The following is a 128,019-nucleotide window of genomic DNA, read 5'->3' on the forward strand; positions in this document are numbered from 1 at the left end:
CTTGGCATACAGTCTAGAAGGCCCACAGGGTCCAGCCCCACCTACCTCTCACCCCATACCCAACCTCACAGCCTCTTTCCCATTCCCCAACTCCCTGAGTTCCTCCCATGGGGCCTGCTACCGGCTCATCTCTCCTCCTTGCCCCGCTGAGCCTCAAGCATTCCATTTCAACGTTACTTTCTCAGAAAAGCCCAACACTAGCTCAAGACTCCTTTCTCTCTGTGACCCTCTCTCCTTTGCTAACATTCATCACAAACCATTGCCTGTGGTCCCCACGGGGATGGAAGCCCGGGTAGACTGGGCTATAGTACCGCTGCTGCTGCTGCTGTGATTCCAGCGTCCGACGCAGAATAGGTGCTCGAAACACCTGTAGTCAAGCTGACGTGGAACCTGAGAGGGCAGTGCCCTGGTCACTCTTGGACAGCAGGATCCTGGAAGTTGGGGGAACTGGTTATATCCCTCTGCAGACTGGCCACTAGGGTAAAGGAGGATGGAGGCCACGAGGGAGGCCGAAAGGGAATGTGGGGGAGAGTGCAATTGGAGTGGGGTAGCGCACAGCTTCTGCTGGGCTCACTCACAGGGGTGGCTCGTCTCCTACCGGCCAGCCCACATGGCCTTCCTAGCCCTGTCCTTGCTATGTAGCTTGGATTTCTGGAGAATCTCTAAGACCAGAGCAAACAAGCAGATGGAGCTTGAATCACTGCTCAGGGTCCTGCTGGAATTTTCAAAGCAAAACTAGGAGACAACCTTGAGAGGGGTGCTTGAGTCTTCCCCACAGCCTGGGAACTTGGTCCTCTCTAAACTCCAGGAGTCGCTCAGATGTGAAGGCTGATGGCTCAGAGCTTGGGGGAGCTCAAAGCCTGGACTGAGGTGTTTCCCAGCCCCAGGCCTCCCATCACCTGCTTGGAAATACACGAAACACACAGAAAGATGTGTTCGGTTGTTGATCTATGTCCAACTCGGCTTTAGCTGGTCCCCTCTCATGACTCCTTCTAAGACGTGGGTGTCCAGGCTGTCGAGTCAGTGTTCACCATCTGGTTTAAATCCACCAAGTTTCATGCTCAAAAGCGTCCTGGTTTGGACTTTATGTTGCATGATTATGCCATTAGGTCTATAAGCGCTAAGTCACTGCAGTCATGTGTGACTGTTTGTGACTCTATGGACCGTAGCCCACCAGACTCCTCTGTCCATGGGATTCTCTAGGCAAGAATGCTGGAGTGGATTGCCATGCTCTCCTCCAGGGGATCTTCTCAGCTCAGGATGGAACTTGCATCTCTTACATCTCCTGCATGGGCAGGCGGGTTCTTTACCACTAGTGCCACCTGGGAAGCCCAGTAATTTAATTTACTAATTGACTAGCTTGATAATTTGGGCTTCTCAGGTGGCGCTAGTGGTAAAGAACCCACCAGCCAATGCAGGAGATGTAAGAGGCATGGATTCAATTCCTGGGTTGGAAAGATCCTCTGGAGGAGGGCATAGCAACCCATTCCAGTATTCTTGCCTGGAGAATCCTATGGACAGAGGAGTCTTGCGGGCTGCAGTTCATAGGGTTGCAAAGAGTCAGATACAGATGAGTAACTAACCCACATACACATTTACTTCTTCCAAACAATAAAATGAATCAGCCATAGGCATACATATGTCCCCTCCCTCCTACCCCCACCATCCTACCTCTCTAGGTCAGCACACAGTGCCAGGCTGGGCTCCTTGTGTTATACAGTAGGTTCCCACTAGTTATCCCAATTTTCTTATTTATTACAGTGAGCATGTGTTACTTTTTCTCAAACAATAAACTTAAAGAAAACAAAAGGCTGGTCACGTGCCACCCCTCACCCAATCCAGCCCCTCCCCGCCGCCTGTGTTTCTAGTTTTGATTTTATGGCATAGGGAGTTCTTGGTTGTTTTTCTTTTTGTCTCAATGTTTACTCATCTATTGCAGCACACCGACTCTCTAGCTGTGGCACCCGGTCTCCAGAGTGCGTGTGTGTTCTATGTAGTTTCCACATGCGGGTGTAGTTGCTTTGCGGCATGTGGGATCTTAGTTCCCTAACCAGTGATCAAACCCACATCCCTTGCATGGCAAAGCAGATTCTTAACCACTGGACTACTAGGGAAGTCCCTCCTTGGTGATTTTTCTATCACTTATTTCTGGATTTTGGCCAGAAAACTCGTGAGATCTGGCCATCACATTTGATAACATAGCAAAGTAAAATACCACAAGAAATGAATTGGTCATTCTCTTTCTTGATTACAAATTCCCTGAAATCAGGGACATTTGGGGCCTCCTTTACAACAGTGTTAGGATCATGGTGGGTGTTGACAGATCTTTACTGAGTCCCAGGGATGGAGGAGGACCTGATCTGTCTCCCGGAAGCAGGAGGCCCAGGAGGATGTCTTAGAGGTGACCATCCTGAGCTGCCCTGCCCTCCTACTAGGAGGCAAACATGCTCCATCTGGCAGCAGGTTCTGGAGGGAGCAGCCCTGGGCCTGGCAAGGGCATTTGCTGGGATGTAGGATTCGAGAATGATGTGCCCACATGGGGGTAGGTTATTCTGCATGGGAGGTGGGTGGGGTGCAAAGCCATCCTGTGTGATGGCAGTCCAGGCTCTCATCAGACTGCACACTCCCCTGGGTCCCACACAGGGCTGAAGAATCCCTGGAACGTGGCAGAGCTGCTGATAGCACTTGATGCTCTGCGTGTGATCAACCACGTGACTTCCTCAGGGAACCGTGTGAAGGAAAGTCTGCCGGGCGGGCCCCAGCACCCTGATGGTGAATCTCCAATGTCCTCTTGTTCCCACCTCTGAGAAGCATGTTGGGGTTCTGGGAAACAGGGCACGGGGGCCCAGAGATGATATCTAATCATTGTCAATAGCCTGACCCTCCATCTTCCTGGGACCATAAGACAGAATCATACCACAGTAATAATCAGAATTTGTTGTTGTTATTCAGTCGCTAAGTCATGTCCAACTGTTTGCAACTCCATGACTGTAGCACTCCAGGCTCCTCTGTCCTCCACTATCTTCTGGAGTTTGTTCAAATTCATGTCCATTGAGTCAGTGATGCTATTTAACTATCTCATCCTCTGTCGCCCCCTTCTTGTTTTTCCTTCAATCTTTCCCAGCATCAGGGTCTTTTCCAATGAGTAGGTTCTTCTCATCAGGTGGCTGATGCTGAAGCATCAGTCCTTCCAATGAATATTCAGGGAATATTGATTTCCTTTAGGATTGACTGGTTTGATCTTCTTGCCCCAAGGAGGGACAAGACCCCAAGGAGGGTCTTGAGGGACTCTCAAGAGTCTTCTCCAGCACCACAGTTCAAAAGCATCAAATCTTTGGCATGCAGTCTTCTTTATGGTGCAACTTTCACACACGTACATGACCATTGGAAAAACCATAGCCTTGACTAGATGGACCTTTGTCAGCCAAAGTCTTGCTTTAAAGGACCTGCTGGGTGCTAGGGCACCTGGCCCAGAAGGAATAATAGAAACGTGGTCAGAGGCTGCCTTTAGTTGGACAGTTCAGAGCTCCACCAGGGGCCCACCCCTAGCACCTGTACGACTGTATTAGTCCCCTGAGGGCTATTGTACAAAACACCACAAACTGGGTAGCTGAAGCAACAGAAGTTTCTTGTCTCACAGTCTTGGAGGCCAGAAGCCCAAGATCACAGTGTCAGCAGCTTGTGAGGGAATCTTGTGTCGTCCTGGCTGTTGGTGGTTTCCTGGCAATCTTAGCATTCCTCGACTTGTAGGTGCATCACCCCGATCTCTGCCTTTAGGTCTGTGTGTGTGCACATTTCTGTCCAAATTTCCCCCTTCTATGAGGAGGTCAATCTTATGGGGTCAGGACCTACCCCAAAGACCTTATTTACATCTGTTCACCTCTACAGAGACTCTGGGTTTTCCCAGGTGGGGCTAGTGGTAGAGAACCCACCTGCCAATGCAGGAGACATAAGACACTCATGTCTGATCTCTGGGTGGGGAAGATCCCCTGGAGGAGGAAATGGCAACCCCCTCTAGTATTCTTGCCTGGAGAATCCCATGGACAGAGGATTCTGGCGGGCTACAGTCCATGGGGGTAGCAAAGAGTCAGACATGACTGAAGTGACTAGCATGCACCCACAGAGACCTTACCTCCAAATAAGGTAACTCTCAAGCACTAGGGTTTGGGGCTTCAATATGGCCATAATAGTGACCTCAGGTAAATCAGGTAACAGCTCTGAGCCTCAGTTTCCTTGTCTGTTATAAGGGGTTGGCAATAACCCCTCCCTCCTGGAGTTGCTGTGTAGAAACTGGAGTGGGTAGTCATTTCCTTCTTCAGGGGATCTTCCTGACCCAGGGATCGGACCCAGTTCTCCTGCATTGCAGGTAGATTCTTTACCATTTGAGCCACCAGGGAAGCCCCTTGTAGAAACATTAGAGGAAGTAAAATTCCTGGCCCAGTGCCCAATCATAGTTGGAGCTCAGGAAAACAGCTGCTATTATTTCCTATGTCCTTCCTAGGATGAGCTCAGATAAGAGGCTGCAAGGTCAGGATGTACCTGAATATGATGGCTGAGGGAATGACAGGACCTGGTGGGGCCAGTCTTGGGAAGATGCTGCCTTAGTCTAACTTGTCCCAAGTCATTTGGTACATGAGGATAGGGCTCTGCCTGGCTCCCAGACAGTGCCTGAGCTTGGCTTCTGCATCTCTGGGTGAGGCATTTGCAGACCCCACTTCCAGGCTTTGCCCCCTATGGTGTCCAGCTCAGGGTTTCTCAGTCTCGACACTGTTGGCATTTGGGGCCAGGTAATTCTCTTTTTTTGGCTGTGCTAGGTCTTTCTTGCTGCTCAGGCTTTTCTCTAGTTGCAGCGAGCAGGGGCTACTCTCTAATTGCAATGCGATGGTTTCTCATTGTGGTGGCTTCTCTTGCTGCTGAACAAAGGCTCTAGGCATCTGGGCTTCAGTAGATGTGGCACATGGGCTCAGTAGTTGCAGCTCCCAGGCTCTAGAGCACAGGCTTAATAGTTGTGGCACATGGGCTTAGTTGCTTCGCAGCATGTGGGATCTTCCCGGATCAGGAATCAAACCCATGTCTCCTGCATCACAGGGTGGATTCTTTACCACTGAGCCACCAGGGAAGCCTGGGGCCAGATAATCCTTTGTCATAGAGCTGTCCTGTGCTTTGCAGCATCCCTGGCCTCTGCCCACTCAAAGCAGATGGTGCCCCTTCCGTAGTTACGACTACCAGTACCGCCTTGAGTGTGTGTGAAAGTCACTCAGTCATGTCCAACTCTTGGACTCAGCCTCATGGACTATACGGTCCGTGGAATTCTCCAGGCCAGAATGCTGGAGTGGGTAGCTGTTCCCTTCTCCAGGGGATAATCCCAACCCAGGAATCGAACCCAGTTCTTCTGCATTGCAGGTGGATTCTTTACCAGCTGAGCCACCAGGGAAGCTGTGGTTAAGTCTTCCGGGGGTTAAGATCATAGCCTTGGTCTAGCTGGCTGCCCTAGGAAGGGCTAGGAGGGTGCTGAACTGCCTTAGACAGTCAGAATCCCACATGGCCCAGTCTGGAAATAGGGGCCTGAACAGTACTCGGGGCAGAAAGTGTCCATCACAGTTGGACCCCCTCCATATCCAGAGCAAATTGTCCTTCCCAATCTATTGCTGCAAGCCTGGATCCCTAGGGTCATCTCAAGGTGATTGTGGCCTGGCCTAGGCACGGTGGCCAGGGCTTGGCTGTAAACAGGCAACAGGAAGCCCAGAGCAGGGATGGGCCTCGGGAGGCTGAGCCAGGAGAAGGTGTGGACGCAGTGCTGACAGGCCCAACTTATCAGGACCAGGAGCCCAGGCTGCAGGCGAGTGGTTTGTGGGTCTTTATCAGCCGTTAGAGTGACAGAGTTTGCAACAATCCCGCTGGCCATGGGTGCTGACAGCCAGGAGCCTGGCCGGCGGTGGAGCACAGCTTCTGCTCAGAACCCTGGCTTCCCGCTGCAGGGTGGAAGGTATACTCTGCTGGGACAGTAGAGGAGAGGATGGGCAGGAGAAGGAGGAAAAGAAAGAGATGATCAGAGAGGCTTGCTTTGTTCCTCACTTTTCTTGCCTTCACAGACTTAAAAATGTGTGTACAACATCAAAGCTGATGGCTCTTTACTGAAACAAGTTGAATTATTTAAAAACGGGTGGGGTATAATTGGGGCCCATTAGAGAGAGATGGGAGGAAATAAATGAGGGAAGGGGCGGGGAAGATGATATACTAGGAATGAAATCTGAACTCCTCCCACCCTTCACCTGCCCTGCAGAGCCGGGCTCTGCTCACTTTCTCTTCCCATAAGTGAGATGCTTCCCATAGTCACAGGGCCCCAGGATGTGCTCAGTCAATGTTAACTAGTTCACGGGGCTCTCAAGGCTCCTGGTGTGTGTGTCTGAGCACAGGAGGTAAGCGGGGAACAGAGGCAGGAAACTGGCTCTGTGTCCTGGACACTGGCTTCTCCTCTCTGGGCCTCAGTTTTTTCTCTGTTTAAACAAGAGGGTGGAAAATGGATGATTTTTAAAAGTCCACTTCATTCTTGTTTGTTTGTTTTTAAGGCCGACAGCAGCTGAGCTGTCTTAGCAACAGGGGCTAAGCATTTCTCTCTCTTCAGATGGGCTCAGGGCTTTTCCAGGTGGGCTTGAGACAGGCTGGGACCTGGGACCCTTTGCTGCAGTGGTTGCACCTGGACAAATGTCTCCTGGAGCAACAAAATACAAACAAATTGTAAGGGACTAAAAATAACTGTGTGGCCAAGCAGTTGGGGGCAAGTTATGGACAACAAGATACAAAATGAACAAAAAAAATTTCAACTGCTACTTCTGAAGAGCTGGAAGCAAAAATAGGGTGTTGGGAGCAAAAGCAGGGTGCTGTGCATGCCCCCTGCACACATCACCAAGGAGGTAGGCAAACCACCTAAGCCACCCCTCCAGCCCCACTTAGACACATCCCTGTCGTTGTTGTTCAGCTGTTAAGTCGTATCCAGCTTTTTGTGAGCCTGTGGACCACAGCATGCCAGGCTCCTCTGTCTACCACTGTCTCCTGGAGTTTGCTCTCATTCATGTGCATTGAGTCAGTGATGCTATCTAACCATCTCATCCTCTGCCCCTCCCTTCTCCTTTTGCCTTTAATCTTTCCCAGCATCAGGTTCTTTTCCAGTGAGCTGGCTTTTCACATCAAGTGGCCAAAGTATTGGAGCTTCAGCTTCAGCATCAGTCCTGCCAATGGATATTCAGGATGGATTTCCTTTAGGATTGACTGGTTTGATCTCCTTGCAGTCCAAGGGACTCTCGAAAATCTTCTCCAGTACCGCAATTCAAAAGTACCAATTCTTCAGTGCCCAGCATTCTTTATGGTCCAACTCTCACATTAGAACATGACTACTGGGAAAAATCAGAGCTTTGATTATAGCAACCTTTGTGGGTGAAGTGATGTCTCTGCTTTTTAATACGCTGTCTATGTTTGTCCTAAAGAATCTCCTGCAATGAAGAAGACCTGGGTTCAATCTCTGGGTTGGGAAGATCCCCTGGAGAAGGAAATGGCTACCCACTCCAGTATTCTTGCCTGGAGAATCCCATGGACAGAGGAGCCTGGTGGGCTATAGCCCATGGGATTGCAAAGAGTTGGACACGACTGAGGGACTAACACCTTCACTTTCACTTTCTAGGTTTGTCATAGCTTTCCTTCTAAGGAGCAAGTGTCTTTTAATTTAATGGCCATAATCACCATCTGCAGTGATTTTAGAGCCTGAGAAAATAAAACCTCACTGCTTCTACTTTTTCCTCTTCTATTTGCCATGAAGTCATGGGACCGGATGCCATGATCTTAGTTTTCTGAATGTTGATTTTCAAGCCAGCTTTTTTCACTCTCCTCTTTCACCCTGGTCAAGAAGCTCTTTAAATGTACCCCTACCTTACCCTATATAAGGAACCAGCTCTCCTCACTTTGGGAACTGAGCAAGGGAACCTGTTACCTGTTTTTGCTTCCCCCTGCTGCAGCAAAAACCAGTAAAGCCTTGCCTGCATTTCTTGTCTGGCTTCTTATCAATTTCTATTGATTGGGGAAGGTCAAGAACCCTGACTGGTATCAGGCTAGTTTGGGCTTCCTGAGAGCATGGCAGTCCTCACACACAGCAGATCAGGAGTCCAGTGAAACTTAAACTCACCCAGACAGGTGTGGGTCCTACCCCACTCTCACACACAAGTAGACACCTCTGAAGAACTGAGATTTAGTTCAGATGCTGGTGATGGGGTGAAGAGGTGGGGACTGTGTTGTTCTAGAAGAAAAGATTATGAGCCTCACCTCTGAGCCAGACAGACTGAAACAGACGGGTGGACCCTGAGAGCAGGCGTCATCTCTTTTTGGCCATGAACAATGAGTATTTTAAATGATCTTTAAAAGGTGTGGGAGTCTATCCAAAAACTACCTTGCCCCCATGTAAAAAAATGATCCTAGTAAGTTGATTGCCGAGAAGGGACATTATATTTATTGGTTGGTTTTATTCCCTGAGTGCTCCACCCTGGGGACATTCTTGCCACTCTCCTCCCCTTCCCAGAGTTTCTTCTGGGGCCTAAGTGCCTGACTTGCCAGCACCCAGCAGATCTCTGAGAGTAGGGGGCAAGGGAGGGCACACCACCTGCCCTCTTCACCAGTTGCACCCCGCATAGATCTGCACCTCCACCAGGATGTCTCTCTCTAGACTACTCCAGGGGGGTGGGCAGTGGGAGATGAGGTCATCAGCCCCCAAGAAATTAATTTGTGGGGTGAGGAAAGCCCTGGGTGTTGGGGTCACAGAATTAGAGACAGGTAGATTGAAGCTGAATCCTGGTTGTGTCATTTCACTGTGACTTGAGACCACATTACTTAACCTGCATGTGTCCTATGCTAGGTGAGGAGGGGAGCTCTGTATTCCTTGTTGTCTGTTAGGTCCCAGAGGTTAGACAGTGCTTGGCATATAGTAGACACTCAATATGTAGTTGTTGGAGGGGTGAATGAATGCCATACTTTCCTCATCTATAAAATAGAACAATACCTACCTGTATTAGTTATCTACTGCTGCATAACAAATGAACCCTAACAGAGGATCCTGGTGGGCTAGAGTCCATAGGGTCACAAAGAAATCGGACATGACTGAAGCAACTAAGCATGCATGCAATGACTTGAAAAACAAACATTATAATCCCACAGGTTCTGTGGATCAGGAATCTGGGTGGTTCCGGCCCATCTCTTGTGTGGTCACCACCAGGATATCAACAGGGGCTGCAATGTCTGAAGGCTTAACTGGAGCTGAAAGATCAGTTCCTGCTCCCCAGAATAGATACAACTGACTTTTTATTAATTAATTTTTATTGGAGTATAGTGATTTACAATGTTAGTTTCTGCTGTACAACAAAGTGAATCAGTTATACATATACATATATCTACTCTTTTTTTAGATTCTTTTCCCATATAGATCATCACAAGTATTGAATAGAGTTCCCTGTGCTCTACGGTAGGTTCTTACTAGTTATCTATTTTATATATGTGTGTACGTGCATGCTAAGTCATTTCAGTTGTGTCTGACTTTTTGCAACCATATGCACTGTAGCCCACCAGGTTCCTCTATCCATGGGATTCACCAGGCAAGAATACGGGAGTGGGTTGCTATTCCCTTCTCCAGGAGATCTTCCCAACTCAGAGATCGAACTTTCATCTCTTACATCCTCTGCATTGGCAGGCAGGTTCTTTACCACTAGCACCACCTGAGAATCCCTATTTTATATATAGTAGTATGTATTTGTCAGTCTCAGTCTCCCAATTTATCTTCCCTTGTGGTTCAGCTGGTAAAGAGTCACTTGCAATGCAGGAGACTTCGGTTTGACTACACCCCAGTGCAGTCCATGGAGTCACAAAGAGTCGGACATGACTGAGCGACTTTCACTTCACCTCAGTCCCCCTTATACCCTGGTAACTTTAAGTTTGTTTTCTACATCTGTGAATTTATTTCTGTTTTGTAAACAGCTTCATTTGTACCATTTTATTTATTCACTTATTTTTAAATTTTATTTTATTTTTAAACTTTACATAATTGTATTAGTTTTGCCAAATATCAAAATGAATCCACCACAGTTATACATGTGTTCTCCATCCTGAACCCTCCTCCCTCCTCCCTTCCCATACCATCCCTCTGGGTCGTTCCAGTGCACTAGCCCCAAGCATCCAGTATCATGCATCGAACCTGGACTGGCATCTTGTTTCATACATGATATTTTACATGTTTCAATGCCATTCTCCCAAATCTTCCCACCCTCTCCCTCTCCCACAGAGTCCATAAGACTGTTCTATTTGTACCATTTTAAAAAAGGCTCTACATGTATCATGTGATGTTTGTCTTTCTCTGCACAACTGGTTTCTTGGTGGAAAGTATATATAGTAACTGTGTATAAAGCAGTTATATATAGTAATCATAATAATAATGGGCACAATTGATAATTTGTATTGAGTACTTAACTTTGTGCCAGGCCCTGTGATAAGCAGCCTACACATTTCATTTAATCGTTCCACTGCCCCATGAGTCAGGTACTATTATCAATAAGCAAAGAGAGGCTGCAGTGGCTTTCCCTGAAATACAGCTAGCATCTGGTTATCAATTGCTGCATGACAAATCACCCTGAAACTTGGGGGCTTAAAAAGTGTTTTCTTCTCTCTTACAATTTCTGTGGGTCAGGAATATGAGAAGGGCTAGTTCAAGGTCTTTTGTCCCAGAAGTCAGATTGTCCCAGAAGTCAGATGGTGGCAGAGCAGTTATAGGTGGGGAACATCCTTCTCCATGAGGCCTCAGGATGGGTGGGTTAGCTTGGGCTTCCTTACAGCATGGCAGTCTCGAGGCTGTTGGACTCTTTACACGGCAGCTCAGGACTTCAGTACAAGTGTTCCGCTGGGCAAGCAAAACAGAAGCTCCTCCACCTTTTATGACCCAGCCAGAGAAGTCACAGGGCTTATTCTGCCTTATTCACAAGCCTGTCCAGATTCAAGAGGAGGGAACACGGACCCCCTTTTCAATGGGAGGAGAGTCAAGTCCCCATTGTAGAAAGAGCATGGAGTGTAGGAGATCCTGCAGCCCTCTTTGACGGTTCAATCTGTCACACTAGTGAGAGGTGGGACTGAAATCTGAATGCCAACAGGCTGACTCCTGGACCCCAAACTCTGCCTTTCTGTACTGTGTTGCCCCATAAAGGCTAAGTCCCCCAGAGATCTAAGGCATAAACAAAAGGATATCAGATCAAAGATCCTTTGCAAATACTAGATGTCCCTGTCCTTTCTTGAGGCTGCTGCAACAAAGCACCACAAACTGGGTGGCTTAAAACAAGAGAGATTCATGCTGTCGCAGTTCTAAAAGCTGGAAGTCAGAGACCAAGGTATTGGCAGAGCCATGCTCTCTTCTAAGGCTCAAGGTAAGGATCCTTCCTTGCATCTTCCAGTTCTGGTGGTTTCACGAATTCCTTGGTGTTCCTTGGCTTGTAGACATGTGGCTCTAATCTCTGACTCGGATTTTATATGGCTTTCTCCTTACATGTCTGTCTGTATCTGTGTGTTTCCTCTTCATTTATTTATGTATTTATTTTTGGCTAAATTGGATCTTAGTTATGGCAGGCAGGATCTTCGTTGTGGTGCACAGACTTCTCTCTATGGGCTCCAGAGTGCACGGGCTCAATAGTTCCTGTGCATGTAAGTCCTGAAGCATGCAGAATCTTAGTTCCCTGACCAGGGATTGAACCCAAGTCCCCTGCACTGAAAGGCACATTCTTAAGTGCTGGACCACCAGGGAAGTCCCTGTCTCCTCTTCTTATGAGGACACCAGTCATGTTGGATTCAAGGCCCTTCCTGTTCCAGTATGATCTCATCTTAGCTAATGACATTGGCGAAGATCCTATTTCCAAATAAGGTTGCATTCTGAGGTTCTGGGTGGTGTGAGTTTTAGGGGACACAGCTCAGCCCAGTACAATGCCCCTTTCTGATTTTCCAGTCACACCTACTAGGTGTGACTTACTTTCTGGTCCTTCTCATCACTCCACACAGCCATTCAAACGGGGGAGCACAGCTCTAGGTCCAGGCCATCAAGGAGGATGTGGCTAGCCCTTGTGGGGGTGGCTGCCTTCCCTGGGGAGTGGTGTCAGGGGAAAGAGCCAACCAGGTTGACATCAGAGCCCTGCCAGCGCCTCCCCCACTTCCTGTGGTAGGGCTCTCACGGGGCCTGCTTCCCGTACACCCAGGCCTGGTCCTGTGTCTGACCCTGCCCAGCACAGGGTGTCCTCTCCCGGAATGGCTCTATTAATATCCCTCATGTGGACGTTCCGGGCTGGCCATTCATGAGCCCGTCCTCACGTGTGTCCCCCACTCCACCATTCATGAGTGTTGCCCTCCAGGCAGGGCTGGCTCCCTCCCCTCTCCTGTGCCCTCTCTCTGTTCTCTGCTCCTTCCCGCCCTCCTCTGCTCTGTTTGCGGAGAACCTTCAGGATCTAAGCCACCGTGTGCTTCTTCTTGACTGTGAGCTAGAGGCTCTGCATTCACATCATGCATTGTACTCCGAATGAATGACATCGGTCTAGGACACGTCCCTGGGCTGTTCTGTGAAAGGCGCCCCCTGCAAGTGTGTGAGCAACAGTGGGCAGCCACTCTTGGTGAGGTCTGCTCTTTCATAGGTGTCCAACGAGGATCCTTCATCCCCTTCTCCTGACCCTTGTGACGAGGCTGTGAACTGCTGCCATCCCTGGAGGGTTGGCCACTGCCTGGCATTGAGACCCATGAACAGACTCGTAGCCTCTATCAGTGAATCTCATTCTTGGGCATTTGTTATTTTATATATTTAACGTTTTTGACCACACCACACAGCATGTGGGATCTTCATTCACCTACCAGGGATTGTACACGCACCCCCGCAGTGAAAGAGCAGAGTCCTAACCACTGGACCATCAGGGAAGTCCCCTTGGGAGTTTATCTTGAGAAAATATCTAAGACCATGGCTCTCAGTCAGGTGCATTTTTGCAATGTCTGGAGATACTTTTGGTCACGATTTGGGTAAGGGGCTTGAGACCCAGAATGCTGTCAACTACCCTGCAATACACAGGAAAGCCCCCTGACCCCTACAGAAGATTATCTGACCCCAAATTGTCTATAGGGTTGAGGCTGAGGAAAATTGATCTAAAAGTCTACATAGTTAAAGATTTTCATAGTAGCATTAATTAAACTAATAAGAAAAATCTAGGCACTATCAGATTAGAACAGTTAATTATATTAAGAATATTAAATTCAGTGAGCTATAAAATAGCCATTTAAAAGGATAAATATGACAGCTCTTTAGCAACATGTTGGGCTTAGTTGCTCAGTTGTGTTTGACTCTTTTCGATGCTATGAACTGTAGTCCATCAAGCTCCTCTGTCCATGGAATTCTCCAGGCAAGAATACTGGAGTGGGTTGCCATTGCCTTCTCTGGGATCTTCCCGACCCAGGGATTGAACCCAGGTTTCCCTCATTGCAGGCGGATTCTTTACTGTCTGAGTCACTAGGGAAGCCCTGGTGGCTTTATCAACATAGAGAAGTATATTAAAATTATATATGAAATGAATATTATACATAATTATATATATGAATTCCTCAAATGACTGAACATAGTTTTTCTATAATAGCTCACCAATTTCACTCTTAGGTATATAACTGAGAGAGATGAAGACATATGTCCACATAAAAACTTGTACATGGAGGTTCATGGCAGTATTATTCATAATCACCTAAAGGTGGAAGTAACCCAATCATCTGTGGATGACTGAACAAACAAAATGTGATATGTCCACAGGATGGAATACTATTTGACTATGAAAAGGAGTGAAATACTGATACATAAATCTACAGCATGGATAAATCTTGAAAATATTATGCTAGGTGAAAGAAGCCTAACACAAAATGCCATATGGTTTATGATTACATTTATATGAACTATCCAATATAGGCAAATATAAAGGTAGAAAGAAGATTAGTGGTTGCTTAGGGCTGAAGGTGATGATAGGGGTGGTGGAGGGGGGTAATGGCATGATAAGGTGATGAAAATGTTCTAAGATGTCTATGATGATGGTTGCATATATCTGCAATGTACTAAAAGCTATTGAACAATACATTTAAAAAAATTTAATTAGATTTTTAAAATTGTTTTAATCACCTTCAGTTCACCACTAGCTGCAGATTTCTTTAGCATGAATGACAAACTTTCAATGGATGAATTGTATGGTATGTGAATTATATCTCAATAAAGTTGTTTTAAAAATACCAACAGGGACTTCTCTGGTGGTCCAGTGGCTAAGACTCTGTGATCCTAGTGAAAGGGGCCTGGGTTTAATCCCTAATCAGGAAACTAGATCCCACAAACCACAACAAAGATTGAAGATCCTGCATGCAACAACTAAGACCGGGAGAACCCAAAAATAAATAATTAAAAAAAAAGAGAGAGCGAGAAAGAGATCTGAGACTCAGAGAAGAGAAGGTGATGTGAAGACAGTAGCAGGGATTGGAGGGATGCTGCCACACGACACTAATGAACATCTGAAGCCACCAGAAGCTGCAAGAGGCCAGAAACAATCCTCCCCTAGAAACTACAGAAGGAGCAAGACCCAGCCAACACCTTGATTTTGGACTTCTGGCTTCCAAGAATGATGAGAGAACCAATTTCTGTTGTTTCAAGCTAAGGAATTTGTGGTACTATGCTTTGGCAGTACTGGGAAACTCATCTGCAGTGAATATGAGGGAAATCTCCCTTTTATCACCTTCAGGTCATCCTCAGAACTAGAGACTGGGTTTCATTCACAGGGGAAGGTCTGCCACTGAGGGTACAGCCAAGGGCCAGCTGAAGACAGGAACCATGTTGATTATTTTAACAGAGACCATTTAACGTAGGAGAAGGCGATGGCACCCCACTCCAGTACTCTTGCCTGGAAAATCCCATGGACGGAGGAGCCTGGTAGGCTGCAGTCCATGGGGTCGATGAGGGTCAGACACGACTGAGTGACTTCCCTTTCACTTTTCACTTTCATGCATTGGAGAAGGAAATGGCAACCCACTCCAGTGTTCTTGCCTGGAGAATCCCAGAGATGGAGGAGCCTGATGGGCTGCCGTCTATGGGGTCGCACAGAGTCAGACACGACTGAAGTGACTTAGCAGCAGCAGCATTTAACATAAAGTTACTTGTTTGCTCTTATTTTTTATTTTTATTTGCTTTTTTTTCTATGTGTAAACCTTTAAAAAACTGTTTATTATTTATTTATTTTTGGCCATGTGTCATTTGGAATCTTAGTTCCCCAGTGAAGTGAGTGAAGTGAAGTCGCTCAGTCATGTCTGATTCTTTGCGACCCCGTGGACTGTAGCCTACCGGGCTCTTTCATCCATGGGATTTTCCAGGCAAGAATACTGGAGTGGGTTGCCATTTCCTTCTCCAGAAGATCTTCCCAACCCAGGGATTGAACCTGGGTCTCCTGCATTGTAAGCAGACGCTTGTCTGAGCCACCAGGGAAGTCCTACCAGGGATCAAACCCATTGGCCCCTGCAGTGGAAGTGTGGAGTCTTAACCACTGGACTTCCAGGGAATCCCCTAAAATTGTTAATTAGCCATGAAAATCTGAAATATCATGAGAACTCTAGGTGTCAAGGAGGGAGACACCGAATGAAGAAGCTGTGCCCCCGGAACTGGTTAAAACTAGGTGTCAAGGAGGGAGATACCAAAAGAAGAAACTGTGCCCCCCTGGAATTGGTTAAAACTTAGAAGCTGAGAAATGGGGCTGAGACCCAGAACTCTGAGGAGGATGGAGAAGAAGCAGAAGAGTCCTTGGGGCCAGCTCTTCAGACCAGACATGGACACACTGAGTGTTAGGTCATGAGTCAGATCATATCCATCTTTGGCCTTAAACCCTGATGGCCCCATCTTACTTGGAGTAAAGTTAGCCCAAGTCTGAACCGGAAGGCTCTGCTCTGTTCAGCCCTCACCACCTCTCTGATCCCGTTTCCTCTCTCTCTCATCTCACTCACTCCCTAATGCTGACCTCTTTGCCATTCTTGAATGTTGCAACTCACTGTAGTGTTGCCTGGCTCCCTCTTCCCCTAAAACCATTGAAGCAACCTTCTCACCTCCTTCAAATCTTTGCTCCAATATCACCTCCCTGGTGAGTTCTTCCTGAGCTTCCTGCCAACAACTCAACAGCCCCTAACACAGCCCTCCCTCTTCTCTGCTTTATTTTCCTCCTTAGAATGATCACTTTCTAATATATTAAATGGGGCTTCCCAGGTGGTGATAGTGGTAAAGATTCTACCTGCCAATGCAGGAGACGTGGGTTTGACCCCTGGGTCAGCAAGATCTTCCAGAGGAGGAAATGGCAACTCACTCCAGTGTTCTTGCTGGGAGACGCCCACAGATAGAGGAGCCTGGCGGGCTCTGTAGTCCATGGGGTCACAGGAGTTGGCTATGACTGAGCAACTGAGCACACACACAGTATACTATATATTTTAGTTACTTCATTTTATGGGTCTATCTCCTTCTATTAGAACATAAGCTTCCCAAATATAAGGCTTTGTCTGTTCTGTTCACTGCTGTACCCTGGACACCTTGACGAGAGTAAGAATTCCATGAATGTTTATTGAATGAATGAGTTAGAACCTGGCCCAGTTCAAATGTAGGTGCTATAAAAAGAGATCACATGGCTCCTCATGTCTGAATGGCCTGGCCTGCCCTCCCCGCCCCTGGCAGGAAGCGGGCTGCTGAGGTTGTTTTGTCCTGGGCAGAACTGGAGACTGGCCAGTCACTCCTGACCCACGGCCATCTAGAGCCTCCAAGCCCCCTCCAGCCCCATCCAATCAGGAAGAGGGTGTGGTTTCCTGGGGGACACTGGCCAGAGCCTACCAGGCCAGGGAGGAGAGCTCGGTACAATGCATGGGTGTTACCTGTCACCCTCCCACCTTCAGATCCTAAAACCCTAGTGGGAGATGGTGGCTGAGAGCAGGTGACAGGCCAGAGGGCTGCCTTAAGATAAGTCCCTGGCAGCAGGGCCTTGTGACTGTCCTGCCTTCTTCTGTCTCATTTTCAGGCCTGGGGTGCTTTCCTCTCCCTCACACAGAGGGCTCATCTCAACCAGACAGAACCTGGACAAACCATGGGACTTGTCTGAAGAGCAGACACAGCAGCCATAACCAGGAGGCATAAACACCCAAGGTCAAAACCATTACGTGATGGTGATGACAATGATGATGAAAGGTATTGGTGAGGGTGGAAGCAGAAAGCAGCAGACTTAGAATAATTCAAGGAGGTTTAATAAAAGGGGCTGTTTATGAAAGAGTAGACATGGAATACTAAGTCCTGTACACAAGCACTGTTTATAACAGCCAAGACATGGAAGCAGCCTAAATGTCCATCAACAGAGAAATGGATAAAGAAGTGGCACATGCACACAATGGATTACTACTCAGCCATTAAAAAGAATGAAATAATGCCATTTGCAGCAAGATGGATGGACTTAAGAGACTGTCATGCTGAGTGAAGTAAGTCAGACAGTGAAGGAGAAACATCATCCCTTATATGTGGAATCTAAAAAGAAATGATACAAACGAATTTATTTACAAAACAGAAACAGGCTCACAGACTTAGAGGGCGAACTTACGGTTGCTGGGGAGAAAGATGCGGGGAAGGGATAGTTAAGGAGTTTGGGATGGACATGTACATACTGCTGTGTTTGAAGTGAATAACCAACAAGATCCTACTGTATAGCACAGGGAACTCTGCTCAATGTTATATAGCAACCTGGATGGGAACAGAGTTTGGAGAAGAATGGACACATGTACATGTGTGGCTGAGTCCCTTTGCTGTCCACCTGAAACTATCACAACATTGTTAATTGGCAATACTCCAATATAAAATACAAAGATTTAAAATATATATATACAAATTCCCAGAAAACTGAGAAATTGACCTGAGGCTATCCACTCCAAGATATACACTGATAAAAATTATTAGAAAATATGATCAGGTCACCCAGGCTAAAAGAATATACCAAATTATTTTATGCGGATAATAAATTAGGCTATGATCAGACATCCCAAGAGCAACATACAAAGCCAGGCAACAACAGACAGAGCAACATTTTCAAGAGACTAAGGAAATAAGTGTGTCAGTGTTAGTTGCTCAGTCGTGCCTGACTCTTTGAGACCCCGTGGACTATACCCCGCCAGGTTCCTCTGTCTATGAAATTCTCCAGGCAAGAATACTGGAGTGGGTTGCCATTCCCTCCTCCAGGGGATCTTCCTGACCAAGGGATTGAACCTGGGTCTCCTGCATTGTAGGTAGATGCTTTACCATTTGAGCTACCAGGGAAACGCCAAGGAAATAAAGTGTGAAGTAAAAACTTTCTATCTAGTTAAATTGTCCTTCAAGTATCAAAGGTTGAAGATCTCAAAGAATATAGTTCACAGGCATCCTTTCAGAGAAATCTCCTGGCTGTAGGGTGGCACAGTGGAATCCATTTGTTACCTCCAATGATTAGCTCTTTCACACACAGAGGGTAAGCTAGAAGGGCATGCCCATGGATCTGCCCACTCTTGGAAATGCTTGCTTTAAATTCACCAACACCAGCAGCAATAGTCAGGATAGCACAGTCAGCCTGGAATGTGCCTGTAATCATGTTTTTGATGTACTCTGTCCTGGGGGCTTCCTTGGTGGCTCAGTAGTAAAGAATATGCCTGCAGATGCAGGCAGGCACTGCAGGAGATGTGGGTCTGATCCCTGGGTTAGGAAAATCCCCTGGAGAAGGGAATGGCAACCCATTCCAGTCTTCTTGCCTGGGAAATCCCGTGGACAGAGGAGCCTGGAGGGCTTAGTCCATGGGGTTGCAAAGAGTCAGACATGACTTAGTGACTAAACAACAACAAAACTAGATGATGAGCTGGATCCAACCAAGAGGCAATTGGGGAAATGTAGGTTAAAAGGTTGATGGTGAGCATTTAATATATTTATTTGCAGAGCAAAAACTACAACAATTTTGAGGGTATGATGGGAAGAATAGTACCTATCAACAGAGAGAAAGTTTAAATGTCAAAAGACACTACTTTGTACATTCCAATACACATTAATATGAAAACCTAGATGAAATAGATAAATTATTAAGGAATGTGGTTTTCCAAAATCAGTTGTGACTGAGGTAAAATGAACTTACAAATAAACCTATTTCCATAGAAGAGGCAGAAAACTACTCCTGCAAAAAGACCAAAACACCAAAAACAAACAAACAAAAAACAACAGAAAAAACCCAGTCCCATATGATTTCATGGGGGAAATCCTACCTCAGCTCTAGGATCAAGATAACCCCACTGTTGCATTGTTTCAGACTACAGAAAATTAAGGACAATTTCACATGTTTTTACTGATATAATTCACATCCCATCTTTTAATCACACATTGAGAATATTCACAAAGATGTGCAGCCGTCACGACTAGTTCCAGAACATTTTCAACATCCTAAAAAGAAACCCTGTACCCATTAGCAGCTAGTCCCCATTGCCCTTCTCCTTCCAGTCTCTGGCAACCACTAATCTCCTCCCTGTCTCCATGGATTTGTCTATTCTGAACATTTCATAGAAACCGAATCACATAATATATGGTCTTTGTTTCTGCTTCTTTCATTTAGTGTGATTATTTTCAAGGTTCATTTATATTGTAGCAAGAATCATCATTATTCTTTTACGGCCAAACAATATCCCATTGTATGGCTAGGCTATGTTTGTTTATCCATTCATCAGTTGATGGACATGTGAATTGCTTCCACTTTTTAGTTATGATAAATAAAGCTGCTCTAATATAAACATTTGTATACAAGTTTTTGTGTGGACATTATTTTCATTTTTCCAGAGTATATTGATTGGAGTAGATTTACTGGGTCACATGATAACTCTATATTGAATGGTATAAAGTTTATCATATGGTATCTCTATATTAAATGGTATAGAGTTTATCATGTGGTAATTCTATACTAAACAGTGTAGCATTTATCACATGGCAATTCTATATTAGATGGTATATAGCTGTTAGTTGAATTTAACTTCTCTGATCCTCTCCATTCCTCTTAATCAGCCTCTTTCTTAAGGGAACTTGAAATCTGGGTGATACTCTGGTGTTTGTTTAGATTCTCATTCCACTTGTCTGGCTGGAATTTGGGAGGCAAGACCAAGGCTAGGGAATGACTCTGGGGGAGAGACTGTGTTAGCCAAAACACCCTTACATGCCTGCTGTTTAGCTCTCTTCACCTTTTGACCAAAAAAAAGGTATAGGGTTTCTCACGTGCTAAGTCTATATTAAATGGTATAGAGTTTCTCATGTGGTAACTCTATATTAAACAGTATAGCATTTATCACATGATAACTCTTTATTAAACTTTTTGAGTGGAGAAGGAAATGGCAACCCACTCCAGTGTTCTTGCTTGGAGAATCCCAGGGATGGGGGAGCCTGTTGGGCTGCCGTCTCTGGGGTCACACAGAGTCGGACACGACTGAAGCGACTTAGCAGCAGCAGTGACTATATAACATCCAGCTGAAGACTAGCCAGGGGGGTACTCTTCCTGCCCCCTTCTGATGCCTATGTCAGAAGCTTTCTCTGTCTCCTTTATAGTTTAATAAAACTTTATTACACAAAAGCGGTGAGCAATCAAAAAAAAAAAAATAAACTTTTTGAGGAACCACCAAAGTGCTTTCTTAAAGAGCTGCATCATTTTCCATTCCCACTAGCCACATATGAGAGTTCTAATTTCTGAACATCCTTGTCAACCCTTACTATCTTCCTTTTTAAAAAAAAAAATTGGAGGCATCTTAGTGTATAAAGTGATATCTCACTGTGGATTTGATTTGCATTTTCTTAATGGCTAATGACACTGAGCAACTTTTCATGTGTTTATTGGCCATTTGTACATCTTCTTTGCAGAAATATCTATTCAAATCCTTTGCCCGTTTGAAAAATGGGTTATTAGTGTTTTTGTTGCTGTGTTTTAAGAGTTTTTAAAATATATTCTGGACATTTAAATATATGATCCACAATTATTTTCAAATATGGGCTGTCTTCATGTTCTTGATAGTGTCTTTGATGCACAAAATTTTAAAATTTTGATGAAGTCTAACTTGTCTACTTTTTTTCTTCAGTTGCCTGTGTGTTAGTTGTCCTATTTTACCTGATCTGAGAGCAACGAAACAAATGTGGCAAAACATTAAAGAATGGTTTTATCCGAGTAAGGGGCATATGGAACTTCTCTCAGTTATTCTCAGAACTTCCTTATAGGTTGGAAATTAGTTCAAAATAAAAAGCAACTGGCCCTAGAAAGCCTTCAGTACACCGAGAGTGTGGGTGTCACCTGGGATGATGTGTCCTTTGTATGGACTGGTCCATGGGTTTCCATAGCCTCCCTGCAGGGCGGATACTGGCCTCATGTCCATCTCATGATTGAATCAGTTGAATCACTGTCTTCCTGTGTGACCCTGGACAGGGACTTTGTCTTTCTGGGCCTCTGTTTTCCCATCTGTAAAATGAGGAGAGGGACCAGTGGCTGCATTTTCCAGGGCAAGAGTGGAGATGCACTGGGGAAAGGAGGAGGAGGAGGAGGAGGAAGAGAGCTGGAGGGAGGGGGTGCTTAGAGTTTCCCTGCAGTGGCAGCAGCAACAGCTCCTGGTTCTTTGGGACTGACCTGACCTGATGTGTGTGTGTGTGTGTGTGTGTGTGTTAGTCACTCAATCATGTCCAACTCTGCAACCCCATGGACTATAGCCCTCCAGGCTCCTCTGTTGATGGGATTTTCCAGGCAAGAAGACTGGAGTGGGTAGCCATTCCCTTCTCCAGGGGATCTTCCCAACTCAGGGATCAAATCCAGATCCCCTGCGTTGCTGGTGGATTCTTTACTATCTGAGCCAACAAGGAAGCCCCTGTGACCTGTGGGCTGGATTTTAAAGGAAGGATGAAGTTAAATTCCATTCTGTTCTTTATTCTGCTCTTACCTAAAATGCTTTCTCTGCCTAGTGGGAGTGGAACTCTGTCCCAAGAAAGAAGGTAACGATGAACTAAATGTGCAGGAAAAGCAGACTCTACCTTGATCTGATGCCGAGCAGAAAGGGCACCAAGTTCCAAGAAGAAACTAAGCTGTTTGACTATGGGAATTTTAGAGAATGCTCGCTTGCAAAAGGACCACTCAAGACCAAGAGCCTAACATAAGCCAAACACAGTTAGTTTGATAAATGTTTTAAAATGTTGAGTCATAACATGAAAGATCTCTAGGGAAAGATTCCATGGTCTTTCCTGCAAGGACAGGATGGAAGTTCCAAAAACCGTTGTCTAAGATGGCACTATGGGGAAACGCAGAGCACAGGGATTGGAAAACAGCCAACACAGCAGCCAAGGTTTCTGAAAGATTGTATCTGCTTGGCATTCTCCTTTTATCCTCATGTGCACACATGGGTACTCAGTCCCTTCAGTCGTGTCTGACTCATTTTGACCCCATGGACTGTAGCCTGCCAGGCTCCTTTGTTCATGGGATTCTCCAGGCAAGAATACTGGCGTGTGTTGCCATTTCCTCCTCCAGGGGATCTTCCCGATTCAGGGATGGAACCTGTGTCTTCTGTATCTCCTGCATTACAGGTGTATTTTTTAACCACTGAGCCGCCATGGAAGCCCCTTAATCCTCACACAAGACCACATGTTCCTATTTCATGGATGGAAAAACAGCAGCACAGAGAAGTCTGTGACTTTCCTGAGGTGGCACAGCTCTTGGCACCAAGGGTGCTGGAATCTTGTCCATCCCTCTGCCCCACCTCCGAAGGTTGGATGAGGAGACTGAGGCCCCAAGGGGATGCGGCTTCCACAGAGCTGGAAGCTCAGTGACCAGGCAGGGCTGACGGTGTGGGGGTGGGAAGAGGGGTGTCGTGTTGTGAGCCTGTGCTCTTTCTCCTGATACTGGAGGAGGGGTGGGGTGCAAGGACCCTGCCGATTGATTGATGATGGCGATGAGGGGGAGGCATGCTGGCCTGCTGCACCTGCAGAGGTCCGGTCCTGTAGTTAGCCCCCTGGGCTGTGGGTCAGTGCTATCGTGCAGCAGAATCCTCTCCACCCTCTCAGTCAAGGGCTGCACTGTCTCGCCCCAGACTAGCGGTGAGGTGGTCAGACCCAGGATGTCAGCGCTCTTGAGGACAGACAGCTGGAGACCCTCACAGTGAAGGCCGGCGGTGGATATCCAAGCACAGTGAGGTGGAACTGGGTGGGGATGCTAATGAAAACTGGAGAACTCCCCTTTGTCCTGATTCCCACATCTACTACCTGCAGACAGAAGAACCTGGGTAAGAGAGCAGCCCCCAAGCCCACTCTTCTCTCCGCATGTCCTGTTGCCAGATTGAACACAGAACAATATAGGATGTCCAGATAAGTTTGAGTGTCAGACAACACGGGACTAATATTTTAGGGTAAAGACACCCCAGTTTACTGGGCTGAGCTGTGCCCCCCAGGAATTCCCCTCCTGAAAGAGTCCTGGAGGAGTGAGCTCCTGGCCTCAGTTCATTAAAAAAAGTGAAAAAAAGAAGTTGCTCAGTCGTGTCCAACTCTTTGTGACCCCGTGGACTGTAACGTACCAGGCTCCTCTATCCATGGGATTTTCCAGGCAAGAGTACTGGAGTGGGTTGCCATTTCCTCAGCTCATTAATGCTCTCTATCCCAGCCAGTCTATATAGGAGGAGACATTTGTTTAATTAGGGAGTCCCGGGTCTGGGAACAGCCTCTCCCACCTAAAGACAGGGCACAAGCTTGTCCAGGGTCAGCTCCTGACCCAGTGAGGTCAGCTGCTTGGGCCATGGAGCATCTCTCCAGGGGCTCCCCGATATGGCTTTTCCCCCTGAAGCCAAAACCAGTCCTTTAATTGGTGACCTTGAGCCTTCAAACCAGACAGGCTGGGTGAAGCCAATGCCCTGCCACCACCCTCATAGGTTAAGAGCTGCATCCCCTAGACCAATTTAAGTTAAATTTCTATCACTTCTCTCTCAAAGATTCCTAACTGATGCAGTTCCCAAAAGAAACTGCATACCTTTTCTTAGAAATGTATCTTAAGAACAAGGTATCTCAGCCCTTGGTAACAGCCCTAGGTCTAGAACCTTTGCACACAAAATTGCTGAGCACTGTCCAATTTAATTTTCTCCTCTTGTAATGTGAGTTGATCCCCGTGGTCAGACAGAAAGCAGAAAATACTAAGTGCAGACTCCATGTCCCTCCTGGATTAGCAGGGCCAGAGAACGGTTGTCACACCCGCTTCCAGGCTCCCGGCTCTGAGCTAAGATAATCCTTTGTCTTGTTTCCTGTGGGAAGGAGGTGAGATTCCTGGACCAAGACAACCTTGGGAGGAAACCGCCTCAGGAGGCAGAGGGACCTCTTCCCCATGATGTCTCTGGCTCAGCATCACAAGATGCACAAATGTCCAGCTGGTCGGTGGGGGTCAACATGTATGTCCTCAGTCCTGCTTCTTAAGGACCCCTCCTCAACCTGCTGAAGGGGGAAGTCTGTCTGCCTGTTAAGACTGTAGGCAACTTGAAGGCAGTCTTTGGACTTTCTAATTCCTCCATCTCTCCCCACTGTGCCAGGACAGAACTCCTGTAAGGTGTGGATTCTGGGGTGGATTCTCTCATCCTTCCTTCTGTATCCCTCCCACCTGCTGAGACAGCTCAGACTTTCCAGCCTTTTGGAAAGTCATTGAATGTGTTTTCTGCTTTCTGTCTGACCATGGGGATTAACTCACATTACAAGAGGAGGGGGTTAAATTGGACAGTGCTCAGTACTTTAGTCTGCACAGGCTCTAGACCTTGGGCTGTTACCCAGGGCTGAGATAGCTTGTTCTCCAGATACACTTCTAAGAAAAAGATTTGCCGTTTCTTTTGGGGACTATGTCAGTTAGGAATTTTTGAGACAGTAGTGATAGAAATTTAACTTAAATTGGTCTAGGCAAAGGAGGGGTATATTTATTGGTTGAAAGTAAATTGACTTCAAGATTTGCTGAGTCCAGGGGCCCCAGTGATGTCACTGGAATGTCAGCTATGGGGACAAAGAATGAATACAACCCTTTTTGGAGGTGAGGGGAGGGATAAAGTGACCCTTTCAGAATTTTTTTTCCTTTTGAGGTTATAACAATGAGAAAGAGAGGGGAATAAAGGAGAGACAGGGAGAAAAGGGAAGAGAGAGAGACTATTACCCTGCGACACACAGGCAACCATAGTCAGATGCTTTGAATATTGTTGTTGAAGCTGGACTTGGGGTGCATGCTCGATTGTGTCTGACTCTTTTGTGACTGCGTGGACTGCAGCCAGCCAGGTTCCTCTGTCTGTGAGATTCTCCAGGTAAGAATACTGGAGTGGGTTGCCATTTCTTTCTCCAGGGGATCTTCCTGACCCAGGGATCAAACCTATGTCTCTTTTGTCTACTGAATTGGCAGGCAGATTCTTTACCACTGCACCACCTGGGAAGCTAGACATGGAGTAGGAAGAGTTAATAGCTATTTTTTTCCAGGCTACCAAACTCAGACCTTCCTCTGCTAACCATAAGTCTAGAAGTTCACTCCAAGAGCAGAGACAATCTACACACTCAGATTGGTTTCTAAAGCACCTTCAGCATACATGCGCGCGCGCACACACACACACACACACACACACACACACAGGGCTGCCACTGCCGTGAAGGATCTGACAGTCTCTCTGTGGGTGGTTTCTGGCTTTTGGAGAAAGTCTAAGGGTCATAGAGGATGGAGGTTTTGCCGGGGGCTGGGAGTTGGCAAGTAGACCTAACCAAGAACTAGGTAGGGGTAGTTGACTATAATAATGTTTTTGTCTAATTTCATCTTTCTGCACAAGGGGAAACAGAATCCCAGCCCATAGAAAGGACTTGCGTAATGCTATTCAGTGAGATAGCAGTAGGCAGAGGCTCGCCAGCTGCTGACTCCTGGGGCAGTGCTCCTTGCCCCACCTTCCCCTGTCCCTGGGTGCCCAGTGCTCTTATGCTGCCCCATAGCTGCCCATGGCTGTGCTAGAAGTAGGGTGTGAAGAGAAGCTGTAGGGAAGTAACTCAGCATGATACAGCCAAGCCACACTCCCTGATGGGGTCAGCTATCCCAAACCTTTCTTTCTTGCATCTTTTTCCTTCTGCCAAGAGCCTAGGTGCTATAGACTGAATGTTTGTATCCCTCCAAAGCAGAGACATTACTTTGCCAACAAAGGTCTGTCTAGTCAAGGCTATGGTTTTTCCAGTAATCATGCATGGATGTGAGAGTTGGACTGTCAAGAAAGCTGAGCGCTGAAGAATTGATGCTTTTGAACTGTGGTGTTGGAGAAGACTCTTGAGAGTCCCTTGGATTGCAAGGAGATCCAAACAGTCCATTCCAAAGGAGATCAGTGCTGGGTGTTCTCTGGAATGAATGATGTTAAAGCTAAAACTCCAATACTTTGGCCACCTCATGTGAAGAGTTGACTCATTGGAAAAGACTCTGATGCTGGGAGGGATTGGGGGCAGGAGGAGAAGGGGACAACAGAGGATAAGATGGCTGGATGGCATCACCAACTCGATGCACATGAGTTTGAGTTAACTCCAGGAGTTGGTGATGGACAAGGAGGCCTGGCGTGCTGCAGTTCATGGGGTCACAAAGAGTCGGACACGACTGAGCGACTGAACTGAACTGAACTGAAGTTCATATGTTGAAACTTAACCCCCAATGTGATGGTGTTAGGAGGTAGGGTTTGAGGAGGTGATTAAGACATGAAGGTGGAGCCCTCTTGAATGGGATCTATAAAAAAGACCCTGCTGGGACGTTCCTGGTGGCCCAGTGGTTGGGACTTTGCCTTTCAATGCAGGGTGTGTGGATTCGATTCCTGATCTGGGATCTAGGATCCCAAATGCCTCATTGTAAAAAAATGAAACTTAAAGAAAAAGCAATATTGTAACAAACTCAGTAAAGACTTTAAAAATGGTCCACATCAAAAAATCTTTAAAAGAAACCCATATATCTCCACCCCTTCTGTCCTGTGGGATTTCAATGAAGACAACTTATGAGCTCTCGCCAGACACTGAATCTGCCTGCACCTTGATTCTTGTATTTCCCAGTCTCCAGAACTAAGAGATATAAATTTCTGTTGTTTAATCCACCCAATCTATGGTATTCCTAGTTCATACAGCAGACTGAATGAACTAAGATGCTAGGAGAGGTAGTTGAACACTTAACCAGCCCCCTAGTTCTCCCTGGAACCCTCCTCATCTCCTCTCTCATGGCTGACCCATTCTTATTCTTCAAGCATTAGCCAAGAATCACCTTCTCCAGGAAGCTGTCTCCTCAACTGAGTGTTCCTGCCACGTTCCCAGAGCACCCAGGTCTCATTGTTGGATCAGTCACCACCTTACCCTGGGGGCCTGTGACTGTCTGTTTCTCTCCCTACACTGTATGCTCCTCAAAGGCATAGGGATTTGAGAATTTGGATATATACATCTTAGGGAGGCTCTTATTCAGCTTACCACATATCCATCTCATTTAATCCTTGGGTGGTAGTGCTATGACATAGCTCCATTAAACAGAAGTAGAAAAGTGCATGGCACAGAGTAGGCATTCAATAAATGTTGATGGAGATGATCTGCTGTAAGAGTTGTCCTTCCCTGGACAGAAGTCCCTGGAGTGTGTATTCAGTCTTGTGTCTGCCCTAAAGTCTTCTCCCACAGTCCCCTCCCCTGGAAGAAGATAGGGGTTCAGTCAGAGTGCTCAGCACTCATTTTCCCCTGGAATGGCTCTGTCTCCCCATTGAGACAGAATCTCCTTTGAAGCAAAGATGAACTCTTATATGTCTTCTGAATTCTTTGGCTCTTTTCACACTGCTATTGACTTTCAAAGACACTTTTTTCTCCCTTTTAGTCCGTGAAAGGAGGGAGCATATGCCCATTTTGCAGAAGAGCAAAGCAAGGCTCAGGCTAGATACAGAATCAGTTCTTGAAAGGTATTGGTTGATGGACTCTGTCTTGCTCCCAACCCTTAGTCTCATGACTTCCAGCTCTAGGGATTCTCTACACCCTCAGCAGCCCCAGTCTTAAGTCCCAGCTCTGCTCTTGGCTGCCTTTTGTTGTCTCTCTCCACCATTTAACTTTTGGATATTCTTCCTTTGGTGTGCATGTGCACACACACGCACACACACACATACACACACACGCACACACTGTTCCAGCTCCCAGAATATTTCCAGGACTGACATCTTTACACAGTCCTTAACTCTCCCCCATCTTTATCTGTAAAATGCTGAACTTGCCTTTGCTTGACCTCCTTCCCCTTGTGTCAGGGACCAGATTTACACATACTTCACTGCACAGCTTTCTGTAACTTCAGAAATGACCATAGGGTAATCTAATTTTTCTTTAGTAGAAACACCTAACAATCACCCTGGCAGTGATTAAGAGCTTCAGGTCTAAAAATCAGACTACCTAGGTTAGAATCCAGGTTTTAGCACTTGTCAGTTGTGTGATCTTAAGAAAATAGATTAAGACAACCTAAAAATTCCATGGATGGAGGAGCCTGGTGGGCTACAGTCCATGGGGTCACAAAGAGTTGGACACGACTGAGCGACTTTATAATTCACGATATTGAATGGGAGGAAACATTTGCAAATGATGTGTCTGATAAGAGGTTCCTATCCCAAACAAACAAACAGCTCATACAAGTCAATATTTTTAAAATCTGATGGAAAAATGGTGAGAAGACCTGATTTGATGTTTTCCCAAAGAAGGCATACAGATGGCCAAGAGGCACATGAAAAGATGCTCAACATCACTAGTGGAGAAATGCAAACCAAAACCAGAATAAGATATCACCTCACACCTGTCAGAATGGCTATCATCAAAAAGACCACAAAGAAAAAATGTTGGTGACAATGTGGAGAAAAGGGAACCTTGATGCACTGTCAGTGGGAATGTAAACTGGTACAGCCATGAAAGACAAATACTGTATGTTTTTATTTCTATGTAGAATCTAAAAAAATAAAACAAATGAATGATATAGCAAAAGAGAAATAGATCCAGAGGTACAGGGAACAAACTAGTGGCTGCCATTAGGGAGCGGGATGGGGGAGGTGCAAAACAGGAGTAGGGTATGAAGAGGTATACTACTAGGTATAAAATGATATGATACAAGGATGTAATATATGGTATATGGAATATAGCTAATATTTTATAACTTTAAATGGAGTATAATCTATAAAAATATTGAATCACTATGTTATACACCTGAAACTAAGTAAATCAATTGTACCTTGATTAAAGTAAAAAAATCAATTTTGCTGTAAAAAATAAAAGAAAAAAAGTACATTAACTTTTCTGAGCTCAGTTTCCTTATCCACAAAAGTGAAGAACAATAATAACAATTTTCTCACTCAATACCTGGGAGGTGCTGTTTTTCAGGCAAGATTTGCTTAGTGGTCCCAGCTTCTGCCCCTTTCTCCATTTTTGTCACAACACCATTCCTTTCCTGAACAACCCTTCTCCCTCATCCCGATGCTTGCCAACACAAGTTATCTGGAAGGGGAGGTGACATCAGTCATGCACACTTTAAGGGGGATTTAATCTGCTGTTTCTCTTCCCAGGGCCATTTTCCCCTTGGAGCCCCTTTTGCTATCACAGGCAGGAGGCCCAGACCTGCAAATTGCAGACCAGATCTGCAAATGGGAATGAGATCCTGGACAACCAGTTGAAGGAGGCACTGCAGAAGACACTCCTTCACACCCATAGTGTCCCATAAATAGATAACCATCTTGCAGTCATCCCTGCTTTTTCCGTTATGTTGACTTGGTGGGGGAGAGGAGGTGTTGGCACCTGGAGGAGATGTGATAGAAGGCATTCCTGAATGACTTCATCTCTGGGCTTTGCCTCTCAAAATTCCTGTCAAATCAGCTCTACCCTTTAAGGGACGGAAGAAGGGTCAGCATTCCAGAAGTTCCTTGTCATACCCAGACTTTTAATCAGGTGACACTGGAGAATTAGCATCCTAGTGCAGGAGGACGTGAGAGGGCGGGGAGGGGGTCTCAGGCGTCTCTTGGCCCCTGCCCCGTGCTTGTTTTTCTGGCAAGACGGGAGTTGAGGAGAGCAAGAACTCTTGCGTTGGTGGCTCAGCGTGATCAGAACCACGGACAGCGGTCAGCGCGCCCGGGGGACCGGCGGTCTGGCGCAGGGCAGAGTTGCAGGCTTGCGCGCTTTCAGGCGGGGTGCCGAGTTCCAGGCGGGGAGGGAAGACGCGCTGCAGCGATGGGGTGTTGGCTGGGGCTGTTCTTTGTGAGTCACCTCGTGCGCCCGGCATTTGCGTCGAGTCTCTGATCGCTGGGGTTCTCTCTGCTCAATCCAGGAATGGGGGTGGGGAGGAAAGAAAAAAATCCACGCTAATGCCCCCGGAGGTTTCGCAGGAAAGGAAGCAGAGAGAGACGAAGGACCTATTGGTGTCTACCCCTCCCTGCCTACGCCCCCACTCCCGCATCCCACCCCTCCAACCGCCCCCCCCCCCCCGCCGCCCCCCACCCCGGGCACGCGTTCCAGCTCCCGGTCAGGTCCATTTCTATACAAGGCCTGCTCTCCCCAGCCTCCACCCCCTCGGCGCGGAGAGGTGCATTCCCCCGCCCTGAGCTCAGCGGGTCGGGCCGGAATGCGGCCGATAAATCAGAGATAACCCAGAGAGGCAGGGCCGGCCCGGCTCCCAGGACCAGGAATAAAAGGCCGCTGTTGCCCAAGGATCCGCGAGAGCGCCCACCGGGCTCTTTCAGAAGGTGAGACGTGAAGCGCAACCCAGCGAAGCAGCCGCGGCCGCAACCTCTATCCGCTCCGCCAGCGACATGGACCCCCAGACGGCGCTGTCCCGGGCGCTTCTGCTTCTCCTCTTCTTGCACCTGTCGCTGCTAGGATGTCGTTCGCACCCGGTGGGTGGCCCCGGCCCGGTCTCGGAACTACCTGGGTTACAGGTGAGCGCTGCTGAACTGCGTAAACCCGGTTCGCCAGGAGGGCGCGGACAGCAGCAATTAACGGGTCCCCATCCACGCCCCTACTTACATCCCAAGAGGTCCCCACCCTCCCTAGGGAATTAGTGATATGAGAATCAGAAAGGGAATCAGAAAATGGCGAGACCGGGTGCGGGAAGCCAGTACTCAGCGCGGTTGGATCGCTTTGGCGCCGTCGAGGGCGGCTGGGCCCAGGTGCGGGTTTCTGAAGCTCTGGCTCCCCCACCGTGCATTGCAGGAGCTGCTGGACCGTCTACGGGACAGGGTCTCGGAGCTGCAGGCGGAGCAGCTGCGCGTGGAGCCCCTCCAGCAGGGCCAGGGCCTGGAAGAAACCTGGGATTCCCCGGCGGCAGCCCCCGCGGGGTTCCTCGGGCCCCACCACAGCATCCTCCGGGCCCTGCGGGGCCCCAAGATGATGCGCGACTCTGGCTGCTTTGGACGGAGGCTGGACCGTATCGGCTCCCTCAGCGGCCTGGGCTGCAACGGTGAGCACCTATCCCCATTCCAACTGCACATCATTAGAGCCACTTCTGGGTCCGATGTCTCAGGAGACCAAATTTTGAACAAAGAACATCACTCTTCTTTGCTGGCAGTCCTCAGGGCCAAGGCATGCCTTTCTGGGAATATTAAATTTGGACAACATTCATTATCATGTCTGGGAGCCCCTTCTATCCACCTCCTGCCTCTGACTGAAAGGGGCAGAATCACCTTAGGATGTAATTCAGTCACTATTCAGCAGGCCCTCCTTGGAGCAGAGAATAGTTAACATTTTTCCTCCTGGTTTCCCCTGAACTGTCTAAAGCTGCGAAGGCAGAGGGGAAGGTCACCAGGGGGGATGGTAATCCCCGGTTTACAAGGAGGAAGGGGAGGTCCAGGGAGATGGGTTAGTCCAAAGTCCCAAACATGCAGATGAACTGAAGAGGGGGGTGGCAGGGGTGGCACAGGGTGAGGGCAAGCTCAGATCCTGCCTGTCTCCCACCTCAAAGTCATCATCACCCTCTCTTTTCCCCCCACAGTGCTGAGGAGGTACTAAGAAGAGGTCCTGGCTGCAGATATGGCTGCATCTGATTCTCCATCAACCCCTGATCCCCTTGGAAGCAACTCCTATTTATTTTTATTTATTTATTTATTTGGTTGTTTTATATAAGATGGTTCTTCTCTTTGGACACAAATTTTCCATGATGAAATAAAGTCAGTATTATAGCTTTTTCCTTTTGAAATTCATTTGTCTCAGTGTTTAAAAAAATAACGCATCATTTAAAAACAACAACAACAACAAAAAACCCTGTGTTTTCTTGCAAGTCCCAAAGGTGTCCATTTAATGGTGGGGTGGGGACACAGCTTCAAGGGCTGATGATCAAGCAGGTGGTGGGAGGGGGACTACTTTTCTTGAAAGATTTTCTTGTTTGGAAATATCTCTAAACACTCAGACACTTGAGACACTTTCCAGAAACTACTTTTGAAAGCCTGACAGTTTCTCCGTGGGAGCTGAATAGACCCTGATGTATTCCTGCTGCATGAGGGTGTGTGGCAAAGTATTTGCCCCTTGACAATAGCCTTCCTTCTGCCTAGAATTCTGTGACTGAAGGCACTCTCCGTATATTTGTTGTTTCCAGAAGCTCTCAGAGATCGAGGGCAGTGTGTGTGTGTGTGTGTGTGTGTGTGTGTGTGTGTATGAGAGAGAGAGAGAGAGAGAGAGAGAGAGAGAGAGAGAGAGAGGGATGCTGGCTCATTTGCATTCCTGATGAGTGAGTTCTCCCTCCTGCCTCCAACCTCAGGTTCAGGCCTTCAATTCCTGATGTCATCCTGGAAAGGTGACTTCAAAACCCTGAGTTTAATAGCATTTTCATTTTCTGAGCCCACAAGCATAGAAGTGCCTGAAAGAGGCCCAGCATTTCAGAGTGCCCTTCCCTTGGGGTCCCACATTTTTACCTCCTCTCTGCCCTAGAGAGGACAGATTTTTATTCTAAGGCAGGAAAAGAGACAAGCCCCAGAACCCTACTGTGCTGCCTTAATCAGCTGGGAGTCCTGGTAGGGGGTCACTGCCCTCTCCTCTCAGGATGCCCCTCCCCCTGCATCTTGGGTTCCAGGCATCCCACGTCATGTGATGGAACTTGCTCTTGCTTTCAGCCTATGCAGTTTCTTTTGCCAAGAATGCCTTTTATGGTACCAGCTCAGCAGGAGGACAGGACTATAAGTATCCCCATTTTATGGACGAGAAAACTGAGACCAAAAAAAGGGAAGCATCTTACATAAAAGCATACAGCTGCTAAGTTCCAGAGCTAGAATTTGAGCAGGGATCCTTGTGAATCTGGAGCCTGTACTCTTTCCCTGAGCTCCAGACCTTTAACTGCACTCATGACTTTCCTGCTGTCCTCATCTGATGTTTCTTTGAGTGAAGGGGAACCAGAATTAGTGGATCTTTGTGTTATTTCTCATTTTAACCCAGTTTGCATCTGAGGTGATAGGTATCTAATGAGTTTAAAGTTTTGAAAATAAGGTTTTAGGGCCAATTTATTCTCAAAACAAAACAAAAAACCCGTGAGTCATCTTTGCCTAATTGTTTTGGCCCTGGGTGGTAATGAGTAATTAGCATAATTAACATTTATAAAGGACTTATAATGTCCAGGCACAGTTCCATGAACTCATATCAGCCCTCACAACAGCTATGCAGGAAGAACTCTTATTATTGTTCATTTTACAAATTGAGGCACAAAAAGGTAATATATCTTGCTCAGGGTCTCTCAGTTGGTAAAGTGGCAGAGCCAGGATTCAAGCCCACACAGGCTGGCCCAACATCCATACACCTAATCATTGACCAATCCATCCCTTCCCAGGCCAGTGAATTAGGCTTGCTGGTGGGATGGACGGTCCCCTCATAATGGCATCAGTCAGTTCAACATCTGGGGCCAGTGCCTGTTGTCAACTTCTCTCCCCTGCTCAGGTGATGAAGACAGATTCCTCCCAGAACACCCACTTTACAAACCTAGCCAGCACTTCAGAAGTCTTCCAGGTAAGTCCAGTTCTTCCATAAATAGGGCTCAGGTGATAGAGTCTGTGCATGATACAGACACATCTGTTACTTGAGGCTTTTCACCCAAGCCACTGTCCAGGAAAAAGGACTCTAAAACAAACCGAAGAGCCAAATGTGACTTCTGGAGGGTGGGGAGTTGGTGGTCTGATGTACCCAGCGGAATGACATCTCAGCAAGCTCCTCCTGTTTGGTGTTTGTGGGCAGTGAAATGGCACATGAACTGTCTAAGGATGCCCTTTAAAACCAGCCCTCCCTGACCTGTGGCCCTGGCCCTTCAAACACATCCCCATGGAGCTACAGCCATGGCCTTAATCTCCCTGACTTACCTATGATCAACCTTGTCCTCCAAAGAAGCTGCTAGATTATGTATCTCCATGGATGCTTGTCACTGTAACCTACCCAGAAAAACATGGTGAACACAGACCCATGCTTCACAGCCCACAGCTTTGCTGCTGAAAGGAGCTTCAGTAGAGGGTGGGCCTGCTCTGCTGGGTCTCCAGTGTTAAAGCTATTGAATGAAGTCAGGACAGAGTTGGACCTGAATTCTTCATCTCTTGTCACTGATTTTACACTCCCCTCTCCATCCTTTTTGGGGAAGCTTTGACCTTCTTGAGAATGATTTGTGGCAAAAAAGAATGCATCTCCCCCCACCTCCACAGAACCAGGTCTAAGCACGAAGTCATGAACTTGGCCATTTGTCTTGTTTATGTTGCAGTTCTCAGCTGTCTATCTTTGTCTCTGTAGAATTTTTCATGAAATCAGTGCATTTCCACTAAGAGGCCTGTCTCTCTCATGGAATGAAGAGCCAGGCCTCATGGAACTGTGTGGGCATTCTATAGCATTTCAGCCCTGGGACAGTGGCTCCCACTCTCTTGCCCCTAGTATTGTGTCTCTGACACTGCCAAACACAATCCTTTCCCTCACAGTGCACAACAGCCCTGCTTCCATCTGGAAGTATCCCACTTTCCTGCCCCAGGACTTTCTCTGGCAGCCAGAGCCCACTTCCTGGGGGCAGGCAGGAATCTGGGAAATTGACATGAACCAGGAGCAGCACTCAACCCATACCAAGTAGTGCCTTCGGTTCACAGGCAGTGTGCATCTTTTACTGGTCCCCAGATTTCTCTGCAGGGGATGGGGATTAAGTTTCAGCTGCCCATGGTGATCACTAAACCCCTCTCCCTGGTCACTTCCCCAGTCTCCTGCCAATATTTCCTGGGATTGTCTCCAAAATAAACTACTTTGCTTGAATACATGTCTCAGGCTCAGGAGAACCCAAACAAAGACACTCCCAAATGAGTAAACCTTCTTCCAGGGCTCCCCACCCTTGATGACTTCAGCCCTTGGAATCTTCCTTGACTCCCTTCTTTGACTGGACCACCCAGGCAGGTACCATGTCCATTCCTCCTTCTTTCCCTCACCACTCATGCCCATATTGGTACACCAGCTTCCTAACTGGCCCCCCTGTTCCAGGCTTTCTACTTGGTTCTTCCTGCATCAGGGGGGGAGAGCAGAACCATCATGCCTTAGCCAGAGGGAGACTCCTCCTCTCTGTGAGGCCCCCAAGGAGGGCATGTATTCCTTGGAGGGCATACACCCAGATATGTCCATGGGTGGTGTGCTGGAGTGGGGGTGGTGAATCAGGTCACTGTGGAGGAAATTAAGATGAGGTCATCCTGGAGTAGGGTGGGCTCCTGATTCAGTATAAGTGAGTGAGTGTTAGTTACTCAGTTGCGTCTGACTCTTTGTGACCCCATGGACTGTCATCCACCATTCTCCTCTGTCCAAGGAATTCTCCAGGCAAGGATACTGGGGTGGGTTGCCATTGCCTTCTCCAGGGGATCTTCCAGATCCAGGGATGGAACCTGGGTCTCCTGCATTGCAGGCAGATTCTTTATAGTCTGAGCCACCAGCAAAGCCCAATTCAGTCTGACTGGTGTCCTTACAAGAAAAAAAGAAAGAAACCCAAGAAGGAAGAGATGACGATCAGAGAGATGCATCTGTAACCAAGGAATGCCAAAGGCTGCTGGCAGCTACCAGAAGCTTCAAGAGACAAGGAAGGATCCTACCTTACAGGTTTTAGAGGGAACATGGCCCTGCTGACTCCTTGATTTTGGACTCTAGCCTTCAGAACTGTGAGACAATACAGTCCTGTTGTTTTAAGATACCCAGTTTGTAGTACTTTGTAACAGCAGCCCAAAGGATCCGATGCAGTGCCCTCATCCTTTTCTTTCTTCACAGACTGTTCCAAGATGCTGGGTCCCATGAAATTCTCTGGAGATGTGCACCATGAACAACCAACCAACAACCAACCAACACACTGACCAACCAATAACCAACCAACCTACCGCTAAATTGTTTTCTCAAAGCTGTGACCAACTTGGTAACATATCACTGTGTATTTGCTCTTTCTCTTTCCTTACCTGTGGTGGGCAGCCTCTGAGATGGTCTGCAGTGATGCTCATCCCCTAGTATTCATGCCCTTGGTAATCACCTCCCTCTGAGTATGGGCTGGACTTAGTGACTCACTTCTAATGAACAGAGGACAACAAAAATGATGGGATACCACTTCCAAGATTAGGTTACAAAAAGATGGCGGTTTTCTCTCTACCTAAAAGAAGTCAGCTGCATCTCTATGGAGAAGTCCATGTCATTAGGAAATGACATCTCCAGGCAACAGTCAGTGAGGACCCAAGGTTTGCCAAAAGACACATGAGTGACCTTGAAAACAGGTCCCCAGCCAAGCCTTGAAATGAGCATAGCCCTGGCCAACATCTTAACTGTAGCCAGTGCAAGCTCTGAGAAAGTTGGTACCCAGTTAAGCAGAGCCAGATCCCTGGTCCACAGAAACTGTTAGATAATAGATATGTGTTGATTAAAGTTGCTTAGGTAGGGACTTCCCTGATGGTCCACTGATTAAGAATCCGTCTGCCAATGCAGGGGACACAGGTTCTGTCCCTGGTCTGGGAACTAAGATCCCACATGCTGAGGGGAACTAAGCCTGTGGTGCCACAACTACTGAGCCCTCGCACTGCAACTACTGAAGCCCACACACCTTAGAGCCCATACTCTGCAACAAGAGAAGCCACTGCAATGAGAAACAAGCATACCATAACCAGAGAGTAGACCCCACTCACTAGAGTGAAGCAACTAGAGAAAGCCCGTGCACACCAACAAAGAGCCATTGCAGCTGGAAAAACAAAAGGTTGCTAAGAGGTGGGTAATTTGTCACGCAGCCATAGTTGACTAATTCTTCCCTTTTCCCCTCACTCTTATTTCACTTAAGTAGAAGCCCCAAAAGCTTTAGCAAATACACTTGCCTTGGGCCTTTTCCCCTGGGCAACTTGCCCCCAAATTCCAGTTTCAGTGACCTCCAGTTTGCACCAAAGAAACAGAACATTATTTTCAAAGTCTAAAGCAATCATTCCTAAATACGGACCAGTGTCCTACCGATTTCTCCCAACCGGGGCTTCTGCTTTAGGCTCTTTAGGTCTGACAGAGTCATGCCAGGAATGTGATGGGTTTTTCACACCAGTTCTGCACAGGTGTAACATCTCTGGGGACTCGTGGCTCCCTGAAGCGGCCCACAGCGTCTCCCCGGAGGATCATGAAACCAAACTCAGCTAGAGATGAGATGCCCCAATTCTGGATTCTCCTAGCCATTTGCAACCCTCATTCCATCATATGACTAAGACGACTTCTTTCCAGTGATAAGGAAATAAAGGCTTTTGATTTTTCAGCTAGTGGAAGAGGTGGGGGTGGGGGGTGGATCTGGTCTTCTGTGTCTTTTGCTTTTCACTCCCACAGGCTGGCTTCTAAACACCCCATTAAATATTAACTCTTTCACACACATATCCTGAAGTGGATCAGGGGCATGGAAAGAAAGAGAAAGTGTACGTCAAGTCATTTTCCATTTCAGGCTCAAATCAAAGGCTTTCATAGCATTGGGGTAATGAGTATATTGGGGACTATCTGTTTTCCCTGGGCTCTGTTAGTGCAGGAGGTGGTGTTCTGTACAAAGTCCTCAGGGCAGAAACTAAGTATTCTTTTCTTGCCACCCACCTTCTGCCAAAAAAAAAAAAAACCACAAACAAAAACAGAGACGAAAGAAGAAACTCAAAAAATGACACTTGTGCCCCTACTCCAGATTCACTCTGGAAGGGGAAAAGTTTTAACAATAAAAGTAAACTGAAAAAAGTTCTAAATTCTTCTTCTGGAAACTTGCATGGGACTTTCACTTTTCCTTGAGCCACTGACAGACTTCAGAAGAGGCGCTGGATGCAAGAGCAGCATCAGCCCTCAGAGGCTAAGCCACAGCAGAGGCCACCCACCATGGTGCCCTTCCGGAAGTCTTGCCTGCATCAAAAGCCTATCTCAAAGGACATCTCCAGGAGACAGCCTGTGTGACGCACACTCGAGGAGCATCAGTTCCCCCAGGGTGGCTGCTCACTGAATCCTCTGCTAATAATAACCCTGCTACCCGAGCAATTAAGCTGTGAGCGCATTCCAGGATACGTCAGGATACGGTGATTCTTGGCCCCCAGAGATATATATGTGCAGAAAGTCTCCTTGAGGGTCAAAAGTCAAGGGATACCAGGCCATAATGGGTCTTGCTTCTTTCCTCCCAGATGCCTCCCTACTCAGAATTGCACTCATTTTGGATTTGAAGTTGAGTTTGGCCAATCCAAATTAGTAAAGGGGTTTGCTTTCTCCTTTAGAATAAAGCTACCCTGGATGTCTCTCGTGTCCTCTGGACACGTACTGCCCTGATATCCTGTCCTCTTGCTGTGTAACAGCCTCTCCATCTGAGCAGCCAAGGACTAAGCATAGGTGGAAGAGGGTCTGGCTAGGACAGAGCTGTCATTCCATTTGCAATTCCTGAAGTTCTAGAGGGTAGATTGAAACAAGTTAGGTGTGTAAATAGGTCACGGTAAGGCAGGAGATAGATGGGCTCCAGTTTAGGCATTCAAAGCTAGCTTCCTGTTTACATTTCATGGGGCAAGAAAAAGGGGGCTTCAGGCTGGACCTGTACAACTAGCATCCTGTTTACATTGCCTGAGACAGGACATAGGTGGGCTCCACGTTAGGCACTTTCCAGGTGGCTCAGTGGGAAAAGAATCCACCTGACAATGCAGGAGACGCAGGAGACACAGGTTTGATCCTCGGGTTGGGAAGATCCCCTGGAGAAGGAAATGGCAACCCACTCCAATATTCTTGCCTGGAAAATTCCATGGACAGAGGAGCCTGGTGGGCTACAGGCCATGGGGTCACAAATAAGGCCCCAGAGATGCATGTAATTTGACTGCTTGGGGCTGCAATGCAGGGTTCTCATCCCTTCAGTGCAGTGTTTCCCCTCTGGACTTGATTGAGCACGCATGCACTCTCTCACTCCTGTTTACCCTCAGAAATGAAAGTAACAATAGAAACAGGGTAAATAGCCAGGCTTCGTCTCTTATGCACACCTTAAGATAACAATCATGGCAAGAACAGAAAAGGGCTAAACCTTGTTTGAGTGAAGGGTCAAAAAATCACATATTCCCCCTCCTTGGGGCAAGGGAGACACTACACAAGTGCAGAAAGTCTCCCTGGGGGTCAAAAGTCAGGGGATGCCAGGCCATAATGAGTCTTGCTTCTTTCCTCCCAGATGTCTTTGTGTTGAAATCTATTTGGTTGGGAGGGGAGGGTCTTGAGACAAAGTAGCCAGGAGGGGCAAAACAAGACTATTGGCCAGAGGGGAGACAAAGACCCAGAAAACTGGCCCTTTATAACGATTTAAACTTTCCAAAGGTGTGACTCTGGAGACAGCTCTCACAGAGTTCGCCCATGCGTCTTTCTGCAAGCACTCTGCCTTTCCAATAAACATTTTACTTTTCTCTTTACCTTCCACCTCCTCATCATAATTCCTTCTTATCTCAGTAGGCAAGGACTGGGGATTTAGGCCCTAGCTGCTGGCCTCTCTGGTCTAACGGTTAGGATTCTTGGTCAGGGAACTAAGGTCTGGATTCCAGCTCACTACTGCTGCTTACTGCAAGATACCACTTGCTGCTGTGTGCGTCCAAAATTAATGGGGCTTGGGTATGCTGATTTCCCGAGACAGTCCACATATTCACAGACTTGCCAAGCATGCAAAGCTACAGCCCCAGGACAGGGGGACGGCAAGGAGGTGCTCAGAGGCAATCTAAAGGACTGGGACTAGGGCAGTGTTTAATCAGGAACTGAGACTAAAGGGATTGTTAAGGAAACTTTGTGCTAAGAAGCAGCAGTATCTGAGAAGTGGGCTGAAATTACAGGCTTTGGCGTCAGATCTGGGGTTCATGTCCTGATCCTGCTGAGTGACACTGGGCAAGTGACAGATGCTCTCAGGCTCAGTTCTGTCCCTCTGTGAATGGGGACAAAACCCACCTCCTGGGGCTTGTGATGAAAATGGAAGAATCCACATAAAGCTCTCAGCACCATGTCTCGCATATTTCAACCAAACAATAAAGATAACCATTATGAGTATCATGCAGTTATATGGCAGTTCACACTTCTGATCAGTTCAGTCGCTCAGTCGTGTCTGACTCTTTGTGACCCCATGGACTGCAGCACACCAGACTTCCCTGTCCATCACCAACTCCCGGAGCTTGCTCAAACTCATGTCCTTTGAGTCAGTGATGCCATCCAACCATCTCATCCTCTGTTGTCCCCTTCTCCTCCTGACTCAATCTTTTGCAGCATCAGGGTCTTTTCCAATGAGTCAGTTCACACTTCAAAATGCATTTATACAGTAACAGTTCTTTTAAGGCTCACAGATGAGGAAAAGAAGGCCACAAAGATGCATGCAATTTAACTGCTTTGGGCTGCAATGGAGGGTTCTCATCCCTTCAGTGTAGTGTTCCCCCTCTGGATACATTGCATTGAAGAGTGTATAGCGTTGGGTCTGGCACTTAGTAAATGGAGGCCAGTGCTGTACATTTTCTCCAGTGGTTATGTATGGATGTGAGAGTTGGACCAGAAAGAAGGCTGAGCACCAAAGAATGGATGTTTTCAAATTGTGGTGCTGGAGAAGACTCTTGAGAGTCCCTTGGACTGCAGAGATCAAACCAGTGAATTCTAAAGGAAGTCAACCTTTAATATTCATTGGAAGGACTGATGCTGAAACTGAAGCTCTAATACTTCAACCACCTGATGGGAAGAGCTGACTCATTGGAAAAGGCCCTGATGCTGGGAAAGATTGAGGGCAAAAGGAGAAGGGGGCAGCCGCTGAAGAGATGGGTAAGATGGCTCAATGGACAAGAGTTTGAGCAAACTCCAGGAAATGGTGGAAAACAGGAAAACCTGGCATGCTGCAGTCCATGGGGTCACAGAGTTGGACACAACTTAGCAACTGAACAAATGAACAACAACAACAACCAAAAGAGGCCATTCATTGAAGATAGAGAGGCTCACTGCCTGGTGTTTCTCTTTGGGGGGCCAGAAAAACAGAGACCTTGATGGCTCATTGCTTGCTGGGCCTTAGAGAAGGACATGAAAGACCTTAAAGGAAACTGCATGGGTCACAGCTGCCTCCATCAGCCAACCTCACCTCGGGAGTGTTCCTAGGAAGGTGCGAGGTGTTACAAACTTCACATCCGAGTGTGAGTTTCTAGAAGCAGCAAGCTTCCATAAATGAAAATATCAGCATCCTTCTAGAGTCAAGTTCCCCCCACACCTTTGAGGGAACCATGCAGTGAAGGAGGGCAGGCTCTGCACAGGAATGATCGTGTTCCCAAAACTTGTCTTGTGTTTCTTTTGGGGAGTGGAGTTCTTGGGACATTGGTCCCATTTGGTTCCGGCTGACTTAGGACTCTAGAAAACTACTTTCTCTTCACCTGGACACTGAGAGGGACAGTCAGGGGTGGGGGAAGCCCTGCGGAGGGAGAGGTCTGCTCTCGCCACTGCTGATGAGTCAGGTGTGAGGCCAGCACCAGCATCTGGACTAATTTGTCCTGAGCCGAGCAGCCGGCTGCCTGCCACATCCTCCCCTCCCGCCCTTATTTGGAGCCCTGACAGCTGAGCGGCAAACCAACAGAGGAGCTGGGCGTCCGCCAACCGTCACCCTCTGCTTCCCAGCATGAGTCCCGTTGCCGAGGAGAAAGAAGCCGGAGGCATCGTTGTGAGATAACCAAGGACTCTTTTTTGCTCTTCTCACACCTTTGAAGTGGGAACCTCTTGAGGCAAATCAACAAGAATGTGGCTCCTGCAGCTGAGGGTCCTGGGGGTTGTCGGGGCTGCTCAAGGCAGAGGGGCTGTGACAAGCAGGCTGGACTGATAACTTTAAAAGGGCATCTTCTGCTGCTTCCTCACTCAGCTGCTTTATCACTGCAAGTGACAGAATGGGGAGGGTTCCGTCCCTCTCCCGGACGAGCTCCCAGAGAGCCAGGGGGCTATAAAAAGAGGAGGCTCAGGGCAGCTGGGAGACAGAGACGGACAAAGGCCAACAGCAAAAGGCCAAAGAGGACAGGGAGGAGGCAGCAAGCACCAGACCGACCATTCCTTGACCGACGCCAGCATGGGCTCCTCCGCCATCACCGTGAGCTTCCTCCTCTTTCTGGCATTTCAGCTCCCAGGGCAAACAGGAGCAAATCCCGTGTATGGTTCTGTGTCCAATGCAGACCTGATGGATTTCAAGGTAGGGCCAGGGAAGCGGCATGGTCTGGGGTGAGGGGGGTTGTGACATTGTGCCAGGCAGCGAGACCTCTCCCTTTCCCTGTTTTCCTTTTGTAAAGAATTTGCTGGACCGTTTGGAGGACAAGATGCCTTTAGAAGATGAGGCTGTGCCCTCACAAGTACTAAGTGAGCAGAATGAAGAAGCTGGGGCCCCTCTCAGCCCCCTTTCAGAGATGCCTCCCTGGATGGGGGAGGTCAACCCAGCCCAGAGAGAGGGGGGCGTCCTCGGGCGGGGCCCCTGGGAATCCTCCGATAGATCTGCCCTCCTGAAGAGCAAGCTGAGGGCACTGCTCACTGCCCCTCGGAGCCTGCGGAGGTCCAGCTGCTTCGGGGGAAGGATGGACAGGATTGGAGCCCAGAGTGGATTGGGCTGCAACAGCTTCCGGGTAAGAGGACCTGAGAATGGAAATGGGATGGGGAGGAACGAAATTGTGGCTTCATTGAAGTTCAAGCCTTGTGAAAGAACATCGCCAGGGAATGCCTTCAGTAGGAAAGGGACAGCATAGAAGCAACCCCTTTGAAATTTCTGCCCCAACTTGGCGGGGAGGAGGGTGTGCTCTGAGTCTCAGGACAATGATACCAACCTCAGCTACAGTTTGCTGAGAGAATGCTAAGAAAAAAAGACTTTACTGCCACGAACACTGGGGACTTAAATTGTTCATGGGGCCAAATAACCTGTGCTTTGCTGATTGGTAGTTTGTGTCCTTTGCAGAATCATCAGATCCCAAAGGATTGAAATTGAGCAGGACTGACTTTACTAGTTCCTAATGGGCAATTTGTTTACCAGTTTATAGAAGTCAGAGGGTCATCAGGCTGGAGTGGAGGCTGGTGGGAAGGGAGCACAGTCTGATGAAGCTGGCTTTTCCAGTGGAGTCAGGTCACCAAACCAAACATGTCTCTGCTCTCTTGTAGTATCGAAGATAATGGCCAGGGAGGAAAAGGCAGGCCAGGCCCTGGGCAGTCTTCAAGAGAATCCCCTGGGGTCTCTCACTCAACTTTGTCGCATCTGGTTGCCATCAAGTTGAGCTGTGACAAGCATTCTATTCAAGCATCAGCTTCTTGTCAACATTTCTCACATTTTATGCTAAATGTAGACAAAGTGATTTAACTGTGGCTTCTCCACCTCTCCCACCCATGTGTTAAGTTTTAATCACCTGTTACCAACATCAGTTTGAAAATGAATAAACTTCAGCACCATGGACAGAAGCAGTAGGCTCGGGTTGGTGTGATTTCTTTCATTTCCGGAAGGGAGTTCAGCCTGATACTCCTTGTCATTTTACCTTTTGTTGGAGAGAAGAATTCTCAGTTCCGTTTTCATTCTTTTTTTAAAGGAATTAACTTGTTTGGGGGAGCAGTTTTAGGTTCACAGCAAAATTGAGCCACTGAAGAGGTAGTTTCTTTGTATCTGCTTCTGAAACGGGTGTTGCCCTGGTTTACCTGTACCAGGGAGCAGGGCTACCGAGTCTCCGTATGTACCCCTGCCCACCCCTTGTTCACATCCTCTTCCATGACCAACATCCCCACCAGAGTGCGACACTTGTTACCATCGATGAACCTACACTGACACATCATAATCATCCAACATCCGTAGTTCACATCATGTTCATCCTTGGTGGTGTGTGGCTTTGGGCTTCAGCTTCCTTTCATTTCTCCCTCCAAGTGTGTGTGTGTTTGGCGGGTAGGGGCTCAAACTGCAGCTCTCTACTTGCTCTCACTCACACTGCAGCCTCACCACTGATTCTGAAAAAGCCCTAGGAGACCAAAAGGGCCTTTATCTTTACTCAGACTTGCTCACATTCAGAGCACTTAGGTATTGAAAAGAAAACTTATAAACATTTGGGTTTTTTTCCTGGTCACGTCTAAGGTAGACTGTCCTCAGTATGACACTTTTGTACACACAGTATTATTTGGTTACAGTTATCCTTTTTTTAGAGAGGCATATATGAAATCAGGACACTACCTCTTCTCTGACACCTTTTGAGAGTTAAGTGTGGCAGCTGAGTGAATTGCACTTTCGTTCTTCTTCAGCAGTTCTTTGAAGAATAGGCAGAATATTTGGGCTTAAAAGCTGAGCAAAATGAAGAAAGGAATGTTTGCTGTGCTGACATACTTCAACTTCATGCATCTTTGGGGCACCAAATTTAAAAATTAGCCACTGGTTTTCCCAAATTCATGTTCAAGGTGTTTGGACTTGCATGTTTTACTGAGGTGGGAGCTGCTGAAGAGGTAGTTTCTTTGTATCTGCTTCTGAAACGGGTGTTGCCCTGGTTTACCTGCACCAGGGAGCAGGGCTCTGAGCCACCTCCCACCCATTACCCCTGACACCACACTTGCCGTGTCAGATTTTATGACATTCCTCCAACACCCCTACACCTTCACTTCCCCATGCCTTTATTCATGCTGTTCCTTCCATGTAGATGCCCTTAATCCAGAGCTCCCCACCTCTCCCAAACACTCATTTCTTAAGCTCATTAAGAATGCTACTTCTTCCCTGAAGCCTTCCAGGATACCACATGCCCAGGACAGATCAAGCTCTTCACTGGCAGCATTTTATAACTATTACCAGTCACCACAACATGCCTGGGTATGCAACTGGGTCTGTGTCCCTGATCTGCAAGCTCCTGGAGATAAATGCCCCTTCAGCAGCATGTGGCACAGCAGGCACCCTACATATAGTTGGTCATATTGTACAGAAACTGAGAGAAGAGGAAGTAAAGTAGTAATATGCTCCATGTAGAGTGAGGGGGAGGCCAGCAGAGAATTGATGGTTAGGCAGGGAGGTAGGGAAAGAACTCTAAGGTAACTGCTTCTGAAAGAGATGTTCCTTACGTGGATTTTGAATGCAGAGGGTGGAAAACTAAGAACAGAGGACTAACAAGGACCAGGAGGGTGGAGAGAAAGGAAGCGTCTGGCTCCTGAGGTCTGGCACTGGGGGAGCAGGGGCTGCTGGCAGGCGAGGAGGGGGGAGCTGGGCTCACTGCCAAGGTGTCACAGTGACACAGCAGGTTCTCATGGATGGGATTGACTGAACGTGCCAAATACATGAGACGCCCCTGGAACCTAGAGGACACTGGGGAATGGGTGGAAGGGGTGATGAATTGCGGGAGAGACAGGTTGAAGCAGGGATGGGTGAAGGGGTGACAGCTGAGGGAGGATGCATGGAGGGGCCTGAGTAGGCTGAGGCTGCTTCTGCCACTGTGCTTAGTCGCTCAGTCCTGGCCAACTTTGCGACCCCATGGATTGTAGCCTGCCAGACTCCTCTGCTCATGGGATTCTCCAGGCAAGAATACTGGAGTGGGCTGCCATGCCATCCTCCAGGGATCGATCATCCCAACCCAGGGGTTGAACCCAGGTCTCCTGCACCGCTGGCAGATTCTTTACTACCTGAGCCACCAGGAAAGCCCAGCCAGTGTTTCTGCCACTGGGGGACAGCAACTCAAAGCAGATCACCCAGAGACCAAGAAATCACATTTCAGGCAAAACACAATGTGACCCAAAAGCCCTGAGAGGTGGCAGTGATGGAGGCTGGCACCAAGGTCTGAAAGTCCTTAGGCCCAGCACCGGGTCCATTTCTTCTGGTTGGACACTGGGGGAATCTGCCCACAGGGCTGTATCCTAAATGAAGCACTGGCAGGAACTGAATGGATTCACCAGCTGTTCTGTGAGGGAGTGCCTGTGAGGACAGGCGATATTATAGGTGGAAAGGACCTGTGAACAAGCCCGGCAGTGTTGATCTGAAGGGGGGACAGAGCAGGGCTACTGCTGTGGTTTTTGCTGAGATCTGTAGGACTAAGTGATTCTTACATTAAGGTGCCAAGTGGCCCCCTGAGGATGAAGAGTCCTGCTGGGAGAGCTACAGGAGACCTGAGGCTACACACCCCTCTCTACCTTTGCAATCTGTACATGTTAGAGAGGGGGAGGAATGAAAGGAAAACAAGTCCTCACCACGCTAAAAAAAGGGCACTGTGGAGACAAAAGGATGATGGAGATGGATGGAGACGTTTTATTCTGACACATTACGGTTACAATGAGAACCTCCAAGTTTCAAGAGTTCAAATAAAAATAGAACTTTACAAATTAAAAAAAAAATACAATTTATATACACCATAGAATTAGCTAACGTTACTGTATAAACAGTGCAAAGAGAAGAAAGAAGCTGCTACTGACAAGATGATCAAGGTCCACAAGCTGTGGCGTAATACTGCACATCACTGCTGTGGGGCCGCCAGGGTGCTGCTGGCCTTCCTGCAGGCTTTTTCATCCCCGAGGGCCATGTCAGTGCGTGACTTTGCATGAGAAATGTCATATGGTCAGCTGGGTCAAGCAAGCAAGTGTCCATCCCAGCCAGGAACTGTTAATGAAACGTAGCTGTTTTTATCGTTCAGTTGCTGAGTTGTGTTGACTCTTTACACCGCCATGGACTGCAGCACACCAGGCTTCCCTGTCCTTCACTATCTCCCAGAGTTTGCTCAGATGCATGTCCACTGAGTTGGTGATGCTATCTAAACATCTCATCCTCTGTGGTCATGAGCAGTTATTTCTCAGAGCACAAAGGTCCCACAGTGGGGTGGGACTTGCTCCCTCCCCTGACACCTCAGCTGGGGAACATGACACCACCTCTAGCCAATCCCAAGCTTGGCCCCTGAGAATCTATCGAGGCCACATCCCTGGGAGGTGACCGTGCTGCAAACAGGCAAGATGTTGAAATGCAGGTTTCTAACTAACAGAAATCAAAGGAATGAGGCTGACAGTTAATTGTGTTACAAGTGGAGCTGTGCTAGTCTTTGGGCTTGTCTGGAAAGGGCAGATGCCAGGAGAGGACAATGACGTGCCATTCCAGAGGTGCTGGGTTTGGGTCTGATGCATCTGTTCAGGGGGAGGGAGGTGTCTGCATTCTGCCGTCTATCTCTGGGCTGCACCGATGGGAACAAAATATCAGGTGACTTAAACACAACATGGTGTGCGGGAAGGATAAATTCCAGCAACACTCACCCAGGGCAGCCTCCCAGACAGCTGTATGACCCCACCCTCTGAAGGTGGGAGGACCTCAGTCCTGCCAATTTCAGGAAGGGGAGAAAGGCAGCAAGAGGGGAGCAGGTTCCAGTTCCGGATGCTGCCTGAGAACAGTGGCAGCTGGCTGAACACCATCACACTTAGGAGGGCTTGCTCTTTTGTTCCTGGTGAGTTCCTCAATTACTTACTGGAATGTTCATCTGTGTTTCATAAGTCAAGTGCACCCAAGGGAGTCAAAAAATTTATATATCAAAGTCATGTTGATCAAAGAGATGAGAAAAAGGGAAGAACAGAGGGGCCCTAGTCACTGGGGACGATGTGGAAACAGCCCCTGGGTGGGGGTGTTGTTCCCTAGAGTTCGTGGAGCACAAGACCAGAGCTGGCAAAGCAGGGCGGGTACTCGTCCCCAGGCTGAACAGCAGTCTTGGCAACAAAGCTGGGAGGCTCAGGGGAGAGAAGAGCCTTGCTGTGGCCTGGCGCTGATGCCCTCTGGCAACTTCCATGATTAAAGAAAAAAAAAAAAAACAAAACGGGAACAACTAACTAAATGCAAACAGATGCCATCTTGAGTCTTCAAGCACATTTGCTGTGGGGCTGTCTAAAGGGATGGGAGGGAGGGAGGCTCCAGAGGGGGCTGTGTGTATATGTATATAATTATGACTGATTCAAGCTGTTATACAGCAGAGACCAATACAACATTATAAAGCAATTGTCTTCCAATTTAAAAAAGAAAAAAACATGCTGCTGAATGTAGAGAGAACAAAGAGGAAAGTAAGCGCAAATGCCTGACACACAGATGCTCATTCTGGGTGCCTGTTCAGAGATGACCAAACAGCCGAGAGGGAAACTGAGTCACAGAAACAGAGAGGGAGGCTTCCTATGTCTGACACTAAAACCTTGGGGTGTGAGCTGGCAGGAAGCACCTCCCACTACCCACTAACCCTTCCTGAGGTTGCCGCTGCTGAGCCCCTCAGGAGGGTGGGGACGGCCGGCAGCAGGCGAGTGTGAGATGCTTATGAAGGGCAGACACCCTCTTCCTCGAATGAACACCTGCTGTGCGGTCACACTCGGGCTTTCTCAGCCACATCACGGACCCGCCCACATTCCTGGTACAGGATTCACTCCCTCCCGTCTTATGAATAATGGCACTGTTCCCCAGGGTCAAGTGAAGCAGTTTTATCTAAGGGAGCCCTGCTTTTAGGGGTGATGCAAGATCCTCTGGGCTGTGGCTGCTTCACCACGAAAAGGCAGGTAGAACTTGACAAAGTTTAGTAATCTGATGGAGAGGAGAAGGACCGGGGTGAAAACACAGCACAAGGAGACCATGGGTAATCAGGAAATTAGAGAGAAAGCCGAAATGCTCAAAGCTGGGACAGGTGGAAATCTGACCCTGTCATCAGCTTTATCATAAAGTTCAGGGACCACGAGCAGGATTTAAACGCTTTGTGCTTCTGGAGCTGGTGGTTCCAGGGAGGTTCACACCACAGGGGCCCCACCTCACACCCAGAAGAACTTCCCTTAAATGAACTAGTGAAGGTGTCAACTTGAGTCTCAATGAGTTGGGGGGGGTGCTCTCTGAAACGTGGGTGGTTTTCTCAGGGTCCAATTCCTCATTCACTGAGTTCCGCAACTGGCATATCTCCCCCAACCCGTGTTTGCCTTGGCCAAAGCCCCTCCCATGATGCTTTAAGGCAACAGCTGGCTTCCCTAGGAAAGTGGCAAAGAGGAGGCGGGACACCTGCTCTGAGGGTCACCCTCCAGCGGGCAAGGCCTGACTCTCCTCTGGTCCTGGTGCTAGCAGGGACAGGGGCTGGGGCCTAGGTCGGCACTGGATGGAGGAACGCAGGAAGCAGAAAACGGGAAGATACTTGCTGAGCAGTCAGACAAGTCCAGGCTCTGATGGTCCCATACCACCCCCAGGATCTCTGACGGCAAAGTGTTCGATGACTGTAGGCTTTCCAAGCGAGTGGGTGACTGGGGATCTTCCGTGCCCGGGAACAGTCTGGCCAGCTGTGGTGGCGGAGCCCGAGCTGCTGCCCTCCAAGGCGGCTTCCGGAGAGGGCAGCTGGCACACGGCTGTGAGGCTGAGCCTGAGCCCGCTGTCAGAGGGTCTGGTAGTGCTGCCGCAGCCGGGCCTGCAGAAACTCGTGCGTCAGGTTGTGTCGTGTGATGACCCCCACGATCTAGGACCAGGAAGAAAAGACCCAAGTCACCTGCAGAGTGAAACCCACTGGGAAGACAACTGACTGACAGGAGTGAACAGAGCTTGCCCGGCCTGTCTCAGGCGGCAGGGCCAGAATCAGGTCTCGGAAGGACCAGGGCAGACCCGACAACACGATCAGGATGCTTGTTTTGAAGGGCACCTCATTTCTAGATGGAAACGAGATACAGAGAAAGCTCGGGATCGCAAGCTGGAAGCCAATGGGACAAATTCAGTCGCAGAGATTTGAGCTGGGCCAGCTGGAATGTGGACACTAATGTCTTCTTAAGCAGAGCTCACCGTCTGTAGCTTCACAGCCACCACACCCAGCCGGCTTCACCATTCAGAACTACCTGAGTCACTGTGATATTGGATTTATAGTAAGAAAAATATATGTGGTCATCAGCCTAGTTTCTGGCACACAGCTCTTAAAACTCTCAGCACTTCCTAAGTGGTGAATAATAAGGGTGTCTTGTTATTCATAACAAGCCCCTTTCAACCACAGCTGAGTTTATGCTAATGTCATCACTTCTGGGAAGCCTTTAAGGATGGAGGCTGGTTTCCCAGGGAACTAAGTGTATGACTAAGGGATTGGAGCTGTCAGCCCTACCTACCCAGTGGGGTGGGGGTGGGGGGCGGTGGGAAATGCTGAATCCATCGCCAATGGCCATAGATGTAATCAACCACACCTGTGACATGAAGCTTCTATTAAACCTGAACCACAAGGTTTGGAGAGCGTCCAGGCTGGTGAACCCGTGAGGTGATAGCAGGGTGCCCAGCTTGCCAGAGAGGAGGCAGAGCTCAGCCTCCCCTTCCCCCATCCCCTGCCCTGTGTATCTCTTCCATCTGCCCATTCCAGGTTATGGACTACAATCTATTATAAAAGAATATGAGGGGGTGCTTCCCTGGTGGCTCCGTGGTAAAGAATCTGCCTGCCAGTGCAGGAGACATGGGTTCAACCCCTGGTCTGGGAAGATCCCACAGGCCATGGATCAGCTAAGGCTGTGACCACTACCACTGAACATGTGCTTTAGAGCCCAGAAGCTGCAACCACTGAATCCCACCTGCCTAGAGCCTGTATTCTGCACAAGAGAAGCCACTGTAATGAGAAGCCCACGCACCACAACTAGAGAGTAGCCCCCCGCTCACCATAGACAGAGAAAAGCCTGTGCAGCAACAGACCCAGCACAGCCAATAAGTCAATAAATAATGAACAAATGAGTAAACAAATGACTGAATGAAGAAAGACATTAATGAAAGAATATGAGTAACTGTTGCTCTGAATTCTGTGAGCAGGGGGTCATGGGAACCTTCTATTTATAGCCAGTCAGTCAGGAGCACAGGTGACAACCTAGACTTTCGATTGAGAACCGAGGTGGGGGAGGGGTACGGTGAACCGTCTTTGGGGCTGAGCCCTTAACCCAAGGGACATGACACCATCCCCAGGTAGACAGTGTCAGGACTGAACTGAGTTGAGGACACCCAGCTGGTATCCAGAGAACTGCTTTGTGTAGGGAACTCACCCTCCTCCCCAAACCAGCAAAAGCAGCTCAGCAGAGCAGGAGAGTCCAGAAATCCAGGGGGTTCCCACAGTCACTGCAGTGACTCATGTCTCACTGGGGTGGGTGTCCCAAAACTGTCAGCACAGCTGTGTTCCAAGGAACACGATTCCACCTCCAGCCACTAAACACATGTAAGGGCATGTATGCTATCGGGGTTCTGCTGGGTAGCCCTCATTTTGGAGAAGCGTCATTTCCTGCAAGGCAGCTAGGGGGCACTGACTGAAAGCCTCAGAAAGGTGACCATTACAGTGACTGTAAAAAAAAAAATCTGCCTGCAATGCTGGAGACACGGGGCAGGAGACCTGCGTGTGAGCCCTGGGTTGGGAAGATCCCCTGGAGAAGGAAATGGCAATCCACTCCAGTATTCTTGCCTGGGAAATCCCATGGACAGAGGCCTGGCAGGCTACAGTCCATGGGGTCACAAAGAGTTGGACACGACTGAGTGAATAACACACTCACATTTTCACTTTCACAGTGAAATTTAACTAAATATCCCACCACAGAGAACTGAGTAAGTGACCAGGCAACTGTACAACAGAATGCTCTTGAGCCATTAAAATGTCCTAAAGGAATACTTTTTGCCATGGAAAGTCATTTCCCATAGATTCATTGAAAAATTAAGATATGAAACAGTACAGGCACTGGTAACGTTTTCACTGACACTTGACATACAAAGTCTCTTACTCCTAGATGCAGAAGAAAAAACAAGAGATACTTTAAAAAATTAACATGGCTGCCTCTATAGAGATCTTTTTTTTTTTTTTAAATCTATAGTTTCACACTTTTCTACAATCAAATACCAATGTTGCTGTAGTAAGAAAAAAAAATGAAGTTCTAAGAAGAAAAAAAGGGAAAAATCTGTAATAATAATTAGGTAGGTAGTTTATCTTTTAACACTCTCTTGAGTAGTTTGCCTGAAATTCTCTCATTTAGTGTTATAAATTCCCGTAACAGGTAGGGAACTGACCCCCTTCCCATAAGAAGGCACCACCAAGTCCAACAAGAAGAGAAAGATTTTAGGATATAGAGAGGTTTGTTGTTTAGTTGCTAAGCTGTGTCCCACTCTTTTGTGAGTTCATGGGCTGTAGCCTGCCAGGCTCCTCTGTCCATGGAATTCTCCAGGCAAGAATACTGGAGTGGGATGCCATTTCCTTCGCCAGGGGATCTGTACGACTCAGGGATTGAACTTGCGTTGCCTGCATTGGCCGATGGATCCTTTACCACTGAGCCCCCAGGGAAGCTCCAGGCCTAAGCTTTCCTGTTCCACAGAAAGGAAGACCAGTGTGACACTGGCTCCACCTGCCAGCCACACAGGAGACCACATGTAGGAAACACCCAGGAGGCCAAAGGGGAAGGTTTCGGAAGCTGCTTCTCTCCCGCCCACCCCTCCGCCCCTCACTTTTGCTGGGGGAGCGCAGAGCAGGTTGAGTTTGAGGGGCACCCCTGTGGGGTTCTGCTGCTGCTCCTATAGCGCTGAGCTTAGAGGCTCCCCTCCAGGAGACACAGCCTCACAGGTTCTGACTCACCTCGCCCACCGCATTTACCACTGGCAGATGCCGCAGGCCCATCGTCCTGAACAGGTTGAACACTTGGGAGACGTGGGTGTTGGGCGAAACAGTGAAGGGTGCGGGGTTCATGTATGGGGTGACGTCCTGCAGAGGAGACAACATGGTGACCCACAGCCAGTCCTGCCTGCCCAAGATGTGACTCTAGCCACACAGACGAGGAGCAGGCCGTGTGGGATGGGCCCTCAGCCTCCTCACCCAGCCCCGGCCCCCAGGGAAGCCCTGCTCACCACAATCATGCGCGGGTTCAGCAGGGTCAGGTCCAGGTCGTGGATGTCGGGGTACCTCGGGTAATCCTCGGCCATCTCGGCGTAGGAGAGGCGTGGCTGGCTGGCACTCTGCAATCCCAACCCAGACACTGTCCTTTGCACTGGATGTGGCCGCCGGTGGAGCCACGTTTAGGGGACCCTCCCTCAATGTCTGAGAGCCAGGCGGGCAGCGCAGGGCCAGGACAGGTGCTCTGGAGTGAGACCTCCTGCTCCAAAGCCATTTCTCGGCCAATTCCCTAGCTGTGTCCCCTGGGCGGGTCTCCTAACTTCTCTGAACGTCCCTTTCATCTGTAGAACAGACGTGAGCTATTCTAGAGCTTCAGTGAGAAAAGTGCTAATAGTAGCTGTAGCTGTAGCGACTTGAGTCCCCTAAAAGATTCGTCTGCATTCTAATGTCTAGAATCTGTGAATGTAGCCTTCTTGGAAAAGAGGCTTTTACAGATGTAGTCAAGGTAAAATGAGGTCACGTGGAGGAGGGTGGGCCCCAAACCCAGGGACTGGTGTCCTGCTAAAAGAGGCGAGGGCACAGAGGGAGGGCCGGGTAACAAAGAGGCAGACACAATTGATGGGCCTCCAGCCAGGGCAGGCCAAGGGCACCCACCACAAATGAGGAAGGCAAGAATCCTCTCCTGGAGCCTTCAGAGGAAGCACAGCCCGGCTGACCGGGCGTTCTGTCCCAGGGCCTTCAAAACCAAGCAAGGACACACTGCTGTTGCTGGAAGGACACACATCTGTTGCCCCTCAGATGCCCGCCTGTGGGATTTTGCCCAGTTTGCAGCGACTGCAAACGGCAGCCCCAGGAAAGTCAGCCCAGTAAAGTCACAAGGGAGCTTTACCACTATTCCTGCATCCTGAGTCTTCTGGACTTTCCCTCAGCTCTCAAGGCCGCTGACCGTCACAGGGCACCGAGACCATCAGCTCTCAGGCCAGTCACCACTCCTCTCCAATCTTCTTCCCCTTCCCTCCCCTTGGCCCACGGTCTTTGCTGTCCACCGCTGACCCCCAGGGCTTCTTCAGGCCAGCACTGGTGGCTTCTGTCTGTAGGCGAGGCCCTGTACAGTCTGGCCTGCTTCATTCCTCCAACTCTCGTCCCTTGGGCCATTCCAGTGAGGTTGGGCCTCCCACAGGCCATACCCCCAAGCCTGAGCCACTCCATCCGTGGCCCTTCCTGTCCTGCCCACGTGAGTTGCTCTTCTGCAGGCTAGTCAGACCACGGGTGACCTCAGGCTGGCTGCCCACGGGCAAGACCCAAAGGAAAATTAGTTTGGGAACTAGGTCTCTGTGTGAGTTTTTCAGGCTCCATCTGAAGGGGTGAAGTGTGTTGCAGGTCACTATATGGACCACTTTGAACACACATAAACCAAAGGAAAGCAAAGACTACAGGGAAATGAACAAGAACAAAGGCATTTCTTTGGATAACACATGTAACAAAGTGCATACATGGCAGAAATTAAAGTGTAGAAATTATATTAAAAGGCTACTGGCTAGAAAGACACTTAACAACAGATGCAGAGACTAAGGGGCAAGGCCCTGGAGGGACTCTGAGCCCTGCTCAGCATAGGGCAGCGGGGATTGCACGCACTGCTCAACAGCAGGTGTGGGGACTAGGTTCCAAGCACCCTCATGCTTTCCAGAGGCCTGGTGTGGACAAGAAGGAAGACTCACCGACTGGCTTTCAGAGTAACAGACTCCTCGGACGAGCAGGGTGACGAGCTGCGAGCGCAGGATCAGGCCGTGGAAGGTCAGTGGGCGGAAGCGTTCTTCCATGGTCCAGTCTTCGCTCGGGGACTGGTCAGGGTATAGGTTGGGGTAGGGGGTGTATCTGTTATACAAAAACCAGACGCTGCCTAGGACACCCTCAGCAGGACCGCGTCCCGTCCACAGCCCCAAGCCCCGCCCGCACTCCCAGGGATGGCCCTGGGCGAGGGGCCCCCTCACCTCCGCTCCAGCATCTGCTGCAGGAGATCCTCCTTCTCGCCTGGCTCCTCAGAGGTCACATGCTCATCGCACATGTTGCGCAGCTCACTGGATGGGTAGGACTTCATGGACTGGCTTCGCCGGCGCTGCTCGCCGGCGCGGGTGAGGATGCTGGACTTCTGAGGATGGGAAGGGGCAGTGATGACAGACTGCTGCTCAAGGGCGGGCTAGCATCCACTCAGGGGAGGAGGTGGGTGACCCTGAGGGTCAAAAGGCACAGGCCCACACCAGAACGGCAAGAAACCTGCATGGCGGCTCAGAGACTTGTGATTCAAGGAGCCTCCTGGAGCCCAAGGTTTCTGCCGGCTCCACGGCCCGACTCCTTTGATGTGGGGACAGCAAGGCAGTGCTCCCACGTCATATCTCTGCAGGCCTGTCAACTGATGTGCCCCCAACCTCCAAAGCCAAGGGTGGGCACGTGGCCCAAGTGAGGCAGCGGGACCCTCCCTCAATGCTGATGCCTCCTGGTACCCACAGAGGAGCCGCCAGCCACCTGCTCATCCAGGGTGCACCACGCCTGGTTCCTCAGCTTCCCTGTCTGTCCCACAGCTTCCTACGAACGTCTTTCTTAAGTAGGTCAAAGCCCACTGTTGGCAATTCAGAACCCTCTCTGGGACAACCTGCACTGAATGCTAACCACTGCTGATTAAAACCAGGCTTCCCTGGTGGCTCATATGGTAAAGAATCTGGCTGCGTTGTGGGAGAGATGGGTTCGATCCCTCCATCAGGAAGATCCCCTGAAGAAGGGAACGGCTCCCCACTCCAGTATTCTTGCCTGGAAAATCCCATGGACTGAGGAGCCTGGTAGGCTGATTAAAACCACCACTTATCCGCAGGCTTGCTGGAGTGAGAATGCACACACATCCTGATGGCCTAACGAAGTCCTTACTCCCTGTCCAGTCCTTACTCACTGTCGCGTACGATGACAAGAATGCTGACTCTCTCAAGAGCCAACCAGGGCCACCCTGTATACAGGGTACGACAAGCATGGGGTCAGTGTGTGTGCCAGGGAACCACGTGTCCATGGTCCACCCCTCCTCCAGGGTCACTTTCTTTACCTTGAATTTGATGTTGTTACTGATGAGCTGGTTGCCCTTCATGAACTCCCTCTCGTTGCCCCGGTTCTCTGTGACCACCGGGAAGGCGTGGTGGACGGTGGTGCGTAGGATGCTGACCAGGGACTGGATGCGGGTGTGCGGGTAGACGTAGGTCAGATTGGGCTCCATGATGTCGCTGGCTCGCAGTCTGCAGGAGGGAGAGAAGTGGTCCAGCCTCACGACGGAGCCCGTGGCACTGGGAGCAGCCGTGACATGGCCATGCTCCCTCTCCGTACTGCCTGGACCACCAGGGTCCCTCTTCTGAACCACCTCCAGCCGATCCTTGAACACACGTGTTCCTTGGTACTCCCATCCCCTTCATATGCACTGTTCCCTGTGCCTGGAATATGCTCTTCCCTGCCTTGTCAGATGGGTGGGCCAAGACCCTCATCTCTATACAAACGCCCCCTTACCATGAACCCCATCCGCTTGCCCAGGGTTTCGGCCATCCCTCCTCAGCACCCCATGGCACATGTCATGTATCACCATTGAACTGCTAATGACACGGGAATTAAAATGAAAATCTTTGGGTGTCCCTTTAGACCAAGGATGGCAACTATCACCCACAGGTCCAATCTGGTCATGCTTGCTCATTTACATGTTGTCCACGGGTGCTTCTGCACTAAAATGGTAGAACTGGATAACTGTGATAGAGACCACATAGCCTGCAACGTTGGAAATATTGACTGGCTGGTCCTTTCTGGAAGCTGGCTGACTCCTACGGGACAGACTTTAAGCACCTCACGTGATTCCAGACATGAGAGGCCTGATGGATAAGCTGGTGTTTATGCCCAGAGGAGTCACCGCTGATAGACAACTCTTCACTGGGCACACATGAGGCAGCGTGCTGTCACTCACAAGGATCGGACGCTTAAACATTCAATCGTAACACTTCCTATTTCACTAGAATGCCACAGCGGCTGAACAGTCCATGAAGCGACCCTGCCCACCCCAGCCTCCAGCCCACGGGGCCACTCCACTCTCCAGAAAACACTTGGGGACAAACGTGCTTGCCACTGTTACTTACCTTCTTCCAACCCAAGAATCTGTACTACTACCCCCTAATACAAAAGTTCCTGGGCCCTAGACTTTATAAATTCTGGAACTAGGACACAAAGAGAAATCCTGGCCTTACTTGTCCATTTCCACCTCTGTCTCCCATTCTAGCAGCGGCACGCCGCGCAGGCCCACATGGATGTCATAAATGCCTTTATTGAAAAAGTCCCCTGTCCATTTGGCCACCTGAAATACAAAGGAAAGGCTTAAAAATAGGCTGCTGTGGGGGGAACTGGACCCTGAACCTGAACGAGGCCTAGAAGGGGCGAGCTCACCATCAGGGTGATCATAATGGGAAGACCGTAAGTGATCTCGTTGGTAGACTCAATCAAGATGACCGTGAGACTGATGGTCATGCGGACGACCCCACCCAAGAAAGCCGCAGCACCAATCAGGGCAAAGGTCCCGGAGTAGATATGGCCCAATCCAATGTAGCTGGTGAAGAAACAGATCGAGAACATGGCTCAGAATCACACAGTGTGTGGTGGGGTGAGGGTAGTTCAGTCGCTAAGACATGTCGGACTATTGAGATCCTACAGACTATGGCCCGCCAGGCGCCTCTGTCCACAGGATTTCCCAGGCGAGAATACTGGAGTGGGTTGCCATTTCCTTCTCCAGGGAATCTTCCCCACCCAGGGATCAAACCCAGGTCTCCTGCACTGCAGGTGGATTCTTTACTGCTGAGCCTCCGGGGAAGCCATGTGGGAAGCTATGATTCCTACACATGTGCATACGTGCGCACGTGCACACACACACACACACACATGCACAGAGTACCTTTTGAGGACATTGGCAACTAAACGTCCAAAAGCAGCTCCACACAGCAGAGAAGGCACGAAAAGGCCACTTGGAACAGAAATGCCGTAAGTCCAACACGCAAGTGAGAAATAGAGGACGAAGAACAAGGCCAAAGTGACGGGGCTAAATGTACCTGCGAAGCAAGAGCAGACTGACCTGAGCCCACCAAGATGCTTACCAAGGCCTCCCAGACCAGCCGGCTCCCACCAGGTCCTACTGCATCCTGTCCGGTTCACCTCCAGTGCTGGAGGCAGAAAGCCTATCTTTGTCTGGGGTGATGTCACCAACAAAAAGCCCTGTTCTTGCTCAAAATTAGGGGTAAGCCAAGCTGTGTCTGAGGGTAAACGGAAGGGGCAGGTGAATAATCATTTGTACCTGCCCCAAAGCCCAAACCCTGAGACTCACTATCCTGGTGGAAAAGCTGAAGGATGGCAGACTCCTGGGGATTGAAGAAGAGGGTGGCCATGTCATTGTAGGTCTCGTTGGGACAAAAAAAGGTCTTGATACTTGAATTCACATCTTCTGATGTGACCTGAGAAACAAGAATCAAAAAGTCAAACACAGGTCCCTGACCAGGGCACTTGAGATTTCAACTGGGACGTCTCCAGAGAGGTTGCAGCAAACCTGGCATGCAAGCTTTACTCATAATAAAACAGGTAGCAAAAGTAGATTGAGATCCAAAAGCAGCCAACTGTGATACTGTATTCCTTAGATTTTGAGAAAGAATCAGGATGACGGCCCTTATTCATCCACAGCTGCAACAAAAATATAACTATACCCAAGATTCACTGTAGGTCTGGCTCAGTGCTACTTCTGTCAGAGGCACTGGGGGAAGCCTGGCCCCCGGGGACCACGGACCGTGGAGGACGAGGTAGAGGCTTGACAAGAGGCCCAGAGTGGTCAGGTGGCTGCAGAGGAGAGTGGGCACTGTGTACCTAAGCCCAGCTTTGTTCCAAGTGGAAAAAGCCTCTGCCCCGAGTTTGCTGCAGAAGAAACCTGTGTCTATGAGGCCTACTGCAGATACCTTGCTCCTGGCTGCCTATCCCTCACCTGGCTGAACAAAACCCAAGTTGGGAAAAGACGGGATTTCTTCACATCCCAGCCCTCTTACCCCCTTCATCATCTTGTGTGAGCAGATGAGAGCCTGGCACTGCTAGACTCATCAGTGCGGTGTTTGTTTTCTGGCTGCTGGTGTTCAGCAGCACAGGGGGTGAACCTCATACCTGTCCCTGGGCAAACAACTAATGGGTGTTACTGCAAAGCTAACTGAGGAGATGGATTATTCCTGGATCCCATTCTATCAGTGATACTGTAGAGATGCCCTTATGTGGACACTGTAACGATAGCAGGCCATGGGCTAGTATAATTCTACGAGGTGCGCCTGGCTGGGCAACAGCCCAATGAAGGCTGCTGCAGGAAACAGGGAGCGCCCCTTATGGGCAGAACCTGGCATGGAGGAGAAGGCAACTGGGATGTGTGTGCACAGTTGTCGAGGGTGGACAAGCTGAGGAAACAGCTTAATAACCAACAATGCAATGTTTCCCCAACTTAGGTCTGGATGAACCCAGTGCTGAAGGCGCTCTGGAAAGAGTCCTGTGGTCAAGCGCATAGAGGAGCATCACCGCACTTGCTGGAAATCAGTGTATCTGCAACGAGCAGGGAACAGGCTCCATCATCAGACAGACCCAACACGCACCCTGTCACCCTCCTATGACCTCAGGAAAGGTACTCCATTTCGTGAAGCTTCCGTTTCCTCATCTGTAACAGGGGAATGACATCTATCTCAGGCTACCTATTACTAGCTGACTGGTCTTGGGCAAGACCTCAGTTTGCCTCAGTTTTCTCATCTGTCAAGTGGGGACAATACTAGCCAGAGTGGCCATGGTAAAAACTAAGTGAGGTCATGTGCGTGCAGTGCTTAGTGGAGCACCTGGCACACGAAGAACACGCTGAACATTCCTAACACTTACTGGAACTTTAAAGGCCCGGAGAAGTCCTGTGTTCAAGAAACCTACTTAGGCCTGGTTATCTCATCTGACCACAGAATCTGTTTCCATCTGTTTGCTCTTGAATCGTGTATAAATGCTCCTTAGAACACACTTTGGAAAGTATTGGCCTGGAAAGGAGGTGGTCTTGGGGAATAACCATCAACCGGGATCAACAGATTTTTCCTGTGAAGAGCCAGAGAGTAACTATTTTAGGCTTTGCAAGCCACATACAGTCTCTAGTGCATGTTCTTCTGGCTTTCCTTTCCCAACTCTTAGAACTGTAAAAACCATTTTTAGCTCGGGGGCTACACAATAACAAGCAGTTGCCAAGGACTAGATGTGGTCCATAGACCATAGTTTGCTGACCTCTGATTGAGTACATTCTAGCCATTTAGTGTTCCTGGGGACATGGAAGATGCAGCCGTTCTAGACAAAAGCCCAAAGGGGCTCGGAGGGACTCCAGTAGCTCCCCAGGGGCCATTAAGACATGTACTGAGAGAACCTCCAGCCTCCACCCTAGGGTTCACTCTTAGACCCAACACACATTATAAACTAAGCTCCAATGCCTACCTCACTGTGGGGGTCGGGGGAGAGACAGGAGTCCCCTCTATGATGACCAGGACTGTTCACAAAAGTGAAAAAGAGCCAGTTTGGTGAACACCCTCTCTTAGGTAAAATGACAGCTACGAACCCCAGCCCACCCCCATCCCCAACCCAGCAATCTGACTCAGGTGTGGAACAGTGAACCAATGCACCTACTGGCTCTCAACAGAGGCACGTCGTACATTCTCGATGCTTCGTCTCTGTGGACGTAGGACAAGGGCAGCAGGTGCACAGGGGGTTACCTGGAGCGGGATGGAGTCATTCCCGACTTGAGCCGCAGAAGTCACCTGGCGGCATTCTCCCAACACCATGGAGGCCACAAACACCACCACGGTGGTCACCAGGGTCACCAGGAGGCTCTCCAAGACTCTAGGGGGCAAGCACAGCTGTTAGCATGGGTCACAAAGCTACCTGGTCTTGGGAACTTGAAACTGCCTACCCCCAACCCTCCCTGCCCCAGAGCACGCAGAGCTGCCCCTGGGCAGTCAGCACACGCGCAGAATGTATCAGCGGCTTGCTGTGTTCCAGCAATCTCTATGTACAAATCTGTACAGGTGGTAGTGGCGAGGCTGCTGCGGCCACATCATCTCTCTCCAAGGAATGAACGGCTTCCCACTTTAAGTCCCAGGTGAGAGTCTCATGACAGCGCAACCCTTGGCGGGGCCGATACTGACTCTGCCACGTGTCCCGTGGCCAAGTCCAGAGAGGCCGGGAGCCAGAGTGGCTCTGATATAAGTTAAGCTCAGCCGCAGTCTCTTGGTCTGTCTGATAAACACATTTCTGTTCTCAGTCTTAGACATGACCTGGAAGCTGGCGTGGGAAGTGGGGTCTATTCCTCAGGAGAGATGGCCCGGTCCACACAGGGCCGGGGAGCCACAGCAGGTGGGGGAGGCGACTGCGAGGGTACCTGACGAGCTTAGGTTTCGGGTGCACGTTTCGCATACGGTACTTTGCAAGCCTCTTGTTCAGACAGTTGAACGTGGCTCCCAGGAGGCCCCCAATGACCCCCATCGCGATGAAGAAACCCAAGTCCATAGCTGTCCAGAGATGACATTTTTTATCAGAGTCAGAGCACTGAGAGAAAGGGCAGGGGAGGGAGAGAGAAAAACCAGAGTGCCTGTGAGAACAGGAAGGGGCAGGAGCAGAGAAGACAGAGACGAGAGCCGAAGCGGTGCTGGAATCCTGCCCACACTGAGCACACGCATGCAGAAGACTACAGGGCCCAGGTGCACCTACCTCTGCCAGCTTCTCTCTGATACTTTACTTAACAGCAATTGTCACGGGTCAAAAAAGAAATTCTGAGCGCAAGGACAAAACATACCTTAAACTCGCCGAAGTTCAGCAGCCCAGGGAGCTGGAAGGAACCCCAACTTCCAAACTGAATTCCAGAACGAAAGAAATTGAGGGTGAAGGTGGCAGACATGGAGCAGAAGAGCTGGGAAACAGGGACAAAAACAAAACAGCTCATAGCCGCAAGTCCTTCTTCTTCCTGGATGCGTCCCGTAAACCTACTGCTCCACACAGAGACCTCCAACTCCAGGTCTGGACATGGGGCTCAGGTGACCACGGCTGTAAGTTCACCTCAAGTGTGAAAAGCTGGAAATCGGGCTAGTAGGAGTTTGCATTCAGCCTTTTGTGGACTATTTAAAGTCTATGGTGCACCAGACCCTATGCTAAAAGAGGAACAGCAAACACCAGAGGAAGATGTGTTCCCTGAGCGAGCAGACAGGAACTCAGTCAGGACCACAGCTGGTCTCACGTTTCCAGTCAGATAGTTCGTCATAAGAGGGTAACGTCTCACTGGGGACGGGAAGTATGTTAATATGGGAAATAGAGAACAGTCCACAGGAGTTAATATGGGAAGTAGAGAACAGTCCATAGGAGGATATAGGCATCTAGAGCAAAGGAAGTCAGTGTGGCCTCATCAAAACTATAGGTTAGCCTGAAACTATCCATTAAATCGAGCCTTTTACCACTGCTGTATGTCCCTTATTCACTTTGGTAATTCCCCTTGTCTCAAAGTCTGCTTTAACACTAATAAATTACTTTTTGTTGTTGAGTTGCTCAGTTGTGTGACTCTCTTGCAACCCCATGGGCTGCAGCTCATCAGGCTCCCCTGTCTATGGGATTTCCCAGGCAAGAGTACTGGAGGGGGTTGCCATTTCCTTCTCCAGGGGTCTTCCCGACCCAGGGATTGAATCCAAGTCTCCTGCACTGGCAGGTGGATTCTTTACCACGGAACCACCAACAGCAGCCTTATTTTGGTTAGTGCTGACATGGTCTACCTTTTCTGTTCCTTTTATTTTCAGACATTTATGACTGTACATAAAGTATGTCTGTGGTAAACAGCGAAAGAGGAGAAAAAAAACTCCTGGTAAATGTATCGAGTCAGAGTTGTCCAGATGAAACCTGGGGTGGGGGTGGGTGGTTAAGCTCGGGGAAGGCCCTCCTTACCACTCTCCATGTGAGCCCTTGGTTCCAGAAGGACGAACCCTCCTCCAGACTGAACAGGGTGCCCCCAATGGGGGCCCCAAAAGCCGCAGCAACTCCGGCAGCTGCCCCTGCTGATACAAAGTCCCGCTTGTCTCTAAGGGGTGGAGAGAGAGATGGTTTATCTCAGAAACAGTCCTCAGGCTGCAAAGGGCAGTTTTCTAACTTCCTTATGCACCGACATTCTATTATCTCGAGACCCAAGAACAGTCAGGGCTCACAAAGGGCTTCGATTTCTGCCGAAGTGACTCAGCACTGAACACAGTTCACGAACCAGCCAGGTGCTCTCCCCTATTTGAACCCCGCCAGGCGGGAGGCTCCCTGACATTAGCAACTCCAAGCATGAACTCTCAGAAGGCAGGTCGAAGACTTCCGGTGTCACCACTGAGCCACCGGCTCCCTAGACCTTCCTTCCAGAAAGCCCAATACCAGAGAAAATGGCCAAGTGTGGCTGCAAGCAGAAGGACAGGTGACAGTACCTGGCAGGAAGGTGAGAAGGTGGACCCCAACCTGGGTGTGGGCCCCTGACTGCAAGGGCCTCGCCAGGCATGCAGGTCAGTAACACCTGCAAATCGCACAGGGTGCAGAGACCTTCCAAGCCTGAAGTGGCGGACCAAGTAAATAAACTCCATTCTTGATAATATGCCAGTGGACTTTCTTGGTTGTATTTTTTATCTTGGACCATGTTCTTTGTTGCCAGAGATGCTTCTAGGCCCTGGGTTATGGCAAAACAGAAGCTGTGATGCCTGCTTGCCCCTTGTGCTCCTAATTTTCAGAAAAATAATTCAAAGCCCACCTACTTCCTGATGGTCGGGTTCTGCATGCAGCCCACCCAAGGCAGGGAGACTATGAGCCTGGTTAGAGCAGGTACAAGGTCTCAGTGGCAATAAACAGCTTGTTTAAAAAAAAAAAAAACACCCCAATTTCTAACCTTTCCATACCTGTCACTTCGAAAATAGGGAAAGTTAAACTGGATCTTTCGTAAGGAGATGCTCTGAAACTAGAACAGGAGAAAACAGAGTTAGGGAGGGGCCCGAGGCTGCAGGAAGCCACAGCACTGGGAGTCCCTGCAGCCTGACCGCTCCTGGGCAGGAGCCACAAGGAGGAGAGTCTAGGACAGCAGCTGCTAAAAGAGCTGACTTTGAGGAGGAACTTCTTTCCTACCCCCGGATTCCTTCAGAAACTGCGTTTTGTACATAGTCAACAAGTCTGAAAGGAAAAGGGGAGACAGCTGGGTAAAGGGTGGAGAGGAACTGAAAGCTGCTACAGAAGACGTGAGCTCTGCTCGGGGCAGTCACCAGGGAAGAGCCAAGTGACTGCCTGACAAAATCTCAGACTACCGCCCCGCCCCGGCCTGGCCTCCTTCTACCTCTCGGCTTACTTCCTAGAGGCCAGTGCATGGAGATGAGATGAGGCAGTAACGAGAGAGATCAAAAGATGGGCTCTGGGCGACAGGGTCTTCTCTCCTTCTCCTGGACAACACAGCGACCGCAGCAACTCCCTCCCCTTAGAATGTGAGACATAAACTGTCTACAAGTGACAGTTCACAAGGAACTGAGACTTTCCTCTGTGGACCAGCCTGTGAGAAGGGGAGTCTGGGAGTCCTGAGTGAGCCCCTTGGCCTCCCTGAGCCTCGGCTCCTCATCTAGGAATGATGCTGATGAGGACAACTAAACCCGAGGGGGCTTTTTTCTGGTTGGGCCACATGGCTTGTGGGATCTTAGTTCCCTGACCGGGGATGGGACCCGGGCCCATGGCAGTGGAAGCTCAGAGTCCTAACCACTGGACTCACCAGGGAAGTCCCTGAAGTGGCTTTAAAGAAGAGAGGAGATGGGACAAGAGAGTTTGGCCCAGATGGCACCTGATGATCAGCAGCTGTTATTCCCTTGCCGCATCCAACAGTATCAGCATCGGCCTGTGCCTGAAACCATCATAGCCAAGGCTTCCAGCCTCTCTCGGGATGCTCTGCAAGCCACCCTGTGTGCAGGCGCTTGGCAATGGCTGTGGGAGCACCGGGTGACTTTCGTTTGAACTCTCTCTCTGTTCCATTTCTGCTCCCAGGACCCTGCAGGGCCCCAATACAACCTCCAGGTACCAGCTACCTGCTCTCCTGGGAGATAGACCTCATAGTTTCTCATCAACCCAAACTGATAATGGATCCCAAGGCCACATTAGGGTGCTCTTGATGGATTTTCTCCCGATTTTAACTACGGACACGTCCCTGCCCAGGAGGCCCACTCTGAAGGCCAATCCGCCCCCGATAGCCCATCAACCCTTACCTGTGGGAGGCCAGCCCCCACCACTGCTCCACTGTGGATCATGGGGCCTTCCTTCCCCACAAAGAGCCCTGGGAACAGGTGGAAAAAGGCAAGACAATCTATCAGCACAGAACAATCTTTGTTACATAGACCTTTCTCTTTACAACTATAAAACAGAGGTGATCAAGTGACTTGCTAACAGTGAGTCAAATCCTTATCAAATAAAGAGAAAGTAACCTTGAAATTTTTGGAGAAGGAAATGGCAACCCACTCCAGTGTTCCTGCCTGGAGAATCCCAGGGACAGGGGAGCCTGGTGGGCTGCTGTCTCTGGGGTCGCACAGAGTTGGACACGACTGAAGCAACTTAGCAGCAGCGGCAGCAACCTTGAAATTCCAAATTGGGGGTCAGCAAATCGTAGCCTGTGGGCCAAGACAGGCTTGCTGCCTATTTTTATACAGCCCAAGAGCTCAGAATGGTTTTTACGTTCTTGAGTGGATATATCTGAAGTGGTTATGTAAGTTTAAGCACCTACACAATAGCTCTTTTTTGCCACTTGGCCCACAAAGCCTAAAATATTTACCATCTGGCACAAAAATCTTGCTGACTTTGCTAAAAGCCAACTCCACAAACCAACTAGATAGTCGCTCTACTTTGAAACTCAATGGTGCGCTGGTCAGACAGCTCTGAATGGTAACTTATTAACAGTGTTTACATTTAAAAACTAACTCATCAACAAAAAGTGCAGAGATCTGTTTGAGGGTAGAAACTTCCAAGGCCACATCTGCTTAATGTACACCCATAATGATTCTTGTCGCCTTCAATCCTGGAAGGCTTGAAAGATAAACGTCAGGAGGATGCTTTTGTGACTTCCCTGGTGGTCCGGTGGCTAAGACTCCAAGCTCCCAATGCAGGGGACTTGGGCTTGATCCCTGGTCAAGGAAGTAGATTCCACATGCTACAACTAAAAAGACCCTGTGTGCTGCAAATAACAGGGCTTCTGAGATGGTGCAGTAAAGAAATGGTGCCTCCTACAGGAAATGTAGGAGATGCGGGTTTGATCCCTGTGTTGGGAAGATCCCCTGGAGGAGGAAATGGCAACCCACTCCAATACCCCTGCTTGGAGAATCCCAGGAACAGAGGAGCCTGGCAGGCTACAGTCCACGAGGTCAGAAAGAGTTGGACACGACTGAGGATGCTTGCACACCACAAATAAGACCCGCATAGCCGAATAAATATTTTTAAAAAAGAAAAAAAGAAGAAAGAAAGACCCTCCTGACCTCCAGCCACACTGAACAGCACTCCAAAGACTTTGCAGAGCAGGGTCCGGAGACGGACGATTCCAGGCACTTTCACGCCATTCAGATAGCATTTGATCTCGGGGATCCCAGAACCGGCTGCCACTGGCTGAGGGGGAGAGCAGGCATACTCAGAAACTCAGAACCCACTGGGCTCACCCTGGACAGCACCACACTCAGTAGGCCTGATGCATTTCTAACAAGTTCCTGGTGATTTAACATCTCCTGCGAGGGGAGGCTTTTCAACAGTCAGTCAGTTCAGTTCAGTTCATGTCCGACTCTTTGTGACCCCATGAACCACAGCACACCAGGCCTCCCTGTCCATTACCAACTCCTGGAGTCTACTCAAACCCATGTCCATCGAGTTGGTGATGCCATCCAACCATCTCATCCTCTGTTGTCCCCTTCTCCTCCTGCCCTCAATCTTTCCCAGCATCAGGGTCTTTTCAAATGAGTCAGCTCTTCGCATCAGGTAGCCAAATGCCGCCCTTCATTTCCGGAGACTCTTACCTCATTTGTCTAAGCTGGGTATTGGTCACTTTTAAAGTTCTTTAAGGTTTAAAGCCGGAGAAGGCAATGGCACCCCACTCCAGTACTTTTGCCTAGAAAATCCATGGATGGAGGAGCCTGGTAGGCTGTAGTCCATGGGGTCGCTAGAGTCGGACATGACTGAGCGACTTCACTTTCACTTTTCACTTTCATGCATTGGAGAAGGAAATGGCAACCCACTCCAGTGTTCTTGCTTGGAGAATCCCAGGGACGGGAAAGCCTGGTGGGCTGCCGTCTATGGGGTCGCACAGAGTCGGACACGACTGACGCGACTTAGCAGCAGCAGCAGCAAGGTTTAAAGCATTTGTTATTCTAAGGTGTTTTCACAATTCCCCAGGTGTTTCTTCTAATGTGCTGTCAAGGTTGAGAGGCAACCTCCTAGTCCAGATTGTTCCCCTTTAATCTCCCCAGAGGCTGAAACCACTTTCAGAAAACCTCTCTAAGTGAAAGAGAGATCACTTTTTCTACAAGACACTAAATCAGTGTCTTGACATTTCGGAAATGGAGATGGAGAAAAATGGACTCCCCAACAACCTCATGAGCAAGAAGACCCCCACTGCCTCACCCCCATCACACCTCACCTCAATTAGGACAAGAAGGCTTGCGAAAAAGACAAACGTCAAGTTGAAACCCAAGAGTTCCAGGAGGGACAGCGCGAGACAGCCTTTCTGGCTGCACTCCTCCACCGCTGCAGAAATGGGGTTAAGGAAAACGAGCCTGCCAGTAGGGGCGGTTCTGCCACCACTAAGTATGAAGCAGTTTTTCTTCCTCTGAAGCATGGGGGCTGCTTACTGCACATCTTCCTGTTTTCCACATATAAACTTCACAAAAACACAACTGTCTGAGATATCTTCTCATTGGTGTTTTCAGTCATTAAGTCATGTCTGACTCTTTCGCGACCCCATGGACTGTAGTCTGCTGGGCTCCTCTGTCCAAGGGATTTCCCAGGCAAGAATACTGGAGTGGGTCGCCATTTCTTTCTCCAGGGGATGTTCTCAACCCAGGGATAGAAACCGCGACTCTTGCATGGGCAGGCGTTGAGCCACCAGGGAAGCCTTTGTCTCCTACACTAGGAACCATTTTAAAATCATGAAATACTTCAAACATTACAAGATGTACAAACATCTGTACCCTCAGAGCCTTAACAAATCTCAGTGTTAAGATCTGCTCAGGTGCTCACATCTGCTCCAGGTGCTTTTTGAAAATTCAAACACTAGATACCGTTCAAAACAGCAACAAAACCCCTTGTGTCTCCCTCCCTCTTTCATGGAAGAAACCCCTAAGGTGAACCCTTGCACATCCTCCCCGGAACACGTCCATGTGCATCCATACTGTTCTGAGTGTTTCTGAAATTAAAACAGTGGCGTTGCGGTTGATGCACCTTCTACCCTTGCTCTCTCTCCCTCAACACTTTTTGAGAATTAGCCATGTTGATCTAAAAGCTCTGGTTCATTTTAACTTCTATGTGAAATTACACCATCTAAATTACAACTGGCCCACTCTCCCATCTTGCTGTGACAGCAGTGTTCTGCAATCCCAGAGATGCAATGAACATCTCTGTGCATGTCTGAGGGCCACGCCTAGAACACAAACGCAGGAGTCAGGGACACACACCGTCCTGTGTATTTAACTTTCACTTCCCTGCTGGTGGTGAGGTAAGCGCTCTTCCACAGGTCATTTTCCTCTTCTGAGAACGGTCTGCTCACATCCTTTGTATGTTTTTCTACTGAGCTGTTTCGGCTTTTTTCTTAATTGAGTTGCTGTTCTCCCTCTATTATGGATACTAATTATCTGTCTCTTAAATGCACAGAGAGTCACTTCTCCTAAGCTGTAAACTTGTTTTTCAGTTTGTTTATGGAGTTTTATTGTCTGAGTTTTTTTTTTTTGATGCGTGTATAAACAGAATGTTTACTTTGATGTCATCAAGTTTATTGATCTTCATGCCTTCTGGAGTTCTTAGAGATTACTCCCTGGTCTTGACGTTACACAGTCTCTTCAAGTTTTGTTTTGCCTATTTACATCTTTAATCCATCTGGAATTAATGTATAGTACAAAGTAAGAATCTAATTTTGTATTTTTCCAGATGGGTAACCAATCTCCCAGCATCTTTTATTAACAAACCCATCCTTTCTCACTGATTTATAATATCAACTCTGTCACTCACTGCATTGCTGTATGTGTGTGGGCCCATTTCTGCTTCTCTATTACTTTCCACTGGTCTAACTGGGTGTTCTTGTACCAATATGACACTGGGTTAATTACTATATCTTAAATTATGTAAATCTTGACATCTAGGACGGCCAGTCCCATCTGCTGTTCAAAGCTGTCTCAGATACTTTGGGCTCTTTATGATTCCACACAAATTTAGGAAGAGAATTATTTTCAAGTTCCATGAACAATTCTAGTGAGATTTTCCTTGGAACCACAATCAGTTCACAGACTGGTAAGAAAAAACAGGTATCTGGGCTTCGTGTCTTACTACCATGACCATGAGCATCTTTCTATTCAAGTCTTCCTCTGTGTCCTTTGATAATAATGCAAAACTTTAATCACAAGTGGCCAATAAGTAGCTCTTCAAAGATCACGTCTGTAAACTCATTTCTGTATGGGAAAGCAGGGTGAGCAACCACACATGTTGGGGAACACTGTGACCCTTGTAAAGGATACATGCCTGCACCACACCAAACTTGAGCTGCGTGAAGAGCCGAGCAAAGAAGTCCACGAAGAGACCCACCTGGGAAGAGGACAAGAGCTGTCACCTGAGTTTCCACACTGTCATAGGCACTCCCCTGGAAACACAGCCCCCCACCCCCTACCGCTTGTTCTCCTTGGTCACATGCACCCATGCTACCAACAGGCCATGTGTGAACAGGCCTTTCCTTAGTCAAGGAGTGCCCCACCTGAGTCTGGTCCCACAGCCCTTCTGAGGACAAAAGAAGGGGTGTAGCTAAGTTGTCAGAAGGAGAGTTACAACACATAGGGATAAGAATAAAAAAAGAACCTCAGACCAAGGAAGACTGAGAGTGCTTAGAAATAGTACAGAGGCGTGTGAGGGCCTGCTCTGCTCTTCCCAAAGGTAGGGTCAAAAGGAGAAAGCCAAACACACTTTCAGTGATCCTTAGCTGGGTAAGTGTAGAAAACATTAGGGTATCAGAATATTACTTTGAAAGCCAGTACCTACTCAGGAGTAGTATATGGCTGTTGCACATGTTATTGTTCATTCACTAAGTTATGTCCGACTCTTTGCAACCACCTTGACTGCAGCATGCCAGGCTCCTGTCCTCCACTATCTCTCAGAGTTTGCTCAAGTTCTTGTCCATTGATGATGCCATCCAACCATCTCATCTCCTGTCACCCCCTTCTCCTTCTGCCCTCAATCTTTCCCAGCATCAGGATTTTTTCCAATGAGTTGGCTCTTTGCATCAGGCAGCCAAAGTATATTCAGGACTGATTTCCTTTAGGATTGACTGGTTTGATCTCCTTGTATTCCAAGGGACTCTCAAGAGTCTTCTCCAACACCACAATTCAAAAGCATTGATTCTTTGGCACTCTGTTATTACCATTTTATAAATCATGACTTCGATTTATAACCATTGTATAGCCAATGATTAGCCTGGTGAATAAGAGAAAACCACTCCTGTTCCACTAGCTCACTCTCTGAAGGGCATGCTCAGGACTTAACAGAGAACTGGGAAGACTTCTGACCATGTGAATTCAGGATCAAAGGCTTTGTGCCTTTAACTCTGGTCTTCCCACAAACCAGTGCTTGGGGGGCTTTTAAATATTGAAACAATAAACAGTGACAGATCAAAGGAGAAGAGAGCCAGCAGCAAGAGTAGATGGTTGCTACATTATTAAGGCAGGTCTGCTTTCAGACCTGCCTTAAGGCAGAACAGGAGGGTGTTCGGTAAAGTTGCTAGAGTTTGACACGACGGTTGCAGAAAGACTAACACCTATATGGCTAGTGACTATGCTTATTACAAGGTAATCTGCAACCAGGAAACTATAAAGCAAAATAAAACAATTAAATCAGCCCACGATTCCCCACAATGGCAGAACATTATCAAAGAGGCCTCCTGAATGCTATTAATCTTAAATAGTAAGATGTTCCTTCATCTCTGAATTTACTACAGTAAAAATCTGAAATTAAAACCTGTGGTCAGTTCCTATGGCTATGTTATGTTTAAATACGCATTTACACTTAATGGGTACGTTATCTAGAATTAAGTTTGAAACCTGTGGTTAATTCTAGAGAAAGGTGATGAACAGGCTACTGCTTAAGAATACATATACACTGTTACGGGCTAATGTTTGTGGTCTCCCCTGCCCACTCCCAAATTCATATGTTGAAATGCTAACCTCCTCTAATTAGGAGGTGGGGGGGGGGCCTCTGTAGGTAATTAGGTCATGAATAGGATTAGTGTCCTTATAAAAGAGACCCCAGAGAGCTCCCTTGCCTCTCCTGCCACCTGAAGACACAGCAAAAAGACGGCCATATGTGAATGACGAATTGGGCCCTCACCAGACACCAGATCTGTTGGCCTGGACATTTCAGACCCCAGAACTATGAAAAGTAAATGCCTGTTGTTTAAACCCCTCAGTCCACGGTACTTTTGCTATAGCAGTCTGTATGGATGAAGACAATCCCTTTTCTAACAATGTATTGTCAGAAAATCAGATTTGACATTTATCATTTGGATTGTCTACTAACTCTTCCAGCTTCTCTGCTCCGGGTTGAAGCACGGTGAGTCAGCAGTTATGGTTCCAGACTTTTGCTATGACAATCTTTGGCAATATTTCATGATTTCTTCTTGTCTGGGATTCATCTGTGAATGTGCTGACCCAGAACCCTGTGCACTCAGGCGTATTCCTCTACCCACAACTGCCAGCTCTACCTTCTAGGTAAAATGAGCAGTGTTCAGGGAAGAGGGATGGCGTAATGAGTTCATGGAGATCCGCGATGTCCTATTTACTGGCATGCTGTGCTCGAGCAAAGAGCATAATAGCCACACTTCGTTCTCATCATGTTGCTTTCTCCCTGCACAGTGACTTCAGCATCCACTAAGCACTCTCCCCACTCTGCCATCTACCTAATGGGACCACATAACAAAGGACAGGTCTTGAGCAAGACTTCAAGTGCTTTAAAGGACATCAGTGTTGCATGGCTCACTTTCATTTCAGAAATTGAAAAGTATAAAAAAAGTATCAGGATTATACTTAAAAAAGAAAGAAAGAAAAAAGGCATTCTCTGTTAGAAGGACAAATGACTTATCTGCCAGACTGGCACATGCCCTCTGCCCTCTGCTGCCCCTTGGCCCACAATCTCCTCGCCTGCTCACCAGACCGGTGCAGACTCCAATGGCAAACACCATCATCCACTTGACTGCCTCATACTTGCGACCTTTCTGTTCACAAAGGAAAAGAATGACTCAGGATTATGATGGCAGCAACGGGGAACTACATCTTAGGCAACCAGTTTCAGACTAAATTCCACATGGACAGCAAGCACAGAGATGATGTCTGGTGTGGTAGGGAAGCTTTACAATGCAAGAATGAAGAATGCGAAGGGCCAGGCCAGGTGCACTGACAGTGGACATGCTGGCTGGCAGGTTGAAGGACTAAGGAATTAATAGATTTAATTTAGTTAATAGATGGTATTAATAAATATCCCATGAAAAGGGTTAAGAGTCCAAAGGTTAAGGAAATCACTAAAGTATTTAGAACAAAAAAGAGGCTGTCCAAAAGAGACACAGATGTATAGAAAAGCCTTTTGGACTCTACAGGAGAAGGCGAGGGTTGAGAGAATAGCATTGAAATATGTATATTATCATATGTGAAACAGATCACCAGTCTAGGTTCGATGCATGAGACAGAGTGCTCAGGGGTGGGATGGGGAGGGAGGTGGGAGGGGGGTTCAGGATGGGGAACACATGTACACCCATGGCTGATTCATGTCAATGTATGGCAAAAACCACTACAATATTGTAAAGTAATTAGTCTCCAATGAAAATAAATAAATTAAAAAAAGAAAAAGAGGCTGTCATAAAACCTACTTGGTCCCAAAAGATCAATAAGGAACTCACCTTATTATCCATAGTCTCCAAAACTTCCAGATAAGGGTCATTGATACAGCGATCATAATCCAAACTCTGAAAGAGGGATGTGTGAGTAAAGAAAAAGTTATAAGCAGATAGGAAGAATTACCATAACCTGGAAAGGATAAGCCTTCCAGTTCCCACCACTCAAAGCACTGATGGCCAGAGCAGCACTCAGGAAGGGCTTGTTAGAAACACGGACTCTTGGACGCCCTCAGGCCCTTCTTAATCAAAATCACTTACAGGGACGTTTCAGCAGCACCCCTGTAGGTGAATACTTTACGCTTTAGAAGTTTTAAACTACATATTTTTAAGTGCCCTGTTTCTGCCAAACACTAAAGTCCTCATGCCCTCACTGGTGTTACCCAACTTACTCCATTAATGAACAAATGCTTCCATTAACCAGAACCAAATTAATTTAGCGAGTCTAATTTTAAGTATCTTCTGCAGTTAGGATCTGTGAAAAAGAGGTGAGTCACGAGACAAACGTGGAGACTGTTTTAAAAAAACAACTTCCAGTTTATGTTAGAAGAGGCACAGATCCAGCCTGGCTCCTAAAACAGTTCCTTAAACTTCACGGAACACAGCAGTTTCGCAAACAATCTGCAGGTGTGCCAGGGACATTTCTGAGGAACAATTCAAAGGAAGTGATTTTATTTCTACATCATGCACAAGCAGTAGCAGTCTGGCACCAAAGGAAAACAGTCTGCTGTGTGCTCTCTCCCCATAACCTGTTGCTACCTACACATCAGCTAGTGAACAAACTTGGGACACTGGCCTGGTGGCCACACTCCCACACAGGAGTTCAGAGTCAGCCGCTAAACAAACGCAGGTGTGACATGTGATAGTTCATTCCATTTCTGTGACTACCCAAAGTCCAAATTCCTTTTCTAAAAGGGTCCTGGAGTAGCAGCAGGTGACTGATCAAATCAACTTTTATCCACCCAATATGCAAGACTATGTAGTCATAGGGCTTCCCAGGTGGTACTAGTGGTAAAGAACCTGCCTGCCAATACAGGGGACGTAAGAGACTCGGGTTGGGAAGATCCCCTGCAGGAGGGCATGGCAACCCACTTCAGTGTTCTTGCCTGGAGAATCCCATGGACAGAGGAGTCTGGCAGGCTACAGTCCATAGGGTTGCACAGAGTTGGACACGACTGAATCGACTTAGCACGCACACATTCATGTAGCCATTAAAAGAATTTGGACAGGTCTTCAAGGACAGATGTGGCCAATGTGCAAAGATTAAGTTAAAAAGGCAAGATGCAAAATAAATAAATAAAGGCAGATGTAGATTAAAAGCTGTAATAGCATCCTATTTTGATTAAACAAAGATTTGTATGTCAGCAAACAATAGAAAACGTTTGGGAAAACCGTTCACAATGGTTAACTCTGAGGTGGTATTTCAGTAGGCACTCACATCTGGATATTACTTAAAATTTTCCTGGCAAATATGGTGAACATTTTTTTATATTAAAACAAAATTGTCTGCCTGATTATAAAACAAAAAAAAAACAATCAGGGGAAAAAAAAAACCAACCATTAAACAATATTTCTGCTGGGAAACTAGACCCATCAGTGAATGATTAAACATATGTGTATTTAGTGGTAATATATATACACATATATGGTTTACATACACACACACACACACATATGCACACACATACAGTAGACCCTTGAACAACAAAGGGGTTAGGGGAAGCAACTTTCCACACAGGTAAAAATCCACATTTTGCTATTTCTTCCTCAAAAATGAAGAATTTGATAAATGGCTCAACCAAGGACAACAAGCTGAAATAATGTGGATAGAATCAGGACTCAACCCTAGTTCTTTAGATTCCACACACTGTGATCTCTAATGCAACACAAATTCTTCCCCACACTTAAAGATTTATAAAATGAAAATACAATATTTATTGGAAAAAACAAAAACAACAAACTTGCATGTAAGTGGACCTGAGCACTTTAAACTCATGTTGTTCAAGGGGTAACTGTATGTCCACACACATATACATATATATGTGTGTATGTATACACACACACACACATTTTAATCAATTAAGTGACATCACATTCTAGGAACAAATGGGAAAAAATTAACATGTTGAAAAATATGATATCCTTCATGCCCAATATGTATAAAAATCACTAGCAATTATTTGCTTGATGGTTCTAATAATGCTTAGGCTCCATAAACATTGAGAAGGTTTGCAGACATCCACAACAGGCAAAGGTATAGCCACAGAAAGTAGATTAGTGCTTGCCTACGGTCAGGGGCAAGAAGAGTGGGCGGTGACTGCTAACAGGTGCATGTTTTCTCTCCGGGTGATGAAAATATTCTGAAATTGATTTGATGATAGTTGTGCAACTCTGTGAATATACTAAAAACCACTGCATGTACAATTTAAATGGGTAAATTGTATAGAATGTGAATTATAGCTCAATAAGGCTATTAAAAGGGGCATTTAGAAAGAACTGTAATACAAGAACACCAAACTTTTTTTTTTTTAAGCTTTGAAAATTTGACATTTGGTAAACATGTACCCATGAACTATATGATCTATTATTAAAACCAGATAATTACTTCTCCTTTGTCATGACTAATTTTCTGTTATTTCTGCTGTATATGTTGCTCTTTGGTTTGGGAAACTAACAACTTCTTTAAAATAAAATTCTTTAAAAATAAAACTTGTATAGGTAGGCTGCAGGGCTGATGTCCATGGTTATGAGCAAACATGGCATTCGGCTACAGGGCACAAATGGGGACTGAGGTGTAGCCCAAATTCACTCAGGAAGGCATCTTACGGCCCACACAAAAAGCACCTCCGATGGGCCTTTAGCAGAGGTGTCGGCGTTGAAATGACTCAGAGAGGGGAGGCCTGTTAGAAATTCTAAGTCCTCAGCTCTAAGGGGGTGCCTTTTTCTACCTCAAAAGGGCACTATAGGTTCTGTGGCATGCAGAAAAACAATACTCCTTGGGAATGGTCTCATCCCACAAACAGGGAGTTGATATTATTCAAACCATCTATAATAAGAATGGATGTCAAACGGGGATTCTAACATCTTGTAAGATCCCCAACTTATTAAAGAAAAAGTCAAGTACATACAATGAACTTTTACTAAGGCAGGAACTGTGTGTGCTAGTCACTTGGTTGTGTCCAACTCTTTGTGAGCCCATGGACTGTAGCCTGCCAGGCTCCTCTATCCGTGGAATTCTCTAGGCCAAGAATACCAGGGTGGGTAGCCATTCCCTTCTCCAGGGGATCTTCCCAACCCAGGGATTGAACCCAGGTTTCCCGCATTGCAGGCGATTCTTTACCAGCTGAGCTACCAGGGAAGCCCACTAAGGCAGGAAGTAGCACATTTTATAAAGATCTTCAGCAAGAAGGGTTTTCTAGTTGATCCCTCATAAATAAAATCTGAGCTGACTTTTCTGAATCAATGCCTAACTAACTTGCTCTTACAGCAGATGCTCTCAAGAAGATGGTTAATTGAGAAATATTAATGACTCACACGGAAGAACATTAACCCATAAAATTTACACAAATATGCATATCAGGTGAGAGGAAATGCATTACTGACATGAGTGCAATTTAGCAAAAAGAGTGAAGGGAACAGAAGATCAATGGAGCAGACATGCAGTGTTGAGATCTCAGGAGGAGGATAAAGGCTGGGACAGTGTCAGTTGTAACCATCAGAATGATATCACCAGGTTCAAGGAGGGACGGCGAGGTGACAGCATGAAATGGATTATCATACTAATTCTTGCAAATCTTTCTACTGTGTACAAGCAAACACGTATTTAAGAATTATGGGACTTCCCTGATGGTCCAGGGACTAAGACTCCATGCTCCCAAAGCAGGGGGCCCAGGTTCCATCCCTGGTCAGGGAACTAGATCCCACATGCTGCAACTAAGAGTTTGCATGCCTTGACGAAGATTCAAGGTCCCGCTTGCTGCAACTAAGACCTGGCGCAGCCAAATAAAATAAATTTTTAAGAAGAAATATGAGACAATACATCATTGGATATAGTGCTTTTTGATTGATTAAAAGCACTCACATCAGAGTAACACATTATGCCACTGCGGTACAGTTGGCAAATTTTAGACTCTTAAAATTATTTTGTTAAGTCAATTGCAAGGGGAAAAAAAAAAGATGAAACAAAACAAAACAAAGATGAAGGTGGAATCTACTTCATCTCAAACCTATTTGACTTAAAAGATGTATCAAGTGCAAGGTTAGGACCTTACTTGGAACCCAACTCAAACAAACTATGAAAAAGTACTTATGACATTTATAAGACAACTAGAAAACCCAAACACTGGTTGTTTGACATCAAGGACTTACTGTGAATTTCTCAGGTGTGAAAATGGCACTGGCTTATGATAGGAAAAAAAGTGTCCTTACCCACTAGAGACTCGAACTGAATTATTTATGGGTGAAATGATATGATGCATAGACTTTCCTTCAAGATAATAGGGGACCGGGGAAGCGGATGGGCACACACATGCAACACGGTCAGGCACAACTGAACGATGCTGTATGAAGAGTACGGGGGGTTTTCAGTGTACTATTCTGCCCATTTGTCTACATTTATGATCTGTAGCTTCTCATGGAACTTAAAAAAAGTTCCATGAGAAGCTACTAATCATAATAGATACACTAAATTCTACAGCAAGAGTACATAAGATATTAGAAAGAAAATTAGTCTGGGTATGTTACTGCTCTAGAATATTGAATTTTTAAAGTACATGGTATTATTTTTTTTTAAGTCATTAAGTATAGACACGATTAATCTCACTTTGGGAATTAGTTCTAAGAAAGCAATTAAAGATAAACAAGAAAGGATGGTCACCACCATGCAATTCATAACACAGAAAAGTCAGATAAAAAACATTATCTGATTTCATAGATAATGAAATACTATTTCCCCATTTAAAAATGAATTACAGAAAAGTATCTATTGATAAACAAAAATTTGTTATCAACTGGGAGGGAAAACCATGTTAAAATAGTGTATTTAGTAAAATTTCACTTTGTTATTTAAAAGAAGGCACGGAAAAGGACGTTTAATAAAATGAACAGTCATCTTTTCATGAACAGGATTGTAGATTTTTCCCTAGCTTCTTTTTGCAAATCATATGAAAATCCTCTATCACAACCATGGCTTGTTTTTGCCATTTCAAAAGTCACAGAAATGTCACTATAAGCTGACTAAATAATAAAAGGTATACTCTAGCAGCACTGGCCTTCGGAGAAGGCAATGGCACCCCACTCCAGTACTCTTGCCTGGAAAATCCCATGGATGGAGGAGCCTGGTAGGCTGCGGTCCATGGGGTCGCTAAGAGTCAGACATGACTGAGCGACTTCACTTTCACTTTTCACTTTCATGCACTGGAGAAGGAAATGGCAACCCACTCCAGTGTTCTCGCCTAGAGAATCCCAGGGACAGGGCAGCCTGGTGGGCTGCCGTCTATGGGGTCGCACAGAGTCGGACATGACTGCAGCGACTTAGCAGCAGCAGCAGCACTGGCCCTACTGCTCCCCACCACACAAAACACACACACACACTCTCTCTCTCTGAGTCCCGTGCATGAAGTCAGGAACTATAACCAAGAACTGACAATTCCGAGAGAAGCTGCTTGGGCAGGAAACAATCATCTGAAAACTCAGTTCTCTTAGAAGAAAAGCAAGGCTTCCTGGCTCACACATGTTTACAAGCAAATGCTGTCAGTGGCTTTGACTCTGGGTCTCTACAAGTTACAAAAGCAAACAGTCTAATGGCAAACACATGCTCTAACCAGGTTAAGGTGCAATAGACTGATGAAAGCCTGGAGACACACTCAGACCCTGCTTTGAAGCTAAGGTGAAAAAAGGGCTTCTTAAACAGCCCATTCTGACAAAGAAGTTCTCTCTTACCTACTCACTCCCTGGGAGAGAAGGTCACAGAGCATCTCTGGTTGGAATCCCAATGCTTAAGTCTGAAGTGAGCTGGTCATTCACTTCTTCTGTTACCCAGACAGCATCTAAGAATCTTACCTCATAGTCTTTCCTTGGAAGGATCTCATCCTCCTCCTCCTGTGTTTCTCCAAGGATGGTCTAGAAAACCAAATACAGAGCAGGGAGACCCTTTCAATGTTTTTAAAAGTGGAAAGAGACAGAAGGATTTACTGAAACCAGCTACTAATTTCTAAATCCTCTGTAGCCATTATCATCAAATGGGAACACCTAAAACAAACAAACAAAAACATTTTGGGATGGGGGTGATGTGGTGAGGGTATACAGTCATCAGCTGAGCTCTTCACGCCTACCATACATTCTTCAAATCACCACTCATCTTCAGGACACTTCAAAGATGTCACCTGCCAGCTTAAGAGGGAAAGAATTCAGGTTCCTTCTGACAACACGTGGAGTCTTACATCAGGAGAGACTTGTCAACTCTGAGGATACAACTCAAGTTTTCCCAGGGTGCTTTGCAGAGGGAAGCTGGATTATCAGTGACCCAGAAAGGGTGAAGGATACAGTGACAGAGCGCTGGAAAAACTAAGCCAGCGGCATGATATGCAAAGTCCAGTGAAGGGGCTCATTCTGAAAATGCTCGTTTCATTCAAAACTCCTTTTAGGTGGAAACTAAAAAATTAATATGGATGAGATTGACTGGAGCTGGCCTAGATCTTCCCTCAGATTCCAGGGAGGGCTTATGAGAAAAGACCCCAGACTTGGGCACGTGAAGTCGTGCAGATGCTTCGAGAGCCCGGCGTGAGGAGCCCAGGCCCCACCCGCGGCCACCTGCGGGCCTAGCTCGACCCGGCCCCACCCCCGGCAACGCCTCTTGCAGTCCCTTAGCAACCGCCCCCTCCCCAGCCCGACTCCACCCGCTCCTTACCAGCTCCTCCGGGGTGCGGGTCTCACGGTCACCGCAGCAGCAACACCACCTGCAGCAGCAGCACAGGGACCCCCTGCATCCCGCCATCTTCCTCCTTTACTGCCACTCTGGACCCCTCTGCCAACCCCCCTCCCACCCAGGATCCGCGCCTCACGTGACTGGTCCCGGGAGTGTCACGTGGCCCTCTCGAGCTTGAGGATGGAGACGGGGAGTGGCTGCAGACGGGTGGGGCGAGGGCTCGCGTCACATGACGGCGGAGGGCCGGCTTCCAACGAGACTTCTGGGCGCGGCCATGTTGGGGGCGGGGCTTCCGGGCGTCCGCGAGGGCGGTTTCCGTCCTCTGCTCCCTCCTCCCTTAGCAACCTGACACCCGCGCCTCGCCTCCTCCCGAGCCCCGCCCCCTCCGCCGGAGCCTCATTAGCCGCCACACCGCTGCGGAGGCCGCTAGTTCTGAGTCATCAGTGACCAGAGGGTGAGTGACGGCGAGGCATACGTCGCCCGCAGGGGAGACCCGGGCCTTGGGGGCCACCCACCGGGGGGCGGGCTCTTGCGGGGGGGGGGGGTGCGGGGAGCGGTGGAGGCTGGCCAGCCCCCTCTGCGCGCGCGCCCTCGGTGAGACTAATGTAGCCCCCACTGACTGCCTTGCGACCCCCCAACCCTGGAGCAGAGAATCAGTTTCGGCCCCCAACCTGGACGGAGGGAGTTAAGGGCTGAAGCGGCCCTGAGGTGGGGTGGTGACCCAGTGCCCTGGGACCGGACTTGGGCCTTGGTTTCCGCCCCCACCCGTGACCCAGTGACGCGGTGATTCTGTTCGCAGCGTGCCAGAGTGGCTGAACACCTTGAGAAGAGCCGAGGGCCGCTGGCACTGCTGTCCCCGACGCCCACTGCATCGGGCTGCACACAAGTGCCCACCCGGGCCCCTCTAAGAGTGGTGGACTCCAGTATTTCTCCACTGTTGCGGGTGCCTGGCACCGATTAAGTAAGTGCTCATCAAATGGCAGAGGGGCTTCCCAGGTGGCTGAGTGGTAAAGGATCCGCCTGCCAGTGCTGGAGAGGCAGGAGACACCGGTGCGATCCCTGGGTCCGGAAGATCCCCTAGGGAAGGAAAGGACAACCCAATCCAGTATTCTTACCTGGGAAATCCCATGGACAGGGGAGTCTGGCAGGCTACATGGAGTCAAAAAGAGTTGTACACACTGACTGACTGAGCACGCACATCCATTGGTGGAGGGTTGTTCTGAGAACGGTGTAACAGTGCCTGGCCTGTTGGTGCCCAGTGAGTGCCAGTTGTTACTACCGGATGCCAGGCATTGGGATACCGTAGGCAGAATACTTGGCTCTGGTCTCAGGGAACTGGGAAGAGGGGAGATAAACATGTGAATCCACAGCTGCAAAAGGGTCCTTTGGGGTCCTAACTTAAAATGGATTAAGTGAAAAAATGCTGAAACGAGTTTAGTGCCTGGTCAGAGCTAAGAAGTCTTCATGAACAAATGAAGGAGCAGTTAGTTTGTAGGCGGTTCAGCCTCTTCCCCCGCTCCTGTTTTGGTCCAGCAGATGATTAACGATGCACTCACTCGCTTGCTTTCTGAGGAGAGGCCAGACTTGGCTGATCTTGACACACTCCCCTTTCTTACTCTTCGTGTTCATCCCTTTCAGAGAAACTAGAGCTTTAGGTCAGAATCAAAATGGGCATCCCTCAGGATGGAAAGCATAGTCTGGAGTCAACTCCTTGACCCTGCATGTACCAAGGACACTTGTGTATGTTTTAGGGTAGAGGAGTATTGGATCTCATCAGTTTCTCATGAGTCTAGGACCCCAAACTAGTTAAGAACATGGGCTTGGCAGTAGGCATTCCCTGAAACACACGATCTTGGCCTGGTTGTTCCTGTAATGTTCCGCGTTGCCACACACTGGATACTTTTGCGTTATATGAGTAGTGCGTCCCATGTTCCGCACCAAACTGCCCCATGGCCCTGTGCCATCTGTCAGCCTGGCCTGCCTGTGGTTGCCATGGTTCAGGGCTTCAGCTATGGTGGCTGTGCAGTTTCTTGAACTGACTTCACTGATGTGTGTAAGGACAACAGCTTGGAAGGCATGCACAGACTGGACAGTCTTTGTTCCAAGTTGGACATAAATCCATGCCCTTACAGAGCTTGGATCTGGCTACTTTTGGAACCCAGCCAATCCATGGCAACCTACTCCAGTACTCTTGCCTGGCAAATCCCATGGACAGAGGAGCCTGGTAGGCTGCAGTCCATGGGGTCGCTAAGAGTCGGACACGACTGAGCGACTTCACTTTCACTTTTCACTTTCATGCATTGGAGAAGGAAATAGCAACCCACTCCAGTATTCTTGCCTGGAGAATCCCAGGGATGGGGGAGCTTGGTGGGCTGCCGTCTATGGGGTCGCACAGAGTTGGACACGACTGAAGTGACTTAGCAACCCATGACATGGACTTGTCAGAGAAGCACAAACTTGGGAGAAAGCTGGCAGCTTCGTCAAGCCCTAAGCCCTTCCATCCTGCGTGCACACAAACTGTTCCCAGTCCCAGGAGATGTTTCCAGGGCTGAACTGTTCCTTCTTGGCAAGTGCTGCAGTCGCCCCGAACATCTGTTGACCTCATCTCCACCCAAACGCTGCGGTCTGCAGCCCCATGTCCCCCTCCTTCTATCCATCTTCAACGGCTTAGTGCCTCAGCCCTCCCTCTCGCCTGGAATCCTGCGCCCGCCCCCTTGCGCTGGCCCCAGCCACAGCTTTAAGCTCTTCCTTTGTCATGGCTCCGCCCAGTCAGGCACACCCGCTGGGGAAGGTTCCTCGTTTCTCAGGAACTCAGAGGTCCGGGGTCTAAGTTTACCCTGGCGGAGATGGACTGCCCAAAACCCAAGGTCTTCCCAGTGGGGCACTGCTGCCCCTCCCTGGGAATGCGAGCTTCGGAGGCTGGCAGCGGAAGGCTCTCAGTGCCACCCTCCATCAGGTAGCGGTCACAGAGGACCCAGGGGCTGAGGAGCATGTGCCGGGTTGGGGCTGACGTCCCTGGAGTCAGGCAGCAGTGGAGGGCCAAGCTTGGAGCGAGGCAGCGCAGACAGTCCTTACTGCGGAGTCTCTGGGTGCGGGCCTTGTCACCCAGACCCTCACCAGCCTTCTTCCTGCGTGAAAACACAGCATCTCTCACCTGACCCTGCCACGTTGGGGCTCAGCCACCTGCCCCGCCGTCTCACGCCCCCTGCCCTCGCCCCGTGCAGCAGGAACTCGGCCATGGTGAACGAACCCAGAGGGAACGGCAGCCCCGGCCCCCGCTGGGAGGGCAGCAGCAGCGGCAGCGAGAGCTCCAAGGACAGTTCAAGGTGCTCCACGCCGGGGTTGGACCCCGAGCGATGCGAGAGACTCCGGGAGAAGATGAAGCGGAGGATGGACTCTGGAGACAAGTGGTTCTCCCTAGAGTTCTTCCCTCCCCGAACTGCCCAGGGTGCTGTCAATCTCATCTCCAGGTGAGTTGGTGTAAGATAAGGAGTACAGGCTGGGAATGGAGGCAAGGTGAATAGGTGAACTGTGCCCTGCGGCTGGGCTGCACTTTGACCCAGCAGAAAAATGGTAGCTCCAAGGGGTGGAAAGAAGACAAGCCCGGAGAGATGCTTTGATACACAACTTGCCACTTTCTGGTCTGTAAAAGTCTCTCCAGGCACGTGGAATTTTTATTCACAGTCTTCCAGGAGTTAAAAATGTTCGTTCTCCCAGACAACATTCTTTGATGGAGTTTGTGGCTAGATCATGAGTAGAGTTTAGAAAGTTGAAAAACAGTGGCTTGGAGAACATTTTTAGCAAGTTTGGCATTTGGATTATGCCCTTGAAATCGAGAAATGCCAACTGGATTGCATTAGCGCTTTATGAATAGCAGTTCTTTTTTTAAAGTTTATGCTTTGTATTGCTTGCTCTTATGTGTCATTCCCATGGTTGTGAAATTTGAAGGCACAAAAATGTGCAAATGCACCACAGCTTATAATGGGCTTCCTTGGTGGTTCAGATGGTAGATAATCTGCCTGCAGTGCAGGAGATCCGGGTTCGATCCTGGGGTCAGGACCATCCCCTGGAGAAGGGAATGGCTACCCACTCAAGTATTCTTGCTTAGAGAATTCTATGAACAGAGGAGCCTGGCAGGCTACAGTTCATGGGGTCACAAAGAGTTGGACACAACTGAGCGACTAACACTTTCACTTTTTCACAGCTTATAACACAGCATATCCATGTGGCTCTTGATACTAGTCCTGGTAATGTGGCCGTGCTCTGCAGGACTCTTGGCTGCTGCCAGGACTGGGCAGTGGTGGGGGGCTGGGGAGTGGTGGAGGCAGGTAGCATGGAAGAAACTTGTGTCTGCTGACCCTCTTTTTCCCTAGAATAAGGCCTTGCTTGCCACTCTGAGGAGTGCCCTGAACCCTTATCCATCAAAATGTCTTAATTCACCCAAGATGGTAAATGTGCAAGCACTTTGAGAAGTCCAAAGTGCTGCTCTCACAGAAAATGGCTTTATTGTTGTTATCTTCGCAATAAGAGTAATCATAATTGCAGCACACTGATTGCTTGTTCACTGCGTACCTGGCACTGTTCTTGAGTTGTGAAGCCATCTGTCATGATATCCTCAGAATGTTATTAAGAAGTAGGCACTGTGCCCTGCCACATTGTAGAAATGAGAAAACTGAGGCGCAGAGAGTTTAAATAATTCTCCCAAGATCGCACAGTTGGTGAGTAGCAGAGCCAGGATGTGAATGCAGGTCAGTCTGATGCCAACCTGCAGGTGAGGCTTCTCTAAGTCCAAGACCCCATGGGAAGGTGGTGATGGGTGGTGCACCCCCAGGAGCCCCTCCTCAGAAAGAAATTCCCTACAGGTTTGACCGGATGGGAGCGGGTGGCCCCCTCTTTGTAGACGTGACCTGGCACCCAGCCGGGGATCCTGGCTCCGACAAGGAGACCTCGTCCATGGTGATTGCCAGCACTGCCGTGAACTACTGCGGCCTCGAGACAATCCTGCACATGACCTGCTGCCATCAGAGCCGTGAAGAGATCACGGGCCACCTGAACAAAGCCAAGCAGCTGGGCCTGAAGAACATCCTGGCGCTGAGGGGAGGTGTGGAGCCAGCGGCCTGCTCTCTGGGGTCTTGCTTTCTGGAGGACCTCTTCTGTCCCTGCAATGGTTCTTTTCTTGTCACCGGGTCCCATCCCTGCCAGTAGCATTAGTAGGTGTGGGTCAAGAGGACCACGGGCGACACACAGATGGAGCCACTTTTTGACCTTTTGACCTCCCAGTAGGAATTCAGTCAGGACCGCGGCCGGTGCCTGATAACCCACTGTTGTGATGTACACCACTGAATCGATCCCTTCCTGCTCCCAGCTTTTGACCCAGTCACAGAGTTCCGCTCTGACCTGTGTCCCAGGAGTGAGAGTAGCTGATTATGCCTCTGGCCCCGGCTGTCATTGGGGCACACAAGTGTGGGAAGCGGCAGTCTGCTGGGTGGGTCCTTGTGGCCTCATGTTCCCTATCCCCAAGGACCATGTCTCACCTGAGATGAGTGGAAGCTTCTCCCAGGAGGCAAGAGTTCCCAGGGAGTGGGAGAGCGAGCAGTGGGCTTGGGCGAGGTGCCTGGACACACCTAGGTGTGAGCAGGTGGGGGGGATCTCAGATGCTCCAGGCTGAATGCAGAGCGGCAGCTGTTCTCTGCCAGCCACTGCCTGCATCTGTGCCTGGCGACTGTTTGCTGGCTTGGCTGCTGTCGTCCTTCCTACTGTTACCAAGTGCTACAGTGGAAAGCGCAGACACCAAGTTCAGCAATAGGAAGGCTCTGCCTTCGAGATTCTGTTGGCCCTGGGTGTGGGCGTGGGAAGAAGGAACAGAGAGGTTCCTGGAGGTGGGGTGAGACCCAGCACTGTGACCTCCAACCCTGCAGACCCCATAGGTGACCAATGGGAAGAGGAGGAAGGAGGCTTCAACTATGCTACGGACTTGGTGAAGCACATCCGAAACGAGTTTGGTGACTACTTTGACGTCTGTGTGGCAGGTGAGGGGCTGGGGCATCCCAGTGGGTGGGGCCTGAGAGAGGAAGGAAGGAGAGGCACAGGTGAGGACCCGGAAGGTTCACTGCACCCCGGGGCCTGCCTGCACCGTGGCGGGAGGCCTGTGCTGTGATGGAATGGAGTGATGGAGTGCAGAGGTGGCTTGGACAGGCCACGTCTTCTGCGTTTCCTCCTCCTCTCATACATCACACTCCTGGGAGTGTCACCGTCCCCTAATTTTTGTTTTACAGTTTTATTTTTAAAAAACATTCATTTCTTTTTGGCTGTGCTGGGTCTTCATTGCTACACGAGGGCTTTCTCTAGTTGCGGTGAGTGGTGCCTACTCTCTAGTTGTGGTGCTCGGGCTTCTCACTGCAGTGGCTTCTCTCGTGGTGGAGCGTGGGCTCTGGCGCACGTGGGCTCAGTAGCTGTGGTGCTCGGGCTTAGTGGCCCCACAGCATGTGGGATCTTCCCAGACCAGGGATTGAACCTGCGTCCCCTGCATTGGCAGGCAGATTCTTAACCACTGGACCACCAGGGAAGTCCTCCGTCCATTTTTAAAAATGTAATGTCGCTCAGATGTCTTGATACAGAGCAACTTTTCTTTTCATTTTGAATTTGGAAGTACTATACAACTGAGTACAGTGGAATGAAAAGTACCAAAACTGAACTTGATTTTCCGTTCATGTGGCATAAGCCAGTGTCGTATGGCCAGGGCTCTTCTGTCCTTACACCTGTGCCCACCATTGGGAGCCCCTTCCTCTCCCCTTCTTCTTCAACTCCTGGTGGCCAAAATCTAACCACCCAGACTTCCAAGGAAGATATGTATGTGTTCTTGACCTGATGAAAAAAGGATGTTGTGTTTTCATGTGAAAGGGAAAAGGGCCACGTTATTTTTAACTGTATTAGGGAGGTGTGAACAGTTTCAAAATGAGGTTTTATTTACTCAAGGTGAACACGAATCAGAACCAATGATTTCCCCCCACCCTGTATCCCTTCAAATTGTAAAGTTTTGTTCCTCTGCCTTCTCTTGCTATTAGCCTGTTCCCCAGCTCTATTCCTTCTCAAACAAAAGAGAGATATTAAGGTTCCGAGGGCAGGGAATCTCAGAATAAGGTCAGGGAATGGCATCAGACCTCACTAAGCCCTGGAATCCACAGCCCTCCCTCATCCTCTCTGGGGCCACAGAGCCCCATCTCGGCCTTCCACTGCTCCATGCTTCACCCAGTAGATCTGATATGTACACTTGCCCTGTCTCTGATATGTATGGTACACATGTGACCCACTTCTTGCTCCTGGGTGTAGCCAAGATGGACCTTCAGGCCTCAGTGATAAATCCAGATCTCAGGAGAGAGAACTCTAGTTTCAACTGTAGTTTCTTTAGCTACAGCCGGGAGGTGAGGTTTACCTGCTAGAAAGGGCATGGCCTTCCCTCTTGCCCTCACTCTTGGGGTCTGGGCCTTAAGCTTCTTGAATAGGGACTTAAGTATGATGAGGCAGTGTGTGCCAGACACACTGGAAGTCCAGGGATTCGTTTGATGCATCATCTTGGCATGATGATTTTTTCAAATATTTTGGAGAAAATTATATCACTCTTATTAAAACGAACCCAGTTATGTGATGGAGTAGAACATCGGAGTGATCTGAACTTTAAAAAGTAAGCCATGTGACTTCAAGGAAATTACTTCTTGTGAGGGCTTTGGGCTGTGTCCCCAGGCCCCCAGTGTACAGGTCCACTCAGTGTTAGGAATAGGGTGTTGAGGTGGATGAGTATGGGAGGCCCTGATGAGAAATTGGGAATTCAAGTGTCCTTGCTCACGGGGCCACGAGATGGTTGATTGGGGAATGTGCCCACATGTGGTGGGCATTGGATGGTCACAAGTAGAAACCAGCAGAGCTGTGAGTGTACAGTTGCCGAGCGGTTTGGTGCCTTGCTCATGGTGAAGTGGATGAGAAAGTGGACGGGTGGATTAGGAAGCACCCAGCTGGCCACCATAGAATAAGAACGTAGCAAAACCCAAACGTCAGCAACGGCTGGATCTCTTGGGTGCTGTTGAGGTTTTCTAGAGTTTTGGCTGTTAAAACCTCTGTTTCTGAAATTCCTGCTGGAAAAATAGCCTTGTTATTGAAAGTGTAGCAGTCTGGTGTTTAATCCTCCCACCCCCTTATCCCTGGAACAGTAGTTCTTCTATCCATTTTTGATGACTCGGGCTTTCTTAAGAATGAAACTGCTTTGTCACAGCAAAGCAGCCTGGCTGTCCAACAGCATGGGTTCAGGTCTGTGACTTCCTTAGGGTCCTGCCCTGGCCTCAGGCTGAAGAAGCCAGTGCTCTGCTTGTAGTTCATTAGGTCCTCGAGTCTTTCAGTGCAGGCAAAGGCACTAGTGAGTTTAGTCCTCTGGGGAAGTGGGGTGGGGTGAGGTATACTGTTCCTGGATCTAGATGTGCCTTGGGGAGGTCTGGCTCCGCCTCCCAGACATCCCTGCCATCACAGGATGTGGACATCTGTGCCCCGCCCCGCCAGCCGCACCCCGGCCCCCCCCCACCCCCACGTTGGCACACTCTGGGAGTTTGTTCTTTTGTGGGGCTGCTCTTTCCACTGTCAGTCAGCTCTCTGAAACTGATTCTAGTTCTGCCATCAGAAGCAGCACAAGATGTAGCGAATAAGGAACTCTGTTTTCCCAGTGACAGACCTGTGGGCATTTAGGAATAATTATCATGTTCTCTCCATTCTTTTCTTCAAGCAGAACCTCCACTCTCTTAACTTCTTCCTTGTGTAACATGGTTCTGACTGTACTGTGTGGAACCACTGAGTGATTTTGATGTGAAATTAAAAGCACCGTTTTCATCCGGTACCTAGAGTCAAGCCCATCCTCCCAAGCTGCCCAGCCAGTGTGAATGTAGCATTTTCTCTTTTCTGTGGCCACCAAATCCAGGTCAGCTTGGCCTGACTGCATGGACCATGAAGCAGGACAGTGTGGGAATTTGAGGGCAGTCCACCCCCACTCTTGGGAGCGGTGCTGACTCTAATCCAGCTCTCACCGAGGGTCACCTTCTGGGCGAGGGGCCCATCTGAGCAGTGCAGCCGTCACCACTTCAGCCTGTCCGTGCTGAGAGGCTAGAAGGTATGGGTCCGGAGCTGTCCACTGCCGGCTCTCTGGTTTCTTCATCACTCACCTTGAGCGGGTGGAGCCAGCCTCTTTCTATGGTATCCCTGTTGGCAGGTTACCCCAAAGGCCACCCTGAAGGAGAGAGCTTTGAGGCTGATCTGAAGCACCTGAAGGAGAAGGTGGCTGCAGGAGCCGACTTCATCATCACCCAGCTATTCTTTGAGGCTGAAACATTCTTCCGCTTTGTGAAGGCTTGCTCCGAGATAGGCATTACCTGCCCCATCCTCCCCGGCATCTTCCCAATTCAGGTGAGGGTCCCAGGAGGGCTAATGGACTCCCACCACTGTCCCTGCTCATCCTAGCACTTCCCCCTCAGCCAGGGCTCTGGGGTGAAGTTCAGGCTCAAGTTCTTTCTGAAGCTTATTAGATTTTCATTAAACGGATGCTCAGTCTTTGCAAAATGCTATCTTTCTAGCCACTTCAGACCCCTGATGTCTTCTCAAATAGCAATAGTATCTGTTGGAGAGGCTTGCTGATAAGTGTCATTGAAAGGGGTTATTACTCTTGTTATAAATTTTGGTTAATGGTTTCCAAACTTCACTGTCACCAGTATCATTTAATGAGCTTTTTCAAAGGATAGATTTCCAGACCTCATGCCTTGAAGTTCTGGTTCAGTAGATCTGAGGTGGGGCTTGGGAATCTGTCCATTACTTCTTAAATGTGGTGGGCGATTCTGGTGATTGGTGAGGCTTGGGAACCACTGGCTTAAATGCCCGCCGTGCTATCAATAGATCCATCGAGGGGCCAAAGGGCTGCCTCAGGCCTGTGGCTGAGATGCTATGAAGTATGAAAGTGTTAGTCATGTCTGACTCTCTGTGACCCCATGAACTGTAGCCTGTCCAGCACCTCTGTCCATGGCATTCTCCAGGCAAGAATACTGGAGTGGGTTGCCATTCCTTTCTCGAGGGGATCTTCCCAACCCCGGGATCGAATCTGGATCTCCCTCGTTACAGGCAGATTCTTTACCACTTAAGCCACCAGGGAAGCCCGAGGGATGTTGGGGGCAGCTACTCTCATCTGCAGAGTAGAAAAAGCTGAAGTAGGCAAGGGTGCTTTGCTGTATGGCCTGACTGTCCTGGGTCACCCTGTGTCACATTACAGGGGCCAGGAGACCCGGTGGGGGGATGAGTATGGGGGGTGAGAGACAGGCTGGGAGATGGCCCCTGCAGCGCCCCCATGTCTTGGGCAGGGCTACCACTCCCTCCGGCAGCTGGTGAAACTATCCAAACTGGAGGTGCCACAGCAGATCAAGGATGTGATCGAGCCCATCAAAGACAATGATGCTGCCATCCGCAACTATGGCATCGAGCAGGCCGTGAGCCTGTGCCAGGAGCTGCTGGCCAGTGGCTTGGTTCCAGGCCTCCACTTCTACACCCTCAACCGCGAGGTGGCCACCATCGAGGTGCTGAAGCGCCTGGGGCTTTGGATTGAGGACCCTAGGTGAGGCCAGGGGCCCCGAATTCAGGCCCAGGAGCCACAGAGGAGAGTCGGGTGGGTCAGGAAGTCAGAAGTCCCAGAATGTGCGCACCCTAGCTGTGCCAGCCGCCATGGGGCACAGAGGGTTGTGCGGTGTCTAGTGTCTTAGAGCTCCAGTCTCAGCCAGAACTGCCTGTCCAGCTTGGTGTTTGAGTTCGATGGAAGAACCTGGGCTCAGTGCTGCCTCCCTCCCTCCCTCTGTCCAGTCCTTGACCCTTTCTTCTCCATTCTCACCCAGGCGTCCCCTGCCCTGGGCCCTCAGTGCCCACCCCAAGCGCCGGGTGGAGGATGTCCGGCCCATCTTCTGGGCCTCGAGACCAAAGAGTTACATTTACCGTACGCAGGAGTGGGACGAGTTCCCCAATGGCCGCTGGTGAGTGGGGTTCTGTTTATCCGAAGGAGGAGGGAGTCTGAGTGTGGAGGAGCCTTTCGGACAATTCACAGGAATGCACCGCCCCCGGGGCAGGTGGAGGCCATTGTCTGGAGTATGATTTGACCTAGGGCACCTCCTCCGCCAGGGGCAATTCCTCCTCTCCGGCCTTTGGGGAGCTGAAGGACTACTACCTCTTCTACCTAAAGAGCAAGTCCCCGAAGGAAGAGCTGCTCAAGATGTGGGGGGAGGAGCTGACCAGTGAGGAAAGCGTCTTCCAAGTCTTTGCCCACTACCTCTCGGGAGAGCCCAACCAGAATGGCTACAAAGTGAGTGCGGCTGGGGTGGGATCCCCGGGTACTGTCCCTCATCCTGTGGGCCACACGCCCTACCCTGAGTCTTGTCACCGTGTCTGGATGTGGCACCTCGGCCAAGGGAGGAGGTGAGTCAGGGGGTCCCCATGTGGGGTGCCTGGAAGGGGCTTACAGAGGGAGAGACAGGCTAGGTCTCTGATGGGGACTGTAACAGGGAGGGACCCAGGGCGCCAGGTCGGATTGTTGTTCCAGCTGGGCTCACCCTTCTCAGGTGACTTGCCTGCCCTGGAATGATGAGCCCCTGGCAGCCGAGACCAGCCTGATGAAGGAGGAGCTGCTGAGAGTGAACCGGCGAGGCATCCTCACCATCAACTCCCAGCCCAACATCAACGGGAAGCCGTCCTCTGACCCCATCGTGGGCTGGGGCCCCAGTGGGGGCTATGTCTTCCAGAAGGTGTGGCAGGGACCCATAGGGCTACCCACCCCTTGACCTGCATGCAGGGGTTCTCCAGGGCTGAAGACAGAGCGGCCTTCCTCTCGGGGACTTTTTATTCTGAGCAGCAGTAAATCAAAGTGGAAGGGAGCTCAGGCTCGGAGTCGGACAGACCTGGATAGAATGGTCACTTGGCTGCTCTGAGCCTCAACTTTCCCTTCTGTAAAATGGGGATATGCCAGGTGTTTTGGGAATGAAACACAAAAAAGCACATAAAGTGCTTAGCACGTGGGAAACGTCCCCTAACTGGGAGCTGTTAGTACTGTTCCTTGTGGATCCCTTTCTCCAGGGGCTGCTAGAGTCAAAATTACATTCTAAACTAAAGCCTGAAGGCTCAGGGGTTAGACAGACTTGCGTTTGTATACCAGCTCTGCTGTGTACAGTTAGTGCAGACAAGTTCCTTAACTTCCCTGAACTTAAGTTTCCTCATCTACAAAATGGAGCTAACAGCCCCCACTTTGCAGTTTTATGAGTATTATAGCAAGTGAATTTAGATAAACCCAGCTTTGGAGTTCCCTGGTGTCCAGTGATAAGACTCCACACTTCCAATGCAGGTGGATGGGTTAGATCCCTCGGTCTGGGACCTAAGATCCCACATGCCATATGGTGGCCAAAATTTAAATAAATAAACCCAGCTTAATTCCTGATGGCCAAGTAGTGCTGGAGAAGCCCTCCACCCAGCAAACAGGGGATAGGGTGTGTCAGGCCTCTCTTGCCAAACTGGGCCCCCTGTACAGCTTCTGAAATGGTTTCTCCGTGGACATTTTGTCCACTGGATGGAAGGGTGCCAGATGGCCCTCAGACCCGTCGAGACCAAGAAACTGCACATACCTGCTCCCCTCCCTGTCATTCATGTATTTGCTAACTCTAGCCAGTGGCCGCTGTTCATCCCGACACCTTAAGTGTCCTTCCACACGTGTCCTCATGGGTGTCTCGCCAGCATGGTCAGCAGGACAAGCGTCCAGTGTTTCAGAGCACAGAGCTCGCTCAGCAGCGCCCGTGGAAGGTGTCCAGCGAGGCCTGCAGGTTATATGACAGTGCCTGTCTCCCTCCCACAGGCCTACTTAGAGTTCTTCACTTCCCGAGAAACGGTGGAGGCGCTTTTGCAGGTGCTGAAGAAGTATGAACTCCGGGTGAATTACCACATCGTGGATGTGAAGGTAGGCCAGCCCTGGGTCAAAGGGCGCCCGGCAGGGCCAGAGCACCAGGGCCAAGGGCCCCACATTTACTCTGCCATTCAGCAATCACAGAGTGCCCAACTGGGCCAGGCATCATGCCAAGCAGATTAGCAGACAGAGCCAGGCCTCACTCCTAGAGCTCCCAGCCTAGCGAGGAGGCCATCAGTGGATAATTATGAATGGGCGCAAGCTGCTGCACTTTGTAACAGTGAACTTCAGTGGAGGAAGCTGGAGATGCGGGAGGGATGTCTAACTTGAGAGGTCAGAGGAGGTGATGGGAGGGATCTGTGTAATCTGAATCTTTAAGGATGAGGAGTAAAGGGCAATCCAGAGAAAGGGCCGAGGGTGTGCCAAGGCCTCTTTGCTGAATGGGGTCAGAGGGAGGCTGAAGTGTTAGCCAGGCCCAGGTCTTTAGGGGTCTCAATTGTCATGCTTGGCATTTGAGGTTTCCCTTATAGGCAAGAGGTAGCCTTGGCCCTGTGTTTGATTGGGGGCAGGTCCCAGTGGACAGCTGTGTGGATAACAGGGCTGGGCAGACAAGAGTCCCCAGGCCTGGTGGTCTAAGTAGCAAAGAGAGGCCTGGCCAGGCGAGACATGAGAGGAAGTGAGCAGAACCACTGAAAGAGGAGCTGATTGGCACTTCGGGTGGAGGACAGAAAAGGCCAGGATGACTTCTGACTTTCAGGCTTGTGGCTGGTCACAGAGCTGCAGAGCTGGGGGGCGGAGAGGGGAACAGGGGTGCGCGCTCCAGGTGAGAGGACTGCAGCTGTCTGCACCCCAAGTCTGCTCCTGCCCACCTCCCCCAGGGTGAAAATATCACCAACGCCCCTGAGCTGCAACCCAACGCAGTCACCTGGGGCATCTTCCCTGGCCGAGAGATCATCCAGCCCACAGTGGTGGACCCGGTCAGCTTCATGTTCTGGAAGGTAAGGGGGCCAGGAGCAGGCCTGCCCTGCCCACCTACAGAGCCTTGTGCGGGCCGTGTCGCCAGGTCCTGGGTAGGTGGCTGGAGGCTGCACCCCCAGGGCTGGCAGCAGCCTGACTCTGACTCACGGTGTTTTACCTCTCGCCCGGGGAGGGGGGTGGTACTGGCAATGGGCTATGCTGAGTTTTTGGAATACATCCTGTTGGGCAGCAGCAGAGGCCCTTGGGGTGCTGAGCATGGAGCCCCGACGTAGGGGCAGCTCTGGTAACTTGGCTGTTGTGTCTGTGTATCTCTGTCTGTCTGTCTGGGACTGTGCGTACCTGTGCCTCTCTGTGTGCCTGTGTCTCTGTGTGTGTGTTTCTGTACGTGCGATTATGCGTACCTGTGCTTTCCTGTATGTTTGCCGTGTCTCCGTGTGTGTCTGTGCGTACCTGTGCCCCTCTGTGCGTGTGTGCCTGCGACTCCGTGTGTGTGTGTGTGTGTGTGTGTGTGTGTGTGTGTGTGCCTATGTGCTTGCATGTGCACACACGCAGGATGAGGCCTTCGCGCTGTGGATTGAGCAGTGGGGCAAGCTGTATGAGGAGGAGTCCCCCTCCCGCATGATCATCCAGTACATCCACGACAACTACTTCCTGGTCAACCTGGTGGACAACGAGTTTCCGCTGGACAACTGCCTGTGGCAGGTGGTGGAAGACACGTTTGAGCTTCTCAGCAGGCCCCCCCAAGACAAGAGGGAGACAGAGGCGCTGTGACCCTGCACCCTGACAACCTTAGCTTGAGGCCACTGTGTCCCGCCTTCCTCATCTCCATCCTGGCTCTTTGGGAGACCCCTGTTCTTCGTTTCTCCCCAGCCCTGGCCTCCACCTTCTGACACAATGATGGCAGCTAGACTGGTGTGAGGTTCCCAGGCTCTGGCTAGACTTGAGTCCGCCCCACACGGGAACCTGGTGTTCCTGCTCAGCTGAGAGTCTGTGCTCTGGTGGGGAGCAGCCACTTCCACAAAGACCCCATGGACGGAACGCCGTCCACCCCGAGAAGGGCTGTTGCTAATAGAGCCCCTTGGGGCCAGCCTGGGACTGACTGCCAGTGACCTTGCTCCTGGGCGCCAGGAGAACAGGCAAAGTGAACATTGCAGCAGGCCCTGTGGGACTGCAGAGGAGACACGGCAAGGTCATAGCGCCTCACCCTTCCACCTCCAAGGCATTGGCAGCCGGGTGCCACCCATTTGGGAATGAAGAGGCAGCCACTGCCCTGCCTGCCAACTGCCCCGTCAGGCGGTGGCCCCTGGACGGACCTTGGACTGAAACCTAATAGTTTTGGCCTCCTTTTAGCAGAGAGCTCAACTGGGTTTCTCCCCTTTCTACAGTGCTGCTGTTTGAAAGACGTATCCCTGTGACTCAAGAAACTGCCTCTTAAGGGTTAAAGGTGTTTGAACCCTTGTACCCTTGGCCTTCCCATTTCTCCCCTGGCCCTGAAGGGTGAAAGGATACCCTGCCTGTTACCATCAAGGGTGAAGATGAGGTTGGTCCAGCTCGACTGACTTCTTCCTGGCTTATTTTTCAGGCGGAACCCCCTCCTCCTGCCAGCTGCTTCCTCCCCTCGGAGCACCCTGTCCAGGAAGCTGTCTGCCTGGCACTGCTCCCCGCTGCCCAGGGGCTGTGACTTGACACAAGCACACAGGCTGGTCCCTGTCCCAGTCCCTCTTGTGAGTCTTCACCATCTCAGGGGCAGGAGAAGGGGGCGAGTGTCAACAGAGCAGCCTGATGGCAGAGAAAATGGATCACAGGGGCTGGCTGGCAGGGGCAGGCACCCTTTAGGAGAGACAGAGAAGTGGCTGGGGTTAAGAAGGGTGTTTTATTGTCCTTCAGAGTTCTTGGCCTGGGCTCTCTGTGGCCTGAGCCTGCGCTCCGCAGATGGGTGGGGCTCCGATCTGTTTTCCTTTCCATGACAACAAGTCACAGCTGCAGCTGGGCCCCCTTCTCCGCCCCAGGTCCACCCAGTGCTGGGGCTCTGGCAGTTTCCAGCCTGCTTCCAGGCCTCCTGAGGCCTGCCTTGCTCCAGGGCCTCATGCTGCTGCTGGCTCTGGTCCTCAGGGCCCTGGCTGCCAGACACTGGTGCCACTTCTTAAAGGCCTGGAATCAGGGAGGGAGGTGCTCTTTGGCTCCCTTCCAGGTCTGTGTGGTCAGTACTGGGCCCAGATCCTTCTGTCCCTGAGGAAAGAGAGGGCCCTTCCCTCTGCCCCAGGCCAAAAGCCCTGGCTCAGGATACATGTGATCTGTGACCAGGGAAGCTAGGCTCTGCATGTCAGGAAGGGGTGACGCTCAGCAACCCACAGCCATCACGGGCTGGTGTGACCAACAGCTGTGTCACGGGCCAAGCCTTGTTCTCAACCAGTGACTGTAGGGCTGGGCGGAGCCCTTGGTCACCAGCTGAATTAAAGAATCCAGGCTGTTTTCTCCTAACTGAATTGATCCGTCCTTGAAAACGGAGAGGCTCTGGGGACAGCCGCCAGGGAGGGTGCAGCTCAGGAATGCTCAGGTGTGGCCCTGTTGGGAAGGGCCTGCTGGAGATGGGGCCCCTGCCGGTACCTGGGAAAGGACCCAGCCGTCCTCCTGACTCTGTAACCGCTGAGCCACCTGCAACCGCAGGACGCGCCACCGCCACAGTCGCCAGGCCCATCTCAGGTGCCGCTGCCTGAGCTGTGGGGACAGTTGCTAGGAGGCCCTGAGCTGGGCCCACCGCTGTCCCTGGCAGCCCCCAGCACCCCAGCTGCCTCTCCCCACCTGCAGCCCTGATGGAAGAGGGGGCCATTCCCTCTGCTTCAGGCCAAAAGCCCCAGCTCGGGGGAAAGGGGGTGTGACAAGGGGATGTCATCTGAGATGTAGTAACAGTGCAGGTCCCTGGGCCTGTTCCCAAGGTTTCAGGCTTGGTAGGTTCAAAGACCAAACTTGGAAAGACAGCGTGTCCAGGGGTTAGGGCTGGGAAAGGGACGGGATGGGCAATCAGCGTGGGGTTGGGAAGGGGCCCCCCACTCACCAGAGTCCGCACCAGCCTCTCCGCCCCCTGAACATCTACCCAGCGCTGCCACATGGCTGCCTGGAGGCTGGCCTGCTGGGAGCTCTGCAGCCGGCGCAGCCGGGCCTCAAGTCGCCAGCACTGCAGGTATTTCCTCCTAAGGGGAGAGGCCTTGGTGGGTCCTGATGGCCATTACAACTTCCTCGTGGTCAGGATAAAGGGCAGAGCTCCAGGCCTGGGCCTATGCCCCTGGGATCCTGTGGGACGAGCACTGGCCGGGGAGGGGTGGGGGCCCAGGTCTGGCCAGGGTCAGGCAAACCCTTCGGCCTGTCCCCCATCTTCATCTCTCCCTCTCTACGCACACCCTCTGCTCCTACCCCAGATGCCTTGTCTGGCCCTCGAGGTCTCTGGTTTCAGAGCTGCAGTCCCCTCCTGCCCCGGGAGGGCGCTGGCCCGAGGTCCAGCAGGCGCACCTGGGCCCCTGCAGCTGGAGCTGGGAGGTGGGGCAGAGGGGAGGCTGGCTGTCACCTGGAAAGGGGAGTTGGAAGAGGTTAACACATCACTCGGGAGGAGACTTACCGCCCCGATGCTTCTGGAGGTTGAACTGTAAGAGAAGGGTGAACAAGAAATGGTATTGAGCGAATGAAGCCAGTGTCCCTGCTTCCACCACAGCTGCCCAAGTCTCCTGTGGCCCAAAGAGAAGGAACCGGGTGGGGCGGGAGAAGTTGTCGTTGTTTTCCCAACATTGGGAAATGTTCCAGAATAGGAGATGGGTAGGGAAGACAGTAAATAGAAAAGACAGGTTCGTAGAGAGCTCGATGCTGATTTCCAGGCCTGTGAGGGCTGGTAACTGACTCACCGCTGCACTTCAGACCTCGTTTATCCCCAGAGGGAGGGTCTCCTTACTCTGAGCCCAGGACGCTTCTCCCCGCATCCGTCCACTGGGGCTGCGGTGCTGGGTTGGGCTGGGTCCCATGGCCCATGGCCTGCAGCTGCAGGTCTGAAGGAACAGAGAAAAACCTGAACCCCAGTGACCTGGCAGGATTCCTTTTCTGTCCTGCCCCAGCCAGTCAGGGGACTTCCTGTTTGTGTGTGCACAAGTGGGACGGTTCACATTGCCTCAGGTTCTCCTGTGAGGCTTCCAGAGGAGACAGGAAAGGGCCAAGAGTAATGTGGCCCTTGGTACACGCCACTGCCTCTTCCCACATCCTCCTGCATGGCTGGAGACTGGGAGGCAAGTGGACTGATAAGAGCTGCTGCTCAGAGCCTTCCTGTGTCAGGCACAGCCTGTGAGGTGGGCATTTCTCTCCCTAGTTAGTGACATAAAGTTAAAAGTTACTTGTTTGAGGCCCCACCTCTCCAGAGTGGTTTGACTCCAGGGCTGGAGCCCCCAGTGACTGCTCTATACAAGTGGGGGCGGGGGGTTCTCAAAGGGAGCCTGTGCCACCAAGAGATGGCATAAAGCCTGTCCCTGTTAAGTGAGGCCTGCCTGGGCACATGTGTGCATTCGGTAGAAAGAAGGGGGCCTGGAATTCACCCTAGTACCACTGGCCATTCCTGGCATCTACTGTATTTTGTTTCTACAAGCCTCAGTTTCTCCATCAGTAGATGGGATCCCTGTCTGCCTTTGCTGACAGGAATGGAAGTGTTTATAAACATACTCTGAAAATAAAGTTGTCTTGAAACACAGGTCTAGAAAGAAAATACCCAGAGACTTCAAAATCTGCAGTTGCCATAGCCCCGCATAGGTGAAAATGCAGATTCTGCAAGTAGCCAAAGCTAGTCCCTTTCAATTCCACTTAAAATAAATGACTTGAGTCTTTTTTCTTAGAACCTTCCTAGAGGCTATGGCATGCTTCCTGGCATCCTAGAGTAGGATTCTTGATGCTGCCAGTCATCTAGAGGAATACTGTGTGCCCTGCAACGAAGTGTCCCTAGACTGCTGTGCAGTGGCACTGTGCCTGGAGTGACGCTCTCACTGTGGCTTCTCCCCTCCTGTTAGGCTACCCAGCTCTTTGTCACCATTTCTACTGAACTCGATTACCTATGTTGATCCTAGGCTGCACCTTGACTTGGGAGTTTAGGTGTCTGCTCTTTAACAGTTGCCATCCAGGGTGTGCCTTTGTAGCAGACTGCACTGGCCTGGCACTTGGCAGGTGCTCAGTAAGTATTTGCTGATGGTCCCACAGTTGGCTGACTGCCAGACCAGAGGCTGTCTGAGAACTAGTAGGGGTGGTGTCCACAAGGCCACTGGGATCCTGGAGAAGCATCCAGCCACCCTTGCCACCTGGGCTGAATCAAGCTAGATTCTGAGGCCACTGGCCCTCGGGTCATTTTGGACCTCCCACCTGACCCAGCCCGGCCTCACCTGGCTCTTCAGGGCTGGAGGGTTCATCAGCACCAGGAGGCGCCCTCTGGTGGCCATCCCAGGCCAGCGCCGGAGGCTGGCCCTGGGCCTGGCCGGGTGGGCTCTGCTGGCTTTCTGGACCTCCGCCTGTGGTTCTAGCCACACTCTGAACAGCGCTGTCTGCCACTGGGCCCAGTGGGTTCGCAAGAAGCGCCTGGGCCCAGCCTGCTGGAAGTGGGTGACTGCAGTTCGCTGGACATGGCCCTGAGTCGCTGACTGGGTCCAGGTCTCTTGGACCCTGGGGGGAGGGAGGAGCCCACACTGAAGTCATCGGGGCCGGGACTCTCCAGCGGGTCCAGGCAAAGCCCCATGCCTGTGCTCCCCTCCCTCATCCCTCTCCTGTTGAAATCAGGTTCAAATGGGCACGGAGAGCGGCAGAATATTACATGTGGGGACAGAAAGCGGGCCTGCCCACTGCTCCTTTGTTCCCATCCCCTCACAAGCACTGCTGTATATTTTCAGCACCTGGTGTGCGTCTGGCCTGAGCTGAACTGAGAGCATGCCCATGGTAATCCTGGGACCACCCTGCAAGGCAGGCCTGTTATCTTCCTTTGACCTTCAAAGTCAGACTTGCCCAAGGAGGGAGTGGCTGGAGAGTACAGAGCTGGCATTTAACCCCACGACTAGCTGCAATGACCAGGATGTCCTATCCCATGACCCCTAGCCCCCTGAGCCCCACCACTAGCCACCAAATACCCTGTACCCTGACACTAAACAAGTTCAAGGTCTAAGCTGGCCCCACACAGTACGGGACTGCCCTCAGGTCGAGGGCACCCACCTGGCGCTCAGAGTTGGGACAGCATGGTCTCGAATGACCTGGTGCTGGCAGGACTCACGTGCCCACAGCATCCAGCAAAAGGCCTGGGCCCTGGAGCTCTCTCCTGCCTGCCGACGGGCCGTGCGACACAGGCCTGGGGCCACTCGCCTTGCAACGAAGGCCTGCTGGGCCCAGGTCCTCCTCAGCTGCCTGTCTGCCTGGCACCTCTGCTCTCGGCTTCTCCAGCAGGAGGCCTGGGCCACACGCAGCTCCCAAGGCTGGGCTGTGGCCGCTGGGGCCTCACTGGCAAACGTGGCCCTGGGTATCCGTCTGCTCAGATCATCTTGGAAGGCTGGATGCTTGGCCCAGGAGGCTTTCACGACTCTACACCAGGCCTGGAAGTGGCTGCAGAACGGGCAGAGGAGGAGCCTAGGTGGCTTCCCAGTCAGAAGTCTCATTTATTCAAAGTTCAGTTCAATCGATCAGTCGTGTCCAACTCTGCAACCCCATGGACTGCAGCAGTCCAGTCCAGGTATTCAAAGCTACACCTGAAACTCGTCCACAAACCATCACAGGTTATACACGGTTTTGTATACACAGCCTCGGTGCCTTAAGAACATCTGGACCAGACTTCCCTGGAGGTCCAGTGGTTAAGACTCTGCCTTCCACCCACTGCAGGGGGCTTGGGTTCAATCCCTGGTTAGGGAACTAAGATCCCACATGCAATGCTATGCAGCATGGCCAAAACAAACAAAAAAATCAATAATTTCTTTTTTTTTTAAGGAAAAAAAGGAAATGTGGACTGATGTGTGACAGGTGAAAGTCCTGGCTTTCATTTAGGGGCCTCGGCATGCGTGCACCCTGGCTGCTGAGGGCAGGCTGCCTGGGACGGTGTGGGAGCCTGGTGGTGTGGGTCCAGGTCCCCTACATCAGGGGAACAGCTACACCCTGTCTTCCCTCACACGGCAACTCTAGGGCAGGAGGTCAGTGAGGGGACTGTGGTCAGAGGGGCCAAGAAAACATCAGCTACTCTGCAGTGAATGGTTCACTGCCCCTGTGGGAGCACTGAGAACGCCTGTGAGTTTGTATAGAACCAACCCTGGGAGAAAACATGATCTGTCCCCTTCTGCTTTTAAACACGCGCCCAGGTAATTCCCTGGTGGTCCAGTGGTTAGATCTCCATGCTTTCATTGTCAAGGGCCCTGGGTTCAATCCCTAGTTGGGGAACTAGGATCCCACAGGCTGTGGGGGTGTGGCCAAAGATAATTTTTTTAAAAACCACATGCATCTATGATCTGTAGATGTGTGTCACTAGACCATCTCTGTTTCAGATTTCACTCTCTTCTTTGACTATGGAATTCTCCTGTGCTGTGATTCATTAAACAAGATGTGGAGTTGGAACACATGTTCCAGTGGCTGTTTGAGGAATTGGTTCCCCCATCTTAGCTGTGAGCTTTGAAACCAAAGGGCTGACCCAGCCAGGAGGTGGAGACCCAGGGCTTGTCAGGGAATTGGGAGGGGTTAGGGGCTTACTATCCCCCACCCCGTGAACAACATGGAGAATGGAAGCTTGGTGGTTTTTGACTCCAGGCTGGGGTCTCCCTTCATGCCCCTGTTGCCTGGATGCCAGGTCTCCAGCCTGGCCTGTCTCTTGAGCTGCAGAGGCCACCCAGCCTCCCATCCCTAGGCGCTCTCCCTGCTGCTTCTGGGGTGGGGATGACCCTCGCACTCCCACCCCCAGGCCCACCCACCTCTGCAGTAGGAGCTGCTCTGGACTGGCCACCACGGGTCTCCGTCGAGCTGCCGCCTGCTGCCAGCCCCAGAACATGGCCCTCCGCAGGCCCTGGAGGCGGGCCTGCACCCACCGCTGGCACTTCTCTTGCAGGAATGCCTGTCCTGTAGCCAGAGAGATGCTGAGGTGCCTCTGAGTGCTCATTCCAGCCTCAAGCCTAGGCCTTGGGGAACCATGGGCCCCTGCTCCGCCAGCCTCAACCCTCTACCCAAGCGGTAACGGCTAACTGGGTTAAAATTCTCCCATTACAGGTGTTCTACTGGTGACTAAGCCAACCAACTCATAGAGTTCTTTTTTAGTTTCTTGATGATGTTTAGGAATCAGGAGAATTCACACAAAAATATAGATTTCCAGCTTTTCTGTAAAAACAAAGGTCTGGCAACACTGGGTCAATATCCCTGGGCAACAATTGGGTCAGGGAAGCTGCTGTCCCCAGTGGACAGGACATAAATTTCTGAACATCCAAGTCCCCACCTGCCAGCCCACTGATATGACATTGGAGGAGTGAGAAGCCTCTAAAATGGCCCCACTGACCCCTGCTTTCTGTGCTGGGCTCTGAGGACCACCTGACTCCTAAAGGCCAGGTGAGGATGATGAGGATGCAGATGAAGATGGTGATGATGATGGTAACACCCACAAGGAGCTGGGTTCTGAGCCAAGCACTTCATGTGGATTGTCTTATAGAATCCTCACCACCACCCTAGCAGGTGGGTACCACTGTCCCCATTTTATGGATGAATAAGCTGAGACTCAGGTTAAGTAGCTTGTTTAAAGTACATACAGTCAGGGAATGGAAGAGTGGGGAGTGTGAACCCAAGCATACAGCATCCGCACACACACACCACACCCCGCCCCACACACCCTGGTCCCAATCTGTCACCCAGTCCATCACTGGAGTCTGTGCTAGAGGACCTGAATCCTGGACATCCCTGCCGGACCTTGGCCCCTCCCTCACCCCTGGTGCCCCGTCCCAGCCCCTGACTCACTCTGCCAGTAGCAGTGCCAGTGGCCCAGGGCACGTCGTTGCAGTCTCCGGCCCCGTTCCCGGGCCCGCAGCTCCACCTCCCGCTGCTGTACCAGCCGCTGCCGCCACAGGCCCAGGGCAGCCCTGCCCCTCCGATCCCAGGCCCAGCGGGCAGCCAGCTCTCTCTGGGCCCCTTGGGCTGTTGCCCAGTGGCTCCAGTCAAGGAGGATGCTGGAAACAGGAGCGTCCACCCTCAGGTGGTCACTGCCACCCTGGGCCAGCCTGGCCCTGCCCTCCCCTCCCCTCCCCTCAGCAGCAAGGAGGGGCTTGGGTGACCCTTTCTCCTGTTTCCATTATGGAGGAGGAGGGGTTGCTAGGGGCTGGAGGGCTTCAACGCTACCCTGAGGGTCATGCTGACAGGTGGTCAGGATACAATGGGACCCCAGACGCCCGATACCAACTGCTGTGATGAACAGCGCTGTGAACTAAGTGCTTACTAATGCTAGGTACTGTGCTTGCTAGGGTATGTGCGTGCCCCTACCTCACTGAGGCCCACCAGTGAGAGCCCTAGTATGAACCCCATACAAATGGGGAGATAGAGGCACAGAGAGGTTAAGCAACTTGTCCGAGATCACACAGCCGGTGTGGGACAAAGCTGAGATACCACAGCCATGAAATTTCTGGGAGAAATGAATACTCTCCCTTACATGATCCCTACCCTCCCCCTCATGTCTCACAGCAGGGCAGGGTAGGAGGGCAGTACCTGAATCTGGGGAGTGAAGGGGGGCCCTCTGGGATGTAGACCCGGGAGACGCAGATGGAAAAGCAAGGATTTCTGGGAAACAGTAAATCCACAGGGCTGGGGAGGGGGCGGGCGGGGTGGGCGGGCAGCATGGCTCCCCTGCCCTGGGAGGGGTCCCTACCGCCTCTGAAGTGTGCTCTGGTGCCACCTCGCTGCGTCCCGGGACTGCTGGGCCCGCGCCCACCAGAGCAGAAGGCATCGCCCCTGCTGTCGCTGACCCGCTGCCCACAGAAAGCTCAACTGGAGCATCTCCAGGAGGGCGGGGGCCCTGGAAGCCTGGGGAAGGAGTTGTGGAGTCCTGGGTGCCCTGGCTTGCCATCATCTCCTCCCCCGTCCTCCTCCCCACCCTCTGCCCCTCACCTTGTCCCGGGAGCTTCTCCGGTGTGTGCTGTGGCCTGGTGGTGGATCTGGGGCCGAGGCAATCCTGGTGCTGCCCGGATCCTGTGCTCTCAGGCGCCAGCCCCTCAGGATGTGCCGCAGTGCCCGCCACTGCACGCCCTTGAAGAAAGAGCTACAGGAGGGGGCAGGGGAGTGCCGGGGTCACACGTCACCTGTGGCTGGGGCTGCTGGAAAGGCACAGAGCTGGGCACCACCAGACTGGCTGCACACTGGGACCACCTGGGACTCTAAGAGATACCGGGGTCCACTGGGGCCCCACCCCTGAAGATTCTGCTTTACTGGTCTGGGTGCTGCCTGGGCTTCCCAAAGTCCCAGGGTGACCTTTATGAGCAGCTGAGGCCAAGAGCACAGCTCTACCTGCTGTGATCACCTGCTTGATTCTCACCACACTCCCGGTGTGGGGGGGACATGCAGTTGATGGGGGGTGGAGCCAGGCCCAGGCCCCCAGACCCAAGAGTCAAGAGCCCACACCAGTATTTCTGCCTTCACTTGGTTCCAAAGGTAGGGAAACGGAGGCTTGAGGAAAGGTCATTTCCTCAAATGCCAAACAGTGGCAAACCTGGGATCCTAGCACTGGTCTCAGGCTACAGGGAACCCCAGACATGTCGCAGGGAGATATGGACTGTGCCCTGGTACCCAAATGCCAGAGGACAGCCTGGCAGAGGGAGGGCTACATTCTGAAGGATCATGGTGAGTTGAGTTTCCCTGGAGTTCCAGCGTTAAAAGAGACTGAGGGTCCAAGTGGACCAAGTGGGTGTGGGGCTGATGGATGCCAGGTGTACAGCTTTTAAGGACAGAATTCTTAACCCTGCAGCTGCTAATTTTCATTCCTCCTGACATCCCACTAGTGAAGCTGACCCCTCCTAACCTCCACCAGCCCCCTCACCCACAACCATCAGCCTGGGCCCTGAATCCCAGCATCCTGTCTTGTATAAAAGCATCAAGAAGAAGGTCTCACTATAGGGACTTTCTTGCTGAAGATTCAGTGTGATTTAGAGCACGGTGCTTGACCCCTCTGAGCCTCAGTTTCTCCAGCTGTGTAATAAGGCAACTGTGCTGTGTATTGGTCGTTCAGTTGTGTCCGACTCTTTTCGGCCCCAAGGACTAGCCCACCAGGTTCCTCTGTCCATGGGATTCTCCAGGCAAGAATACTGGAGTGAGTTGCCATTTTCTACGTTAGGGGATCTTCCCAACCCAGGGATCAAATCTGCATCTCCTGCATTGGCAGGCCGATTCTTAACCACTGAAGGGAAGCCCCAGTAAGGCAACTGGGGTCAGGGAAAAGTGGCTCACTTTTATTCATTTAGAGTATCTACTCTGTGCATATAGGCAGTCCAGGCACCTGTGAAATACTGGGAGGCACTGGTGAGGAGACAGACATGGTTTCCCACTTAACTAGGAGATGGGTGAGATGTGGGTTCAGGTTCTGAGGAGGGAGTTGAGCATTAAACCAACCTCCCATCAGGTTCCGGCCATCCTGGTGGGATTCCATGTCTGTGCCCCTGGCACGCCCTGCCCACCCTCCCCACCCCCTGCCACCAGCTCTCTGCTCAGCCACTGTCTCAGTGTCCCTGGGTCACCTCCCACAGCTCCACACCCGCTGGGCACCACAGGGTGCCAGGCCCCAGGCTGAGACCACAGGAAAGAGCAGGATGCCACCTGTTCCTTATGGAATGCTCCATCATGTGCTGAGCACTGCTCACATGCCCACCCTAGGTTCCCCCAGACCCTATCCCAGGTCACAAGCTTGTGGTCACCTACTCTGCCCGCTGGCGCTGGGACAGCCGCGTCCTCCAGAGCAACAGCACCCGCTGGAGGGCCAGCTTCCGGCAGGCTTCTTGCAGGGAGCCCTGGCCTTGCTCCTGAGGCAGCACCCGGGCCGCAACCATCAGCCTCAACCCATGGGCTGTGGCCCCTCCAGGGACTGAGCTGAAGAGAGCCATGTTCCCTGAGAAGTGGACAAGAGAGGAATCAGTGACCTCTCTTCCTAAAGCCATTGGTGGTCACTGCCTCAGCCCCTGAGGACCCCTCTCCTCATGGGCACTGCCCCCTCCCACCACCTCCAAACCCTCCCCCATCAGGACACCTAAAGATCCTGTTTGGTCTGAGGTGCGGGGGCTGTGTGTCCCCCTTAGATTCGGGGCTTCCCAGGAGTAGGGGCTACATAGCCCTTCGAGGCTTCTCTAGAGGAGCTCATGACAGCGGCCAGGATGGGGCCCACCAAGGCCTGCTGCTCCAGGGACCCTCCCAGGTCTGCCAGGCTGCACCCTTGAGAAAGCTCCCAATCTCATCACCTCTCATCCCGAGAATCTGTAAGTCAACCAGAGCAACTGCAGAAGGAGCTGAAGTGGCGCTGTTTGCTGGGTGCAGGGAGGGGAAGCCCTTTGGCCAGCCACTCACTCACCTGCCTTCTGCCAACAAAGGGACAGCTGGGCCACCTTCGCCCCATCTGAGGCCCGGAGCTGCTTCATCTGCATCCACTGCTGCAGGCACGTCCTCAGGGTCCCTGCCTGGCGGTTGGCCACGTGGTCCCGGTACCGGGTCCCTCTTTGCACGAAACGCTGCCAGGCCCCAAAGCACCTGGATAGCCAAGAGAAAGTGCTGGTGTTCATCGTAGTGACAGCAGCTACAGCCACCGGCCATGTGCCAGACACACCACTGAGGCCCTGGGCGAGCCACTCACCTCACTAAGCCTCGGCTTTCTCATCTGTAAAATGGGGCTGCTTTAAGGATAGTGAGGCATGCCGTCTGCTCAGGCCACACCACCACCACTTCTGGGTGCCTGGCAGTTCTTTGCTGCCTCCTACCTGGCCTCCCACATCCACTGTCATCCCACCCCTCTGGTCAGTGCCTACACCATAACCAGAGTAATATTTTTCTTTCTTTTTTTAAAAAATTGTATTTTTATTTTTTGGCCATGCCTCAAGGCTTGTGGGATCTTAGTTCCCCGACCAGGGATCAAACCTGTGCCTCCTGCAGTGAAAGTGTGGAGCCCTAACCACTGGACCCCCAGGGAAGTCCCTAGATGTCAGGAAGCATTTAACAGGAGGCTTCCTGTGTGCTGTTTTGGATCTGTCAGGAATTCTCTATTCCTTATTAATTCCTGAATATTCAGGAATTAAGAGGAGAGGCAAGCCTGTCCCAGGGGCTGAGGAATCCAGGCATTTCCTTCGTTAGTTTTTCTATACGGTGATAAGTACCCTTTTCCTTCTTGTGAACCATATGGTAAAAGTGATTATTTACAACTCTCTCTCTCTTTAATATGGATCGCCTATGTTTTGTAAGTCTGGAACTTTAATCTTTATCTTTGCTGAGAATAACTACAGTATATATGCCCACACCATGTTGATTAAAACACCTTTGTTCCATCAGAGCTTTGGTCCCAGTGTCTTGCTTTCTCTCTCTGTCTCCCTCTCTCTCTTTTCCAAGAGCTCAGAGGCTCTCTGAGTTCACTTTTCTGCCCAGGCTTCTAAGACCCTCTCGAGAAGGCGCTCTGCACCTTCACCCCATTGAGAGGGTGCCTGAGGCCTCCTTGAACAGAGCAAGCCCTGTGCCAGGGGCTTTATTGGCTTTCTGTGTAAACCAAGGAATATCAGCCTCTTTCTCTCTCCTTTACTTTCTTATTGATCGACTCCGGACCACCAGGTTCCGGTCCATTAAAGGACCTCAACATCTAGAGAAATATTTTTCAAGTGTTAGTCGCTCTATTGTATCTGACTCTTTGTGACCCTGATAGACTATATCCCATCAGGCTCCCCTGTTCATGGGATTTCCCAGGCAAGAATACTGATGTGGGTAGCCATTCCCTTCTCCAGAAATCTTCCCGACCGAGGTATGGAACCTGGGTCTTCTGCATTGCAGGCATCTTATTCTCTTGCTAAAATCCTCCAGCAGTAGTCTCCTTGCTCTGATGAAAATTTCAACTGGTCCCCACTGCCAACAAGGCCCTCTCTGATGATCTGCCCCCCAACACCATTGCACACCTTTCCAACTTCATCTCAGACCACCCTGGCCTCCAACTCTGTACTAACAGGGTTCCAACTTGACCGTCCTTCTTTGAATTTTCCATGTTCCCCTGTCAGAGGCCTTTGAACATGTTGTTCCCTCTGCCTGAAGCTCTTGTCTGCTCTCCCTCTACCAGTCAACCATGCATCCTTCCCATCTCTGCTGAACTCCGGTTGAGGTCAGCTCCCTTTGTTAGACGTTCTCACAGAGAAATTCCCTAGTGGTCCAGTGGTTAAGAATCCACCTGCCTATGCCAGGGACATGGGTTCAATCCCTGGTCTGGGAAGATCCCACATGCCATGGGGCAACTAAACCTGTGCAACACAACTACTGAGTCTGTGACCTCTAGAGTCAGTGCTCTGCAACAAGAGAAGCCACTGGTGTGAGAAACCTGCACACTGCAACTGGAGGGTAGCCCCCACTCACCACAACTAGAGAAAGCCCTCGCAGCAATGAAGACTCATGCAGCCAAAAAAAAGTTCTCACGGAAAACTCTATCAGGGGATGCAATCAGCAAAATGCAGACAGTGGGAAACTATCAGACAAACAACCTGATTTCTTCAACAGATCACTGACAGGAAGAAAACAACAAAAAACTCAGAGGGAACGCCATAGACTAAAAAGACTTTTGACGATTCCTCAACCAATGGCAGCACATGGGCCTTATTTAGATCCCGATTCAAATGAATGATAACAACACATAGTAGAAGTGGAAATTTGACTGTTGGTCAGCTATTTCTTGGTGTTAAGGAATTATTCATATTTCAGGTGTGATCATGGTATGGTGGTACGCGTGTGCTCAGTTGCTTCAGTCCTGTCTGACCCCATGGACTGCAGCCCACCAGGCTCCTCTGTCCATGGGATTCTCCAGGCAAGAGTACTGGAGTGAGTTGCCATTTCCTCCTCCAGGGGATCTTCCCAACGCAGGGATTGAACCCGTGTCTCTTGTGTCTCCTGCATTAGCAGGAGGGTTCTTCACCACTAGCACCACCTGGGAAGCCCATGGTATGGTGGTTCTGTTGTTTAAAAGACTCTGTTTTAGAGATGCTGCGGAGGTATTTACATATGAAATGACAGGATGCCTGGGGTTTTTGTGGGGGAAGTAGCTAGGGTACAGATGAAACAAGTTTTCTCAGGAGGTGATTTTCTTGATGGGTACATTGAAGCTGTTTATTCTGTTTTCCTACTTTTATGTAAGATAAAAATGTCCCATAATAAAATAGTTAACAGGGAAAAAAATCTTCATGTAGCTCTGTGTTCCTTCCCTTCACAACACTTAACTTGGGTGGTATTCACACACACACACATCCTTTGTGATTGTTAATTTCCTTCCTATCTGACCCTGCACTGAGTCATGGGTTCCACGGGCCTTAAGCTCTGCTTGTAATTGAATCCCTGGCTTCCCAGGTGGCTCAGTGGTAAAGAATCCATGGTACATATACACAATGGAATATTACTCAGCTATAAAAAGGGATGCATTTGGGTCAGTTCTAATGAGGTGGATGAACCTGGAGCCTATTATACAGAATGAAGTATGTCAGAAAGAGAAAGACAAATGCTGTATATTAATGCATATATATGGAATTTAGAAAGATAGTACTGATGATCCTACATGCAGGGCAGCAAAGGAGACACAGATGTAAAGAACAGACTTTTGGACTCAGTGGGAGAAGGCAAGGGTGGAATGATTTGAGAGGATAGCATTGAAACATGTACATTGCCATACATAAAATAGATGACCAGGGCAAGTTTGATGCATGAAGCAGGGTACCCAAAGCTGGTGCTCTGGGACAACCTGGAGAGATGGGGTGAGGAGGGAGCGGGGCGGGTAGAATGAGGGGAACACATGTATACTTGTGGCCGATTCATATTGATGTATGGCAAAAACCATCACAGTATTATCAAGTAATTATCCTCTAATTAAAAAAAAAAGAATCCACCTCCCAATGCAGGAGACACAGGAGATGTGTTTTGATCCCTGAGTCAGGAAGATCCCCTGGAGGAGGAAATGGCAACCCACTCCACTTGCCTGGAAAATCCCATGGACAGAGGAGCCTGATGAACTGTAGTTCATGGGGTCACAAAGAATCAGACAGGACTTAGCAACCGCGCACGCATGCATAAATAAATCCCAGCCCCTGGGTGGTGTCTGGCAGCTCTTAGTGTCTCACTAAATGGTGGATGTATTCATTTCTTATTTTCATTGGTCTCTCAACACCAGGAGTCAAGAACTGACTTAAGGGGCTTCCCTGGTGGTCCAGTGGTTAAGACTCCACACTCCCGTGCAGGGGCCCAGGGTTTGATCCCTGATCAGCGAACTAGATCCCACATGCTGCAACTAAAGATCCTGCTTGCCTCGACTAACACCCAGTGAAACCAAATAAATAGATATTTTGTAAAAAATGGACTTAAAAGGCCTCTCCCAGCTGCATCCCACCCTCTGCCTCAGGGAAGGTGGTCCCCATCCTCTCTTCCCCCTACCTGCAGAGCCAGGCTCTCCGATGCTGAGGGTCCAGTGGGGCCACCCAGGCTGCACCTGCAGCAGGAGAACACCAGGTGTGGGGGGGCCTCCCCATCCTCTGAGTCCTCAGCGTGGCCTGGGAGGCCTCTCCCTGGACCCCCTTCTCCTGCCTGGCCCATTCCTTCTGATGGCACCACAGGAGGAAGACTAAAGGGAGGGAAGAAGGCGGGAAGAGAGAGTGAGTGGAGGGGAGCAACAGGGCCAGGAGGGACCACTGAATCCTGGGATGCCAGGCTGAGTGGCCTGGGATCAGTCAGTCACTCTCCATCTCTGGGCCTCAGTTTCCCCATGAGTGAGTCATGTCTAAGGACTTCCAAGTTCTAACATACAAGCTTCTGTCTGGCCTGTGTCCATCTTCCATGGCACACAAATGCGGGATGTGCCCCTCTCCTACTATGTGTCCTTGAGCTGGGCACTTAATTTCCCTGTGCCTCAGTTCCCCGTCAGTGAAATGGGCACAATGCCTTGCCAAGGTCACCATGAAACTTAAATGAGATCTTGTCTGGGAAGTTGCCAGGGTAGATACTCAGTAAGCACTCACTTACTCACTGAGGAGCCCCTGACCCCCCTGCCCTGCCCAGTGTGGGGGCCTGGGCCTACCCTGCCTGGCTCCATGTGCCCAGTGTAGGGACTCGGGCCCTGCCCTGCCTGGATCCATCTCCCCCTTTCCCCAGAACCCCACGTCTCACCAGCCAGATGTTGCAGAGCCTGCAGGATCGGGACTCCCCTCTCTCCTCCATCTGGCCTCAGCCCAGAACGCAACGGAATCGGCTGGGCTCCCGCCTCCTCTCTCAAACTCCCTGGACTGAGAGTGAAGTTGCCCAGGTAGAAACTGATGCCCTCCCTGGCCTAGGGAGGGCACCCAGTCCCAACCCATCCACCCCAGTCCTGAAGGACCATTTGCTGGCAGGAGCGAAGGTGCGCTGAGCCACCCCCCTGTTCTATTCCAGACAGTACATTCTGTTCCTGATATGTGAGTAATTTGTGGGGAGGGTTCTGCTTTTGCTGTATTCTCTTTAATACTATTTGGATTTTTTACAACAAACATGCATTAAAATAAATATTACTTAAATAAATATTTTAAACACAATTGTTTAAAAATAAGAATGGGACTTCCCTGATGGTCCATCCAGTGGTTAAGAATCCACCTGCCAACAGGGAACATGGGATCAATCCCTGGTCTGGGAAGCTCCCATGTGCCTTAGGGCAACTAAGCCTATGCACATGACTACTAAACCTGTGCTCTAGAGCCCGAGAGCCGCAGATACTAAAGCCCATGAGCCTAGAGCCTGCGCTCCACAAGAGAAGCCACCACAGTGAGAGGCCTGAGCGCCACACAAAGTGTAGCCGCCACTTCCTGCAACCAGCGACAGCCTGCAAACAGCAACAAAGACCCAGCAGAGCCCAAAATAAATAAATAAAATCTTAAAAATGAAAAAAAGAACAAAAACAATACATCGTTGGAACGGAAAACTGAGGAACTGAAAATAAGCATCTTAAATCTCACTGCCCCAGAAATGATCACTATTTCCATTTGACCTTTTTTGGGGGGACAGGGGAAAATGAGATTTATTTACTTATTTTTATTTTTAACAGTGGTAATTAAAATACACATAAAATTTACCATCATAACCATTTTAAGTAAATATTCTAAACACGATTGTTTTAAAATAAATATTTAAAACACAATAACCATTTTAAGTGAACAGTTCAGTGGTGTTAACTAATTCACACTGTTATGCAACATTTTAATATTTTTCCTTCTGGTCTTTTTTCTATGCACTATTTTTCATTCATAGAAAACAATATCTTGGGTACTGAAGTGAAGTGAAAGTCACTCAGTTGTGTCCGATTCTTTGCAACCCCATGGACTATACAGTCCACGGAATTCTCCAGGCCAGAATTACTGGAGTGGGTAGCCTTTCCTTTCTCCAGGGAATCTTCCCAACCCAGCGATCAAACCCAGGTCTCCCGCATTGCAGGTGGATTCTTTACCAGCTGAGCCACAAGGGAAGCCCAAGAATACTGGAGTGGGTAGCCTATCCCTTCTCCAGTAGATCTTCCCAACCTAGGAATCAAACCAGGGTCTCCTGCATTGCAGGTGGATTCTTTACTATCAGGGAAGCCCATTTGGGTACCATTTTTTCTTTTTGTTGCCACACAGTTTGTGGAATCTCCCCAACCAGGGACTGAACCCAGGCCCTTGGCCGTGAAAGCACAGAGTCCTGCAGCAAATTCCCACTGGCTGTCTATTTTACATACAGTAATGCTTATGTCTCAGTTTGCTATATGATGCAGGGAGCTCAGACCCGGTACTCTGTGACAACCTAGAGGGGTGGGATGGGGAGGGAGGCTCAAGAGGGAGGAAACATATGTATACCTATGGCTGATTCATGTTGACGTAGGGCAGAAACTGGCACACTATTGTAAAGCAATTATCCTCCAATTAAAAATAAATAGAAAAAAAAAATTTTTTTTTTAAAGCACAGAATCCTAACCACTGGACTGCCAGGGAATTCCTTCTTAGGTACTATTTTGATGTGGGGGAGCTGTGCTGGGTCTTCATTGCTGCATGGGCTCTTTTCTAGTTCTGGCAAGTTCTAGTTGCAACTAAATGCAACTACCCTCTAGTTGCATTTGAGCGGGCTTCTCATGGCAGTGGCTTCTCTTGTTGCAGAGCACGGGCTGTAGAGCACACAGGCTTCGATGTTGTGGCATATGGGCTCAGTAGTTGCGATTCCCTGGGCTCTAGAGAAGAGGCTCAGTACCTGTGGCACACAGGCTTAGTTGCTCTGCAACAGGTGGCATATTCCCAGATCAGGGATCGAACCCATGTCTCCTGCATTGGCAGGTAGATTCTTCACCACTGAGCCACCAGGGAAGCCCATTAGGTACTGTTTTTTAACCCTCTTTTTTTTTCTCCCAGCATTAAAAATACCCATATGCAAATACCCATAAAGCTACTTCTAGAAAGGAGGATAAGATATATAAGGAGGGAGATGAAACTTTTGAATTAACTGAAATACTTGCAACTATCTTCAATGTTTTTTCAAATCAAGCATGCATTCCTATTATGATTATTATAATAGGAAAAAACACCAATAAAGATATGGAAACAAAAAATAAAAAAAGAATGGGGAGGAATTTTAAAAATCTTGATAAACATCATATTGAACAGTTGCCAAATGTTTATCACATGGTTAAATAACAATTTTCTCACTTGATGTTGGATAGTGAAGTTTTCATAGGTATAAATAACGCCACGATGGACATCCTTTTGCACAAATCCTTGTCCACATTTGAGGGGAAGTAGGGGACAAGAAGGGAAGGCCACAAGCACTGTCCAGGTCACACTGACCAACCTGGGGTGTCCCAGACTACCTGCTTCTCCAGGCACCATCCACCACAGGCTTCCTTCCTGAGGGGCCTTGGTCCTGGTCTTCCCCGGAGGACAGAGGTCTTGGCCCAGCCTGGACGTGAGGCTGCCCTTGTTTGTGCTGCTGAATCAAGTGTCTCCACTAGGTCAAGAGAGAAGGGGAAGAGGGACGTTGGCTGATGCCTCAAATGTGCTCTGAGCGGGAAGGGCAGAGACAAAGTCAGACACTGTGGTCTTAACCAATTAGATGCCCCTGCCTCTTTGGGAATGAATGGATGGATGGATGGATGGATGGAGAAATGGAGCCCAAGAGGCAGGGTTTTCCTTGGGAGACAAAACCTGGAGCTAGACCCTCCCAAAGCACTTTTCCTAAGGAGGGACAAACACTGAAATGCCCTCCCAGTCCTGGCTAGCAAACCTCTAGTAAAAAATTGTTTAATCGCTAAGTTGCGTCCAACTCTTTTGACAGCATGGACTGTAGCCCACCAGGTTCCTCTGTCCATGGGATTTCCCAGGCAAAAATATTGGAGTGGGTTGCCATTTCCTTCTCCAAGAGATCTTCCTGACCCAGGGATTGAAACTGCATCTCCTGCATTGAGGGGCAGATTCTTAACTGCTGAGCCACCAGGGAAGCCCCTAGTTTAAAAAAAAAAAAAAGCAACCACTTAAATAGCAGTTTGCTATTTGCTTGCTATGTGCTAGGCAGGATTCTGAGTTCCTTATATTTATTAATTTAACCTCACAACAGGGCTTCCCTGGTAGCTCAGCTGGTAAAGAATCCACTTGCAATGCGGGAGGCCTGGGTTCCATCCCTGGGATGGGAAGATCCACTGGAGGAGGGCATGGCAACCCACTCCAGTATTCTTGCCTGGAGAGTTCCCATGGACCGAGGGATCGCAGAGAGTCGGACACGACTGAGCTAATAAGCACAGCACAACCTCACAACAACCTTGAGAGGTATGTACTATTGTGAGTGCATTTCAGAGCTAAAGAGACTAAGGCACAGAGAGGTCAAGTAACCTCCCCAAGATCACACAGTGAGAAAATGTGGAGGAAAGGAAAGTGGTGGAAATAGGATTTGAACTTGAGCAGAGTTCAGTCACGTGTCTGGGCTGATGCCTGCCCGCTCTCCTGCTAATCACTCAGGGGGAACAATCTGTTCCCCAAGAGAACCTCCTCCCCAGACACACAGGTGTTTCATCACCTCCTCATGCCCCAATCTGGAGGTTCCTAACCTTCTGGAAGGTCCGGGCCAGCAGAGCCTGCGTGTGTCGCTCCCTTGCCGCATCCAGCTGGGCCTCCCGGAGCCACAGTCCCCACCGCAGTGCTCGCAGACCCCTGCGTAACAGCTGCCGCCGGCCCAGCGCCACGGCCGCCGCCACTGCCCGCTGCCGCTGTGCCCAGCGCCACCATCCTCTGAAACATCTGGACAGCCACTGCCAGCTGGGGACAGATGAAGCTGACCAGGGGTGGGCCTGGCCCCCAGCCCCAGAGAGCAGCTGGAGGCTCAGCACCACCCACATTGCCTTTCCAGCATGGAGGGTGACGCTCCACCCCAAGGCAGGAGGGCTGGCGGAACACTGGGAGGACTTTGCTCTGCAGAGGGCTAGCCTTGGAAATCCCATAAAAAAGGGCTTCTGGAGGCGGGGGAATGCCCTGTTTGACTGACAAGAGTGCTGGGCAGCCTGACAAGTTTCAGATCCCAGGAAGCAGCAGCCCCCACGTTCCTGTCCTTAGGGGCCTGGGAGGTTCCCTCCCCCTTAAATTCTGCAAGGATCTGCCAGCCGGGCCTTATGGCCATCAGGCCCAAATCTGCAGGCAAGTGGGACAGGAGCTGTTTCCAGAGCGTGGCCTCGGTCCCCACACCACAGCACATATCCTCACCGGCCTAACTCAGGCTCCAGGTTCACAGTGTTTCTGGGTTTGTTCTTGGAAAATAAAAGAACACAACACACTCTCAGGCCGAGAAGCAAGCAGGACTAGATACCCCCTGCTAAGCCTGCCTGCCCAAGGCCTCCCTTTCGAGGGAGGGTGACAGGGTAGTGACAGCCATCTTGGAGTGAGAATTCCTGGGAGGGAGGGCAGCCCCCAACCCAGAGTCCCCTAACTCCCAGACTCCTCTGGCCCCTACCTGCAGGGCACTCCTCGTGGAGGCTATGTCTGGCGGCCCGGAAGTTGACCTTTCTTTCTCCCTGCTTATCCGCTCCCTTGGGGCCCTGTTCCCTCCTTCCTGCCCAGGGAGGATGCCCCAGGCTGAACTGGATGAGGTTGAAAAGCAGAGTCTGGCCTCCCTGCTGGCCGCCCCTGGAGGGAGCAGGGGGTCCCCCCTCTGCCCCCAGCCGTGTGTAGTCCCTGGGGAGCACTGCTCTCCTTGCCTTAGGGGGCAGGAAGAAAGGACCACCTGCTCAGGGTCAAGGGCATCCCCAGGCAGCATCTCCAGAGTGGTCCTCAGTGATGCACGCTTGCTGCTTGCCTGAGAGTCTGAGAGACCCTCCTGGGCCCCCTGTGTCTCTGGGAAACCGGAAGTTCCCCTGAGGCCTCGGGAGTGTCTCCTCCTCTCATCCCAGGAATCAAGAACAGGCTGGCAGGGCCGGGAGCAGACAGGGAGTGTCTGGCCAGCTCTGGTCCAGAGCTCCTGCCGCACAGGGCCTGGGGGTTCCCGGGATGCCTGGCACCTGAGCCTCACTGCCTCGCACTCCAGGCATTGCACGCAGACCAGCAGCTGGTGAATGGCAGCTTGGGATGGGGCCCGAGGCGCGATCTGGGCAGGGACAGCCAGGTCTTTCAGGGTCAGGGGTTCCCCCACGAGCCTGGAGGTCCAGCCCCCCAGGCCACACTGGGATCTGGGGTCTGACCATGTGGGCCCTTTGAGTGGCGCCAGCCCTGTAGTAAGCTTGATGTCTGGGCAAGAGGTATCTGTGGCCAGCAGCCAGGACCGCCTCAGATTGGAGGATGGATGAGCCAGTGGCCCTCGTGGTAGGGGGCTTCCCTGGGGCATCAGGTGGAGCGAGAAGCTCTCCTGAGGCTCTGACCAGAGTTGGGGACTGGTGAGATGTCCACACTCAGCTGTGTGGGTCTCCCTGGCGCATAAATTACTTTGCTGGATCGCAAAGTCTTTGGCTGTCCCTTGGGGTCTCCCAACCAAGGACTGCAGGTTGACCTGCTGCCGGAAACTTGAGTTGGTCAGCCGGCCGGTCGTGTCCCTCAGGATGAGGCCCAGGCTGGGGCTGGGGTTGCGGCTGGTCAGGTTGCTCTGGACTTGGCAAGGTTCCTGGCACAGTGCTGTCCCCAGGCACGGTGTGGCAGCAGGTCCTGCCCTCTCAGCCGGGCCCATGGGCACCCACCGGCCGTGTCTACTGCCCAGGCCAACACCCAGGCTCTTCCGGAGTCTCCATGGCTCTAAAGAAAGGACAGACAGTTATGCGCTGGGGGAGGACTCTGTGGTCAGTGCTCGGGAGGGGCAAGGGAGGGAGCCCAGAGTCCAGAGGTCTGTGTCAGCTATTGTCCTGGGTGGACCGATGGATGCACCCCAAGAGCAGCAACCTGGCATCAATGCAGGGAATCAACGCGGGGATGGGGCAGGGGCTCGGAGGAGGGCAGCAAGAAGCAGGGAGAGAGTGGGGAGGCGGCTGAGGGGTGTCCCAGGTGACAGGTGATGGGGCTGGAATGGGGGCAGTAGGGTGGAGAGGAAGCAGATCAGATCTGCTGAGAAGGTGAAGGCGTAAAAGAGGGTGAAGGGGAAAGAAGCATCAAGGACAACTCCCTGGTGTCCAGCTTGAGCAGAGGTGCTGGGTGAGGGGGTGGCTCACAGCTGGAGTGAGAGCAAGACCCAACACATTAAAGTGAAAAGGGAGCTGCTCTGGGGACCAAGGGCATGGGGCTTAGAGCCCTCCCCTACGCAGCCACCACCCCCCCACCCCTCTCCACTGCCACCAGTCTCCCCAGCCCGCCTCCCTTCCACCTGGCCTCTTGGATGCTGGTGAGATGCCTGGGAGGGCCTGGCAGGTAGAATGGGCCATGGAAGTTTGCAGACTGGAACTAAAGTTCAGAGAGGTTAAGTACCTTGCCCTATGGTCACACAGCTAGAACACAGAGAAACTGGCGTGTGACTTGGAATCTGAACTAGTTCTTGGGTTGCTCCCACTCTTGGCTGCACAGCTCTGTAGCCTTCTGGAATCCCCAGGCACCTGAGCAGGAGGGTTCCCCAGCCCACCACTGCAGAGACCTAGCTCTGGGGCTCCTGTTTCCCCCTTTCTCACCTCACGTCCTGACTTCCTGATCCTCCCTTGGGGCCTGGGCTGGAAGACTTTGTCCTGGTCCAGTTGGCCTCAAACAGCTAATCTCAGGAATTAACAAGGCCCTGGGCTGGCCTGTCTGCAAAAGGGGCTCTGGGCGGCTACCCAAGGGGGCCCTGCTCTTGCCACCTCTGACCCAGACCCACTGAAACTCTTGCCTGGCCTCAGGGAGGCTGCCGGCCTGGGGGGCACATTCTCCTTGTAGCTGGCATCAGGTCTCAGCTCCATGTGCTCCAGGGCAAAGCTGGGGGCAGGGGGCAGTGATCTTGTTCCACACCACAGCTGGCGGTCCTATTTGATTAGAGGGGCTCTGAGGGGTAAGGACAGAGTACCCAGCTCTTACCCAGCCATGCGCATCCCTGGTCCCCAACCCCACCCATCACCAGCATCCCTGGCTGACCTGAGGTCCAGCCTGGCTGTCCTGTTCAGGGACCCTTTGGGTCTCCTCTCCCCAGCCCCCTACCACCCTTTTCCCTTGTCATTTTCTCGTGTCTTCCGGCACCCACTCCTTCTAACACTGATGACAGATTCCTGTGGACTGCGCATCCCCAGCAGCCCTGTCAGGTAGGGGCTCTTTCTTTCAGAACTCCAGGCAGGATTGAGTGCCCCTCTTTGATTCCTGTGGCCACTTCCCAACCATTCTCCCTCTGTCTTCTCTAGAATGTTCTGGTTCTAAGCTCCAGGCGAGCCAGCAACGAAGTTCTAATAATTTATTTCTTGAAGATGTCAGCTTCGGCTCACTGTCACTTTGTCCAACACACACCTAAGTTCTGGGTGGTTTTACCCTCCATGTGGACGAGCCCTCTAATTCCTGGTCTGCAAGTCCTTGACCCTCTTGCTTCCCACCATCTTGTCCTTCACCCAACCTCAGCCACCGGTGCCCAGGGTCCCCCCAGACTCTGTCATCCTCAATAACTGCACCCCTCCCTAATTTCTGTTTCAGAGCCCACACCCATCTTTCCAGCTCCCTCCTCTGGACCTTGCATGAGACCTGGTCCTCTCTTCTCATCACCCTTTGTCCTTTGATCCTTGATGTCTCTCTCCTGCCTCCTGCAGCTTAGCCATCCAGTGTCCTAACCATCCCCTCTGTGCACTCCCAGCTCCTCCTCTCTGCCACTCACTCAGAAAAATGACAACACAGGTTAAAGTGACTAAAGGAAACCCAACAACTGCACTGGTGGCCTTGCTCAGAAAGTACCACCTCAGCCTCAAGCAGGGCCCCCAAGGCTGCTGGAGAATCAGACTCTGGTCCCCTCCTCCCAGCCCTCCCCGATGCTAACTCACACTTTCTCTGCTGTTCTCAGGCCTCTGCCACCACTTCTCTGCTCACCCCCTACAGCAGAACTTGTTCCTATTTTATCCATCAAATAGGGACATCAGAAGAGAAATGCTGGCACTTCCTAGCAGTCCAGAGGCTAAGGCTCCATGCTCCCAGTGCAGGGGCCTGGGTTCTGTCCCTGGTCAGGGAACAAGATCCCACCTGAAGGTCTGGATGCTGGGAAAGATTGAAGGCAAAGGAGAATGAAAGGTTGGATTGAGCGAGGATGAGCAGAGGATGAGATGGTTGGGTGGCATCACCGACTCAATGGACATGAATTTTGAGTAAACGCCAGGGGATAGTGGAGGACAGAGGAAGCTGGCATGATGCAATTCATGGGATCACAAAGTGACAGACATGACTTGGTGGCTGAACAACAACAAAAGCTGCAATTAAAGGTCCTGCGTGCTGCAACTAAGACACAGTGCAGCCAACCAATAAATAAACAAAAATAAATATATATATATGTATAAAGAGAAATGCTGTTAAGTGTCACCTTTGTATCCATAGTCTCTCCCAGCCCCTCCGCCATCCTGTGTGGTCCCACCCCCAGCCTGACCCTCCTCTGTGCTCCAGAGGCCATCCTGTCTGCCCTGCCCAAAGCCAGCACCTGGGGCCACCACTGGCCTCTGAGGTCCCATCCTGTGACTCAGAAAGAGCACCTTCGATCCCCATAGCCCCACAGCTGATTCAGCCCCCCACCCCCACCAGGACACAGAGCTGGGGTGCAGGACACAGGCTATGGTGTGTCAGGGCCTTGTCCCCGCTCCTTAAGTCACTTCCCCCACCATCAACACTTCCCCTTTCTTGACTGATTCATTCCCATCAGCACTTAAACGGTGGTTATTTTTTTCCATCTTTAAAAACAAAAACACCAAACAACAACAACATTCTCCTTTTGAGCCTCCAGGAAGGACCCAGGCCATGTCTTCCCTTCTCATCACCCCCAAATCCCAATTCCTTCCCCACCTTCACCTCTGCTGACCTCACTGCACTCAGGCTCCTCTCACCCCAAAGATCCTTTCCTCTAGGTGACCTCTGGGATGCTACACCCCTGGCCGGTTCTCAGCCCCCAGCTTGCAGGATCTTAGCTTCCTGTTGTTTAGTCGCTAAGTAATGTCCGACTCTTTGCAACCCCATGTACTGCAGCATGCCAGGCTTCCCTGTCCATCACCAACTCCCAGAGCTTGCTCAAACTCATGTCTATCAAGTCAGTGATGTCATCTCATCCTCTGTTGTCCCCTTCTCCTCCTGCCTTCAATCTTTCCCAACATGAGGGTCTTTTCCAATGAGTCAGTTCTTCACATCAGGAGGCCAAAGTATTGGAGTTTCAGCTTCAGCATCAGTCCTTCCAATGAATATCAGGACTGATTTCCTTTAGGATTGACTGGTTGGATCTCCTTGCTGTCCAAGGAACTCTCAAGAATCTTCTCCAACACCACAGTTTGAAGGCATCAATTCTTTGGTGCTCTACTTTTTTAATTGCCCAACTCTCATATCTTTACATGACTACTGAAAAAAACATTGCTTTAACTATATGGACCTTTGTTGACAAAGTAATGTCTCTGCTTTTTAATATGCTGTCGAGGTTTGTCATAGCTTTCCTTCCAAGGAGCATCAAACCCAGTCAAAGTGTGGAATTCTAGCCACCAGACCACCAGGGAATTCCCAGCCCTCTGTTTTCTGAAGGCAGGACACTGTTACTCAGTCTCCTCAGAGTCCCTGTCTCCCTGACTCCAGGTTGCCCCTCTCAGTTTTCCTCCCTCCCTTCTGCCTGTTTTCCATTCTCTTCTGCTGGTTCCTCCTCCTCTCCATGTTCAATCCCAGCCCCCACTCCCACTCCCCTGATGCTCGTAACCCCAGGTGACCTCAGCCTCAGACATTTCTCACCCAGACTCCCATCCCGCTCTTCTTCCAGAAGGACGGCTCCATCGGGACATCCTGACTCCTTACTCCCTCACCTCACATGCAATCCATCAGCTAACCCCATCTGTCCTACCTTTCAAAGACACTCAGAATCTGCCGCTGCTCCCCGCCTCCATCCTCACCTCCCTGGGTCAAGTCACCCTCTCTTCTTGCCTCCTAACTTGTCTCCCCACTTCTGCCCTTGTCCCCACACCCAAGAGCCTCCTTCCCATGGAGGGCAGAGTGACCTGTGAACACTGAGATCCAAGTGTGCCCTGACTCAACTCAAAGACTGCCAAAGTTTCCCCAACCTACTCAGTCCTCAACCAAGGCTTCGAAGCCCTACCTCAGGGACCTTGTTTTTTATGTACAAAGTGACGATGGAACACAGTCCCACTCTTTGGTTATGCTTGTCTATGGCTGTATATGTTTACTCTCTGACCCCTGCCCTACGCTATCTGCTCCCCACCCTTAGCTTACCCCACCTCCCCCAACCCCCACTCCCTGCCCTTGTTCTCTCTGCTCTGAACACATCAGCCTCCTCCATGTTCTTCCAAAATGCTGTGCATGTTCCCACCTCAGGGCCTTTGCACTTGCTGTCCCTTCTGCTCAGAACTATCTCCCTCCCTCCCACCCTCCCTCATTCTTTCAAATCTTGCTCAGACTTCACAGGGAGCCCTTCCCTGACCACTCTCCCGCCCCTTTCCACAGTACCCTCCCTACTCCCTCTTTTCACCCTGCCTGATTTTTCTCTATGACTTTTCTCCACCTAACAGACTGAAGAAATTGCTCTTCTCCCTTCAGTGGACTGAAGCCACTGTCTCTTCTCCTGCTGTATTCACAGCACATAGAATAAACAGTATCTGGCACATAGCAGGGGCCTGTACATTGTGTTAAAGGAGTGACTGGCTGGTACTCAGCATCATGTAGCCTTTAGGATGCTTCCTGTCATTTAATCTGCTCTGCAGCTCTAAGAAGTAGTTCCTTGTTTTCGATGTGAGTTTAAAGCCTGCCCAGCCCAAAGGTTAAAGTAGATCAGCAGCTGCAGAAGGGCTATGCGGGGGGTCCAACTCCACAGTGCATACTCCTAACCAGGACCACCTCGACCCCTACCTCTTTTAAAAGGAGAGTTGAGACAGCTCAATCCACAATATCCTTTCCTACCTCCAACTCCCCTGGTCCCGTGCCTGGACTCACCTGCCCATCTACCTTCTCCTCATACCCGACCCTGTCTGCCCCCTACCCCACAGGCACTCCGTCCTTGGCCGATTAAGGTGATCAGAGCATCTCTTCTCTTCCTACCAGAACTGTTTTCCTGACTTCCTGGACCTGCCCTCCCGCGTGTCTGTCTTCCTCTGGTCCACCTTCACCTTCTGTCCACCTTCACGGAAGGCGGGTCTCAGGCCGGACGGCTAACGACCCAGGTAAGTGGGATGGGTGTTGGGAGACGTCAGAGAGCGCGCCTGCCCAGCGTTCCGCTGCTGCCTGTGGAGGGTGCACGCGGCGCCTGCGTAGGAGTCCGACGGCGGGTGTCTGCGCGTGCGCGGGCTCGAGGGCGCTACAAGGGACGGTCCTCCGCGATAGGGTACTGGCAAGGTAGGTGGGTTTGTGCAAACTTCTTGCACAAAGCTTTGGATCCCTTCAAAACTGGCTGGAATCCACTCTACCCACTCCCCTCCGCGGTGTGTCGGCCCAGATTCGGCGCAGTCTTAGTTTTTTCCAGGCATTTTCTCCCTGCCAAGCCTCTTTGCCTATGTGCTGTTCCTCACCCAGCCCTGCCCTGCTGTTTCCCATTTTCTGCTTTGTAAACACGGAGAGCACGGAGCGGGAGTCAGAAGACTTGTGATCAATATTGATTCCGCTGCTGTCTGACCTTAGGCAAGTCTCTAACTTCTCTGAACCGCAGGCTCATTCCTCATCTGTAAAAGAGGAGTGATGAGATTTACTCGACTGTTTCACGGGTTTGATGTGAGAGTTAGCTGTTTAGCAAGGTGATGCCAAAGAGCCTTTCAGTTCAGTTCAGTTCAGTCGCTCAGTCGTGTCCGACTCTTTGCGACCCCATGAATCGCAGCACGCTAGGCCTCCCTGTCCATCACCAACTCCCGGAGTTCACTCAGACTCACGTCCATCGAGTCAGTGATGCCATCCAGCCATCTCATCCTCTGTCATCCCCTTCTCCTTCCCCCAATCCCTCCCAGCATCAGGGTCTTTTCCAATGAGTCAACTCTTCGTATGAGGTGGCCAAAGTATTGGAGTTTCAGCTTTAGCATCAGTCCTTCCAATGAACACCCAGGACTGATCTCCTTTAGGATGGACTGGTTATCTCCTTGCAATCCAAGGGACTCTCAAGAGTCTTCTCCAGCACCACAGTTCAAAAAGCATCAATTCTTCGGCACTCAGCTTTCTTCACAGTCCAACTCTCACATCCATACATGACCACTGGTAAAACCATAGCCTTGACTAGATGGACCTTTGTTGGCAAAGTAATGTCTCTGCTTTTGAATATGCTATCTAGGTTGGTCATAACTTTCCTTCCAAGGAGTAAGCGTCTTTTAATTTCATGGCTGAAATCAGCATCTGCAGTGATTTTGGAGCCCCCAAAAATAAAGTCTGACACAGTTTCCACTGTTTTCCCATCTATTTCCCGTGAAATGATGGGACCAGATGCCATGATCTTAGTTTTCTGAATGTTGAGCTTTAAGCCAACTTTTTCACTCTCCACTTTCACTTTCATCAAGAGGCTTTTTAGTTCCTCTTCACTTTCTGCCATAAGGGTGGTGTCATCTGCATATCTGAGGTTATTGATATTTCTCCCAGCAATCTTGATTCCAGCTTGTGCTTCTTCCAGCCCAGTGTTTCTCATGATGTACTCTAAAGAGCCTTTAAATTAAAGCATTTCTTGGAGAGTGTGGTTATTATTTCAAGTCCTGTTTTATCTCTAGTAATACTTTTTGCCTTAAAGTCAAATCAATCTGGTAATTATATTTACCAGCTCTGTTTTGGTCCTTCTTTGCCTGGTTTAACTTTTTCATCCATTTACTTTCAGGCTTTCTGTGTCTGTATATTTTAGTCATGGTTCTTAAAACACAATGTGGCTGGAATTTTTTAAAAAGTCGTTTACAAATGTATGACTATATTTATATAAACCATCTTATTTGGTGCTTGCTAGTGGTCACATTTCATGGTTTTTTTTTCTCCTTTCTTGCCTTTTTAATTTATTTGTAAATTTTTAGTTATTTATTTGGCTGTACTGGGTCTTGGTTGCACATGTGGGATCTTGGATCTTCCTTGAGGTATGCAGGATTTTGGCTGCGGCATTTGAACTCTTAGATGCAGCATGTGGCCTCTAGTTCCCTGACCAGGATTCGAATCTGGCCCCCCTGCATTGGGAGCAAGGAATCTTAGCCACTGGACCACCAAGGGAGCTCCCTTTCTTGTCTTTTTTATAATCTATCAAGGTTTCGTTTTTCCTCATATTTTTCCCCACCACTGTTTTGGAAATTACACATTTTATTTTTTTTCTTTCAGTGGTCCTCCAAAACATTTTAATATGTGTATTTATTTAACAAAGTCTAAAGTTAATCCAGTATTTACCTTCCCTTCAGACCCCCAAATGGACTTGGTAACACTGTCCCTGCTCCGGTCCTCCTGACATATAGTATTATTGTCTTGAACACTAAGCCACATGTTTACTATTAATATTTCCTTCATGGGTGTCAGATCTTCCTTGTGGAAAAATTTCCTTCTTCCACAAAAAGGCTCTTCAGACACTTCTGTAGGGAATGTCTATTGGTGATCATCTCCACTGGCGTTCCTCTGAATATGCATTTCATCCTGACATACCTCACTAGACATCAACTGACAGTATAATTTTATGAAAGAAAAAATGTTGCTGCCACATGAGTAAGCAATGGATGCTGCAGTTGTCAAGCCACCACATAACAGTGGCCCCTGAGGTGCCCCCTGAGGACACTCAGAATGAGAAAGCACAGGATACTGGCCCCAAGTAACTGAGATGCATATCAAAGGAATGAGTCAAAGAGCCCAGACTTTTGCATCTTTGCATACCTAGAAAATTGCTGCATGCATCTACCTGAAATGTCTGGTTTTCTTTAATTAACAGTAACCTTTTGATGTTCCGATTAGCTGGTTTTTGTTGCAAAAACTCCTATATACCTTGGCTTCCCCATTACTTACCTCTTTGGAGCTGTTTCCCAGAGCTTTCTGAGAGGCTTAAGTCCTCAGTTTTGTCCACCAAATAAAACATAATTTTCCACTGTTAGTCTGTGCGTTTTTTTTAAGTTGATGCTTGTCATTCCTTTTTAGGACAATATCTATCTAACTGCTTTTGGCATCTTAATGTTTGTTCTTGACGTTCTGCTGTTTTCATTCATCCCTTCATTCCATAACTTTTTTTTTTAACTGGCTGCCCTGGGTCTTTGTTGCTGTGCACAGGCTTTCTGTGGTTGCATGAGCAGAGCTACTCTCTTGTTGCAGCTCATGGACTCTAGGGCGCCAGCTTAGTAGTTGTGGTGCATGAGCTTAGTTGCCCTGGCAGCATGTGGGATGTTCCCGGACCAGGAATCAAACCGGTGTCCTCGCATTGCAAGATAGAGTCTTAACCACTGGACCACCAGTGAAGCCCCCATTCCATAACTTTTATAAAGGACTTACTGAGAGCCAGCACTATTCTTGGTGCTGAAGATACATCAGTGAGTGAACAAAGTTCCATTATGTGGATAAACATGGATTTCCTTTTATTAATTCTGTTTGGAGATTGTTTGGCTCCCTGGATCTTGGGTTTGGTGTCTTTCCATTTTGGAAAACTCCCCACTATTGTTTCTTTGGATGTTACCTCTCTCTCATACTGTCTCCCTCAGAAACTCTGACGATATTTTTATTGGACCTTCTGACTTTGTCTTTTGTTTAACTTCTCCTGTTTTCTGCCTGTTTTTGCTGCATCCTTCACCTCTAATCTTCAAGGCTACTGATTCTTTCCTCTGTTGAATCTCTTCTATGAATTAACCTATCCACTGAATTTTTAACTTCAATCACTTTGTTTTTCATAGATAGAAGTTATATCTCTTTCCAGTTTTTTATTTGGCCATGGCATGCAGCATTTCATTTGAGATCTTTGTTCCTCAGGGATTGAAAACATGCCCCCTGAATTGGGAGCCCAGAGTCTTAAACGCTGGACCATCAGTGAAGGTGTTAGTTGCTCAGTCATGTCCAAGCAACTCCATGCAGACTCTATGGACTGTATAGCCTGCCAGGCTCCTCTGTCCATGGAATTCTCTAGGCAAGAATACTGGATTGGGTTGCCATTCCCTTCTCCAGGGTATCTTCCTGACCCAGGGATGGACCCCAGGTCTCCCTCACTGCAGGCAGATACTTTATCATCTAAGCCACCAGCAAAGCCCCTGGACCACCAGAGAAATTCCCTATTTCTTCCCTATAAAATTCTACCTGACATCCCATTTTGCACAGTCACAATCTGACTCTAAAATCAAGAGGTTTCCATGTGCTCTTTTCTGAGTCTCCTCTTCCTGGGCTGTGTCCCCAGTTGTGGAACAAGGAGGATCCAGGGGGCCAGTTTTCATATTGTGCTCAGAGGTCCTACCTTAGTGTGGCACTGGTGATGGGAGCTTGGGATGTGCTTTGTCAGACTAGCTCCATTCCATATACTAGATACGATTTCTTTTGAACAAAGCATTTGAAATAAAAGAGACTTTCAAATTGGTTAGGGGAGCTGTAAGCTCTCCTCAAGTTCAAATCTATGATTCTGAGTTTAGATCTCTGATATAATATTTTAGTCACCCAGAGCCAGACATTCTGGAGTGTGAAGTCAAGTGGGCCTTAAGAAGCACTGCTGTTAATAAAGCTAGTGGATTTGATGAAAATTCCAGCAGAACTATTCACATCCCTAAAGGAGGATGCCATCAAGGTTTTGCATTCACTATGTCAGCAAATCTGGAAGACCCAGCAGTGACCACAG

General features: G+C 49.9%; 5 protein-coding genes across 10 annotated transcripts; 3 read left to right on the forward strand and 2 right to left on the reverse strand.

The window, feature by feature from the left end:
- Positions 1-30,778: 30,778 nt before the first annotated feature.
- Positions 30,779-32,285, forward strand: NPPB (natriuretic peptide B). Its single transcript, XM_061382700.1, has 3 exons — positions 30,779-31,041; positions 31,316-31,562; positions 32,094-32,285. The coding sequence occupies exons 1-3, from the start codon at positions 30,916-30,918 to the stop codon at positions 32,108-32,110; spliced, it is 390 nt and encodes a 129-aa protein (XP_061238684.1). The 5' UTR covers positions 30,779-30,915; the 3' UTR covers positions 32,111-32,285.
- A 10,192-nt stretch (positions 32,286-42,477) lies between these two features.
- On the forward strand, positions 42,478-44,002 carry NPPA (natriuretic peptide A). The gene is made up of 3 exons (XM_061382709.1): positions 42,478-42,758; positions 42,856-43,182; positions 43,709-44,002. Exons 1-3 carry the CDS (start codon positions 42,639-42,641, stop codon positions 43,718-43,720), a joined length of 459 nt encoding a protein of 152 aa, XP_061238693.1. The 5' UTR covers positions 42,478-42,638; the 3' UTR covers positions 43,721-44,002.
- A 2,774-nt stretch (positions 44,003-46,776) lies between these two features.
- CLCN6 (chloride voltage-gated channel 6) lies at positions 46,777-80,793 on the reverse strand. Of its 3 annotated transcripts, XM_061382702.1 has the most exons (23): positions 80,502-80,793; positions 79,655-79,714; positions 73,601-73,666; positions 72,857-72,922; positions 70,185-70,251; positions 68,099-68,205; positions 66,951-67,077; positions 65,694-65,761; positions 64,356-64,414; positions 63,379-63,511; positions 62,246-62,359; positions 61,832-61,998; positions 61,167-61,293; positions 58,739-58,865; positions 58,313-58,466; positions 57,811-57,970; positions 57,615-57,721; positions 56,441-56,627; positions 55,344-55,501; positions 55,071-55,227; positions 53,367-53,474; positions 53,098-53,223; positions 46,777-49,992 (listed from the first exon to the last, which is right to left on the reverse strand). In XM_061382702.1, exons 1-23 carry the CDS (start codon positions 80,586-80,588, stop codon positions 49,912-49,914), a joined length of 2,613 nt encoding a protein of 870 aa, XP_061238686.1. In that variant the 5' UTR covers positions 80,589-80,793; the 3' UTR covers positions 46,777-49,911. The 3 variants fall into 3 exon arrangements, 2 of the variants coding, with proteins under 2 accessions (XP_061238686.1, XP_061238687.1); XR_009729939.1 differs by lacking the exons at positions 46,777-49,992; positions 53,098-53,223 and having other exon boundaries at positions 53,385-53,474; positions 55,071-55,193; positions 80,502-80,758; XM_061382703.1 differs by lacking the exons at positions 46,777-49,992; positions 53,098-53,223; positions 53,367-53,474 and having other exon boundaries at positions 55,064-55,193; positions 80,502-80,758.
- Positions 80,794-80,885: 92 nt separating this feature from the next.
- MTHFR (methylenetetrahydrofolate reductase) lies at positions 80,886-96,930 on the forward strand. Of its 4 annotated transcripts, none has more exons than XM_061382706.1 (13): positions 80,886-80,973; positions 81,319-81,480; positions 83,744-83,989; positions 85,382-85,620; positions 86,438-86,548; positions 89,767-89,960; positions 90,902-91,152; positions 91,427-91,561; positions 91,707-91,887; positions 92,144-92,326; positions 93,424-93,525; positions 94,350-94,469; positions 95,002-96,930. In XM_061382706.1, exons 3-13 carry the CDS (start codon positions 83,757-83,759, stop codon positions 95,218-95,220), a joined length of 1,968 nt encoding a protein of 655 aa, XP_061238690.1. In that variant the 5' UTR covers positions 80,886-80,973; positions 81,319-81,480; positions 83,744-83,756; the 3' UTR covers positions 95,221-96,930. The 4 variants fall into 4 exon arrangements, with proteins under 4 accessions (XP_061238690.1, XP_061238691.1, XP_061238692.1 ...); XM_061382707.1 differs by lacking the exon at positions 80,886-80,973 and adding an exon at positions 81,045-81,227; XM_061382705.1 differs by lacking the exons at positions 80,886-80,973; positions 81,319-81,480 and adding an exon at positions 81,494-83,475.
- Positions 96,304-118,417, reverse strand: C16H1orf167 (chromosome 16 C1orf167 homolog). Its single transcript, XM_061382701.1, has 19 exons — positions 116,638-118,417; positions 116,391-116,434; positions 115,742-115,949; positions 114,512-114,648; positions 111,820-111,935; positions 111,091-111,277; positions 107,009-107,184; positions 106,366-106,552; positions 104,566-104,716; positions 104,327-104,481; positions 103,426-103,634; positions 102,399-102,543; positions 100,669-101,052; positions 99,852-100,128; positions 98,390-98,483; positions 97,861-98,011; positions 97,505-97,640; positions 97,057-97,167; positions 96,304-96,600 (listed from the first exon to the last, which is right to left on the reverse strand). The coding sequence occupies exons 1-19, from the start codon at positions 117,838-117,840 to the stop codon at positions 96,424-96,426; spliced, it is 4,248 nt and encodes a 1,415-aa protein (XP_061238685.1). The 5' UTR covers positions 117,841-118,417; the 3' UTR covers positions 96,304-96,423.
- Between the last annotated feature and the right edge of the window lie 9,602 nt (positions 118,418-128,019).

This window comes from Bos javanicus, chromosome 16 (genome assembly GCF_032452875.1).
Source record: "Bos javanicus breed banteng chromosome 16, ARS-OSU_banteng_1.0, whole genome shotgun sequence".
Taxonomy (NCBI): Eukaryota; Metazoa; Chordata; class Mammalia; order Artiodactyla; family Bovidae; genus Bos; species Bos javanicus.

Bases quoted from the DNA above. Each gene is read 5' to 3' on its own strand.
- NPPB (XM_061382700.1), top strand. From the start codon at position 30,916: ATGGACCCCCAGACGGCGCTGTCCCGGGCGCTTCTGCTTCTCCTCTTC. The intron at 31,042-31,315 runs GTGAGCGCTGCT...CGTGCATTGCAG, and splicing joins CGGAACTACCTGGGTTACAG to GAGCTGCTGGACCGTCTACG.
- C16H1orf167 (XM_061382701.1), bottom strand. From the start codon at position 117,840: ATGGGCCCGGCTGAGAGGGCAGGACCTGCTGCCACACCGTGCCTGGGG. The intron at 102,544-103,425 runs GTGAGTCAGGGG...CTCTGGCTACAG, and splicing joins CTGGCACTGCTACTGGCAGA to GACAGGCATTCCTGCAAGAG. The intron at 101,053-102,398 runs GTGGGTGGGCCT...CCCGTTCTGCAG, and splicing joins GAGCAGCTCCTACTGCAGAG to CCACTTCCAGGCCTGGTGTA.
- CLCN6 (XM_061382702.1), bottom strand. From the start codon at position 80,588: ATGGCGGGATGCAGGGGGTCCCTGTGCTGCTGCTGCAGGTGGTGTTGC. The intron at 63,512-64,355 runs GTATGGAAAGGT...TCCACCCCTTAG, and splicing joins CCCTATTTTCGAAGTGACAG to AGACAAGCGGGACTTTGTAT. The intron at 53,475-55,070 runs GTGAGTCTTCCT...TTGGGATTGCAG, and splicing joins GTTACTCTGAAAGCCAGTCG to AGTGCCAGCCAGCCACGCCT.
- MTHFR (XM_061382705.1), top strand. From the start codon at position 83,366: ATGGACTGCCCAAAACCCAAGGTCTTCCCAGTGGGGCACTGCTGCCCC. The intron at 91,562-91,706 runs GTGAGTGGGGTT...CTCCTCCGCCAG, and splicing joins GAGTTCCCCAATGGCCGCTG to GGGCAATTCCTCCTCTCCGG. The intron at 93,526-94,349 runs GTAGGCCAGCCC...CACCTCCCCCAG, and splicing joins ACCACATCGTGGATGTGAAG to GGTGAAAATATCACCAACGC.
- NPPA (XM_061382709.1), top strand. From the start codon at position 42,639: ATGGGCTCCTCCGCCATCACCGTGAGCTTCCTCCTCTTTCTGGCATTT. The intron at 42,759-42,855 runs GTAGGGCCAGGG...CCTTTTGTAAAG, and splicing joins CAGACCTGATGGATTTCAAG to AATTTGCTGGACCGTTTGGA.